This window comes from Lissotriton helveticus, chromosome 1_1, assembly GCF_964261635.1.
Source record: "Lissotriton helveticus chromosome 1_1, aLisHel1.1, whole genome shotgun sequence".
Lineage (NCBI taxonomy): Eukaryota > Metazoa > Chordata > Amphibia > Caudata > Salamandridae > Lissotriton > Lissotriton helveticus.
The window spans coordinates 28,191,528-28,335,706 of NC_136057.1; the positions used below are offsets into that span (position 1 = coordinate 28,191,528).

The 144,179-nt window shown below is 45.8% G+C and overlaps 2 long non-coding RNA genes across 11 annotated transcripts; both read left to right on the plus strand.

Moving 5' to 3' along the window:
* Window positions 1–30,382: 30,382 nt before the first annotated feature.
* On the plus strand, window positions 30,383–119,699 carry LOC144817987 (uncharacterized). Of its 10 annotated transcripts, none has more exons than XR_013607040.1 (6): window positions 30,421–31,106; window positions 31,163–32,469; window positions 32,557–32,696; window positions 40,811–41,322; window positions 116,705–118,237; window positions 119,185–119,699. It is a non-coding gene; the product is annotated as an uncharacterized LOC144817987 (long non-coding RNA). The 10 variants fall into 10 exon arrangements; XR_013607068.1 differs by having other exon boundaries at window positions 30,421–30,470; window positions 32,344–32,469; XR_013607043.1 differs by having other exon boundaries at window positions 30,431–30,502; window positions 32,341–32,469; window positions 40,852–41,322.
* LOC144818227 (uncharacterized) lies at window positions 44,832–59,995 on the plus strand. The gene is made up of 4 exons (XR_013607075.1): window positions 44,832–46,171; window positions 46,978–47,414; window positions 47,824–47,970; window positions 53,110–59,995. It is a non-coding gene; the product is annotated as an uncharacterized LOC144818227 (long non-coding RNA).
* Window positions 119,700–144,179: the final 24,480 nt, after the last annotated feature.

A 144,179-nucleotide genomic window follows, 5' to 3' on the forward strand; every position in this document is an offset into this window, starting at 1 on the left:
CCTTCAAAAACGCCACCCGCAAACACCACCAACTAATCCGGACAGCCAAGAAATCAGCACTCAAAGACCGACTAGACAATAACGCCCACAACAGCAAGGAACTTTTCAACATCATCAAAGAATTCACCAACCCCACTGTCGTGTTTTTGCAGCTCCTGAGTTAGCGTTTAGCACAGCTACACGGTCTTTTCTGTTAACTTGACCAAAACGAACGGGGGCCATTTTGGCTCCCTCTGACTTCCGTTTCCTATGAACACGCTGCCTCGTGGTCAGTGTGCCCTTTTGTCCTTTCTCGATACCCATGGTCACTAGTCTGCTCGGCAACAGGCTATTTTTAGTACTGGTCAAGCGCACATGCGCATTACGCACCAATTGGTCACTCTTTAGGAATGTTTACACTAACTGACCAGTGCTGTTGAAACTCCTCCCACATGTTGGCCGTGTTCCAAAAATGACCTTATATGTACCTAAAATGTGTAACTTGTAACCGCCTATCTTTTTATTGCTAATAAACTGTATAAAAGAGGTCGCGCACCAATGTTCGGTGTGCTACTTCTTACATTACCGAAGGGTGCTGTAGGAATGTATCACCACCCCATGGGGTCTTAATAAACTTGTCTTTTACCTTTTCCAGTGTCCGTGCCAACTTCTATACTAAGGTGTTCGAGAGTTTAGCAGAGTATGTAGGCCTGATTTGAACCCAACACCACAATTGGCGACCACGAAGGGACTCATCGGCGACTCGGATGCCCGAAGGAGAGGTCGTGACGAAGGTCAGGAAACTCGCCATGGACGCGTACGCTGCCACTGAGTGACCCGAGTCTCGGCACCCACGGTGTGTTTTCCCGTCCTTCCGATCTGACCTTCCAGGTGGCGCCGGTCTTCGACTGAGATTCTGATCTTGGATTGTCGTGATGTGCTGTTTTGGCTGATTTGACCACAGAACTTGGCAGTTGGACTTTGGAAGTTTGAAAAGAAATTGGTAAGCTTTTGATTGATGAGGTAGTCTGCTGACACTTACTGTGGCTTTTTGAAACTTTGAATTTGAATTTGAATTTGTTAGCTAACGTTTTGAATCTTTGAATTTGAATTTGAATATGTGAAGTGCACCTCACATAGGCAGGCATGTAGGGATATTTCTCTGATTTATTTGATTTGAACGGTACACCGTGTTAGGTGGCATTTTTGTAGTATCGCGTTTTCGTGGTACCTTTTGAAACATGCCTGTTTTTAGCACACTCCGTAGGATGTGCTGTTCTGAAAATGGTACCAATTATCGATTAAGTGCAAAACAGCCGGCTCCCCCAGAGGGGACTCCAAATCGTGAAATGTATGTCAAATTCGGTATTCCACCAATAATGTATAGTACATTATGGCATAAGTATACTAAAACTGATCGTGAATTACAGTGGCCACTATATGGGTCGTTTGACCTTCGAAAGGTACAGTATGTGGAACAGTGTTTGTTTCAGCGAAGGTCTAGACAAGATATGTTTGATTGTGTGCGCATGTGGGAGAAAGAGGTGCGTGAACGAGCGAAGCGTGAGGAAGCCTTGGCGGAGAAAGTGCAGCGGAAGGCTGCACATGACAAAGCTTTACAGCTACAGGAGAAGGAATTACAGGAAAAGAAAGAGAGGGAGAGACGAGAACGCAATTTACAGGTTAATGGTCAATTCCCTATCAGGCGTCCTCTCTATCCAGTCCTTACTAATGAAACGGATGATTTTTCATTACTAGATCGTTGTCCGCCCCCGTACGTCACGCCAACGGCTCCGAGCGAGGGATCAGACGAGGATAGTGATCGAACACAGCGTACCAGGTTACATGCGGAACGAGCTGCGGAATTACGTTCATTTGCACGAAAACTAAATATTAATACTGTTAATGTTTCTGACGTTACTGAACAAATGGAACAGTGGCCTGATAAGGAACGACTGTATTTTTTAGATCATTTTGGAGATGAAGTTGTTGAGCGGTATAGAAAATATTCTCTCGAGTTAGAACCGAAGGAGATATCCAAGGGTCGTGAGTATTTTCGTAAAGGTCTTTTTGTTCTTTCAGATGCGGATGACTTCTTCAAGCGTTTGATTGAACTGCGTAATGAGGCGACGCGACTACGGGAGTTGGAAAAGTCGAAGAATTCGTCTACGTCCGGAGCGACGGGGATATCCAAAGAATGCCCTATTTTTGAAACAGATAAGATCGCTGCGATTAATGTTAGACCTATGCGAGAAGCTGCGCCGTTATATGTCCCTCATAAAGGGGATGGCACAGATGATGATAAAAGATCCAAAGACGCGAAAGGGTATTTTGTATATAATTGGGTTTATACGCCTTGGAATAGAGCAGATGTCATGGCGCTTAAGAATGCTTTACCTGATCCCCGTAAAAACCCTGCGGCTTTTTATGAAAATGTTGAAAGTGCAATTTCTTCATGTATCATGACGTTAGTTGATATTGATCTATTTTTCGGGTTGATATTGCCCCCTGATATGTGGAGAGTAATTCGTAGGTTTGATGACCTCACGACTCTCGGGGCCACTTGGAAAGATCTTGTTCAGGCTGATTTAGACAGAGAACCAGCATGTAAGCCGTGTCAATTAATATTAGACCTTCCAGGGGCCATACTAACAAAACTAAAGACTCTTGCTCCCGCTAAAAAGATTGATTGGACTATATTAGCCTCGTGTAAGCAGAAAACGGATGAATCAGTTTCCGATTTTTTCTCTCGCTTCGAGGAAGCGTTCCATGATTACAGTGGTCAATTATTGACAGAAGATACTGGCAGGCATCTATTCGTTGACAAGTATGTAGCCAATCTCCTACCGGAGATTGCGAAACGATTAAAAGCGAGTGAAAGTTCATGGACCACAGCAACCCCTGCTTCTTTATTGACTATGGCTCAATATTATGAAAGACAGGAATTGGAGGCGAAAGAAAGTAGTGAAAAGAAGGCGAAGGAATTGAAAACGAAGGTAATGTTAGCTCAGGTTCAGGCTACGAGGGGAAACAGTAGAGGAGGGCGAGGATCATACAGTAATGCTCCTCCCCCTCGTTCTGACATTTCTGTGAATCAATGTGCATACTGCAAACAGTTTGGGCATTGGATTGCAGACTGTCCGGTGTTTCGAGAGCAGCGTAATTTGAGGGGACGAGGAAGTGGGAGATCTAGGAACTATTATGGAGGGTCAAGAGGAGGTTATGGCATGAATGATCGTGGAGGATATGGAGCAAGGGGTCGTGGTCAGTCAGATTATAATACGTTTGATAATCGCAATCAATATCAGATAAATGAGGGTGGTCCTGCTGAACCACGGGATGAGCATTACGCATAGGATTGCGTAGGATGGGGTGTGGAATCGGTTGAGGTACCAGTTGATCAGAGGGGTCCATACATAGAAGCACATGTTCTGGGTTCCACTGATAAATTTCTGGTCGATACAGGAGCTACTCGTAGCGCTTTGTCCAAATACTTGGTTCCAAGGGCTCCCCTGTCTGGCGAGGTAATTACAGCAATAGGGTTCGATGGAACACCTACTTCTAGCCCATTGTCTCAACCAGTTGCATTTCATGTTGATAAATTTGCTGCCCCTTGTCCCTTTTTGTTGTCTCCAAATACACCAGATAATATTATTGGACTCGATATGTTAAAACACTTTCGAGCTACTATTCACTGTGCCCCAGAAGGAGTGCGAGTTGTGTTGAATGAGAATTACCCGGAATTAGAGCGAGTGTGTTTTCTCCATGAATCTGAAGTTCTGGCCTCCTTACCGAAAACGTTGTGGGCCACTTCCGATACGGATGTAGGGCAGATGATAATTCCTCCAGTGCGTATTACTGTAAAGGAGGGAGTATCTCTGCCACGTGTCCCACAATATAAGATTTCCAGAGAAGGTGAACTTGCTTTGATACACATTGTAGATGATTTAATTTCGGCAGGAGTAGTTGAGGAAGTCCCCTACAATGTTTGTAATAGCCCAATTTTACCAATCCTTAAAAGAGATACAGATGCTAAGGTTTACCGTTTCATTATTGATTTGAGGGAAATAAACAAGATAGTAGTGCCTCAGTATCCAGTGGTGTCTGACATCACCACATTGCTTACGTTGGTTCCACCGACGGCAACTACTTTTACAGTCATCGATTTGAAGAATGCCTTCTTTTCGATCCCTGTACATCCTGACAGTCGATATCTATTCGGCTTTACATTAAATAATAAATCGTACAGATTCTGTCGAGTTCCTCAAGGCTATACTGAAAGTCCTAGCATTTATAGTCAGGCATTAAAAAGACAGCTTGATTCCTTTGACTTACAGGAGGGAGTGGTTCTCATTCAATATGTAGATGATATCTTACTTGCTGCAGATACGCCAGAACAATGTGAGAAGAGTACCTTTTCCTTGCTTTCCTTCCTGGCCAAACATAATCATAAAGTTTCGAAGAAAAAGCTGCAATATTGTAGACCAAAGGTGACCTACCTCGGTCATCTTTTGTCTAAGGAGGGCCGTGCATTGACACCAGATCGAATTCAAGCAATTCTAGATACTCCAGTCCCTCGCACTCAGAAGGATGTTCGCGCCTTTATAGGTTTGACGTCTTTTTGTAGGCAATGGATATTGGGTTTTTCGCATATTGTTAAACCATTGTTAGCATTGTTGTCTAAAGATACACCGATTCCCATTGAATGGACGGATGAATGTCAGAATGCTTTTGAACAATTGAGACAAGCTCTTTGTTCTGCACCAGTGTTAGGTACACCTGATTATACGAAGGTTTTCACATTATATGTACACGAGAAGGATGGGTGCGCATTGTCAGTCTTAGTGCAGACACACGGAGACAAACAGAGGCCTTGTGCATACTTCTCGGCGGTACTCGACCCTGTGGCTCGAGGATTGCCTGGATGTTTTCGAGCAGTTGCAGCAACAGCAGTTGCGATACGACAAAGTGAGGGAATAGTTTTGTCACACAAATTGTTGGTGCTAGTTCCCCATGCGGTAGATGCGTTACTGAATCAAACGAAAACGCAGCATCTAACCAGTGCCCGACTTACAGGATATGAGCTAACGTTGTTGGCGCCTCACATCACATTAAAACGATGTGCAACACTAAATCCTGCTACTTTATTGCCGGACCCTGTTGCTGAGACCCAGAAGGAAGAACAACATGATTGTGTTTTTCTGACTGAGGAACAGACAAAGGGTCGTATCGACTTACAGGATACGCCATTTCCAGATGTAGATGGGGAACTGTGGGTTGATGGATCGTGCGTGAGGTTACCAGATGGTACGACTTCCGCAGCTTATGCGATCACGACACTTAAGACTGTGGTAGAAGCAGCACGAATACCCCAAAAATCGGCTCAAGCGGCTGAGTTGATAGCCTTAACGAAGGCATGTGAGTTAAGTGCTGGACTATATGTGAACATTTACACGGATAGTCGTTACGCTTTTGGAGTAGTGCATGATTTTGGCCTACTTTGGAAGGAACGAGGATTCCTGACTTCACACGGAGCACACATCATGCATGGAGAATTGGTACGCGATCTCCTGAATGCACTGTTATGCCCAAAGAAAGTTGCAATAGTCAAGTGCAGTGCACACAAAAAGGTGACGGACAAAATAGGGCAAGGCAATGCTTTCGCAGACCGCATTGCGAGAGAGACCGCTATGCTGCAAAATAATTTCCCCATGTATGTGGTGAAGTCACAAGCTGAGCGGTGGCATGATGCTAGAGAAGAAATACTAGATATACAGAAGTCAGCCTCAGAGGCAGAACTTGTGAAATGGGCCACTGAAGGAGTATTGGATGATGAGGGTTGCTGGCGTAGTAAAGATATGGAGAGATGGAAACTACCCATGGCCTATGTACAAACAATGGTGCAAATGACACACGGGCTGGCACACATTGGAGCTCTCGCAATTACTAAATTGCTTACACGAGTTTGGGAAAATGCTGACATTGCTAGCACGGCTAAGAGAGTAGTGCAGACCTGTCTGATATGTTTGCAGCACAATCCTGGACAAGGGACTCATACTCCTAAAGGTGGGTTTGTTCCACCTACTGCACCATTTGAAGTACTACAAATGGATTACATCCAGCTGGAGCGCTGTAATAATCTCAAGTATGTTCTAGTAGTGGTGTGTGCCTTCAGCAAATGGATTGAGGCTTACCCTACGAAAGACAATACAGCATTGACAACAGCTAAGGTGTTACTGAAAGAGTACTTCCCGCGCTACGGTGTTTGTAAACTTATGTGGAGTGATAATGGCCCTCATTTCATCGGGAAAGTAGTGGAATACGTCCTGAAAGGATTGGGAATCAAGCAACGATTCCATGCTGTCTTTCATCCGCAATCAGCAGGTTTAGTAGAACGATACAATGCAACTCTGAAGCTGAAGTTAGCAAAGCTAGTGGCATCTACATCTCTGAAATGGCCGGATGCTTTGCCTTTGGCATTGCTGTCCATTCGATCAGTGCCACATTCTCGATCTGGCCTCACACCCTACGAAGTGGTGTTTGGAAGGCCTATGAATATTTGGGGAGTTCCAAAACCTCGTTTGATACATGATATGCCTTGTATAATGATGAACGATTATCTGGCACGATTAACAAATGATTTGCTTTCTATTCATCAACAGGTTCGAGAGGCGCTCCCTGATAACTCCACTGGTGAGGCTCACGATCTCCGCCCTGGGGACCACGTGATGGTCAAAGTCTTTGAGCGATCCAGCAGTTTGGAACCGAGATGGCATGGCCCTGAGCAAGTGCTGCTGGCTACGCGAACTGCTGTGAGAGTCACCAACAAGAAGCGGTGGATACATTCAACGCACTGCCGACGTGTCTCTCCGGACCTGGTGAGCCCTGTGGTGCTATCCGACTACAGAAAGATTTTGGATACAGAAAAGAGCCCGGCTGTTACGTCTGATGAATTGGAGGGAGCCTTCCCGGACCACGTTGTTTCTGATAAAGTGAAGTATAATCTACGCCCCAGGAAATAAGATTCCTTTTGTGTTTTTGAAACTGGTTGGTAACCGCTCTGAGGTTTGTGAAACGGAAGCCGGGAATATCAAGGGGGGGGGATCAGTTCTGCCCAGTGTAGCGACACCCGTCTTGAATCCCGGAGAACAAATCAACGGCAGCCTCGGTTCAGAACCATCGTTTTTTTATTTTTCCGGCTTAGTGTTGTTTTTGAAGAGTATTGTTTTGTGAACTATGACATCTCCTTCGACACGAAGAGGGAGAATTCTTGGTGCTGTTTTATTTGTCTTGACCGTAGTGGTGATCGCAGTATTAGCCTGGACTATAGAACTGTTGTTTCCTGTACGAGAACATTTGCTGCCCACCACTCCAAGTCCATCCGAACATTTTCATTTCACTCTGCCTTTTCACGAAGAAAGACATAGGCAGACTTATTTGAACAACAGCTTTATTAAGATTTTGCATCATACTCATAATATGACCAACACGTCCAATTGTTGGGTATGTGGAATGTTGCCCGGACATCAGAAGAAGGGAGGAACACCACTCATTCCTCTCCCGTTTACTCATAATGGTTCTTGTCATGCTTGGTACACTCTTCTTTTTACTCTGCGATGGCCAACGAAAGGTGGACTACTTTTTCGGTTGAATAAAATATGCTATAACGATAAAGATGGCTATCCACACGCTGAAGGAACTAAATTCGAATGGGAAGAGTACCGTCCGGACAATGTTTCTACGCCTCGCGTATATACGAATCAAAGACTTATAAATGTGACGAGCATGCATATAATAACAGTCATTGATACAAAAGCAGATTTGTGTATTAGAAATAAAGGTACAGGGGGGCGTGGCTTGGATGCCGCGCAAGATGGCCGGCTAGTTGCGGAGCTCCGCCGCATCGAGAACCACACAGCGTGTTTCCCTATGTAAACGGGACCGCTTTTCATCTCTACCGCCGGATTTGGCTGGCGGAACATCGCTGGAGTCGGCGGAGCGGCTTTGCGGCTCCTGTTATGCCGTTTTCAACATTCTCCGCGATGGTTTCGCATCCCCTCACGGAGCCGCCATTTTGAGGCTCTCTTCAACATCGGAGCTCTAACTGCAACGCTCTGCCGCCTCACGAAGTGTCACCAGACACCAACCTATCCTTCAGCGCTGATTTCCAGTGGTGAGCACATTCATTATGTGAAGCCTTTATTACGTTTTCCTTATTTCCTGACTTGAGAGGACAGGCTCACATGCGCTTTTCACAGCGCTTTACTTCTGCGACTGGCGCTGTCATTTCTCGATGTTATCGGCTTTCTTCCTTCTACATGCTCCTCCTCATGGCTCTCCGCTGATAATTTGAAGATTTCTGGCTATTTGTCTTCACCTCTGCTATTATGTGACACACTTCCAGGAGTTTCCACTGTTGCTGTTTTATTTCTCTGAGCCACCAGTGTATTTCTAGCTCTGCTTCCCTGGCGCCCTCTCATGTGAGCTCCACACGTTTCTTTGAGGCATATCTTTGTTCTCATTTTGACATCCAGATACGTTTGCTACTTCAAGGTGCACCACCTTTTCTTCAGAGGTCCTTCTGGCAATTTACAGTGCTCCCTTCTTTACCTCTCAGGGAATAGCGGTACTACCAGTTAATTATATGGTCAAAATACATCAACCTCAATTTCTTTTCACGCCCTCGTTGACCACCTCGGTGGCTTCTACATCTGGTGCCAATAAATCCAAGACCTCTCTAAACATGTCTTCACAGAAAACGTCATTGGCTCATACGACTACTGGTAAGCCTTCTCCACCTGTTCCAACAGGCAAACGCTTTAAACAGCATTCTCCTACACCAGACGACGACTCTTCAACCTCTCCTATTGCTCAAATTTTGGAGGAACTACGAGCAATGCGTCCCTTTATTGAGAAAACAAGTACAGATATGCAACTCTTGAAAGACAAATGGGAGGATATGGATGCCCGGATTTCTATTGTGGAGCAGCACATCCCTGAACTTCAGTCCAACACTCAACGTATAGTTGCATTAGAAAAGACTGTCCTCTCCTTACAAAAACACACAGAAGATTTGGAAAATCGAAATAGAAGAAACAACCTCCGTCTTTACAATTTACCGGAAAATCTTGAGGGAGACAATCCAGTATCTTTCTTTACCACCTTTCTGCCGAAACTTCTGGACTTACCACCTTCTACCTCCATTAGTCTACAAAGAGCTCATAGATTAGGTGCAAGAACTGACTCCTCTTCCAAACCTCGTGGAGTTATCATCTTATTTTTGAAATACACAGATCTCCTTATGATTCTTTCAGCAGCCAGGAATAAAAAGCAAGTGACTTGGCAAGGTCAACGTGTATACTTATCCCAGGATGTCTCTAATGTCACTGCCTCCAGACGTAAAGAATTTCTGGCTATGCGCCCTTCTCTACGCTCCATGGGAGCGCGATATGGCCTGTTCCACCCCTGTACTCTCAGAGTGACTTATCGCAATAAGACTTGGTCATTTCAGGATCCTGGTGAACTAAGGAACTTTCTCCTTCTACATAGCGAGAACGAGATGGACGCCTCCTCCTCTGCTTCGACGAGTGGCTGAAATTTGGTTTTTTGTTGTCTGCATGTCTTGCCTTCCCAGTAATTGGGCTTTTGTTGTCTGCATGTCCTGATTTCCCAGTAATCTGTTTCTAATTGCATTTTTCCCTACGTATTCCTCCTCATAGTTTGTAACTCTCTCATTTTGTTTCTCCTCCTTTTCAATATCTTCCTTCTTGTATACCTTATGTATGTCTTTCTCATATTTCACAAATTTGGATTTATACTTTACGTTGCATGTTCCATATCTTAATAACTTTTCCTTTTTCCCCAGATGGATATATAGGGGATGTTTCACCATGTTGTCCCGATCTATGTTCCTTTTTGTGCGGTCTCGGTGTGGCCCTGCTCCTGATCCTGGTCCGTTCGTCTTGTAAGCATCACCACTTCCCCACCTCCCCCCTGTCTGTAACACCCCGTCCAGGTATGTTCAATACAGTCATCCTTTTGGATTTGTACTGTCTTCTATGCCTTCTCTTTTTTCTTCCCTCCTCCTCCCTCGCTTCTCTTCTTTTTCTGTTCCTGCCCCTCTCCCTTTCCCTTTTCCTTTTTCAGCTTCATCCTCTTCCTATTCTTCTTTCTATCTTTTTGATAATCATTATGATTATTGTCTCTCTACAGTTTGAATTAGTAATTGTACAGTATTTTTTCGCAATGTTTGATTTTGATCAGTTCATTAATTTTTCACCTTCAAAGTTGTTTCATGGAATGTGAAAGGATTTAATCACCCCATCAAAAGGCAAAGAGTACTCTCACACCTTTCCTCTTACAATCCAGATATTGTTCTTCTTCAAGAAACCCACCTCTCAGATATTGAATCCTTAAAGTTGAAGCGGTTGTGGGTTGGCACTGTTTTATTTTCTCCTGCTTCCCAAAAAAAGAATGGGGTGGCTATTTTAATTCATAAACGTCTCCAGTGTAAAGTGGTTGTAGAGGAAAAGGATGATGAGGGGCGATGGGTATTAGCTAAACTAATTGTTAATAATATCCCAATTACGATACTCAATGTTTATGGCCCTACTTGTTTTGATTCCTCTTTTTGGCCTTCCGTTACAGCAAAATGTATTCAATATAAGGATGATTCTTTCATATTAGGTGGAGATTGTAACCAAATTGTTGACCCCTTTTTAGACCGAAGATCTTCTGTCCGTTTCTCCCCTCACAAACCACATAAACAATTCCTTGATACCATCGCTCAAACTCATCTTGTGGACTCGTGGAGACTCACTCACCCAGATATTATGGATTTCTCTTTTTTCTCTCCTCCTCATGCTTCTTTCTCTCGTTTAGACTACATTTTTCTATCTTCATCTCTATCTCAACACCTTATATCTTCCTCTATTGAGCCTATTGTTATTTCTGACCATGCTCCTATTATTACTGTTTTTGATCTTCTTCCTCCTACTCCTAAGTCTTCTCGTTGGCGTTTTAACCCTTCTCTGCTTGCTGATCCTCTCTTTTCTTCCTCATTTCGTTCCTTTGCTTCTGAATTCTTTCACCTCAACTCTTCACCTGATACCCCCCTCATATTCTCTGGGACTCCTTCAAAGCAACAGCCCGCGGATTTATTATTGATTTTGTCTCTCAGAAAAAGAGGAAATTCCTTCAAAAGCGTAAAATTACTCTTGCACATATTAAGTCACTGGAACATCGATTCTATACTTCCTCTACTAAGATTATACCTCCGGAACTGCTTACGGCTAAGATTGCTTTTAACAAACTTACTACAGACTCAGCTTCCTCTTTTCTCCTCCGGAGCAGCGCACGATATTATGGAGGTCGCAATAGGTCAGGGAAATTATTGTTTTTTTATATATATATATATATATATATATAGCTGCAACCAAGTCCGCAATCCCACCGCTAGGCACCAATATGTTGGAATTAGGTAGCCTGGCCTAGGGCAAGACTAACATTCAGAGGCACAGTGTAAAGGTTGCAGACCACCCAAAAGTAATTCCACACAATAGCACTCAAAAAGAAAACACTACATCATAATTATGTGAAAATACGTACTGCTTTATATAAAAATAATGTTCTCTCTGTTTTCAAGTTATACAGCTTAAGGCATATCAGATGACTTTAAAATCAGCAATAATACTTTTTGAACTGCTAAGCAAATTGTTATTTAAATTACAAGTTTCATCACATTTGTCAGGAAATAAATAAAGGCACTTTCAAGTATCAAATTACCACACTAAACGGTATTAGCAGTACATCTGTTATTAATTCAGTAATAACACTCTCAGATTTGGTAAGTGGAATCAATAATCAATATCAATAGTACATTTCATTACATCAGACTCAATTTTACTGACTTTGACTTTTCTTCAGTGCTTAAACCTATACTCCCCTTATCTGCACCCTATTCACTAAGTGAGTGCATACCCAATGAGAGGTGAGGGAAATATTTAAGCTCTATATCAACCCCAACAACTCTTATGAGGGTCTTATGTGCTTCCCTAAGCGGCAGGTACCTTCAGCATTCCCTTTTCAGAGTGGTTCATTCAGCTCCTCCCCACTTCAGGCATCTCATGTGAGGAGAAAACAACAATAATCCCAGTCTAAGGGATTTGTGTACCGGCTCTAGCGCCACCTTCCCACTCTCCTTACTGTCTCAGTGGCAGTTCCACCACAGTCCTCCGTCTTTTGATCGACAGCCGGCCTCCCAGGATTCTGCCCAGCTTCCCTGCCCAGCTTCTCAGCCTGGGCTGGCGCAGGGGAAGTTTATGCCACGAGCGCGGGAGTCTGCCTTGACTTCTCCCCTTCCCTACTGCTCAGCGCGGCTCCTCCGTGTTGCGCTTCAGCAGGGAAAGGGAAGAGGAGGGGGGTTACTGACGCGGGGAAGCGCCAAAGCCTACTCCCACGCCGATCGTCTTTCAGGCGGTCTGGGCGTCACACACCCTCCGCTTCCTCCGCGCAGATGCAGGGGAGTAGTGTTGCCGGCTGGGGAGGCGGGTCTGTGCGCCTGACGCAGGAAGCGTCTTCCGCCGGGGCCTGCTCACTTCTTGATTTCCCTCACAAGTTGGGGCATGCGCGGACCGGACGCCGGAAGCGTCTCCTGCCGGGGCCTGCTCGCTTCACACTTCGCCTCACTTGATGCAGAATCAGACAGCGCGGGCGCGAGGGACTAGTATTCCCGCTTGGCGCCGCGCTGTTTTCGCTTCCTTGCCCACAGTCTTTCCCCTCACCTGGCTCCAGGGAAAACGCTGAATAGAGCGGAACACTCACTCGTCAGGGCCACAAAGGCTCAGCAGCCACTCGCCTTTCCCTCAAAGCCTCGGGGAAAACACCGGGCTCAACACTGGGCTAAAGCTGTCTTCTCTACAACGCTGGTAAGTGAAGCACTGCCAGTGGGAAATTAAAGCAGTCTTTCAGCAAAAGCGTCCCGACAGTGATCAATGGGGCTCAGGTGTAGAGGGGGCTTCCACCTCATGTAGCTCGATCCCTTCAGCCGAAGAAGGTGGTTGGGAGGGATTGGTCAGGGGTAGAAGGGGGAACGTCTCCCTGTAGTGGCTGTCTGTCACAGGGACAAACTAACTGCTCCCAGTGCGTCCTCCTCCTTTCACCACTGCCTCACTCCTCCACTCTCTGGTCAACACAAAATGGCCTCCTGACCCCTGCCCTTTTTATAGACAATCCACCCAGGGTCTAGTAGGGTCCAGAACGTTCTGGAAAGCCTATTGTTATCCTATGGGGCAGTCTAGAATGTGGCAGTTGAAAACAGTTAGAGCCCTCCATTTTGTGAATTACTGCCATAACCTGACAGAACAGGCCTCTGGACCTGAGGTAAAAAACTAGGAGGGGGAGAGGGAACACCTATCCCCCTGGCCAACACCTATAAAAAGTCAGTAGACACAAAAATTAATAAGGGTATGAGGGGCAAAAAGGGGACAAAATAAATAAAAATTAGGAGGGACATTGCCAAAAAGCCAGACAGGTCTTACACGCGTCCCCCCCAGCTGAAAGTGGGGAGAACTACCCAACCCCTTGGGAGTCCTCATCACTAAGGCGGAAATACCTGGAGAGACCGTCTGCATTGGCGTGGTCCACTCCAGGCCGATGTTCCACCCGGAAGTCCATTCCCTGTAGGGAGATGGACCACCTCAACAGCTTGGGATTTTCCCCCTTCATTTGCATCAGCCAACGAAGGGGGCGGTGGTCAGTCTGAACCAGGAAGTGCGAGCCAAAGAGGTATGGCCGCAGCTTCTTCAGAGCCCACACCACCGCAAAAGCTTCCCTCTCAATTGCACTCCACTTCTGTTCCCGGGGAAGCAGTCTCCTGGATAAGAAGACTACAGGCTGATCCAGGCCCTCTTCATTTAGTTGCGATAACACTGCCCCAATGCCATGTTCGGATGCATCTGTTTGAACAATGAACTCCTTGGAGAAATCGGGAGCCTTCAGGACCGGTGCTTCACACATTGCCTGCTTCAATTTTTCAAAGGCTTGCTGACAAGCCTTTGTCCAAACTACCCGTCGAGGTTGTTTCCTAGAGGTGAGCTCTGTGAGGGGCGCTACAATAGTGCCATACCCCTTCACAAAGCGACGGTAGTAACCTGTGAGGCCCAGGAAAGCTCGGACCTCAGTCTGTGTCTTGGGGGGTTCCCAGGCCATGATTGCCTCAATCTTCGCCTGTAGGGGCTGCACTGACCCCCTACCCACCAAGTGTCCAAGGTACACAACCGACCCCTGCCCAATCTGGCATTTGCTGGCTTTGATGGTCAATCCAGCTTGTTTCAGCGCCTGGAGAACTGCTTGCAAATGTTGCAAGTGGTCCTCCCAACTGCTACTGAAGACAGCAATGTCATCCAGGTAAGCAGCCGAGAAACCCTCCATTCCAGAGAGGACCTGGTTCACCAGTCGCTGAAATGTGGCAGGGGCGTTCTTGAGCCCAAAGGGCATCACACAGAACTGGAAGTGTCCCTCAGGCGTGGAGAAGGCTGACCTTTCCCTTGCTCCATCTGTCAAGGAGATCTGCCAGTACCCTGAGGTGAGGTCAAAGGTACTGAGGTATTGGGCAGCTCCTAGCCGGTCAATTAACTCATCCGCCCTGGGGATTGGATGAGCATCAGTTTTGGTAACTGAGTTCAGTCCTCGGTAATCCACACAGAACCTCAGTTCTGGTGTGGTGCCCGGTGGGGCGGCTTTTGGGACTAGCACCACCGGACTGGACCAAGGGCTGCTGGACGGTTCTATCACTCCTAGCTCTAACATCTTGGCAACTTCGCCATGGATGCTAGCCTTCACCTTGTCCGACAGCCTATAGGTCTTGGATTTCACTGGGGGGCTGTCTCCTGTGTCCACATCATGGGTACACAGGTGGGTTCTTCCTGGGACAAGGGAAAACAGTGAAGAGTACTGCCCCAATACCTGTCGGCAGTCCTCTCGTTGCTCAGGAGTGAGAGACGGGGAGAGAATCACTCCCTCCACCGACCCATCCTTCTCTTGACATGAAAAGAGGTCTGGGAGAGGTTCGCTTTCTGCTTCCTCAGCACCATCAGTCACCAACATCAGGATGACCTCTGGCCTCTCATGGTGGGGCTTGAGGCGATTGGCATGCAGCACCCGTAGGGGCTGCCGCGGGGTCTTAAGATCCACCAAGTAAGTGGCCTTACCCTTTTTCTCCAACACCTCAAATGGGCCTGTCCAACGATCCTGAAGGGCACTTAGCTCTCCAGGTTCCATCACCCAGACTTTCTGGCCAGGCTCCAACTCCACCGGGTGAGCATTCTGATCATACCATTCCTTCATGACTGCCTGACTGGCCTCCAAGTTGTCAGCAGCCTGCTTCCACAACTTGGCCATCTGGCTTCTGAAGGCCAACATGTAGCTCACCACATCCTGGGGAGGTTTTCTGGGAGACTTCTCCCATCCTTCCTTCACCAGGCTGAGAGGCCCACGCACCGGGTGCCCATACAACAATTCGAACGGGCTGAAGCCCACTCCTTTCTGTGGCACCTCTCTGTAGGAGAACAGTAAGCAAGGTAGGAGGACGTCCCACTTCCTCCGTAAACTCTCTGGCAGACTTCTTATCATGCCCTTCAGGGTCTTATTGAACCTCTCAACCAGTCCATTGGACTGGGGGTGATAGGGAGTGGTGAACCGGTAGGTCACCCCACACTCCTTCCACATGGTCCGCATGTAAGCAGACAGGAAGTTAGTCCCCCTGTCAGACACAACCTCCTTCGGGAATCCTACCCTAGTAAAGATTCCCATCAGGGCCCTAGCCACCACAGGTGCAGTAACAGTCCTCAGAGGGATGGCCTCTGGGTACCGTGTGGCATGATCCACCAGAACCAGGATGAACCTGTGACCAGCTGTTGTTGGTGGATCCAATGGCCCTACAATGTCGATGCCCACCCTTTCAAAGGGGGTGCTAACGACAGGAAGTGGTTCCAGGGGAGCCTTTAGCTTCACCCCTGTCTTCCCACTTGCCTGGCAGGATACACATGTCCTACAGTATGTGTCGGACGCCACTTTCATTCGAGGCCAGTAAAAGTGGAGGACAAGCCGTGCAAAGGTCTTGTCCTGGCCTAAGTGTCCTGCCAGTGGTATCGCATGAGCCAATTCCAGCAGAAAGGCTCGGTACTGCTGCGGGACCACCAAGGCCCTTGATGAGCCAGGTAGAGGTACCTTGGGTTCACTGTAGAGGAGTCCATCCTCCCAGTAAAGATGGTAGTGTCCCGTAACATCACCTGCTGCCTGGGCTTCAGCCTGACGCCTCAGTCCCTCAAGGGTAGGGCACTCCCTCTGCCCCCTACAGAATTCCTCTCTGGTAGGACCTCCCTCCACATGCCATTCAGCAGGGATGGGCAAATCCTCCAGAGAGTCTACTTCCCCCTCCACGGACTCCTGGCCTACCACTGCAGGTGGCCGATCTGTCTCATGGGGCGTGGAAGCCGGAGCAGGCTGTCCCTGTCTCCGTTTCTGACCCTTTTTAGCAGCGGGTTGGGCCATTGTTCCAGGCTCCAACCCAGGCGAACTCCCTCTCCGGGCAGTCGCAGACCTTGTGCTGACACAGGCCCAGTTAGGTGTACCCAGCATCGCAGAATGCGTCCGGTATTCCACCTCTCTCCAAGTGTTGTGTTCCATGTCATTCCCCAACAGACAATCGACTGGCACGGCAGGGCTTACGGCAACTCGAAGTGAACCTGCAACCCCCTCCCACTCAAAGGGAACCTCAGCCACTGGATAGTGGCCCATTCTGCCGTCAGCCATCGCGGCGGGGTGGAGTACATTAGGAACAACCTGCTCTGGGGACACCAGCTGACTTCTCACCATAGTCATGCTGGCTCCTGTATCCCTCAGAGCCTCCCCTCTCTGGCCATTGATGGTAACCCATTGCCCATACTTTGTAGTATTTGGGGGCACCTGGATCTTTGGCACCATCTCCCGCTCTCCCAGGGACACTAAGGTGACACCCGCCCACTCACCCCCCTTATCTAAGGGCAACTCCTCCCCGAGCACTACACTAGCTACTCCCGGTGACTTTCCTCCGGTGGGAGGGGGTGGTCTCTTTGGGCATCTGACATCTCCCTTATAATGTCCAACGCCACCGCATTCAAAACAGTGGGGAACCCTGGGCTGCTGGCTTTGGCCAGGATAAGGGTTCCGGGGCGGGTTTGCCCTAGGGGTGAAACCTGCTCCCTTCCCTTGGAAGTTATTTTGGGGACCTTTAGAGAACTCTTTCTTTTTCTCCCCCCCCTCCTTCTTCTGGGGGGCGCCCTGTCCGGCTTTTTGAGATTCCCCTCCAGTCCCCTTGGAGGACACCCGAGTACTTGTCCAGATGTCCGCCTCCTCTGCAAGCTTCCGGGGATTGGTCAGCTTGCTGTCTACCAGGTGTTGGCGCAGCTCGGGAAAACATTTCTCGAGGAGGTGTTCTTTCAAAAATAGATTGTACAGCCCCTCATAATCCTTTACCTCACTGCCCTTGACCCAACCCTCTAAGGCCTTTCTGGCATAATCAAGGAAGTCCACCCAGTTCTGAGTGCCCATCTTGTGACTCCCCCTAAACTTCTGTCGGTACCTCTCTGGGGTGAGCCCGAACTTCCTCAATAACGCCAACTTCATGGTGGGGTAGTTTGTCTGTTCCTCTGGATCCAGGGCCAGCAAGGTGTCCCGACCAGCAGGAGGCATGTATTTGTACAAACTACCCCCCCAGTGCTTCTCCTGCACTCCATGAACCTTCAAAGAAACCTCATAAGCGGCCAGCCACTTAGCTACATCATCCCCCTGACTGAAGCTCGCTATCAGGTCCTTTGGGATATAGGGTTTGGTCTCCCTGGCTGACTCTTTTGGTTCGCTGCCACCATTCCTAACAGGAGAGGACCCCCGTCGCAGACTTTGGAGCTCCAGTTCCTTCAGTCTAAACTCGTGGACCATCCTCCTCTCCTCTTTCTCCTGCTCCAACTTAGCCAACTCCCACTTTAGCTGTCTTTTCTCTCTCCTATCGGTGAGCTCGGCTTCTGTTAGGCTTCTCCCAGAGATGCTACTGCCCTTACTGGAATAGGACATTGGTTTGGTGAGTAAGTTTTCCCCCTCATCGCGGAATAACTCTTCTACCTCCCCCAGCATGTCCTGGTCAACCTCTTCATCCTCCTCCTTTGTCTCTTGGTGTGCCTCCACCCAGGCCCTAAGGCTAGTCTGGAGCTCCCCCTTCCTGGCACCCTGTTTGAAAAAGACCCCCATTTGTTGGCAGAACATTCTCAATTGGGGCACGGAATAGACTTCCAGGTTTTCCACTGCAAACTCCATTGTGAGTCTGGCAAACCTGGATACACACCAGAAATTTCAGAGGGGTAAGGGTAACCTAAAACCAACTCCACCCACCACCAGGAATAAATTTAGAAAAAACAAAAGGACTAATTGGGAGGGCCGCAAGGAGAAAACTCCTGGTGTAGGTTAGGTGTATTACGTCAAATTACTAGTAAGTAGCTGCAACCAAGTCCGCAATCCCACCGCTGCCACCAATATGTTGGAATTAGGTAGCCTGGCCTAGGGCAAGACTAACATTCAGAGGCACAGTGTAAAGGTTGCAGACCACCCAAAAGTAATTCCACACAATAGCACTCAAAAAGAAAACACTACATCATAATTATGTGAAAATACGTACTGCTTTATATAAAAATAATGTTCTCTCTGTTTTCAAGTTATACAGCTTAAGGCATATCAGATGACTTTAAAATCAGCAATAATACTTTTTGAACTGCTAAGCAAATTGTTATTTAAATTACAAGTTTCATCACATTTGTCAGGAAATAAATAAAGGCACTTTCAAGTATCAAATTACCACACTAAACGGTATTAGCAGTACATCTGTTATTAATTCAGTAATAACACTCTCAGATTTGGTAAGTGGAATCAATAATCAATATCAATAGTACATTTCATTACATCAGACTCAATTTTACTGACTTTGACTTTTCTTCAGTGCTTAAACCTATACTCCCCTTATCTGCACCCTATTCACTAAGTGAGTGCATACCCAATGAGAGGTGAGGGAAATATTTAAGCTCTATATCAACCCCAACAACTCTTATGAGGGTCTTATGTGCTTCCCTAAGCGGCAGGTACCTTCAGCATTCCCTTTTCAGAGTGGTTCATTCAGCTCCTCCCCACTTCAGGCATCTCATGTGAGGAGAAAACAACAATAATCCCAGTCTAAGGGATTTGTGTACCGGCTCTAGCGCCACCTTCCCACTCTCCTTACTGTCTCAGTGGCAGTTCCACCACAGTCCTCCGTCTTTTGATCGACAGCCGGCCTCCCAGGATTCTGCCCAGCTTCCCTGCCCAGCTTCTCAGCCTGGGCTGGCGCAGGGGAAGTTTATGCCACGAGCGCGGGAGTCTGCCTTGACTTCTCCCCTTCCCTACTGCTCAGCGCGGCTCCTCCGTGTTGCGCTTCAGCAGGGAAAGGGAAGAGGAGGGGGGTTACTGACGCGGGGAAGCGCCAAAGCCTACTCCCACGCCGATCGTCTTTCAGGCGGTCTGGGCGTCACACACCCTCCGCTTCCTCCGCGCAGATGCAGGGGAGTAGTGTTGCCGGCTGGGGAGGCGGGTCTGTGCGCCTGACGCAGGAAGCGTCTTCCGCCGGGGCCTGCTCACTTCTTGATTTCCCTCACAAGTTGGGGCATGCGCGGACCGGACGCCGGAAGCGTCTCCTGCCGGGGCCTGCTCGCTTCACACTTCGCCTCACTTGATGCAGAATCAGACAGCGCGGGCGCGAGGGACTAGTATTCCCGCTTGGCGCCGCGCTGTTTTCGCTTCCTTGCCCACAGTCTTTCCCCTCACCTGGCTCCAGGGAAAACGCTGAATAGAGCGGAACACTCACTCGTCAGGGCCACAAAGGCTCAGCAGCCACTCGCCTTTCCCTCAAAGCCTCGGGGAAAACACCGGGCTCAACACTGGGCTAAAGCTGTCTTCTCTACAACGCTGGTAAGTGAAGCACTGCCAGTGGGAAATTAAAGCAGTCTTTCAGCAAAAGCGTCCCGACAGTGATCAATGGGGCTCAGGTGTAGAGGGGGCTTCCACCTCATGTAGCTCGATCCCTTCAGCCGAAGAAGGTGGTTGGGAGGGATTGGTCAGGGGTAGAAGGGGGAACGTCTCCCTGTAGTGGCTGTCTGTCACAGGGACAAACTAACTGCTCCCAGTGCGTCCTCCTCCTTTCACCACTGCCTCACTCCTCCACTCTCTGGTCAACACAAAATGGCCTCCTGACCCCTGCCCTTTTTATAGACAATCCACCCAGGGTCTAGTAGGGTCCAGAACGTTCTGGAAAGCCTATTGTTATCCTATGGGGCAGTCTAGAATGTGGCAGTTGAAAACAGTTAGAGCCCTCCATTTTGTGAATTACTGCCATAACCTGACAGAACAGGCCTCTGGACCTGAGGTAAAAAACTAGGAGGGGGAGAGGGAACACCTATCCCCCTGGCCAACACCTATAAAAAGTCAGTAGACACAAAAATTAATAAGGGTATGAGGGGCAAAAAGGGGACAAAATAAATAAAAATTAGGAGGGACATTGCCAAAAAGCCAGACAGGTCTTACACGAATTATTTGAAATCGCGTAAGGAACGAACTCATATTGACTCTATCTATTCTCCCTCCAATGTTCTTTTACATACTGATGCGGAAATCTTAGAACAATTTCATTCTTTTTATGAAACTTTATATACCCCTGAAAACCCTCCCACCCCAGACCTTCTTCAATCGTATTTTGCTACCATATCTCATCCGGATACCTCCCACCTTGATTTTTCAACCGTGGATTCTGATTTCACTACCTCGGAGTTATCCACGGCTCTTTCCTCCCTCACTAAAGGCAAAACCCCAGGACCTGACGGTTTTCCAGTTGAATTTTACCTACATTTCTCGGATCTCCTCTTACCTAAACTTCTGTCTCTTTTTCAATCTTTTTGTTCTATTGGTTCAGCCCAAGGCTCATTTCAAGATGCTACCATATGCCTTATTCCTAAGGATGGTAGAGATCCTAAGTTTTGTAAAAATTATAGGCCTATATCTTTAGTTAATGTAGATTATAAAATTTTTGCAAAACTACTTGCTCTTCGCCTTGACCCGCTCCTACCACATCTTATAGGGAAAGAGCAATGTGGTTTTGTTAAGGGCCGTCTAACAGCAGATAACTCTAGACTCTTCCTTAATGTTTTAAGTAAAGCCCCCTCACTATCAATTCCCCTTGCAGCCATTTCGGTAGACGCTGAGAAAGCCTTTGACCGGGTTGACTGGTCCTTTCTCATGGCCTCCTTAAAATGGCATGGCTTCAACCCCAAATTTATCTCTTATATTTCTTTGCTATATTCTATGCCCAAAGCCTCTGTTCTCGTCAATGGTCAACTCACTTCCCCATTCACGCTCCAACGTGGAGTTCGTCAGGGCTGTCCTTTGTCCCCTCTTTTATTTATTTTGGCGCTTGAACCCTTCCTTGCTTCCATACGTAATAATCCTTCCATTTCTGGATTCCCTTACGGTAAACAACATCTTAAGTTATCTGCTTATGCTGACGATATTCTTTTATTTATCTCGGACCCGGTTACCTCTGTCCCATCTTTATTAAATGAATTTGGAAAATTTTCTCTGGTTTCGGGTTATAAAATAAATTCTGACAAGACAGAAATTCTTCCCTTAACCAAATTTTGCCTTCCTCACTTTTTTACAGCCACCGGATTTGCTTGGAATTCTACGAAAATTAAATATCTTGGAGTTCTTTTTTCTAGCTCTATTTCTTCGTCTATTCAACTAAACATGAATGCAGTTATTTCTAGAATAGACTCTCTACTATCTTCTTGGAATCCTTTATTTCTTTCCTGGTGGGGCCGTCTTGACTCCATTAGAATGATGATTGCCCCGATTTTGATCTATCTATTATCCATGCTTCCAGTCCGCATCCCGAGCTTATATTTCCGTCGTATTGATTCTATACTGTCCAAATTTCTCTGGAAACAGAAAAAGGCTCGAATATCTTTATTACACCTTCGTAAATCTAAACTTATTGGTGGAACTAACTTTCCAGACTTTCGCCTCTACCACAAGTCCTTTGCCCTTCGACAAGCTTCCCGATGGCTATCTCAGGAATCTTCCCCTTTTTCTCCCCTCTGGCTTTCTGTAGAACAGGAATTATTACTCCCATACTCTTTCCAAGAGGCAATTCGCTTTACTTCTAAAGCCCCGTGCCTCAACCCCCTTTTATTCAAACATACTTCTTCTCTTCTACGGCCTTTAGTCTCCTCTACCTCGGTCTCTCAGAAATCATTCCTACTATTACCTATATGGTATAACTCACTCATATTGATAAATAACAGACCTATCGCATGGCCTTCATGGAGAGCGAAAGGTATCATCTGGGTCCATCATCTTTTTGATGGTTCATCCCCTTGCTCGTTTCCTCAATTTAGTTCTCAATTCCATTGCCCTCCTTCTTTTGCAAAGAAATTCCTCATCCTTATGGAAACAATTCTAGAGTGTTATTATTCTCTTCCTTCTGAAACGATATCATCTTCCTCTTCTCCCTTACTCAACATCCTCTCACTTATTCCTAAAGCTTCCCTTATTTACCGTTATTTCTCAGCCCCAGACCCGGACCGGGTTAAGTCAAAGTTGGAACTGTCTTGGGAGTCAGATTTAGGCTCCTCATGGTCAACCTCTCTTTGGAACAAAATATGGGCCAGATCTTTGAGGATTTCCCGTACTGCTTCTCTTACGCAATCCCTATTCTTCTTTTATCACAGACTGTACCTTTCTCCTCTCTCTATCTCTCGTTTTCAACCTACTTCTGTACCTAACTGCTGGACCTGTAATGCTCCTAATGCAGATCTTCTACACCTTTTCTTTTTCTGTCCTTCAACTCGTACCTTTTGGTCCCAGTTATGCTCTCGCCTTTCCCGTATTTTCAGCGTCTCTGTTCACTTCTCCGCCTCTTTTGTATTTCTTGGCAGCCTTTCAGAGGACTTGGATCTTCCTTCACATTCCCACGGTCTTTTTGATCTTATGCTAGCCCTTGCACTACAACACATTGTCTCTAATTGGAAATCCCTTACCAATTTGTCTCTAAATTGCTGGTGGAATCTGGTATGTCAATCACACAGACTTGATGTCGCCTTTGCATCCTCTTGCAAACCTTCCCGTAATGTTGAATTATACTGGTTACCTCTGACTTTATACCTAGATCAATCCGCCAAAAAGGCTTACTCTCCGCTCTCCTCGGATAATTTCAAACCCCCTTGAATACAAATACTCTTGCCTGTAGTTTATGGTCTTTTTTCATTGCACTGTTGTCATTTTATTAACTTTAAACATGTTTTCTATTTGATAAACGTTCCTCCTTTTTGCATTACTAATATGATATTTTATACTGTACTTTCTGATTGTTATTCATGATTGATCCTCATAGTATTTGATTTTTGTCTTTTATTCATTCACTAGGCTATTATCACGTTTTTTATTTCCCTTCCTCTCCTCCCCTCCCCCCCTCCTCCCCGTACAAAAATAATTTAAAATGCTTGTTCTTGCATTGTGATATTGGCTATCTCTGTTTCCTTTGGAACATTCTTTTTCATTTATCATACTTGGCTAATGTCACTTTATTGTACTACTTGTTTATCTTTTAATAAAGCTTTCAAACAGAAAAAGAAATAAAGGTACAATCCCTGTAGGCCGCTGTGAATGTAATATTACACTTACCTTTGATACACCAACTGGAATTGCATTTGTAGCCTCACGTAACACATATTTCATTTGTGGAAATAAGGGATACCACCGTCTACCATTGGGATGGTTGGGAACGTGTTATATAGCTTTTGTATTACCACCTGTATTTATTGCTCCTCCCATGTATCACAATGATTATGTTTTGTACCATGATTTCATATTGAATAGAGTGAAACGAACAATAGATTTTGATGAAATAGACCAGACTGATACCACATTACAACAATATGTAGATTTCAATTTGGGGTTATTTTCATTCGTAGGAGCTGCACTAAATAGCAGGAAGATAAGGCGGCTTACACGTGTGGTGGAAGCCGTCGCTAATGAAACTGCCTCTGCTTTAGGGAATATTACTGAGGAATTACAAATTACCAGAATTGTAGCGCTCCAGAATCGAATGGTTCTAGATGTGATACTAGCTGATAGAGGTGGAGCATGCCACGTCATCGGAAGTAGTTGTTGCGTTTACGTACCAGATAACTCACCTTCTGTATATGATTCGATTACAAAATTACATAAAATAGCTGCTGAGATCCATCCAGAAAATGGAACATGGACCTTTTCTGGTTGGTTCTGGACCCTGCTTAGTACTTGGGGTTGGAAATTATTAACGATTCTCTGTGTTTTTATTGGAGTACTATTTTTCCTTTGTCTATGTATTCAATGTGTCCCTACATTATGTTCTGTATGTATCACAGCCTGTATTCCGTCCAAACGAGCTGTTGTTAAGCAAGAGAAACTGATCAATGATGAAGTATTGAAAATAATGGCTATTGACATTGAGGATGAACATTCTGACTACGTTCACTATGAGGTAGCTTTTGCTAAACGCTAAAAGGGCCGTCTGTCGTGTTTTTGCAGCTCCTGAGTTAGCGTTTAGCACAGCTACACGGTCTTTTCTGTTAACTTGACCAAAACGAACGGGGGCCATTTTGGCTCCCTCTGACTTCCGTTTCCTATGAACACGCTGCCTCGTGGTCAGTGTGCCCTTTTGTCCTTTCTCGATACCCATGGTCACTAGTCTGCTCGGCAACAGGCTATTTTTAGTACTGGTCAAGCGCACATGCGCATTACGCACCAATTGGTCACTCTTTAGGAATGTTTACACTAACTGACCAGTGCTGTTGAAACTCCTCCCACATGTTGGCCGTGTTCCAAAAATGACCTTATATGTACCTAAAATGTGTAACTTGTAACCGCCTATCTTTTTATTGCTAATAAACTGTATAAAAGAGGTCGCGCACCAATGTTCGGTGTGCTACTTCTTACATTACCGAAGGGTGCTGTAGGAATGTATCACCACCCCATGGGGTCTTAATAAACTTGTCTTTTACCTTTTCCAGTGTCCGTGCCAACTTCTATACTAAGGTGTTCGAGAGTTTAGCAGAGTATGTAGGCCTGATTTGAACCCAACACCACACCACCGCCAGCTCTAACGACATCACCCCCTCTCAAGTCCTCTGCGACTCCCTCGCCTCATTCTTCCATGATAAAATCGCCGACATTCATAACAGCTTTGACAACCAACCCGTAAACCAGTCCACCCCAATCACCTCCGAACCTGTACCTCCTCCGAATAACCTTTTCGACTGGAACCCAATCACCACAGAAGACACCATTCGCCTGATGAACTCCATCCACTCAGGATCCCCTACAGACCCATGCCCCCATCACATCTTCAACAAAGCAGACTCCATTATCGCACCCCATCTCCGAGATGTCATCAACTGCTCCCTTAACTCCGCCACATTCCCAGAAAGCTGGAAACACGCCGAACTCAGCGCCCTTCTGAAGAAACCCACAGCCGACCCCACCGAACTCAAAAACTACCTCCCCATCTCGCTCCTCCCATTCCCTGCCAAAGTCATTGAGAAAGCCATCAACAATCAGCTCGCCGCCTTCCTCGAAACCAACAAATCACTCGACTCCTCACAGTCTGGCTTCCGAGCCAAACACAGCACCGAGACCGCCCTCATCGCAGCAACAGACGACATTCGAACACTACTGGACAACGGAGACACAGTCGCCCTCATCCTCCTTGACCTCTCCGCAGCCTTCGACACAGTCTGCCATAGCACCCCGATACAACGCATCAGAAACATCGGAATTCAAGGAAAAGCATTGGACTGGATCATTTCGTTCCTCGCTGGAAGAACTCAGAGAGTCCGCCTCCCCCCTTTTAAGTCAAAGGCCACCGAAGTCATCTGCGGCATCCCGCAAGGATCATCACTCAGCCCCACCCTTTTCAACGTCTACATGAGCCCCCTCGCAACCATCGCACGTCAGCACAACCTCAACATCATCTCCTACGCTGATGACACTCAGCTGATCCTCTCACTCACCAAAGACCCAACCACCACCAAAAACAACCTACATGAAGGGATGAAAGAAGTAGCCGAATGGATGAAGCACAGCCGTCTGAAACTGAACTCGACAAAACGGAAGTCCTCATCTTAGGTTCATCCCCTTCCGCCTGGGACGACTCTTGGTGGCCAACGGCCCTAGGAAAAGCCCCCATACCGACGGACCACGCACGGAACCTGGGCATCATCCTGGACTCCTCACTCTCGATGACCAGACAAGTCAACGCCGTCTCATCTTCATGCTTCAACATCCTACGCATGCTCAAAAAAACATTTCGCTGGATCCCCACCAAGAGGGGGGGTCGGAACGAATCCTAAGCTTTTGTTTAAAACTCTCGTTTGGTCTTCAGACAGGGTCATGTCTGTCAAGTTCACTATTAGTGACTGTTCTTGCTCGTGCTGGGCTTGTCTGAGGACATGCTTCGTGTCATCACGTTGAGCTGCTGGTCTTCCCAGGTTAGATTTTTTCTTCTTCGTCCACGGGATTGATTTTGGCCTCTTGCTAAAAAAGGCTGCTGTTGATGTAAGTTTTCTGGACCTGGCATTTGTTGCTACACCATCTGTGGCAACTGGTGCATTCCCTGGTTGTAGGGGTTCATCCATCCAGCATACTGAGGTAGGTATGGTTGAAAAAATGGCACTTGGTTCCCATGTGGGTATGGTCTCTGCCACTTATTACCTCTCCGGGGGCGTTGGTAGCGGTAGTTGTTGCGGCCTCTCCTGGGAGTCAAGTCTTCAGAGCTCCCTTCTGAGGCATCTGAAGAGTTCCACCCTGTAGAGTCATTGTCTGAGCCTGGGTCTGGTGCTGTGTAATCTTCTTTAGAATATGGATGCATCCGTTCCTGGCTAAAGAAACAACTGACGTCAGCGCATAAGGGCTGCGTCTATGTAGCTACCGCAATGTCATCCCGGGGACCACGATGCCAACGACAAACGCGGAGTTGACCGCTGCCACCTTCCGATGTGCCGGGGTACTGCTGACGAAAAACTTTGCGGATCCAGTCTGCCACTTTTGGGTAATTGTAAGGTAAGCAATCTATAACTAACTGTTTCTTTCAGATGTAAGTTTTCCATAATATTAGTAAAAGTATTTTGTAGGTGTGAGTTGAATGTGGTTTGGTGTTGTGCAGTGCTATGAGATGCCAGACAGATTCAAAGAACACAATTAGGTTATCAACACAAACCTAACTCTAGCATCCTTCCATCACAAATAAAGAAGACTCCCGTAAACAAATGTGAAACATAATTGATATTCCTTCATTTCTGCAGAAGGCACTTGCTTGAGCTAAGAAAGCATCATTTAGTGTACTCACTTCAATGTGCCTGCCAGTCAATGATGAAACACATTAACATATAAGTGAGCCCAAACTATTGGAGTTTCTGCAATGCTGAGTTTAACACCTTCGCTGCGGCGGCTATTCCGCCGCAGCGCTAAGGGGGCGGGGGCGCGCACCTCTCACACGCTGGTGACGGAACCGCTCCGTCACCAGCCTCGGGTGAGCTGTGCTGATGACGGAGCGGTTCCGTCATGGCCCCGCCCGCTCAATAGAACGCGCTGCGCTGCGCAGGCGCGAAATCAGCGCCGCGCAGGCGCGTCGGGCGGGCCATGACGGAACCGCTCCTTCATCAGCACAGCGCCACCGCGGCTGATGACGGAGCGGTTCCGTCATCAGCGTCGAAAAGGTTAAAGAGTTAGTCACTTGCTGTTGAGATCTTTCTGGGATCAGGAATCTGACTTTGTTATTGTTGACCTTCAAAAATAATGATTATCTGATAATAGCTTTGCAAGAAACATGAGAAATTGTGATGACTGATTATATGGCTTATAGCATGCTTGCTATTAAGGGACAATATAGATGCCCTGCAGGGGGTTAGCATTTTTAGTTTCAGTTAAACAGAATATAAAGGTTAAACAAATTACTACTGATTCCCATAATTTTTTTAATTATTACAATTTCAGGTCAGAAGAGAAGCAAGGACATTTGAGTGAAAATTGTTGACATAGATTTAATAATAGTTAATACTTATTTGGGTGCAGCAAATGGCTGGGGTAGCTCACAAAGGCGGCAAGTCTTTGAAGCTTCACCTTCGTGAACTCAGCACATCCTGGGGGAGGAGGCATGGCACATCGTCCCAGGATGTGCTTTGTTTCAGGACCCTGAGAGCGGCAGACTCTCTACCCAGGGGTCCAGAAACATGTCTGGTGGCGGCGGCAGTTGGCAAGCAGACACTCAGCGAGTACACTAGAGTTAGGTTGTTTTTCAGGGGGCATCTCTAAGATGCTCTCTGAGTGCATTTTTTAAATTAAATCCCACACTGGCATCAGTGTGGGTTTAATGTGCTAAGAAGTTTGATACCAAACTTTCCAGTTTTTAGTACAGCCATAATGGTGCTGTGGAGTTCGCAATGACAAACTCCCAGACCATATACTCTTTATGGCATGACTGCACTTACAATGTCTAAGAATTGACTTAGACACTGTAGCGGTACAGGGCTCATGCACCAGTACCCTTCCCACTGTGTAGTGCATCTAGCTAGAAGGGTGGCTGATCTATGCCTGGGTAGTGGATTGTAGGCATGGCACACAGGGATTTGTGCCTTGTCGACTCTTCACTTTGCTCTGCACCAAAACATGCAGCCTGCAAAAATAAAAGGGGTCTGGGGGGTGGGGAAGAGAGAGAGAGAGAGAGTGTGTGTGTGTGTGTATAGGTAGATAGGTAGGTAGGTACAGGGCCTCTAAGGGTGGCACAATAAGTGGAGCAGCCCTTAAAGGCTGCCCTTGGTACCTATTTCAATGGACTTACATGTGGCCAGAGAATAGCTAATTGGGTTTTGCAACAGTACAGTTTAGGGAAAGAACATAGGCCCTGGGTACCTGGTTGGTAGGAACCCAGGGCACAATCAGTCAAAGTACATCAACATTAGGGAAAAGGTGGGGGGCGACCATGCATAAAGGGGCACTTTCCTACACACCAGCCCTCAAAGTTCGACTCTGTGTCTCTTTTTGAATTGCTGAGGGGTAGGAACCCTTCTACAAATGTGTGCCTGAGTTGGATGGGAAGATGTTCATGTAAGAAAAGGAGGGGAGAAATTCAGGAGACCTGTTGTAATTGACAAACGTTGTGGTAATGCGGTGAGAGTCAATGGAAAGAACTGGTGGAACATTGGGAAGGAGGTGAAGTGCAAGCGTGAACTAAGTATACGGACACCGCATTTCCATTTGTTTGTCGAACCAAAGGGCCACGGTGTTCTCAGTCGTTATAGTTCTATGGGTGTCAATAACGAGGTCAGCCAGGCTGAGGGTACGTAGAAGTGTCCGCGTTAAGGTATTACCTATTAGATTCAGATGAGTTTCCTGTCTATTGTTTTCCTGTTGTTTGCCTTGTTTTGTGTTTTTGTCATTTATGAATATTTATTTTTTTCAGAACTGCACGGTTTACAATTTTAATTGCTATTGTTTTCATTTGTTAAAAAGTAATGTAAAAGTCTGAGTCATTCCTGCATTAACCATGGAAGAATTATTTATTGCTCCTTGGAATGCGGCTGCACACAGGAGAGCCATGAGCTGTGTGCTGGCTGCGTCACAGCCCCGTTTTATTTAAAATAAACGTGAACACAATTTCTGTGCCCACGTTTTTTGATTGCAACAAATTTATCACAAGCATATATTCTTTGTTATTTAACACATTTGTTATTTAGAAAGCCCTATTATTGTAGTTAAACTTGGGAAGGGCACTTGTCTCTATTTCGTAGATGCCAACATTTTAGAAGAAGAAAGTGTGAGATTTAAAAATCATCTGTAGATTGTATTTCTCTAATTCACTTCAATAGAATCAGAGCCAATTTCAGTAGTGAGCCAGCTAAAATAAAGCACTTTTAGCAGGAAGAACCTGGAGCCTTCCCTATTGCTGCTGCGTGTGTTGTTTACATGCTGGCTCCAGCCCACACCGGGTCCTGGGCTATTTTTGAACATGGTCTGTCCCGGAAGTGCCTCGCTGGTCACGAGCTCGTGCGTCACAGGCCAGTTTAAAGAAACTCACCAACGAACAATTGCAAATGCGTCACTAATGTCATGTCAGTTGAGATATCACTGCGCGGGGAGGAGGGGCGGGGCTCAGAATGAGCGTCTGTGTTAACCAATAGGCGAGAAGGCGTACTCTCTCCGACGGACAAACATCCAATCGTTGACATTTTAACGTGGGACTATTTCGTCAAGCGGAGGGAGCGAGAAGTCTATAAAAGTGAGTTTGACCCTAATGAGAAAGAATGTGACTGACGGCTTGAGGGGCAGATTGTGCGGGTGGAGACTGAAGAGTTAGGTTTGATGGCTCTTTGCGGGGCGGCCGGTAAGATGGCGGCGGTTGGTGGGTCCTCCAAAGTGTAAGGGTCTTCGGGGTCGGCTGGAGGACCGCAGGGCTGCGGAGTTAGCTGGGTGGGTCGTTCTGTGCGTCGGCAGGGTGATCCTCGCGTGGGCCTCGGCAGGAGTGGGGGCGGGGGCAATCTTGTATAATGACGACAGCTCCACTTAAAGTTCTTAACTCAAGAGCCCGTGGTGCGCCCTTTTAGTCTCCTGGGGTCAAGTCGTTTGAGTGACAGCCGGGTACGTGGCGGAGGGTCGCGTGACTGGCGGCTCGCGGTACTGTGACGTGGGGGTCGGTCGGGCGGTGACGGAAGGCCGTGTGACGAGCGTGTGTGGCTCGCGGGTATGATGGCTAGGTGAACGGTGGCTTCGCGGTGTGAATGAGCAGCGCGACTGGGGGCTCCGTGGTATTTGGCGGTACGGAGTATCGTGTGACCGGGGCTGGTGTGATTGGGGGGTACGGAGGGTGGTGTGACCGGGGTAGGGCGAGTACGAGGGCCGTGTGACTGTCTGCTCCGGGGTAGGGCGGGTCGTGTGGCTGGAGGTTCCCGGGTATCGCGTCGGGTACGGTGGTAGGGCTGGACCGGAGGGTGGTATGATTGGCGGGTAGGGAGGGTGGTGTGACCGGGGTAGGGCGGGTACGGAGGGTCGTGCGGCTGGAGGCCCCCGGGTTTTGCGGCGCGTACGAGGGGCGTGTGACCGGGGGTAGGCCTGGAACGGAGGGTGGTGTGACCAGGGGTAGGGCGGGTACGAGGGTCGTGTGACTGGACGGTTCCGGGGTATTGCGGTGGGTTTTGTGACCGGCGGGTCTGGATGGTCATGGTCTGCGCGGGCGGTGTTGTAAGATGGCGCCGCCGCCGCCATCTTGTGCAGCCCTGGCTCGCAGGGAAGGGGCTGGTACGCCAGGGAGTGTGGGGGGGCTCCAAGCCCAGCACGGACCGTCCGACCCGACCTCCGCCCTGGACCGGCGGACAAACACGGGACCCTTCTCAAGAGCCTCGAAGGCCACTGATGCATGGACTGACAGAGGCCGCAGCCGTGGCCCATGTGACTGATGGAGATGGACATGTTCATGGCGGCCGCCCTGGGGTATTGTGGCATGCCGTCTGCTGATTCCCTCTCATTCCGCCATTTGACACTGAAAGGGGGAGGGGGTGGGAACCGCTTTCCAGAAAGATATTCACCTGACATTTGCCGTTTGCACGACTCTTAACGTGATCAGGCAATGTTGGGAGACTGACCATCATCGTAGTAGAAGGTTGCACACTGGTGAATCCCGGACTAGCTACTAAAAAAGACCATTAAAACATGGACGTGCTCGTTGCCCTCAGAGTCCGGACCCGATAAAACACTTGAACAAGATAAGTTCTCTTGTGTAGCTTTCAGCACCCACCAAGCATGCATCTTTTCGAAAAATGCAATGTTTAGACGCAGTGTCTCGCGTTGTTTGCCCCTGCTATGTAACAGGTTGCCTGTTCTTCTACCTGCTTCCACATTTCCCCAGATCCCTTCACCCTAATCGGTCTCCATAAATATCCCGACAATGTCGTTGGTCCTCCCTTTTGGCTATCTAGGGCGATTAAAGGGAATAGAAACAGAACGGATATGACTAAAGGGTACTCCACCTGCCATGTTTCTTGTATAAAATGTGCACATTCCTTTACTAATATTTCATGTTTTCAGGACTGAAATGGCTTCTTTGACAATAAAGAAATAAAAACAAATTGAATGTTTAACTATTTCACGTTTGCGTGTATTATGTACTTAAATGTGGCTGGCAATGCCAGTTGATATTAACAGTTTTTTTTTCTTTCTTGGTTCCAGCAGCTCTGGTATTTCAGGTCTGCCAGAAAAGCAGCGTGTAAAAGGTCAGGTTACTCGCCATTTGAATCCAGTTGTGCACATAGGGGCAGGGGATTCTTCTGGGAGTATTTTCCATATGGATTATTAAAGGTAAAGCACTCTGCTTTCTCGCCCACTCCATCTCTTAGCACCGGCTCAAGTGTTAATTGCAACTCTTTTCTTTTTTGGTTCAATTAGTTGGAATGTATCGCTCCTCCATGAGTCGGTGCACAGGTGTGCCGTCATTAAACTACCACTCTGGTAATCTCGTTGAATCATTTAGTAGAAGTTGTCGAGTGCTATTGGATACATCTTCCATGATTAACGAACCGAGACAGGTAAAAATAAATCCTCTTTGACCATTCATACTACTGTACACTAAGAAGCTGCTGCAAGCTTTCACTTTTTTCCTTCACTCAGTTTTTAGGCTTCAGTTCGCAACATGTAAGGTAAGCACGCCCTTCAAAGGCTACATATAAGATGCCGAAGCACGAAAGGCTTGAACTGAAACTCCCGAAGCCAGTTGAATGAGTAAAACCTGCCCAGGCCAATTCAAATGTTTACTGCCAAATTATGCAGGAATGCGTTAATCTCAGTTTGCATTGACTGATCTTCAACTGCACCTTATCTGCCATTTTCAGTGTTGTTTTTGCCAATTACATGGTTGTAGAATTACCTATTTTCACCGCATAATTAATGCTTATTTTACCCTTAAAGTTTCTAGACCACAAGGTAATAAAATGGCACCTAGTTATTCAGCCAAACGCTTTATGCGAAAGTTAGCAGGTCTTTCAGTTGCTTACTGGTGTATTTGGATATTGAACTGCCACGATGCGATCAACCCTTTCACCAGACAAGTATGGGTTAAATATTAGAAAGTTATGCACGTCGTACGTTAATCTTTTTATTACCAGAACCTCTTCAATTGTGCCCCCCCCTCCCCCCCCCCATCCTTGGCTATCACGGTTGCCGCAGTGCCAGTGTGCATATAGTCTTAAGGCTGCCGTGGTTCCCACTACTCCATGATCTGTAGTTAATGGTTTTCTAGCCCGGTCAAGTTCGAGCTTTCTTTTTAATGGGTGGGTGGTCCTACAGTAACCTAGACCTAGTGGTAGGTAGTAATTGTTGAAGTGGGCAAGGCACCTAGTGGTAGGCGTCCGTTTGCAAAGAGCCGCCTGAAGTTACTGCCGATGGTAACCGTTCGAGAGCGGAATGACTTGTCAGGAGGACGTCATCAACGATATACGATCGTTTTAAAGCATCCAGAAACGCTGCTTGCGTTCAGTGCAGAAATCGAGACGACTAGGCTGCATACGTGGCTATTTGAGGCCCTGGTATGATAGCAAAGTAATCATTATACAGAACCATTTCCACAAAAAATATAACTGGTATTTGGGGTGATCTTTCAGTCAATCCCGTACCTTAACTAGCCACAGGCATTTTGATCGAATTCAAAGATATAGGTATGGTATTAATGGACAATTAAACTCCAATAACTATCTAATTGCTGTGTTCTGTCAGCAATTAATAAAAAATGCACATTTGTGAGCTTCGAAGGGACAAACTGCAAGCGCATGCGGGTTTAAAAAAAATAGATCATTTATAGAGCGCCTGGCTACACATAGAACAGTGTGTCCCCGCGCTAATCACTGATACATTTGAATTTGGTTTGAATGTAATCTCATTTGCATTGGACTATTCAAAACTGAAGCCATTTAATTGAAGCTGTCACGTTTTATTGGTATCAGGGGGATTTAGTTGAAATTGAAAGTGGCAACTTTATAGATATTTTTGGGTTACTTTTATGATTGTCTACGCGTACCGTTGCTTCCAGCTGCATTCACGATTATAATATATTACTATATTTTGGAGTGGGTTGGGGGTATTGCAAAAACTCGTGTGCCATTTTTCAGAGATGACTTCTACCACCAAATTGGCCAAGAGGATGCACATGAACGAGCAAACATCAAGTGTTCTGGTGAGTTAAGCCACTTTTACTCAATGCAAATAGTAATGGGATACACAAGAAGGCTATTGATAAAATTAAGTGGGTGAGGGTGACTACCATAAATGGGTCAATGAGTATTGGCAGTGTGCGTAACTGCATCCTATAGGAGTGCTTTACTAAAGCACGTAAGATCAGACATGCATTCGAAACAGTTACGCTTGTGATGTAAAGTGAACAATATAATGTAAAAATTAAAATGACTCCTGACTATTAAGCTTCTGCGACATGATAGATGTGTAATATGTCAAGGAATACCTAGGATCTCCCCAGCTAATATTATCCATCTAAACCGACACCAAGCTGTACATGAGTTGATTCGCAGTAATATAGGTTATTCGGCCAGTAAAAATATTTATAGATTAGGAGGAAGAGCCTACTAAAAAACCCATAGGTTTGTGGCAGTCACCCACTAAATAGTGGCATGCTTCACCTTGGGGCTGCTGGCGCAGACCAAGACACGCAGGCGCACCTTTTTTGTTTGAAGAATTTTTTTTATGGAAGGGACCCTATATGGAGTGAAAAAAATCTTGCTTAAATTGGGCCACCATTGACCAGATTGAAAGATTACGAATTTGTTTCCATTACCCTATCTGATGGTATCCAAATGTTTCAGCCTCTAACAATTGCCTCCATGGGTCACAGGCATTCGTAAGGACACGTAGCACAGTTTCACAAGTGCTGTTCCTACCTCCGGGTAAGAGTTGGAATGTCCCCCTGTAGTCGCACTTCCCTCAAGTAGCGACGTTGCTGTCCACGCCACTCTGCACACCTGTTTCTTTGTATTGCCTAGGTCCCAGTTTCTGGCAGAGTTAAATTACCTAACTTCTTACGGGTGGGGTTCTTTTGGGAAGGTTCGATACGGAAATTGCTTTTACAGTCACATAGCTCTGATGAGGTTCTATTTAATCCAGAAAGTCCTCCTGTTCATAGGAGCCCTTAACTGCAAATAAAGCATTTTTTAAAGATTCGTGACACAACTGTGTATCGATTATCTCTGTGGTGCCAATATGCAGCTTTAAGTGAGTTGGAAATGGGCCTATCCTGATCCTGGGCAGAGTACTTCAATCTGTGGGGGGCACAACATCATCTTGAGGGGGGGGTGCACGCTCCACCTTAAAATCTTGCCGTCCCATGTCTTAAGTACATTCGTGACGTGCCATACTCTTGTAATTAAAAAAAAAAAACGTCCTGCTGTCTTCAGCTCTCTCGGGGGACTCTTGACATTGTGATGGGGTCTGGTCCAAACCTGCCTCTCAGACACTGACGTGCAGGCAGGTGCTCAACGCCCATTAAGCTCAAAGGCATTTAGCATCCCCCCTCCCCGACAGCTTTCTGGGCACACACACAGCCGCTCCGAATACTTCTCGGGCCTGTAAAAGACCATTTGCTTGTTAATGACGCCTTTGTTCTTATTTCACAACTTCTTATAGCGCCTTCATCTCCACTCTGCCCATAGATGGGATAATCAGGCCCCCTATCCCCCAAGAAATTTGGCCCTAGTTGTGCCTCTGCCTGCAGGGCCCATTAGATGACCTTGTGTTAAGACATGACAGCAATTCCGAATGGTAAGAAAAGGTGCTCTCCTCTGCACAAAAACTAAACACATGCATACACAAAGAGCCTGCCTGTTTTCTATTTAAGTAAATTGCTAAATGAGTTATTTTGTGCCTCACCTCTTGATCAAATGGCTAAGATATAGAAATCTGTAAATACAGATCAGAGCCCAGTGGATGAAAACACTCGGGTGCTCACTAGATTTTTAACCACCGCCATTGAACAAGTTTGTGCATTGTTTTGCTACTGAATTGTGACTGAAAAGGTGCAGCTCTCCTAGCGCAGTTACATGATGAAAATGTACTTCTGGGTATGTTTCGGACTGCTGTAGCTGACCCATTCTTTATCTCAAATTTCGTTGATCCCATAGTCACATGTTCGATTCCCTATAGGTCAACTCAGCCATACATGTTTCTGAGGTCAATAAAATGGAAGCTGTTTAGTTGAGTACCAAAGACTTTGTCAAAGGCCATGTGACGTCTCTTCCTGTATAGTCACGGGTAAAAGTTCTGGTGGTCTGGATTTTGCCCTCAAAGCAGATCTAAGAGGTATGCTACAGCTGCGCAACATGCACACCCAAGTCATTTTAGCAGAGGACAATGGTGACTGCCAACTTTTTTCAATGAGGTATTCAGAATTGTGTACAACCTTTCAATCACCAAAGCACTGCTGGATGTTTGTAGTACAGCTGGAGGGCTGACCGGGCAAAAACTGATAGTAGCCATTATAGTAACTGCCCTTTATGGTCCCATTGGAAGCAACAGAAGCCCCTATATGTAGATGGCAGAGGAAGGCCTGGTGATGGAGTACCCAGAGGCTACAGCCAGGCCTTCTGGGGGAGAGCGGTCTACTACTAGTTGGTCACAGGCGTTGAGCACTTGAATGTATGTAGATTCAGTCAGGAGTGAAATGAAACCTTTACTTCAACGTGCATTATCTGTGGTAGTAACTAAGGGCCAAATGTATGAACACGTTTTCCCATAAACACAGAATGGGTAAAACCCTTTGATACATCTGGCCGTAAGAAAGGCTGGTCAGTAAGGAGCTCCACAAGCGATACAGTTAAGACATTTAAGCAGTGGCATCTTTCTACCATGAGATAAGACATTTCCTTTTTTGTGATAAGTTAGTTGGAGGTTCACTCACAAAGTTAGTCTTGCAATGGGGGTGGTGCTAAGCCTAGTTTGTTCAACAGCACTTCTGTTTTTAGATAAAGCTAAAGAGAGTCAAAATACCTGGTAGCACTGCTGTATTATATGTTCTTCCAGAGGAATGTGCATTTGGAGGCATAGCTTTTCAATAATGTTAGGGACGTTTTAGTCTGAGATTTCCTAACCAGCATCAAGGTTTACCCAACTAAAAAGATAGGGCAAGCTGGAGCTCTTAGACAGTGGTAACCGGTAGGGTTAGGAGCATGCATTTTAAGTTATTTAGAACAGTATGCCCAGTCAGCATTGGAGCTCAGTGAGATAGTCTTGACTATGTTGTCCACTGTAGTCCAGTTCCTGTTTACAGCAATGTAGGGCAGAAAGGCCACGGAGGGCAAGCTAGTATAACCCAAACTTAACATCAACAGACCAGGCTTAGGTGAGCAGCGGCAGCAGAGTTTTTAGTTGCCCAGGCACAGCAACAAAACACTTGTTGAAAGATTGCGGAATCGGGGAAAGCAGGCTAGATAAAAGCATCAATTTGTAGAAAAAGATGCAGAATACGAACAACATGCATCTAAACCTCCAGGAAGGGAAAGTTTGGAACTTCATGAATCATAAAACCGGTGTACTTCATGGTGATCTATATAGCAAATCCAACGATATGAACATTATGTTCAAGGATTAATGTCCTTAACGACTTTGTATTTTGTTTTGTTCTACTGAGATGTATAATGCCAATTGTTAAGCTTCAAGCAGTAAAGTTTTGAGCTAGTGTTTCTAAGTGGCTGTGGATGTAGTAGGTTCAACCAGTTATTTGCCAGATATGGTATGGGATATGCAGATGGCGGTCCATTATGTAATTTACCAGATTCCAGAAATTTCTGAGAGGTGGTGGGAAGGCCCAACATCTAAAAAAAAAAATCAGCTGAGGGGCTGCAACCTAAAAAAAGTTTAAAGACCTCTGCCATAGACCATGGAGGCCAATGTCTGATCAACTCGGGGGTATACCAGATCCTCCAATAAAGTATGGGGCACAATGCCAATCTGTCATAAGCTGGACTTTGGGGTCAGAATCACAAGTGGAAGCAAAGAAGGACATGCAGGTAGACATCAGCAGCTGATGCATAAAGCAATTTTCTCCCCCCTTCCGGTCCCTCCTAGATGCCCCTTCAATTGAGCACCATAGGCAGGTGTCTCCAAGGCCATACGGTCTGAATCGCTGGCAGGATGGGGTGATGCTGTTAGCTTCCACAACTTGTTTGTATTTATTAGTTGCTGCATAATGTTAGTTTCTGCATGTGAGCTTACCACCTCTGTTGTTCAGAGTGACGCTTCAATACACAAATGTTCACACACCCACATTCTAACGAGGCCCCTGCTAGAGAAAGGTGTGTCCTATTCGAAAACACAGGATTCAGCACCATGTGCTTAATTTTACTCAAATTGATCTCCAGTCCCCTCAGCTGGCTGAAGCATCAAACTGATGGAGATGCTTCTGAAGTCTCATTGGGGGTTAGAATAGTAATCCGGGATCATCGGCAAACGTGAGGGAAGGAGAACACTCGTTTGCTAATCTGGGTGTGGCATTTTCACACTGGTCCACTAATTTTAACAAGTCCATTAATTTAGAGTGAAGAGCGTGGGTACTGACACGCACCCCTGTCTATTTCCCTCTAGTTACAATGAAGGGATCAGTCTGTTCACCTGTGCAAATGACTTCGCATCCTCGGCTCAAAGTACCTGCCAAAGCTTTTATCCTCTGGCTGATAAGATTTCCCCAGGCCCCAACTGTCTCCCCATGTTGTGTCACTGAACACCATTTTCTATATATAAACTAGAGAAGTGAGCCACCCAAGCTTCAGCTGCAATGTTATTTTCTATGGTGCGGAATCCATCTCTGCAGCCTGTTACCAAGATCCAGAAGGAACATTGGTCTTTTGCTTTGGAAGCGTTTAGGAGGGCCACCCAAGTTTCCTGCTCTCATTTATTTTTTGGGCCCTTGCAAGCTTATATCACTGTCTGGTGGCCTGAATCATTGGTCTGTTACTCTGTCTGATCACCACAATTGGCCGGCTTTGATTCCAGACACTATCATACCCAGGTTTGAAACGCTTCCTTTCTTCTAAGTGCCCTGTTTCAACAAAAAAAAAGTCTCAGATTCATGTACATCCGCGCGTGGGATTGAATAATCTCCCCAAATGACTAGGCTACTTCCCGCACAGATCAGTGGTATCAAACCCTCCATACATGTGGCAACCATCTTATGTATTTCACCGGTAGATTAAAACGGAGTAAAATTAAAATTAGTCTAAGGCTAGTAACTCGTAAGTCTTCTGTCAAAGGGCTCCCTGGGGTTTTATGTTGTACACTAATGGACTAACTTAGCCTGAGAGTCGGGCCATTGCGGTCACTGTCAGATCGTGTTAAATTGCCATATCCACTAAAAATGGTCAAAGCTTGATGTTAAACATGTCAATTAAGGTGGTATACACCCTATGAAATGTGATTGCCTATTTTATTAGAGACTGACCTGCCCTTATAGGCACAGATTTTATATAAGGTAGTTGCTTTGTACTGCTAAGGGTGACCGTTTCTTGATGGAGGGGATTTCCAACTGTGGTATGAACCAGCTAGCGTCCTCATCTGCTGTCAAGGCAAGTCTATCTATATACTCAGTGGTTCGAATTGACAATTAAAAAAGTCCACCATACTATTTTCCTTACTGTAGCTAAAAACTAAGTTTTCGTTCTAGTGATTTACAATAGATTCTGTTCCTGACAGATCTGTAGAATACATTATATATATATTTATGCGACGGCAGCCAAGACTAGGCATATTATGTCAGGGGCGGAATTTACTATAACCTCCAACAGGCCTGAAATGGTAGTTTTTACCCACAGTGTAAGTTCCACTGAAGGGCAACCCTCCTCTGGAGACGTGGCGGCCTTATAAAAATGCTAATATCCTACATGGTAGAGGGGCTGCAGAGACCATCGGCCACATGCATCAATGTTGCCGTTTGCGAATCCTTAATTGCGAAAATTAGGGAATCGCAATTAAGAATTCGCAAACGGCAATACATGACTAATTCGCTTTTTTTTTTAGCGATTTCTTATTTTTCCTTAATTGCGATTCACAATTTGCGAATCGCAATTAAGGAAACCCCTTCCCATTGATTCCTATGGGCCAAGAGGCCCATAGGAATCAATGGGAGGAAGGCATTTACAATTTACGATTTTCAATTTGTGAATCGCAAATTAAAAATGCAATTTCAAGGGTGCGGGGGGGGGTCCAAAGAACCCCTCCCTGCACCCCTGAAATTAAACTTAAATGCAATTTACACACACACACATGTCCCAAGGACCATCTCCTGATAGGAAATAGCAAGAGAAAGGCTAGCACCCGTGTGTGTGTTATGGTGAACAATAAGTTGAATGAGGCACATCCTTTAGCAGATGGATGTTAATTGCTATAGCCTGTAATTATAATGAATCTAATGGAGGTGGATGTGGCATTTACTAGCTCTTCAGTGTATCCAGCCCTGAAAAAGATGGCAAGTATGTGATAAATAACTTAAGTGCTATAATTGCCTAGTACTTTATTAGAGGGCGACATGGGTTTAATTTGAAAGTATCAAACCTAGTAAGATTTTTTTTGTTGCTTTTTGAATGCTCTGCAAATATTTTTGCTTTCAGCTGCATTCATGATTAAAATAAGACTTTACTCTTTTATTGTGTAGTATGGATTGGGGTATTGCAACGACTTTATCACATTTTTCAGAGAGCACTTCTACCACAAAATTGACCAAGAGGATGCACACGAAGAAGCTAATATCAGGTGTTTTGATGCCTAAAGCCAATTGATGTTCGAGATACAAACAGTATTTAAAACGCAAACAAGTGGGGCTATCATTCAATACCAGCTGTCGTACGAGTTTTACCGAAAGCAGTGGCACAACTAGATCTTGAATGTCAATGACCACCTCTAAAGATATATGCATGCTTGAACGCTCGCAGAATTTGGAATGATCCTAAAAAGAGAATATTTGGACAAATAAAAGTGGACGCCAAGTAAGATTTGAGATCGCATCACCATGGAATGATACATTTTTAAAGTGGATGAGAGTTACAACCAGGAATGGATGCATGCGTGACTCAGCCTTACACAGGAGTGTATTTCTGTTTTGCTACTTGACCCCTCAGAATATTTACATCTCTGGAACATGAAAGGTACTGAGCCCTAGGAAATGAGGTAATGTTAATGGCAGGTAAACAAAATCCATCATTGCTGAATGTTGTGATTGTCGCCAATGTGATGACAAAATTGCTATCCATGCAAGAGTGTCTTTTTCCCTGAGTGCGTGTTTGTGAAGTTGCTAATCATAATACGTATTTTTTTTATTTCAAATCATTTTTATTGAAATAGGAAACAAAAGTAAAGAACAATACAGTAAGTCTTCCGTTACAGAAATGGTTCGATGAGTTTATTAAGGAACAATTACACAAATCTAAATAAAATAAAATCACATGTTGCTTGCATAGTCGACATATAAACACATACATAATGCATGGGAGCAGAGGTTGAAGTCATTAGGGATATCGCTACAGGTGCACTTAATTGTTGTATCTAAACCATCAGAGGGGCTTGACCCTTGCTCACATTCTAACAAAAGCTGTTCTGAGTACATGATAGCCCCTATTATCTCAAGGTGCATCATAGTGAAAGGAAGATATGTCTAATGATTTCCATAATTTCTTATTAAAAGGCCTCCATGTAGACTCTTGCAGTGCCGGGTTATTAGCACCTCTCAGAAATGAAAGCCATTCCTGCCAGATTTTAAAGTTTACCTCTGCCGCATTCTTCCATTTGCATAAAATCACTTTACATGCAAGCGTTAGCATTAAGTCTAAAAGCTGACGATCCTGATCAGATGGTAACTGTGGTTCAAGCGCTCCCAGAATGACATAAACAAAGTCCTTTGCAGGCCTTATTTTGAAAACGTGGTTAATGCAGTCAAATATTTTTCCCCAATATATTTTTAGAGAAGGGCAATTGAATAGCATATGTGCGAGGTCACCAGAGCCTCAATGACAGTTCCAACATGTAGGTGTATTGTAAACACTTCTATTTCCGAAATAACGTCCCCCCCTTTTCTTTTTTTTTTTTTTTTTTTTTTCTCCTCCATCTCATCTGGATATCCAAATCATTACAGCGCGGGGATGCCTTCGGGTCACCAGGCGCTCTACAAGTCGTTAAAATAAATAAATAAAATAAATTAGGTTACATTTAAAAAGCTTTTCCGGGGTCCAAAATGCCCTATTTATAAGCATATATTTTGTCTGAAATAGGATGGGAGACACTTTGTGGGCTAGAGCAGTATTATGTATCACTTCCCAGTCAAACCCTATCCCGGTAAGATTGGGTTCAGCTTCCCATTTCAATTCCACCTGTCTATGGGCTTTCTTAGGTAAGGGCAGTAACATTTTGTACACCTTAGAGACGAAGTGTCCCGCAGATATAAGTCGTGGAAGATGAGCTATTAGCCACGGTGTGTGGGGCGAGAAATTACGAGCTGTCAATATCGCCTTGATTTTTAGAAATTCGTAGAAATCCATAGGAGTGAGGTCATATTTCCTTTGTAGAATAGAACGGGAGCGGGTCTTTACCATCATATAGGTCCATTGCCATGTTAATGCCTTTCTTGGACCAAGTATCCCAATAGAGACTTTTGCCATTGTGCTTAAGATAGGGGTTTCTCCATAAGGACAAGTAAGATGATGTTTTAAATGTCATGTTTGTTTTGTGCGTTTGATCGAGTCTCAGCAAGGCTCGCTTAGTATTTAACATTATATATTTAGAGTGAGGTAGGTGTGACAGGTCCATGGTGAGCAAGGTTTCAAGAGGGACATGATCCGTAAGTGATTCCTCAATATTAACTCCTACTGGAGTGTAGGACGGAGATTTTATCAACCACTGAGCTCCCTGTTTACACAGGAAAGCTGTCTGATAGTTCCTGAACGAAGGAAGACCCAGGCCGCCTTTATCTTATGCTAATTGCAGCTTTTTCAGTGATACCCTGGCTTTAATCATAATACGTTTTTATTAAAATTCCTAAAATCATGTAATTCAAGTTGCAAGAATCAATTTGGCAGTGCATTTATCCAAAAGAAATAGATGTTTTGAAAATTCATTGTTAATCGTGTCTGCATATTAGAGCATATTTTTTGGGTGCCTGAAAAGAAAGTGTTTTGTGTTTCAAATTAAAATATCCCAATAGATTTGTCGTCAGAATAGGTGTATATGCTGATGGTTTATCAATTTACCTTGGGAGAAATGTGCGTGTTCTCTTATCGAATTCCTGGCAAGTGCAGTGTGTCTTTTTTTTTTCTTTTTTTTTTGCAGGTGTCTGTTTATTTTTTCTCTGTAGGAAAGAGGAAAGGAAACCATCAATTTGTGTTGTGATGGACAACATGATTTGAGTAAGCCTCTTCTCTTTTACCAGTTACTGGCCTAGTTGACAATGAAAATGTACCTCGGCGTTACATGAATTCTATGGGTTCCTATGCCTTTTTAGGGCATCTTGGGTTTAACTTATTCAGGTACCAAGCTTCTTGATGCTCTCTAAAAATGCTGTTGCTTATAATAGCCATCATGATTAAATGGGATCCTACGCTTTAAACGCATATTGTGGAATAGGCTGGGGTTTTGCAACAACATTCTTTCTGTCATTTTTCAGAGAGCACTTATACCACAAAACCACAAACAAGATGCACATGGAGAGGCTAATATCGCATATTCTGAAGCAAAGTTTTGAACAACTGTGAGAACACAAGTGCCGATATCATTCAGACACTAGGAATTGTACCAGTTTGTTCGAAGCAGCAGCAGGACTGTAGATATTAAATGGCTAAACTAGATGTTATCCAAAGAAAGTGACACTTGCATGAATAAAAGTAGGTACGTAATGCGTTGTTCACCTTCTATTGATAAATTGAATGACTTACTACCATGAGTGGATGCGAGTAGGCATTGTGCGCAACTCTTTACTCTACAGAGAAGATGTGGCTGTTTTCCTACTGCGAAGCACAGCGAAGGCTTGCATCTCTGAAATGTGAAATGTCATGCGCCATAAGATGAGGTACTGTTATTGCAATATTCTGAAAATTCTTCATTACTACTAAATGTGTGAATTAAAAACAATGGAATGAACGAAAGGTTGATTTGGATGTAGTGTCTTGTTCCTCAGTGTTTTGTTTGTGAATACGCTGAGGTTTAATGATTAGTTTTTTAAAGTGCTGAATGGAAATACATGAAATAATGGCTGCGTGTTGATCATAACTCAATAGCTGTCTAATAAAGAGCATAGTGTATTTTTGGTGGCAGGTTAGAGTTGCTTGTTTCTTAATCTCCTGCAATTCAGTTATGAAGAAACAGTCTAAAAAGAGGCTAGTTGCTAGTTCCATATTTTATTGCGCTTCTTTGTGTTGGGTATGCTTTTTCTATTTCCAACAGGAAACGTCAAGGTAGCATTTTCTTTTCCTCTACGTTGTGATGGGTCTCAAATTGCCAGACCGTGAAAATTCCTCAAGTTGAATTATGAATTGGATCCAAGAGCTCTTACGTCTTGTTGAGACATGCCCATTTATTTGGAGTACGGCTGTGCCGAGAGTTGCTGGCAATGGGTTAAACATATTTCAGTGGAAGAATTGATGCGGCTTGGGATGTGGTGAAGTGATAAGTACTTATTTGTGTGGTTACCAGTAAACAAAAACAATCGTTACATGTTTAATTTTGGGCCAAAAATATAATAAGAAATAGGAAGAGGGAATGCTTGGTTGTGATAGTGTAATATCTTTGGGGATAAGTTTTAGCTAGGGAGAGGCAGGGTGATACGTTTTTTTCTTTGTTTGTTCACAGTCTCCGGATAATGAGGTGTGTCCACCTGTTTGAGAGCTAGGCCTTTGGAAGCATAGCGTATTCTGTGTTCCTAGAAAAGGTACATGTTTTATTTATTTCCCTTGTAGCTAAAGGCATAATGTATTTTCTCTCTACAGTTGTAACTGGCAAATTCATGCCTGTTTTTGATAATGTGAATGGTTACTTTTTAGAAAATAGGCAGCTTCTCTGATCTAATTGCAACCATATGCACCGTGTCCTTTTATTTGTCTTTTTTTAGTTGGGTGTTTTTGTTCATCTTTATATTTTGGCTAGGATTCCTTTTTTCTCTCTCTTCTCCTGATAGGAAATAGCAAGGGAAAGGCTAGCACCCGTGTGTGTTATGGTGAACAATAAGTTGAATGAGGCACATCCTTTAGCAGATGGATGTTAATTGCTATAGCCTGTAATTATAATGTATCTAATGGAGGTAGATGTGGCATTTACTAGCTCTTCAGTGTATCCAGCCCTGAAAAAGATGGCAAGTATGTGATAAATAACTTAAGTGCTATAATTGCCTATTACTTTATTAGAGGGGGACATGGGTTTAATTTGAAAGTATCAAACCTAGTAAGATTTTTTTGTTGCTTTTTGAATGCTCTGCAAATATTTTTGCTTCCAGCTGCATTCATGATTACAATAAGACTTTACTCTTTTATTGTGTAGTATGGATTGGGTTGGGGTATTGCGACGACTTTCTTTGTCACATTTTTCAGAGAGCACTTCTACCACAAAATTGACCAAGAGGATGCACACAAAGAAGCTAATATCAGGTGTTTTGATGCCTAAAGCCAATTGATGTTCGAGATACAAACAGTATTTAAAACGCAAACAAGTGGGGCTATCATTCAAATACCAGCTGTCGTACGAGTTTTACCAAAAGCAGTGGCACAACTAGATCTTGAATGTCACATGACCACCTCTAAAGATATGAGTGCTTGAACGCTCGCAGAATTTGGAATGATCCTAAAAAGGGAATATTTGGACGAATAAAAGTGGATGCCAAGTAAGATTTGAGATCGCATCACCATGGAATGATACATTTTTAAAGTGGATGAGAGTTACAACCAGGAATGGATGCATGCGTGACTCAGCCTTACACAGGAGTGTATTTCTGTTTTGCTACTTGACACCTCAGAATATTTACATCTCTTAAACATGAAAGGTACTGAGCCCTAGGAAATGAGGTAATGTTAATGGCAGGTAAACAAAATCCATCATTGCTGAATGTTGTAATTGTCGCCAATGTGATGACAAAATTGCTATGCATGCAAGAGTGTCTTTTTCCCTGAGTGCGTGTTTGTGAAGTTGCTAATCATAATACGTTTTTATTAGATTTCCTAAAATCATGTAATTCAAGTTGCAAGAATCAATTTGGCAGTGCATTTATCCAAAAGAAATAGATGTTTTGAAAATTCATTGTTAATCGTGTCTGCATATTAGAGCATATTTTTTGGGTGCCTGAAAAGGAAGTGTTTTGTGTTTCAAATTAAAATATCCCAATAGATTTGTCGTCAGAATAGGTGTATATGCTGATGGTATATCAATTTACCTTGGGAGAAATGTGCGTGTTCTCTTATCGAATTCCTGGCAAGTGCAGTGTCTCTTTTTTTTTTTTCTTCTTTTTTTTTTTGCAGGTGTCTGTTTATTTTTTCTCTGTAGGAAAGAGGAAAGGAGACCATCAATTTGTGTTGTGATGGACAACATGATTTGAGTAAGCCTCTTCTCTTTTACCAGTTACTGGCCTAGTTGACAATGAAAATGTACCTCGGCGTTACATGAATTCTATGGGTTCCTATGCCTTTTTAGGGCATCTTGGGTTTAACTTATTCAGGTACCAAGCTTCTTGATGCTCTCTACAAATGCTGTTGCTTATAATAGCCATCATGATTAAATGGGATCCTACGCTTTAAACGCATATTGTGGAATAGGCTGGGGTTTTGCAACAACATTCTTTCTGTCATTTTTCAGAGAGCACTTATACCACAAAACCACAAACAAGATGCACATGGAGAGGCTAATATCGCATATTCTGAAGCAAAGTTTTGAACAACTGTGAGAACACAAGTGCCGATATCATTCAGACACTAGGAATTGTACCAGTTTGTTCGAAGCAGCAGCAGGACTGTAGATATTAAATGGCTAATCTAGATGGCCAAAGAATGCAAATTCTTGATCAGGATTTGGAATTATCCAAAGAAAGTGACACTTGCATGAATAAAAGTAGGTACGTAATGCGTTGTTCACCTTCTATTGATAAATTGAATGACTTACTACCATGAGTGGATGCGAGTAGGCATTGTGCGCAACTCTTTACTCTAGAGAGAAGATTTGGCTGTTTACCTACTGCGAAGCACAGCGAAGGCTTGCATCTCTGAGATGTGAAATGTCATGCGCCATAAAATGAGGTACTGTTATTGCAATGTTCTGAAAATTCTTCATTACTACTAATGTGTGAATTAAAAACAATGGAATGAACAAAAGGTTGATTTGGATGTAGTGTCTTGTTCCTCAATGTTTTGTTTGTGAATACGCTAATGAGGTTTAATGATTAGTTTTTTAAAGCGCTGAATGGAAATACGTGAAATAATGGCTGCGTGTTTATCATAACTCAATAGCTGTCTAATAAAGAGCATAGTGTATTTTTGGTGGCAGGTTAGAGTTGCTTGTTTCCTAATCTCTTGCAATTCAGTTATGAAGAAACAGTCTGGAAAGAGGCTAGTTGCTAGTTACATATTTTATTGCGCTTCTTTGTGTTGGGTATGCTTTTTCTATTTCCAACAGGAAACGTCAAGGTAGCATTTTCTTTTCCTCTAGTTGTGATGGGTCTCAAACTGCCAGACCGTGAAAATTCCTCAAGTTGAATTATGAATTGGATCCAAGAGCTCTTACGTCTTGTTGAGACATACACATTGACCGCCTGGACCCTCCTTCAGCCCGGTTGCTCCCCCACGCTCCAGCCTGGTATCGTTTGACCTCCTGCCTTCGAGATACTAGCGCTGCATTGACTCAGCTAATCTTTCATTTTATAGCGCTGCACGATCGCTTCATAGCGCTGCACTGTTGGGATTTACTTATTTATTTAATTAATTGTGCTGCTCTGTCTAATTGACTTATTTAATCTGCGCCGCACTGTCGCTTTTATTTAATTATCAACGCGACATCGCTGAGGCAGTTACTTAGCATTTAAATTATATTCAGCTGTTAGTGCGTGTAAGGCTCTCGCCTTTGACCCTCCATTTTGTGTTGTTGTTGTTGTTGCCGCCCCTCCTCCCGCCACCGCCTCCCAGCTGCTGCCCCTCCCACCCACGATTAGTATCCTTCCTTGCTCCCGAGATCACTGTGACCGCCTGGACCCTCCTTCAGCCCGGTTGCTCCCCCACGCTCCAGCCTGGTATCGTTTGACCTCCTGCCTTCGAGATACTAGCGCTGCATTGACTCAGCTAATCTTTCATTTTATAGCGCTGCACGATCGCTTCATAGCGCTGCACTGTTGGGATTTACTTATTTATTTAATTAATTGTGCTGCTCTGTCTAATTGACTTATTTAATCTGCGCCGCACTGTCGCTTTTATTTAATTATCAACGCGACATCGCTGAGGCAGTTACTTTGCATTTAAATTATATTCAGCTGTTAGTGCGTGTAAGGCTCTCGCCTTTGACCCTCCATTTTGTGTTGTTGTTGTTGTTGCCGCCCCTCCTCCCGCCACCGCCTCCCAGCTGCTGCCCCTCCCACGCTCCGCCCCCTCCACCATCCATTTATGACCAATGTCATAACGCGCAGCGTTTACGCGCAGCGACCGCGCCCAACCCGCGCCGAAGGTGCGCCAAAGGTAAGCCCGTCTACGCCCGTCCGCGCCCAGCGCCAGACCCCCTGCCCCTCGCGATGCCCAGCCCTCCCGCATTACCTACGATGCCGCTACCCTCCTAGCTCTTAACCCCGGTCGCGCCCCCAACTGCGTCCAAGCAGCTCCCGGACACACTCATGGACCATTCTCCTGCCACTCCTGCAAATTCAGCGGCACCGTCAACCACTCCGCTACGACCACTCCACAGACTACCGACCCCAACCACCTACAATGCATCCTTCTCAACACCCGCTCGGTCCACAGACACGCCATCGAACTATGGAATCTACTAGACACCATCTCTCCAGACGTCGCCTTCCTAACAGAAACATGGATGAACGCTTCCTCCGCCCCAGACATCACCATTGCCATCCCTGAAGACTATAAGATCACACGCAAGGACCGTACCGGCCACACAGGAGGAGGAATCGCTATCGTCCATAAGAAATCAATCCACATCTCAACCAGTTCTGACGTCAATCTCGCCAACTCTGAACACCTTCACTTCCAGATCCACATCGACCCCAAGACCACACTCAGAGGCACCCTCCTTTACAGGCCACCAGGACCCCGCGCAAAATTCAGTGAAGACATCACGGACTTCATCACTCCACACGCGCTCCCCTCCAAAGATTACATCCTTCTGGGAGACCTCAACTTTCACCTTGAAAAGAACAACGACCGCAACACCACCACCCTCTTGGACAACCTCGCCAACCTCGGACTTAAACAACTGGTCACTTTCCCCCACCCACATCGCAGGTCACACACTCGACCCCATCTTCACCTCCAGCAAGCATGTCTCCTTCAGCCACACTACGGAGCTCCTCTGGACTGACCACAGCTGCGTTCACTTCACCTACAACAAGCCGAAACCCACCAACCACCTCCAACCAACTCTGCAAAGAAACTGGAACAAAATCACCACCGATCAAATCTCCGCATCACTTCTTCTAAACACCCCAGCCCACTCTTCTAACCCAAACCAAGCCGCCGCCAACCTCACCCTATGGCTATCCGACACCCTAGCACCACTGAAAAAACGTCAAAGCAAACCTGGCAGCAAGAAGGCCTCATGGTTCAACGATGACCTTAAGAAGTCCAAGAAACTCTGCCGCTCCCTTGAAAAGGCCTGGAAAAAAGACCCAACCACTAGCACCAAGGACGCCTTCAAAAACGCCACCCGCACTCACCACCAACTAATCCGAAAGGCCAAGAAAACAGCATTCAAGGATCGACTTGACAACAACGCCCACAACAGCAAAGAACTTTTCAACATCGTCAAGGAATTTTCCAATCCCTCGGCCAACTCCAACGACATCACCCCCTCTCAAGCCCTTTGCGACTCCCTAGCCTCATTCTTCCACAACAAGATTGCAGACATCCACAACAGCTTCAACAACCAACCCGGAGACCAACCCACCCAACCATCTGCTGAACATTCTCCCCCCGTGAACACCCTTAACGTCTGGAACCCAATCTCCACTGAGGACACAATCCGCCTAATGAATTCCATCCACTCAGGATCCCCCACAGACCCTTGCCCTCACCACATCTTCAACAAAGCAGACTCCGTCATAGCACCGCACCTCCGAGACGTCATCAACTGTTCCTTCAACTCCGCCACCTTCCCGGAAGACTGGAAACACGCTGAACTCACCGCCCTGCTGAAAAAACCCACAGCGGACCCCACCGAACTCAAAAATTACCGCCCCATCTCGCTCCTTCCATTCCCGGCCAAAGTCATCGAGAAAGCCGTCAACAACCAGCTCGCCGCTTTCCTCGAAGCCAACAAATCCCTCGACTCCTCACCATCTGGCTTCCGAGCAAAACACAGCACTGACCAACGACCCCGCCACCGCCAGAGCCAACCTGCACGAAGGGATGAGAGACGTAGCCGAATGGATGACGACCAGCCGCCTGAAACTGAACTCAGACAAGACGGAGGTCCTCATCCTGGGCTCCACGCCCTCCGCCTGGGACGACTCCTGGTGGCCCCCCGCCCTGGGCGCCGCACCCAAACCGACGGACCACGCACGCAACCTGGGCTTCATCCTGGACTCCTCTCTCTCCATGACCAGACAAGTCAACGCCGTCTCCTCGTCATGCTTCAACATCCTGCGCATGCTACGTAAGATCTTCCGGTGGATCCCCACCGAGACGAGGAAGACGGTCACCCAAGCCCTCGTCACCAGCCGACTGGACTACGGGAACGCCCTCTACGCCGGAACCACGGCCAAACTCCAGAAGAGACTCCAGCGGATCCAGAACGCCTCGGCGAGACTCATCCTCGACATCCCCCGACGCAGCCACATCTCCGGACACCTGAGAGACCTGCACTGGCTCCCGATCAACAAGAGAATCACCTTCCGTCTCCTCACCCACGCGCACAAAGCCCTACACGACCAAGGCCCGAGCTACCTCAACAACCGGATCAACTTCTACACTCCCAAGCGCCTCCTCAGATCAACCAACCACGCCCTCGCCGCCGTCCCCCGCATCCGAAGAGAGACAACAGGAGGAAGGTCCTTCTCCTACCTGGCCGCCAAGACCTGGAACTCACTTCCCATCAATCTGCGCCTGACCCAAGACCACCTCTCCTTCAGGAAGAAGCTCAAGACTTGGCTGTTCGAGCAGTAGCGGCACCCCCCCCTCCCAGCGCCTTGAGACCCTACGGGTGAGTAGTGCGCTTTACAAATGACCTGATTGATTGATTGATTGAGACCGCCCTCATCGCAGCAACAGACGACATTCGAACTCTACTGGACAATGGAGACACAGTCGCCCTCATCCTCCTCGACCTCTCTGCAGCATTCGACACAGTCTGCCACAGCACCCTTCTACAACGCCTCAACAACACCGGAATACAAGGAAAAGCACTTGAATGGATCACCTCGTTCCTCACCGGAAGAACCCAGAGAGTCCCCCTTCCACCATTCAAGTCCGAGGCTACTGAAGTCATCTGTGGCGTACCACAAGGATCCTCACTCAGCCCCACCCTCTTCAACGTATACATGAGCCCCCTCGCGGCCATCGCCCGCCAACACAACCTCAACATCATCTCTTACGCGGATGACACTCAACTGATCCTTTCTCTCACCAATGACCCCAGCACCGCCAAAACTAACCTACACGAAGGAATGAAAGAAGTTGCCGAATGGATGAAACAAAGCCGTCTGAAACTGAACTCAGACAAAACAGAAGTCCTCATCCTAGGTACATCCCCCTCTGCATGGGACGACTCTTGGTGGCCGGAAGCCCTTGGAAAAGCACCCATCCCGACAGACCACGCACAGAACCTAGGCGTCATCCTGGATTCTTCACTCTCAATGAACAGACAAGTTAGCGCCGTATCCTCATCTTGCTTCAACATTCTTCGCATGCTCAAAAAAACATTTCGCTGGATCCCCACCGAAACAAGGAAAACAGTCACCCATGCTCTGGTCACGAGCCGACTGGACTACGGAAACACCCTCTACGCAGGTACTACCGCTAAACTCCAGAAGAAACTCCAACGAATCCAAAACGCCTCAGCCAGGATCATATTGGACATCCCGCGCAACGAACACATCTCTAGTCACCTGAAAGACCTCCACTGGCTACCCGTCAAGAGATTCACTTTCCGACTGCTAACCCACGCACACAAGTCACTCTACGACATCGGACCAGAATGCCTCAACTCACGACTGTCCTTCTACACCCCCTCCCGCCAACTGCGTTCTTCCAGCCAAGCCCTCGCCACTGTACCTCGCATCAACAAGACCACCATGGGAGGCAGATCCTTCTCATACCTGGCTGCTAAAACATGGAACTCACTCCCCGCTTACCTTCGCCTTGCCCAGAGCCACCTAGCATTCAGAAAGCAACTTAAAACGTGGATATTTGACAAGTAATCCTCCTCCCCTCTCTAAGCGCCTTGAGACCCTCTGGGTATGTAGTGCGCTATATAAATTCTCTGACTTGACTTGACTTGACACATTTATTTGGAGTACGGCTGTGCCGAGAGTTGCTGGCAATGGGTTAAACATATTTCAATGGAAGAATTGATGCGGCTTGGGATGTGGTGAAGTGATAAGTACTTATTTGTGTGGATTACCAGTAAACAAAAACAATCGTTACATGTTTAATTTTGGGCCAAAAATATAATAAGAAATAGGAAGAGGGAATGCTTGGTTGGGATAGTGTAATATCTTTGGGGATAAGTTTTAGCTGGGGAAAGGCAGGGTGATACGTTTTTTTCTTTGTTTGTTCACAGCCTCCGGATAATGAGGTATGTCCACCTGTTTGAGAGCTAGGCCTTTGGAAGCATAGCGTATTCTGTGTTCCTAGAAAAGGTACATGTTTCATTTATTTCCCTTGTAGCTAAAGGCATAATGTATTTTCTCTCTACAGTTGTAACTGGCAAATTTATGCCTGTTTTTGATGATGTGAATGGTTACTTTTTAGAAAATAGGCAGCTTCTCTGATCTAATTACAACCATTTGCACCGTGTCCTTTTATTTGTCTTTTTTTAGTTGGGTGTTTTTGTTCATCTTTATATTTTGGCTAGGATTCCTTTTTTCTCTCTCTTCTCCTGATAGGAAATAGCAAGGGAAAGGCTAGCACCCGTGTGTGTTATGGTGAACAATAAGTTGAATGAGGCACATCCTTTAGCAGATGGATGTTAATTGCTATAGCCTGTAATTATAATGTATCTAATGGAGGTGGATGTGGCATTTACTAGCTCTTCAGTGTATCCAGCCCTGAAAAAGATGGCAAGTATGTGATAAATAACTTAAGTGCTATAATTGCCTATTACTTTATTAGAGGGGGACATGGGTTTAATTTGAAAGTATCAAACCTAGTAAGATTTTTTTGTTGCTTTTTGAATGCTCTGCAAATATTTTTGCTTCCAGCTGCATTCATGATTACAATAAGACTTTACTCTTTTATTGTGTAGTATGGATTGGGTTGGGGTATTGCGACGACTTTCTTTGTCACATTTTTCAGAGAGCACTTCTACCACAAAATTGACCAAGAGGATGCACACAAAGAAGCTAATATCAGGTGTTTTGATGCCTAAAGCCAATTGATGTTCGAGATACAAACAGTATTTAAAACGCAAACAAGTGGGGCTATCATTCAAATACCAGCTGTCGTACGAGTTTTACCAAAAGCAGTGGCACAACTAGATCTTGAATGTCACATGACCACCTCTAAAGATATGAGTGCTTGAACGCTCGCAGAATTTGGAATGATCCTAAAAAGGGAATATTTGGACGAATAAAAGTGGATGCCAAGTAAGATTTGAGATCGCATCACCATGGAATGATACATTTTTAAAGTGGATGAGAGTTACAACCAGGAATGGATGCATGCGTGACTCAGCCTTACACAGGAGTGTATTTCTGTTTTGCTACTTGACACCTCAGAATATTTACATCTCTTAAACATGAAAGGTACTGAGCCCTAGGAAATGAGGTAATGTTAATGGCAGGTAAACAAAATCCATCATTGCTGAATGTTGTAATTGTCGCCAATGTGATGACAAAATTGCTATGCATGCAAGAGTGTCTTTTTCCCTGAGTGCGTGTTTGTGAAGTTGCTAATCATAATACGTTTTTATTAGATTTCCTAAAATCATGTAATTCAAGTTGCAAGAATCAATTTGGCAGTGCATTTATCCAAAAGAAATAGATGTTTTGAAAATTCATTGTTAATCGTGTCTGCATATTAGAGCATATTTTTTGGGTGCCTGAAAAGGAAGTGTTTTGTGTTTCAAATTAAAATATCCCAATAGATTTGTCGTCAGAATAGGTGTATATGCTGATGGTATATCAATTTACCTTGGGAGAAATGTGCGTGTTCTCTTATCGAATTCCTGGCAAGTGCAGTGTGTCTTTTTTTTTTCTTCTTTTTTTTGCAGGTGTCTGTTTATTTTTTCTCTGTAGGAAAGAGGAAAGGAGACCATCAATTTGTGTTGTGATGGGCAACATGATTTGAGTAAGCCTCTTCTCTTTTACCAGTTACTGGCCTAGTTGACAATGAAAATTTACCTCGGCGTTACATGAATTCTATGGGTTCCTATGCCTTTTTAGGGCATCTTGGGTTTAACCTATTCAGGTACCAAGCTTCTTGATGCTCTCTACAAATGCTGTTGCTTATAATAGCCATCATGATTAAATGGGATCCTACTCTTTAAAAGCATATTGTGGAATAGGCTGGGGTTTTGCAACAACATTCTTTTTGTCATTTTTCAGAGAGCACTTATACCACAAAACCACAAACAAGATGCACATGGAGAGGCTAATATCGCATATTCTGAAGCAGTTTTTGAACAACTGTGAGAACACAAGTGCCGATATCATTCAGATACTAGGAATTGTACCAGTTTGTTCGAAGCAGCAGCAGGACTGTAGATATTAAATGGCTAAACTAGATGTCTAAAGAATGCAAATTCTTGATCAGGATTTGGAATTATCCAAAGAAAGTGACACTTGCATGAATAAAAGTAGGTACGTAATGCGTTGTTCACCTTCTATTGATAAATTGAATGACTTACTACCATGAGTGGATGCGAGTAGGCATTGTGCGCAACTCTTTACTCTACAGAGAAGATGTGGCTGTTTTCCTACTGCGAAGCACAGCGAAGGCTTGCATCTCTGAAATGTGAAATGTCATGCGCCATAAGATGAGGTACTGTTATTGCAATATTCTGAAAATTCTTCATTACTACTAAATGTGTGAATTAAAAACAATGGAATGAACGAAAGGTTGATTTGGATGTAGTGTCTTGTTCCTCAGTGTTTTGTTTGTGAATACGCTGAGGTTTAATGATTAGTTTTTTAAAGTGCTGAATGGAAATACATGAAATAATGGCTGCGTGTTGATCATAACGCAATAGCTGTCTAATAAAGAGCATCGTGTATTTTTGGTGGCAGGTTAGAGTTGCTTGTTTCTTAATCTCCTGCAATTCAGTTATGAAGAAACAGTCTGGAAAGAGGCTAGTTGCTAGTTCCATATTTTATTGCGCTTCTTTGTGTTGGGTATGCTTTTTCTATTTCCAACAGGAAACGTCAAGGTAGCATTTTCTTTTCCTCTACGTTGTGATGGGTCTCAAATTGCCAGACCGTGAAAATTCCTCAAGTTGAATTATGAATTGGATCCAAGAGCTCTTACGTCTTGTTGAGACATGCCCATTTATTTGGAGTACGGCTGTGCCGAGAGTTGCTGGCAATGGGTTAAACATATTTCAGTGGAAGAATTGATGCGGCTTGGGATGTGGTGAAGTGATAAGTACTTATTTGTGTGGATTACCAGTAAACAAAAACAATCGTTACATGTTTAATTTTGGGCCAAAAATATAATAAGAAATAGGAAGAGGGAATGCTTGGTTGTGATAGTGTAATATCTTTGGGGATAAGTTTTAGCTAGGGAGAGGCAGGGTGATACGTTTTTTTCTTTGTTTGTTCACAGTCCCCGGATAATGAGGTGTGTCCACCTGTTTGAGAGCTAGGCCTTTGGAAGCATAGCGTATTCTGTGTTCCTAGAAAAGGTACATGTTTTATTTATTTCCCTTGTAGCTAAAGGCATAATGTATTTTCTCTCTACAGTTGTAACTGGCAAATTCATGCCTGTTTTTGATAATGTGAATGGTTACTTTTTAGAAAATAGGCAGCTTCTCTGATCTAATTGCAACCATATGCACCGTGTCCTTTTATTTGTCTTTTTTTAGTTGGGTGTTTTTGTTCATCTTTATATTTTGGCTAGGATTCCTTTTTTCTCTCTCTTCTCCTGATAGGAAATAGCAAGGGAAAGGCTAGCACCCGTGTGTGTTATGGTGAACAATAAGTTGAATGAGGCACATCCTTTAGCAGATGGATGTTAATTGCTATAGCCTGTAATTATAATGTATCTAATGGAGGTAGATGTGGCATTTACTAGCTCTTCAGTGTATCCAGCCCTGAAAAAGATGGCAAGTATGTGATAAATAACTTAAGTGCTATAATTGCCTATTACTTTATTAGAGGGGGACATGGGTTTAATTTGAAAGTATCAAACCTAGTAAGATTTTTTTGTTGCTTTTTGAATGCTCTGCAAATATTTTTGCTTCCAGCTGCATTCATGATTACAATAAGACTTTACTCTTTTATTGTGTAGTATGGATTGGGTTGGGGTATTGCGACGACTTTCTTTGTCACATTTTTCAGAGAGCACTTCTACCACAAAATTGACCAAGAGGATGCACACAAAGAAGCTAATATCAGGTGTTTTGATGCCTAAAGCCAATTGATGTTCGAGATACAAACAGTATTTAAAACGCAAACAAGTGGGGCTATCATGCAAATACCAGCTCTCGTACGAGTTTTACCAAAAGCAGTGGCACAACTAGATCTTGAATGTCACATGACCACCTCTAAAGATATATGAATGCTTGAACGCTCGCAGAATTTGGAATGATCCTACAAAAGGAATATTTGGACGAATAAAAGTGGACGCCAAGTAAGATTTGAGATTGCATCACCATGGAATGATACATTTTTAAAGTGGATGAGAGTTACAACCAGGAATGGATGCATGCGTGACTCAGCCTTACACAGGAGTGTATTTCTGTTTTGCTACTTGACCCCTCAGAATATTTACATCTCTTAAACATGAAAGGTACTGAGCCCTAGGAAATGAGGTAATGTTAATGGCAGGTAAAAAAAATCCATCATTGCTGAATGTTGTAATTGTCGCCAATGTGATGACAAAATTGCTATGCATGCAAGAGTGTCTTTTTCCCTGAGTGCGTGTTTGTGAAGTTGCTAATCATAATACGTTTTTATTAGATTTCCTAAAATCATGTAATTAAAGTTGCAAGAATCAATTTGGCAGTGCATTTATCCAAAAGAAATAGATGTTTTGAAAATTCATTGTTAATCGTGTCTGCATATTAGAGCATATTTTTTGGGTGCCTGAAAAGGAAGTGTTTTGTGTTTCAAATTAAAATATCCCAATAGATTTGTCGTCAGAATAGGTGTATATGCTGATGGTTTATCAATTTACCTTGGGAGAAATGTGCGTGTTCTCTTATCGAATTCCTGGCAAGTGCAGTGTCTTTTTTTTTTTCTTCTTTTTTTTGCAGGTGTCTGTTTATTTTTTCTCTGTAGGAAAGAGGAAAGGAGACCATCAATTTGTGTTGTGATGGACAACATGATTTGAGTAAGCCTCTTCTCTTTTACCAGTTACTGGCCTAGTTGACAATGAAAATTTACCTCGGCGTTACATGAATTCTATGGGTTCCTATGCCTTTTTAGGGCATCTTGGGTTTAACCTATTCAGGTACCAAGCTTCTTGATGCTCTCTACAAATGCTGTTGCTTATAATAGCCATCATGATTAAATGGGATCCTACTCTTTAAAAGCATATTGTGGAATAGGCTGGGGTTTTGCAACAACATTCTTTTTGTCTTTCAGAGAGCACTTATACCACAAAACCACAAACAAGATGCACATGGAGAGGCTAATATGGCATATTCTGAAGCAGTTTTTGAACAACTGTGAGAACACAAGTGCCGATATCATTCAGATACTAGGAATTGTACCAGTTTGTTTGAAGCAGCAGCAGGACTGTAGATATTAAATGGCTAAACTAGATGTCTAAATAATGCACATTCTTGATCAGGATTTGGAATTATCCAAAGAAAGTGACACTTGCATGAATAAAAGTAGGTACGTAATGCGTTGTTCACCTTCTATTGATAAATTGAATGACTTACTACCATGAGTGGATGCGAGTAGGCATTGTGCGCAACTCTTTACTCTACAGAGAAGATGTGGCTGTTTTCCTACTGCGAAGCACAGCGAAGGCTTGCATCTCTGAAATGTGAAATGTCATGCGCCATAAGATGAGGTACTGTTATTGCAATATTCTGAAAATTCTTCATTGCTACTAAATGTGTGAATTAAAAACAATGGAATGAACGAAAGGTTGATTTGGATGTAGTGTCTTGTTCCTCAGTGTTTTGTTTGTGAATACGCGAATGAGGTTTAATGATTAGTTTTTTAAAGTGCTGAATGGAAATACATGAAATAATGGCTGCGTGTTGATCATAACTCAATAGCTGTCTAATAAAGAGCATAGTGTATTTTTGGTGGCAGGTTAGAGTTGCTTGTTTCTTAATCTCCTGCAATTCAGTTATGAAGAAACAGTCTGGAAAGAGGCTAGTTGCTAGTTCCATTTTTTATTGCGCTTCTTTGTGTTGGGTATGCTTTTTCTATTTCCAACAGGAAACGTCAAAGTAGCATTTTCTTTTCCTCTACGTTGTGATGGGTCTCAAATTGCCAGACCGTGAAAATTCCTCAAGTTGAATTATGAATTGGATCCAAGAGCTCTTACGTCTTGTTGAGACATGCACATTTATTTGGAGTACGGCTGTGCCGAGAGTTGCTGGCAATGGGTTAAACATATTTCAGTGGAAGAATTGATGCGGCTTGGGATGTGGTGAAGTGATAAGTACTTATTTGTGTGGATTACCAGTAAACAAAAACAATCGTTACATGTTTAATTTTGGGCCAAAAATATAATAAGAAATAGGAAGAGGGAATGCTTGGTTGTGATAGTGTAATATCTTTGGGGATAAGTTTTAGCTAGGGAGAGGCAGGGTGATACGTTTTTTTCTTTGTTTGTTCACAGTCCCCGGATAATGAGGTGTGTCCACCTGTTTGAGAGCTAGGCCTTTGGAAGCATAGCGTATTCTGTGTTCCTAGAAAAGGTACATGTTTTATTTATTTCCCTTGTAGCTAAAGGCATAATGTATTTTCTCTCTACAGTTGTAACTGGCAAATTCATGCCTGTTTTTGATAATGTGAATGGTTACTTTTTAGAAAATAGGCAGCTTCTCTGATCTAATTGCAACCATATGCACCGTGTCCTTTTATTTGTCTTTTTTTAGTTGGGTGTTTTTGTTCATCTTTATATTTTGGCTAGGATTCCTTTTTTCTCTCTCTTCTCCTGATAGGAAATAGCAAGGGAAAGGCTAGCACCCGTGTGTGTTATGGTGAACAATAAGTTGAATGAGGCACATCCTTTAGCAGATGGATGTTAATTGCTATAGCCTGTAATTATAATGTATCTAATGGAGGTAGATGTGGCATTTACTAGCTCTTCAGTGTATCCAGCCCTGAAAAAGATGGCAAGTATGTGTTATGGTGAACAATAAGTTGAATGAGGCACATCCTTTAGCAGATGGATGTTAATTGCTATAGCCTGTAATTATAATGTATCTAATGGAGGTAGATGTGGCATTTACTAGCTCTTCAGTGTATCCAGCCCTGAAAAAGATGGCAAGTATGTGATAAATAACTTAAGTGCTATAATTGCCTATTACTTTATTAGAGGGGGACATGGGTTTAATTTGAAAGTATCAAACCTAGTAAGATTTTTTTGTTGCTTTTTGAATGCTCTGCAAATATTTTTGCTTCCAGCTGCATTCATGATTACAATAAGACTTTACTCTTTTATTGTGTAGTATGGATTGGGTTGGGGTATTGCGACGACTTTCTTTGTCACATTTTTCAGAGAGCACTTCTACCACAAAATTGACCAAGAGGATGCACACAAAGAAGCTAATATCAGGTGTTTTGATGCCTAAAGCCAATTGATGTTCGAGATACAAACAGTATTTAAAACGCAAACAAGTGGGGCTATCATGCAAATACCAGCTCTCGTACGAGTTTTACCAAAAGCAGTGGCACAACTAGATCTTGAATGTCACATGACCACCTCTAAAGATATATGAATGCTTGAACGCTCGCAGAATTTGGAATGATCCTACAAAAGGAATATTTGGACGAATAAAAGTGGACGCCAAGTAAGATTTGAGATTGCATCACCATGGAATGATACATTTTTAAAGTGGATGAGAGTTACAACCAGGAATGGATGCATGCGTGACTCAGCCTTACACAGGAGTGTATTTCTGTTTTGCTACTTGACCCCTCAGAATATTTACATCTCTTAAACATGAAAGGTACTGAGCCCTAGGAAATGAGGTAATGTTAATGGCAGGTAAAAAAAATCCATCATTGCTGAATGTTGTAATTGTCGCCAATGTGATGACAAAATTGCTATGCATGCAAGAGTGTCTTTTTCCCTGAGTGCGTGTTTGTGAAGTTGCTAATCATAATACGTTTTTATTAGATTTCCTAAAATCATGTAATTAAAGTTGCAAGAATCAATTTGGCAGTGCATTTATCCAAAAGAAATAGATGTTTTGAAAATTCATTGTTAATCGTGTCTGCATATTAGAGCATATTTTTTGGGTGCCTGAAAAGGAAGTGTTTTGTGTTTCAAATTAAAATATCCCAATAGATTTGTCGTCAGAATAGGTGTATATGCTGATGGTTTATCAATTTACCTTGGGAGAAATGTGCGTGTTCTCTTATCGAATTCCTGGCAAGTGCAGTGTCTTTTTTTTTTTCTTCTTTTTTTTGCAGGTGTCTGTTTATTTTTTCTCTGTAGGAAAGAGGAAAGGAGACCATCAATTTGTGTTGTGATGGACAACATGATTTGAGTAAGCCTCTTCTCTTTTACCAGTTACTGGCCTAGTTGACAATGAAAATTTACCTCGGCGTTACATGAATTCTATGGGTTCCTATGCCTTTTTAGGGCATCTTGGGTTTAACCTATTCAGGTACCAAGCTTCTTGATGCTCTCTACAAATGCTGTTGCTTATAATAGCCATCATGATTAAATGGGATCCTACTCTTTAAAAGCATATTGTGGAATAGGCTGGGGTTTTGCAACAACATTCTTTTTGTCTTTCAGAGAGCACTTATACCACAAAACCACAAACAAGATGCACATGGAGAGGCTAATATGGCATATTCTGAAGCAGTTTTTGAACAACTGTGAGAACACAAGTGCCGATATCATTCAGATACTAGGAATTGTACCAGTTTGTTTGAAGCAGCAGCAGGACTGTAGATATTAAATGGCTAAACTAGATGTCTAAATAATGCACATTCTTGATCAGGATTTGGAATTATCCAAAGAAAGTGACACTTGCATGAATAAAAGTAGGTACGTAATGCGTTGTTCACCTTCTATTGATAAATTGAATGACTTACTACCATGAGTGGATGCGAGTAGGCATTGTGCGCAACTCTTTACTCTACAGAGAAGATGTGGCTGTTTTCCTACTGCGAAGCACAGCGAAGGCTTGCATCTCTGAAATGTGAAATGTCATGCGCCATAAGATGAGGTACTGTTATTGCAATATTCTGAAAATTCTTCATTGCTACTAAATGTGTGAATTAAAAACAATGGAATGAACGAAAGGTTGATTTGGATGTAGTGTCTTGTTCCTCAGTGTTTTGTTTGTGAATACGCGAATGAGGTTTAATGATTAGTTTTTTAAAGTGCTGAATGGAAATACATGAAATAATGGCTGCGTGTTGATCATAACTCAATAGCTGTCTAATAAAGAGCATAGTGTATTTTTGGTGGCAGGTTAGAGTTGCTTGTTTCTTAATCTCCTGCAATTCAGTTATGAAGAAACAGTCTGGAAAGAGGCTAGTTGCTAGTTCCATTTTTTATTGCGCTTCTTTGTGTTGGGTATGCTTTTTCTATTTCCAACAGGAAACGTCAAAGTAGCATTTTCTTTTCCTCTACGTTGTGATGGGTCTCAAATTGCCAGACCGTGAAAATTCCTCAAGTTGAATTATGAATTGGATCCAAGAGCTCTTACGTCTTGTTGAGACATGCACATTTATTTGGAGTACGGCTGTGCCGAGAGTTGCTGGCAATGGGTTAAACATATTTCAGTGGAAGAATTGATGCGGCTTGGGATGTGGTGAAGTGATAAGTACTTATTTGTGTGGATTACCAGTAAACAAAAACAATCGTTACATGTTTAATTTTGGGCCAAAAATATAATAAGAAATAGGAAGAGGGAATGCTTGGTTGTGATAGTGTAATATCTTTGGGGATAAGTTTTAGCTAGGGAGAGGCAGGGTGATACGTTTTTTTCTTTGTTTGTTCACAGTCTCCGGATAATGAGGTGTGTCCACCTGTTTGAGAGCTAGGCCTTTGGAAGCATAGCGTATTCTGTGTTCCTAGAAAAGGTACATGTTTTATTTATTTCCCTTGTAGCTAAAGGCATAATGTATTTTCTCTCTACAGTTGTAACTGGCAAATTCATGCCTGTTTTTGATAATGTGAATGGTTACTTTTTAGAAAATAGGCAGCTTCTCTGATCTAATTGCAACCATATGCACCGTGTCCTTTTATTTGTCTTTTTTTAGTTGGGTGTTTTTGTTCATCTTTATATTTTGTCTAGGATTCCTTTTTTCTCTCTCTTCTCCTGATAGGAAATAGCAAGGGAAAGGCTAGCACCCGTGTGTGTTATGGTGAACAATAAGTTGAATGAGGCACATCCTTTAGCAGATGGATGTTAATTGCTATAGCCTGTAATTATAATGTATCTAATGGAGGTGGATGTGGCATTTACTAGCTCTTCAGTGTATCCAGCCCTGAAAAAGATGGCAAGTATGTGATAAATAACTTAAGTGCTATAATTGCCTATTACTTTATTAGAGGGGGACATGGGTTTAATTTGAAAGTATCAAACCTAGTAAGATTTTTTTGTTGCTTTTTGAATGCTCTGCAAATATTTTTGCTTCCAGCTGCATTCATGATTACAATAAGACTTTACTCTTTTATTGTGTAGTATGGATTGGGTTGGGGTATTGCGACGACTTTCTTTGTCACATTTTTCAGAGAGCACTTCTACCACAAAATTGACCAAGAGGATGCACACAAAGAAGCTAATATCAGGTGTTTTGATGCCTAAAGCCAATTGATGTTCGAGATACAAACAGTATTTAAAACGCAAACAAGTGGGGCTATCATGCAAATACCAGCTCTCGTACGAGTTTTACCAAAAGCAGTGGCACAACTAGATCTTGAATGTCACATGACCACCTCTAAAGATATATGAATGCTTGAACGCTCGCAGAATTTGGAATGATCCTACAAAAGGAATATTTGGACGAATAAAAGTGGACGCCAAGTAAGATTTGAGATTGCATCACCATGGAATGATACATTTTTAAAGTGGATGAGAGTTACAACCAGGAATGGATGCATGCGTGACTCAGCCTTACACAGGAGTGTATTTCTGTTTTGCTACTTGACCCCTCAGAATATTTACATCTCTTAAACATGAAAGGTACTGAGCCCTAGGAAATGAGGTAATGTTAATGGCAGGTAAACAAAATCCATCATTGCTGAATGTTGTAATTGTCGCCAATGTGATGACAAAATTGCTATGCATGCAAGAGTGTCTTTTTCCCTGAGTGCGTGTTTGTGAAGTTGCTAATCATAATACGTTTTTATTAGATTTCCTAAAATCATGTAATTCAAGTTGCAAGAATCAATTTGGCAGTGCATTTATCCAAAAGAAATAGATGTTTTGAAAATTCATTGTTAATCGTGTCTGCATATTAGAGCATATTTTTTGGGTGCCTGAAAAGGAAGTGTTTTGTGTTTCAAATTAAAATATCCCAATAGATTTGTCGTCAGAATAGGTGTATATGCTGATGGTTTATCAATTTACCTTGGGAGAAATGTGCGTGTTCTCTTATCGAATTCCTGGCAAGTGCAGTGTCTTTTTTTTTTTTTCTTCTTTTTTTTGCAGGTGTCTGTTTATTTTTTCTCTGTAGGAAAGAGGAAAGGAGACCATCAATTTGTGTTGTGATGGACAACATGATTTGAGTAAGCCTCTTCTCTTTTACCAGTTACTGGCCTAGTTGACAATGAAAATTTACCTCGGCGTTACATGAATTCTATGGGTTCCTATGCCTTTTTAGGGCATCTTGGGTTTAACCTATTCAGGTACCAAGCTTCTTGATGCTCTCTACAAATGCTGTTGCTTATAATAGCCATCATGATTAAATGGGATCCTACTCTTTAAAAGCATATTGTGGAATAGGCTGGGGTTTTGCAACAACATTCTTTTTGTCATTTTTCAGAGAGCACTTATACCACAAAACCACAAACTTCAATTCAATTCAAAAATCTTTATTCGGATTTCAAAAATCCATAAAAGCACACTTTAAAAAACAATTTGACATTTACAATTACAACTACAAAGGTACAATAGACACTATAAAACATTATTAGGGCATTTACTAAGTCACGCATTTCAAAAGTGCAAGAGAGGAACAATAATCATTAATAATTCAAGGGTTTTCCATACTTCTACGTACATTAAAAATGACTTTTAAAAAACAACTTGTCCTAAATATAAGTTCATCGTCCTCCAATTTTAAAAGCATCAAATAAGACTGATTCAGGGAAATGGGTCTACGTTTTTTAAAATATGGTGCTAGGAACCATTTAATATATTTCTTATAAAACTTGCACATGAAGAAGAAATGCTGGGGTTTTGCAACAACATTCTTTTTGTCATTTTTCAGAGAGCACTTATACCACAAAACCACAAACAAGATGCACATGGAGAGGCTAATATGGCATATTCTGAAGCAGTTTTTGAACAACTGTGAGAACACAAGTGCCGATATCATTCAGATACTAGGAATTGTACCAGTTTGTTCGAAGCAGCAGCAGGACTGTAGATATTAAATGGCTAAACTAGATGTCTAAAGAATGCAAATTCTTGATCAGGATTTGGAATTATCCAAAGAAAGTGACACTTGCATGAATAAAAGTAGGTACGTAATGCGTTGTTCACCTTCTATTGATAAATTGAATGACTTACTACCATGAGTGGATGCGAGTAGGCATTATGCGCAACTCTTTACTCTACAGAGAAGATGTGGCTGTTTTCCTACTGCGAAGCACAGCGAAGGCTTGCATCTCTGAAATGTGAAATGTCATGCGCCATAAGATGAGGTACTGTTATTGCAATATTCTGAAAATTCTTCATTACTACTAAATGTGTGAATTAAAAACAATGGAATGAACGAAAGGTTGATTTGGATGTAGTGTCTTGTTCCTCAGTGTTTTGTTTGTGAATACGCTAATGAGGTTTAATGATTAGTTTTTTAAAGTGCTGAATGGAAATACATGAAATAATGGCTGCGTGTTGATCATAACTCAATAGCTGTCTAATAAAGAGCATAGTGTATTTTTGGTGGCAGGTTAGAGTTGCTTGTTTCTTAATCTCCTGCAATTCAGTTATGAAGAAACAGTCTGGAAAGAGGCTAGTTGCTAGTTCCATATTTTATTGCGCTTCTTTGTGTTGGGTATGCTTTTTCTATTTCCAACAGGAAACGTCAAGGTAGCATTTTCTTTTCCTCTACGTTGTGATGGGTCTCAAATTTCCAGACCGTGAAAATTCCTCAAGTTGAATTATGAATTGGATCCAAGAGCTCTTACGTCTTGAGACATGCACATTTATTTGGAGTACGGCTGTGCCGAGAGTTGCTGGCAATGGGTTAAACATATTTCAGTGGAAGAATTGATGCGGCTTGGGATGTGGTGAAGTGATAAGTACTTATTTGTGTGGATTACCAGTAAACAAAAACAATCGTTACATGTTTAATTTTGGGCCAAAAATATAATAAGAAATAGGAAGAGGGAATGCTTGGTTGTGATAGTGTAATATCTTTGGGGATAAGTTTTAGCTAGGGAGAGGCAGGGTGATACGTTTTTTTCTTTGTTTGTTCACAGTCTCCGGATAATGAGGTGTGTCCACCTGTTTGAGAGCTAGGCCTTTGGAAGCATAGCGTATTCTGTGTTCCTAGAAAAGGTACATGTTTTATTTATTTCCCTTGTAGCTAAAGGCATAATGTATTTTCTCTCTACAGTTGTAACTGGCAAATTCATGCCTGTTTTTGATAATGTGAATGGTTACTTTTTAGAAAATAGGCAGCTTCTCTGATCTAATTGCAACCATATGCACCGTGTCCTTTTATTTGTCTTTTTTTAGTTGGGTGTTTTTGTTCATCTTTATATTTTGGCTAGGATTCCTTTTTTCTCTCTCTTCTCCTGATAGGAAATAGCAAGGGAAAGGCTAGCACCTGTGTGTGTTATGGTGAACAATAAGTTGAATGAGGCACATCCTTTAGCAGATGGATGTTAATTGCTATAGCCTGTAATTATAATGTATCTAATGGAGGTGGATGTGGCATTTACTAGCTCTTCAGTGTATCCAGCCCTGAAAAAGATGGCAAGTATGTGATAAATAACTTAAGTGCTATAATTGCCTATTACTTTATTAGAGGGGGACATGGGTTTAATTTGAAAGTATCAAACCTAGTAAGATTTTTTTGTTGCTTTTTGAATGCTCTGCAAATATTTTTGCTTCCAGCTGCATTCATGATTACAATAAGACTTTACTCTTTTATTGTGTAGTATGGATTGGGTTGGGGTATTGCGACGACTTTCTTTGTCACATTTTTCAGAGAGCACTTCTACCACAAAATTGACCAAGAGGATGCACACAAAGAAGCTAATATCAGGTGTTTTGATGCCTAAAGCCAATTGATGTTCGAGATACAAACAGTATTTAAAATACAAACAAGTGGGGCTATCATGCAAATACCAGCTCTCGTACGAGTTTTACCAAAAGCAGTGGCACAACTAGATCTTGAATGTCACATGACCACCTCTAAAGATATATGAATGCTTGAACGCTCGCAGAATTTGGAATGATCCTACAAAAGGAATATTTGGACGAATAAAAGTGGACGCCAAGTAAGATTGAGATTGCATCACCATGGAATGATACATTTTTAAAGTGGATGAGAGTTACAACCAGGAATGGATGCATGCATGACTCAGCCTTACACAGGAGTGTATTTCTGTTTTGCTACTTGACCCCTCAGAATATTTACATCTCTTAAACATGAAAGGTACTGAGCCCTAGGAAATGAGGTAATGTTAATGGCAGGTAAACAAAATCCATCATTGCTGAATGTTGTAATTAACGCCAATGTGATGACAAAATTGCTCTGCATGCAAGAGTGTCTTTTTTCCCTGAGTGCGTGTTTGTGAAGTTGCTAATCATAATGTTTTTATTAGATATCCTAAAATCATGTAATTCAAGTTGCAAGAATCAATTTGGCAGTGCATTTATCCAAAAGAAATAGATGTTTTGAAAATTCATTGTTAATCGTGTCTGCATATTAGAGCATATTTTTTGGGTGCCTGAAAAGGAAGTGTTTTGTGTTTTAAATTGAAATATCCCAATAGATTTGTCGTCAGAATCGGTGTATATGCTGATGGTTTATCAATTTACCTTGGGAGAAATGTGCGTGTTCTCTTATCGAATTCCTGGCAAGTGCAGTGTGTCTTTTTTTTTTTTCTTCTTTTTTTTGCAGGTGTCTGTTTATTTTTTCTCTGTAGGAAAGAGGAAAGGAGACCATCAATTTGTGTTGTGATGGACAACATGATTTGAGTAAGCCTCTTCTCTTTTACCAGTTACTGGCCTAGTTGACAATGAAAATTTACCTCGGCGTTACATGAATTCTATGGGTTCCTATGCCTTTTTAGGGCATCTTGGGTTTAACCTATTCAGGTACCAAGCTTCTTGATGCTCTCTACAAATGCTGTTGCTTATAATAGCCATCATGATTAAATGGGATCCTACTCTTTAAAAGCATATTGTGGAATAGGCTGGGGTTTTGCAACAACATTCTTTTTGTCATTTTTCAGAGAGCACTTATACCACAAAACCACAAACAAGATGCACATGGAGAGGCTAATATGGCATATTCTGAAGCAGTTTTTGAACAACTGTGAGAACACAAGTGCCAATATCATTCAGATACTAGGAATTGTACCAGTTTGTTCGAAGCAGCAGCAGGACTGTAGATATTAAATGGCTAAACTAGATGTCTAAATAATGCAAATTCTTGATCAGGATTTGGAATTATCCAAAGAAAGTGACACTTGCATGAATAAAAGTAGGTACGTAATGCGTTGTTCACCTTCTATTGATAAATTGAATGACTTACTACCATGAGTGGATGCGAGTAGGCATTGTGCGCAACTCTTTACTCTACAGAGAAGATGTGGCTGTTTTCCTACTGCGAAGCACAGCGAAGGCTTGCATCTCTGAAATGTGAAATGTCATGCGCCATAAGATGAGGTACTGTTATTGCAATATTCTGAAAATTCTTCATTACTACTAAATGTGTGAATTAAAAACAATGGAATGAACGAAAGGTTGATTTGGATGTAGTGTCTTGTTCCTCAGTGTTTTGTTTGTGAATACGCTAATGAGGTTTAATGATTAGTTTTTTAAAGTGCTGAATGGAAATACATGAAATAATGGCTGCGTGTTGATCATAACTCAATAGCTGTCTAATAAAGAGCATAGTGTATTTTTGGTGGCAGGTTAGAGTTGCTTGTTTCTTAATCTCCTGCAATTCAGTTATGAAGAAACAGTCTGGAAAGAGGCTCGTTGCTAGTTCCATTTTTTATTGCGCTTCTTTGTGTTGGGTATGCTTTTTCTATTTCCAACAGGAAACGTCAAAGTAGCATTTTCTTTTCCTCTACGTTGTGATGGGTCTCAAATTGCCAGACCGTGAAAATTCCTCAAGTTGAATTATGAATTGGATCCAAGAGCTCTTACGTCTTGTTGAGACATGCACATTTATTTGGAGTACGGCTGTGCCGAGAGTTGCTGGCAATGGGTTAAACATATTTCAGTGGAAGAATTGATGCGGCTTGGGATGTGGTGAAGTGATAAGTACTTATTTGTGTGGATTACCAGTAAACAAAAACAATCGTTACATGTTTAATTTTGGGCCAAAAATATAATAAGAAATAGGAAGAGGGAATGCTTGGTTGTGATAGTGTAATATCTTTGGGGATACGTTTTAGCTAGGGAGAGGCAGGGTGATACGTTTTTTTCTTTGTTTGTTCACAGTCTCCGGATAATGAGGTGTGTCCACCTGTTTGAGAGCTAGGCCTTTGGAAGCATAGCGTATTCTGTGTTCCTAGAAAAGGTACATGTTTTATTTATTTCCCTTGTAGCTAAAGGCATAATGTATTTTCTCTCTACAGTTGTAACTGGCAAATCTGAAAGAAACAGGTTAGTATTAGATTCCTTACCTTAGAATATCCCCAGGCGTCAGTCTGGATCCGGAAACTTTTGCGTAGCAGTACCCCTGCGCGTCGGTAGGCGTCGTCTGCAGGCGTCCCCTGCGGCTCCGCGTCGGCGTCGTGCGCCGTGATGACGTCGCTGGAGTATATAGACGCCGCCTCCGCGCGCTGACGTCAGTTCTTCTTTTTTCCGCGCCAGTTAGCGCAGATCCGAAGAGCAGTACTCCGGTCTTTTGACCAAGTGTTTGTAAAACTTAATCTTTCTACGGTAGGATGCCTGGGTTTAAGAGCTGCGACGAGTGCGACCGCATGATGTCGGTCACCGACCACCATCGACTCTGCCTCCGGTGTCTGGGCGCGGACCACGACGTGGAGTCCTGCGTCGACTGTCGGGCCTTGACTGGAAAAGCTAGGCGGGAGCGGTCCCGCAAGCTTCTCGAGCTCCGGGTGTCGGCCCCGCGTCGAGAGCGGTCCCGGTCCGGTCGGAGGTCGAGGGAGCGGTCGAGGGAACGATCGCGGAGCCGCCATGGGCGCTCCGGGAGTCGCCACCATTCCTCCGGCTCGTCAGGTAAGCACAAGAAGTCGGGGCGTCGCCATCGCACCCCCGACTCCCCCCACCCCCGCGGTCCCGCATGGGTCGCCGACGCCGTCTACCCCACACCTGTCGGTCCCTGGGGAAGGCGCGTCGCGTGAGGAGATCGAGGCCTTCCTCATTGCTATGAGGGCGAGGTCTTCTCCGGCGGGGCCTTCGGCGCCTGCGGGCCCGTCGGTCCCGTCTGGGGGCCCGAGCGGTTCGGGTGCTCCTGCCCCGGCGCCGCCGGTGGCTCCGGCCCCGGCGCCGCTGGTTCCCTCTGGTTCGTCGCCGGCTGGTCTCCCGGCCTCTCCGGCGTCGGTTCCTGTGGGACAACCCGTGGTACCGCCCCCGCGTGGTGCAGCGACTCCGCCGTCGGCTCCGGCCGGCGTCGGGTCACCGACGCCGCGCGGCGCCACCCCCCTTTCCTCCCCGACTCCGGACGCGGAGCCGGACCGGCGTCGATCGGCGCCGGATCCGACGCCGATGGGGCCCGCTGACCCCGATGTCTATATCGTCGACCCAGAATATGGGTATGACGAGGAGGAGTATGGAGAGGGTTGGGAGGGGTCTGAGGACCCTCTATCCCGTGCCTGCCAGTACGATGTGGACTGGGTGGGTGATCTGGGTGATGCCAGTGGCCTGGACGAGTCGCCCAACCCTGGGTTTGTCTCTCCGTCCCCTGTGGCGTCTGAGGCAGGTGCTGCCTATTCGGTGGTCCTGATGAGGGCTGCCAAGGCCTTACACCTTGAGCTCCCCGTCGCGAAGGTCAAACCGAATATTCTGACGGAAGTGTTTAAACCGCAGTCATGCCCCCAGGAGCCTCTGCTGCCGTTTAATGAGGCCCTGACGGATGTCCTTCTGGGCTCCTGGTCCAGGCCCGCTTCTGGTGCGCCGGTTGACCGGAACGTTGCCAGGCGCCACCGTCCATGCTCGGACGACCCTGCCTTCCTATCCACCCATCCCTCCCCGGAGAGTCTGGTGATCCAGGCCTCCACTTCACAGTCCGCATTCCCGTCGGCTCCGCCCGACCGGGAATCAAAGAGGTACGACCAATTTGGTAAAAAAGTGTTTTCCTCTTTGAGCGCTGGGCTGCGGTCTTGTAACACCGCGTGCCTCTTGGGTCGCTACACCCACTCCCTGTGGGATACGGTCGAAGAGTGTTTGCCGCAATGCCCCCAGGAAGTGCGGGACAAGCTCACCCGGGCCTTGGTTGAAGGCCGGGATGCGGCGCGGTACTCGATCCGTTGTGGTCTGGACACAACAGACTCACTGGGACGGGCCATGTCCACTACGGTGGCGATTCGTCGCCATGCCTGGCTGAGATCTGCCAACTTCTCGCCAGACGTCCAAAATTCGCTCATGGACATGCCATTTGATGGCAGTCGCCTGTTTGGTGACAAAGCGGACCACGCGCTGGAGCGCTTCAAGGACTCCAGGGTCACGGCCAAGTCCTTGGGTCTTTCGACCCAGCGCCAGCAGACGGGTTCGTTTCGGCCCTTTCGTGGCCAAGGGAGGGGAGGTCCCGCACGTGCTGCCGGCCACGCGACGCAGAACGCTCCCCAGCGCGGTGGCGGCCGTGGTTTCCGCCGTGGTGGCGGTAGAGGCCAGCGGCGTGGTCAGTCCACGCCTCCCTCCGCTGCTGCATCCAAGCCTTCCTAGTCCGAGCTTTCGGGCTCACGTGACGCCAGTGGGTGGCAGGGTTCGCCATCACCACTCCCGCTGGCGCGCGATAACGTCGGACAGGTGGGTGCTGCAGCTTGTTCGAAGGGGCTATGCCCTCCCCTTCGAGTCCACTCCTCCAGCCATGCCACCGCAGAACCACCGTGTGTCGGGGGACCACTTGACACTTCTGCAGGAGGAAGTTACGGCCCTCTTGGCCAAGGGGGCCATCGAGCGCGTTCCTGGGCCAGAAGTAGGGTGTGGTTGCTACTCCCACTACTTTCTGGTACCCAAGAAGGACAAGGGAGGCCTGCGTCCTATCTTGGATCTACGGAACGTCAACGGCTTCCTCCGGAAGGAGAAGTTCAAGATGTTGACTTTGGCTCAGGTCTTGGCTGCTCTAGACCCACAAGACTGGATGGTAGCGTTGGACTTGCAGGATGCGTATTTTCACATCCCCGTCCTGCCGGCCCACCGGCGTTACCTGCGGTTCACGGTAGGCCACGAGCACTTTCAGTTTATCGTGCTCCCATTCGGCCTTACCAGCGCCCCACGGGTGTTCACGAAAGTGATGGCGGTGGTCGCAGCTCATCTGCGCCGGTTAGGGGTTTCAGTCTTCCCCTACCTCGACGACTGGCTGTTGAAGGCGGGCTCGCCCCAGACAGTCGTCCACCACCTTCAGATGACGGCAGACCTCCTGCACGAGCTGGGGTTTTCCATCAATGTGCCGAAATCACACCTGTGTCCCTCTCAAAAGCTCCTTTTCATCGGAGCGGTTCTCGACTCGGCGCAGTTTCGGGTTTATCCTCCGGAACGGCGGGTCCGGGATATTCAGGCTCTGATTCCCATCTTTCGGCCGTTATCCCGGGTTTCGGTCAGGTTGACGCTGCGGCTTCTGGGGCTGATGGCCTCCTGCATCCTGCTGGTGCATCACGCCAGGTGGCGGATGCGGGCTCTGCAGTGGGACCTGAAGTTTCAGTGGGCCCAGCATCAGGGCAACCTATCCGACCATGTCCTGATCTCGGAGGGCACTGCGAGACAGTTGCAGTGGTGGCTTACGGACCGCGATTGGGTCAGGGGCAGATCCCTCTCCCTTCCCCAACCGGAGCACGTGGTTGTGACGGACGCGTCCCTCCAAGGCTGGGGTGGCCACTTGGGAGAGGCGGAGATCAGAGGCCTCTGGTCTCCGGCGGAATCCCGGCTCCATATCAACATGTTGGAGCTGCGGGCGATTCGCCTAGCACTGAAGGCATTCCTCCCCTTTGTCAACGGGAGTGTGGTGCAGGTGTTCACGGACAACACCACCGCCATGTGGTACTGCAACAAACAGGGCGGTGTTGGGTCGTGGACCCTTTGCCAGGAGGCTCTGCGCCTCTGGCAATGGCTGGAACGTCAGGGCGTGACTCTGACGGTTCAACACCTGGCAGGTTCTCTGAACGCCAGGGCGGACGAACTCAGCCGTCGGTGCTCGGTGGATCACGAATGGCGTCTGAACTCGGATGTGGCGAGAGGCCTCTTTCAGCAATGGGGAGAGCCTTGGTTAGATCTATTCGCCACAGAAGAGAACGCGCAATGTCATCAGTTCTGCGCGTTGGAGTTTCCAAGACGGCACTCGCTCGGCGACGCCTTTCGGCGCGAGTGGAGTTGCGGTCTGTTGTACGCCTTTCCGCCTATACCACTTCTGCCAGAGTGCTGAAGAAGATCAGGCGCGACCGGGCCCAAGTTATCCTTGTGGCTCCGGACTGGGCTCGAAGGTACTGGTATCCCGAGCTACTCAGCATGACAGTCGGTCCCTCGATCCGCCTGCCCCTTCAGGAGGACCTTCTGTCGCAGCAGCAGGGGACGGTCCTCCACCCGAACCTGTCCAGTCTCCACCTCCATGCGTGGAGATTGAGCGGCGACAGTTGAGGCCATTTGACTTGCCTCCTGAAGTCTGTGATGTCATTCTGGCAGCCAGGCGTCCCTCCACAAAGTCGGTATACGCCTGCCGGTGGAACAGATTTGTGGCATGGTGCACAGCAAAGGCTGTGGATCCCCTTTCTGCCCCTCTGTCTGAGGTTCTCCTCTTCCTCCTTTCCCTTGCCCAGCAGGGCTCTGCTCTGGGCACTATCAAGGGCTATCTTTCTGCCCTTTCCGCCTTCTTGAGGCTACCTGATCAGCCATCTTTGTTCAAGTCCCCTATTGTGTTAAGATTCTTGAAGGGCATCACGCACATGTATCCTCCAACTCCGTTCGTGATGCCTCAGTGGGACTTGAACCTGGTTTTGACTTTCCTGATGTGCGCTCCCTTTGAGCCCCTTCATTCCTGTCCTCTCCGTCTTCTCACCTTAAAGACGGCCTTCCTGGTAGCCATCACCTCTGCCAGGAGAGTGAGTGAGCTCCAGGCTCTTTCTATTCAACCTCCTTTCTTGTCTGTTCATCCTGATAAGGTGGTTCTTCGGACTAGACCTTCTTTCCTGCCCAAGGTAGTCTCTGCTTTTCACATTGGGCAGTCCATCACCTTGCCCTCCTTCTTCCCGCCTCCGCATCCTTCAAAGGATGAAGAGCGGCTCCATCGTCTGGACCCAAAACGTGCGCTTTCATTCTATATGGATCGCACACGCCAGTTCCGGGTGGATGACCAACTGTTTGTTGGCTACGTGGGTGAGAAGAAGGGAAGGGCGGTACAGAAACGGACCATCTCTCGGTGGGTCGTCCTGTGCATCAAAGCATGCTACTCTTTGGCTCGGAAGGAGCCTCCTGTTGGGCTGAGGGCCCATTCCACTCGGGCCACGGCGGCTACTACTGCCCTGGGCCGGGGAGTCCCCTTGCAGGACATTTGCCAGGCGGCCACGTGGGCCTCGCTGCACACCTTTGCGAGGCACTACTGCCTGGACAGTCAAGTCCGGAGGGATGGCTTCTTTGGCCGTTCGGTCCTCCAGGACTTTCTGGTGTAGGTTGTATTGGTTCGCAGACCCACCACCGGGGTTGGTATTGCTGGGGTATCTATTCTAAGGTAAGGAATCTAATACTAACCTGTTTCTTTCAGATGAACAAGTTACTTACCTTCGGTAACGATATATCTGTAAGAAACAGTAGTTAGTATTAGATTCCTTACCGCCCCTCCCATCCTCCCCGTTCTGCGAACTGATACCTAGGGTTAAGGACATCCCTTTCAGGGCCCTAGTTTTCAAATGGCACCAGTGTTGGTTCTCACATGGCTCTGCGTGTTCTGGCGCGGAAAAGCTGTGTGCAAAGAACTGACGTCAGCGCGCGGAGGCGGCGTCTATATACTCCAGCGACGTCATCACGACGCCGACGACGCGGAGCCGCAGGGGACGCCTGCAGACGACGCCTACCGACGCGCAGGGGTACTGCTACGCAAAAGTTTCCGGATCCAGACTGACGCCTGGGGATATTCTAAGGTAAGGAATCTAATACTAACTACTGTTTCTTACAGATATATCGTTACCGAAGGTAAGTAACTTGTTCATTCATGCCTGTTTTTGATAATGTGAATGGTTACTTTTTAGAAAATAGGCAGCTTCTCTGATCTAATTGCAACCATATGCACCGTGTCCTTTTATTTGTCTTTTTTTAGTTGGGTGTTTTTGTTCATCTTTATATTTTGGCTAGGATTCCTTTTTTCTCTCTCTTCTCCTGATAGGAAATAGCAAGGGAAAGGCTAGCACCCGTGTGTGTTATGGTGAACAATAAGTTGAATGAGGCACATCCTTTAGCAGATGGATGTTAATTGCTATATTCAATACACGGAAGGTGTTATAGGTCTGTCATGCAATCCAGACACACTAGGGGAATCTCAAAGGTATTCCACATCCAAGGCTGGAGTAACAGGATAGATAAAAGGATACAAAAGATGTGAAAAGTACCCATCAGCCCACTCAATAGTGGAGGCTCGTCATTTGGGATTTTGAATGAAGATAGTTGGTGTCCAAATAGCACTGCCTTCAGTGAATCCTGAGGCTAGCATAGGACCCAAAGGTTGGACCTTCAACCTAAACAAATGACAGCACAGGTGGCTGAAAAGGGCTTAGTTGCAGTGCTCAAAGATGTGAAAAAAGGAAAATGATCCAAGTGATTATAAAAATGCCTATCTTGACGTCAACAAGAAAACTTTATTGGGTATGCCCGTCAAGATGGTATGATTAAAAACAGAGTGACAATAGCCAGAAAGATGGTTAGCTATATATCCGAGATGTTATCTGGTCAACATGTTTCAGCCTGTAAAGGCTTTCTTCAGGACCTACGTATCACTACTGCAACACTTACTTAGTAACGTGTGAAAAAAGAAAGAATAATCTTTTCATGGGTGGTGTATCCCCTCCTGTTAGAAAAAAGAAACATAAGATAATGTTGCACAAAACAGAAATGAACAGCGTAACTGACATCTCATACAGTGACAATTACACACGCATGGAATATTAACACTGTTCATAGTCTTCTCACTTACCCAACTTTGTGGGATCAGGAGCCTCACCTCACCTGGCGACAGCTCAGGCTAAAGGAGGCCACGCACTAAAAAGAAATATTTACAAGATCAAAGTAAAAATATGTTCATCATATATGCAGTTATCTACCAAATCACCAACAGACTCAGGCAGTTGTTGGCCATGACCATTCTCTACTCGTGAGAATGTGTTGACCCAATGTATATCTGAGAATATTCTTACACTCATTGGGATTGTCTATAACCTAAATGGTGATGTGCACCCCTGCTTCTTATTCAAAAAACCGTTCTGTTTTTTATATTTTTACATTTTTTATATTTTTTGGGTGACACACATAGCCAAAAAGTGTAAATACTGTGTCATCTGTCGCATAACCTCACCACTTAGCAAGAAATCATGTATCTCTCCACAAGCTAAAGGTTCGCCTTAATTTGTTACAAAAACTAGCAACTGAGCAAGCAGTCATGTTTCCCACCACAAGTTTAAGGTTAAGCTCCAAATAGTCCTATCTAGGGTAGAGAGTATGTAAAAACTATATACAATACTCTAGGATGCTGAGGGAGATAGTGTGTGTTCCTGAATCACAGACTCCTCACACACGAAGAAAGCATTAAAAATCTAAACGTTTAGCCAACCGCCCCTGCAGCGCTTTCAGCCCCTAGAGAAAGGAAAAGACTCTCACCCATAGCAGCCCTGTCTGACCACCTACCTCTCCGTCGTTGCCTCTGGCTTAAACTGAGCCGAGGGGGAGGTGGTGTGTCAGCAGAGCCTGCACGGACATAAAGATCCGTGGCGGACCAGAGAGAGACACACTTGCTGTCTACTCTCCTATTGGATCACGCCCGCACACTAGTTACACCAATCACAGCAGGTCTCCGCCCGCGTCAGCTGCTCCAACGTCTGCGATGCAGAAAAAATGCTTTTTATCAGGGCGGACCATGTAGAAAGCTTACATCCAGCGTGTGCCTATTGGTTCATAGTCTAAAAAACGGAAGCAGTAAAACGCAGTATACAAGTATCCTGCGCATGCAGCACACACCTCCAAACCCTGTGGCCGACCCTCAATGGTCCAGGCCAAGTTGCCCGGATGTTTTATAGAGGACGCTGTAAAAAAGTGAAATCTACGCCGCTAACTTAGCAGGCTGTCTCCGCAGCTGATAGAGAATTCTAATTGGTTCGCGTCCTGCCTGAGTGGACCAATACACACGCTATCTGGGACAGTGCTAGCGCTGACTCACAAATCAACGCGCTACCTAAAAAAGAAGGAGAAGAAGAATATCAACGGTCAAATGCGTCAGACCAAAAGTTATATAAGTATACATCCAAATAATAGTTTACATGTTTTACGACCACTCATAAGTGGCCGAGTACACTTCAATGCCCATAGCGTGTGGACGTGAGTCACATCTTGTACTCTCCTCAAGACAGTTTTACTTAAAATTAGAATTCAAATTAGGGCTACCTCCCACGATTATCTATAGAACCTGTCAGTCATGTCAGAATGCCTTCGCTGAAAAAATCATTCCGCATTCCGCAATATACGTGTGGGCCAGCAGCCACCCGAGGCATACCTGGAATGACATGGTTATGGCGGTGACACAGGTGTGATTCACATAAACCTGTGTGCTTATGGTGCTCACCCAGGTCTTGTTTAGTGAGGCTTGGACAGATCATGACATGCCCCTCTACCAACACCTCTATCCTGTGTAAGGGCAACACCAAATCGATGGAAGTTGTTCAGAAAACCATATTCTCTGTGTAACACAGTTGCTGTCACTACAACTGTAACCATGGAACATCATCGTTCAATCCTACGGAGTCACACATCAACTTATGGACCCATCTCTGCTCTTTTCTCAATAGAAATTGGGACCTGTCCGCGACATGCTGGGGTATGTACGGTTGTTCTAACACTACCCATTGGAGGTCATCAGGTTGGTGTCTAGCTGTAAGGAAATGTGAGGTCAGACGTGTCGCTTGCTTGCTACGCCTGATCGTGCTTTTATGCTCTTGTATCCGTAGCTTGACCTTCCTCGTAGTCATACCTATGTATCTTAAATTGCACGGGCAGGTAATTAGATAAATTACTCCCTCACTATTGCAATTAGTATGACGTCTGAGTACCCAAGGTTTAGCTGTGCCAATGTCAACCTGGAGAGTTTTCCTCGTTTGTGGGCATACTGAGCAGTTTCCGCAAGGATAGTGCCCTTGGACCGGAGGGAGATCCCACAGCGTGGCTATCGGGGTCTCTGGGGTCGTTCGTGGTCTAGTGTGTACCAATTCATCTTTGAGGTTGTTCCCTCTCTTGAACGCAAACAGAGGCAAGGGTAAGTTCTCTCCGGTACTGTTTAAGATACGCCATCTGTGTCGTATGATTTTCTGAATCCTCGATGATGAAGAATTGAAAGTCGTCACACACGCCAATCTGTCTAGAGGTGGTTTATTGACTGGAGGTGCTAAGAGGGCCTCACGGTTGTTGTTTTCTGCCCGTTTCTTGGATTTCTTAACCAAAGACGCTGGATATTTTCGTGCATTCCAATTCTGCCTTGCAGTTTATTCCTTTCCAATATCACCATGGCAGACTTTGGTGGCCTAGGTTATGATGATGATATTTTAACATCCATTTTGAGTGAGAACCCCAGCATGCTGGATCAGATACCAACCACAACCCCGACAGTCGTAGGAGATTGGGAAACAGTACTCAATCTTAAGAAGAGCCTCTCCCGTACATCTGTGCACGGACAGATCATGGCAGAGTATTTACATGGTAAATGCGCACCCACAGGCCTAATAGTGACCAACGCTCCAAGGCTTTTCCTGACGGATAAAGCCTTCGTCAAGGACTGGTCATTGATAGCGTGGCGCTGTACTAGGGACTGGCTAATTCTGATTATCACGACAGCCAAGAGGATAGCGGATGCCATTCTAATCGAGATACAGGTCCTAGAAGGACAGATTAAGACTACTCTCACCACCAAGAAGTTTGAGAAACAACAGGAAGACTCAAACAAGGCTAACAAAGAGTATAGAGATCCAATATTCTTTGCGAAGATAGAGAAGTTTAAGAAAGATCTTGAAAAATTCTCACATGAGAAGATATATCCCTACACTAGTGAAAATTACAACCCTAGTGATTCGAGTAAACCAAAAACAACAGGTTCTTCTTATGCTACCTCTTCTGATTCCGATTCTTCTGATGCTGAGAAGGGTAACACCAGTCAATGGAGAAGTAAGGGCCGCCAGGCACGAGCCAATCGGAGGTATAGTGGGCGAGGGAATATGTATCAACAGGGACCATGGTGGCCACCAGCCCCGTGGGGTTATCCCCAATTCCCCCCACCTATGTCACACTATCCAATGCAGCCCCAGTACTTCGATAGCCAGGCTTTTTTAGGACAGGGTCGAGGCTGGAATCGGGGCAGGCGCAGAGGCAACCAAGTCCAGTGGGCAGACGAACTGGAGGACCCAGCACATCGCAGCAAATGAGGTCAGGCGTATCATGTACAGACGCAAAAGAGGACCTTGTGGTGAACCTGAGCACGCGGACACTCACTACGTGTGAGCACAAATTACTCAACAGAGGCCTGGGTTATGTACCGACGAACAATGGAGACTCCTTTCAGCTCCGTGGAGAAATGGAGAGATTCTTTAGAACTGTCAGGCTACATCATCTCTTCAGAGACAAAGAGTCGGAGGATCCAACTGTTGATAGGAACACAGGCTTGAGGGTTAAATCTACCTTCATGCCCTTACTTCAACAAGTACCATCCAGAGTGGGTGCCTTCGAAGCAGCAGTCCTACACGATTTGAAATCACTTGACTTCTCAAAAGATGATTGTTACCAGAATCTATCCAAGGTAGAGAGGCATGCTTTGACAACTTTGTCAAAAGACACTAATATCGTTATAAAGCCAGCCGACAAGGGGGGTGCCATAGTGGTTCAGGATGCCACTTCATATAGGACTGAGTGCCTGAGACAACTAAACAACACCGTGTTTTATGCCCTTTTGGACGAGAACCCTACCTTAAGGCTCACAAACGAGATCAAATGCCTAGTGGAAGAAGCAAGCAGTGAAGGCTGGATCACAGCACACGAATCCGCTTTCTTAATGACCAAGTTTCCTACCATTCCGGCATTCTATACCTTGCCTAAAATACATAAACCCACCAGACCTCCATTGGGACGTCCGATCATCTCTGGGATAGGGTCTCTTCTTGAACCCTTGTCCACTTTTGTGGACGTGTTTTTGAGTCCACTGGTGAAGAAAATGCCATCATACCTACAGGACACAAAGGATGTGCTGCGTTTACTACCTGAGGTGCAGTTCGACACGGAGAGAGACATCTTGGTATCCCTAGATGTGGAATCTTTGTATACTTGTATACCCCAGCTAGACACCCTTGAAACAGTGAGACGTCTCCTGGAGGATGCAGCACCAGACACCATAACACCGATCCCTTTTATAATGGAATTGGCGAAGCTGGCTATGACTCAAAATTTTTTCGCCTATGAAAAAGACCTGTACTTGCAAGTGTCAGGGACCTCAATGGGGAGTAAATTTGCGCCGAGTCTGGCGAATCTTTATGTTCACCAATTTGAGACTGACTGTGTCCTTGCCATCACCAATCCACACCATCAGAAATTGATGGTGTGGAAAAGGTACATAGACGACATCTTGCTGGTGTGGCGCGGTGATGAACAATCGCTCCTGGGTTTTAAAGAATGGCTCAATAGTCAGAATCCTTACTTAAGGTTCACTTTGGACTACAGTAAAACAGCACTGTCTTTCCTGGATCTGTGGATCTTCCCAAAAGATGGCCACTTAGCCAGCACGCTTTATCGGAAACCAATGGCCCGCAACTCGCTTTTGAGGTTTGATAGCCATCATCCTCGTTCTCTTCGTGAGAACCTCCCGTTTGGGCAGTTCCTGAGGGTCCGCAGGAACTGTTCTGACAAAGTGGATTTTCAATCTGAAGCTAAAGATCTGTCGACAAAATTGATTGCACGAAAATATCCAGCGTCTTTGGTTAAGAAATCCAAGAAACGGGCAGAAAACAACAACCGTGAGGCCCTCTTAGCACCTCCAGTCAATAAACCACCTCTAGACAGATTGGCGTGTGTGACGACTTTCAATTCTTCATCATCGAGGATTCAGAAAATCATACGACACAGATGGCGTATCTTAAACAGTACCGGAGAGAACTTACCCTTGCCTCTGTTTGCGTTCAAGAGAGGGAACAACCTCAAAGATGAATTGGTACACACTAGACCACGAACGACCCCAGAGACCCCGATAGCCACGCTGTGGGATCTCCCTCCGGTCCAAGGGCACTATCCTTGCGGAAACTGCTCAGTATGCCCACAAACGAGGAAAACTCTCCAGGTTGACATTGGCACAGCTAAACCTTGGGTACTCAGACGTCATACTAATTGCAATAGTGAGGGAGTAATTTATCTAATTACCTGCCCGTGCAATTTAAGATACATAGGTATGACTACGAGGAAGGTCAAGCTACGGATACAAGAGCATAAAAGCACGATCAGGCGTAGCAAGCAAGCGACACGTCTGACCTCACATTTCCTTACAGCTAGACACCAACCTGATGACCTCCAATGGGTAGTGTTAGAACAACCGTACATACCCCAGCATGTCGCGGACAGGTCCCAATTTCTATTGAGAAAAGAGCAGAGATGGGTCCATAAGTTGATGTGTGACTCCGTAGGATTGAACGATGATGTTCCATGGTTACAGTTGTAGTGACAGCAACTGTGTTACACAGAGAATATGGTTTTCTGAACAACTTCCATCGATTTGGTGTTGCCCTTACACAGGATAGAGGTGTTGGTAGAGGGGCATGTCATGATCTGTCCAAGCCTCACTAAACAAGACCTGGGTGAGCACCATAAGCACACAGGTTTATGTGAATCACACCTGTGTCACCGCCATAACCATGTCATTCCAGGTATGCCTCGGGTGGCTGCTGGCCCACACGTATATTGCGGAATGCGGAATGATTTTTTCAGCGAAGGCATTCTGACATGACTGACAGGTTCTATAGATAATCGTGGGAGGTAGCCCTAATTTGAATTCTAATTTTAAGTAAAACTGTCTTGAGGAGAGTACAAGATGTGACTCACGTCCACACGCTATGGGCATTGAAGTGTACTCGGCCACTTATGAGTGGTCGTAAAACATGTAAACTATTATTTGGATGTATACTTATATAACTTTTGGTCTGACGCATTTGACCGTTGATATTCTTCTTCTCCTTCTTTTTTAGGTAGCGCGTTGATTTGTGAGTCAGCGCTAGCACTGTCCCAGATAGCGTGTGTATTGGTCCACTCAGGCAGGACGCGAACCAATTAGAATTCTCTATCAGCTGCGGAGACAGCCTGCTAAGTTAGCGGCGTAGATTTCACTTTTTTACAGCGTCCTCTATAAAACATCCGGGCAACTTGGCCTGGACCATTGAGGGTCGGCCACAGGGTTTGGAGGTGTGTGCTGCATGCGCAGGATACTTGTATACTGCGTTTTACTGCTTCCGTTTTTTAGACTATGAACCAATAGGCACACGCTGGATGTAAGCTTTCTACATGGTCCGCCCTGATAAAAAGCATTTTTTCTGCATCGCAGACGTTGGAGCAGCTGACGCGGGCGGAGACCTGCTGTGATTGGTGTAACTAGTGTGCGGGCGTGATCCAATAGGAGAGTAGACAGCAAGTGTGTCTCTCTCTGGTCCGCCACGGATCTTTATGTCCGTGCAGGCTCTGCTGACACACCACCTCCCCCTCGGCTCAGTTTAAGCCAGAGGCAACGACGGAGAGGTAGGTGGTCAGACAGGGCTGCTATGGGTGAGAGTCTTTTCCTTTCTCTAGGGGCTGAAAGCGCTGCAGGGGCGGTTGGCTAAACGTTTAGATTTTTAATGCTTTCTTCGTGTGTGAGGAGTCTGTGATTCAGGAACACACACTATCTCCCTCAGCATCCTAGAGTATTGTATATAGTTTTTACATACTCTCTACCCTAGATAGGACTATTTGGAGCTTAACCTTAAACTTGTGGTGGGAAACATGACTGCTTGCTCAGTTGCTAGTTTTTGTAACAAATTAAGGCGAACCTTTAGCTTGTGGAGAGATACATGATTTCTTGCTAAGTGGTGAGGTTATGCGACAGATGACACAGTATTTACACTTTTTGGCTATGTGTGTCACCCAAAAAATATAAAAAATGTAAAAATATAAAAAACAGAACGGTTTTTTGAATAAGAAGCAGGGGTGCACATCACCATTTAGGTTATAGACAATCCCAATGAGTGTAAGAATATTCTCAGATATACATTGGGTCAACACATTCTCACGAGTAGAGAATGGTCATGGCCAACAACTGCCTGAGTCTGTTGGTGATTTGGTAGATAACTGCATATATGATGAACATATTTTTACTTTGATCTTGTAAATATTTCTTTTTAGTGCGTGGCCTCCTTTAGCCTGAGCTGTCGCCAGGTGAGGTGAGGCTCCTGATCCCACAAAGTTGGGTAAGTGAGAAGACTATGAACAGTGTTAATATTCCATGCGTGTGTAATTGTCACTGTATGAGATGTCAGTTACGCTGTTCATTTCTGTTTTGTGCAACATTATCTTATGTTTCTTTTTTCTAACAGGAGGGGATACACCACCCATGAAAAGATTATTCTTTCTTTTTTCACACGTTACTAAGTAAGTGTTGCAGTAGTGATACGTAGGTCCTGAAGAAAGCCTTTACAGGCTGAAACATGTTGACCAGATAACATCTCGGATATATAGCTAACCATCTTTCTGGCTATTGTCACTCTGTTTTTAATCATACCATCTTGACGGGCATACCCAATAAAGTTTTCTTGTTGACGTCAAGATAGGCATTTTTATAATCACTTGGATCATTTTCCTTTTTTCACATCTTTGAGCACTGCAACTAAGCCCTTTTCAGCCACCTGTGCTGTCATTTGTTTAGGTTGAAGGTCCAACCTTTGGGTCCTATGCTAGCCTCAGGATTCACTGAAGGCAGTGCTATTTGGACACCAACTATCTTCATTCAAAATCCCAAATGACGAGCCTCCACTATTGAGTGGGCTGATGGGTACTTTTCACATCTTTTGTATCCTTTTATCTATCCTGTTACTCCAGCCTTGGATGTGGAATACCTTTGAGATTCCCCTAGTGTGTCTGGATTGCATGACAGACCTATAACACCTTCCGTGTATTGAATATGTTGAGTTGGGGGACAAGGTGTATGTAGGTCTATAACAATAATTCCCCTTGGGCCCTATTCTACTCTGTAGTTTTGTGTTAATTGCTATAGCCTGTAATTATAATGTATCTAATGGAGGTGGATGTGGCATTTACTAGCTCTTCAGTGTATCCAGCCCTGAAAAAGATGGCAAGTATGTGATAAATAACTTAAGTGCTATAATTGCCTATTACTTTATTAGAGGGGGACATGGGTTTAATTTGAAAGTATCAAACCTAGTAAGATTTTTTTGTTGCTTTTTGAATGCTCTGCAAATATTTTTGCTTCCAGCTGCATTCATGATTACAATAAGACTTTACTCTTTTATTGTGTAGTATGGATTGGGTTGGGGTATTGCGACGACTTTCTTTGTCACATTTTTCAGAGAGTACTTCTACCACAAAATTGACCAAGAGGATGCACACAAAGAAGCTAATATCAGGTGTTTTGATGCCTAAAGCCAATTGATGTTCGAGATACAAACAGTATTTAAAACGCAAACAAGTGGGGCTATCATGCAAATACCAGCTCTCGTACGAGTTTTACCAAAAGCAGTGGCACAACTAGATCTTGAATGTCACATGACCACCTCTAAAGATATATGAATGCTTGAACGCTCGCAGAATTTGGAATGATCCTACAAAAGGAATATTTGGACGAATAAAAGTGGACGCCAAGTAAGATTTGAGATTGCATCACCATGGAATGATACATTTTTAAAGTGGATGAGAGTTACAACCAGGAATGGATGCATGCATGACTCAGCCTTACACAGGAGTGTATTCCTGTTTTGCTACTTGACCCCTCAGAATATTTACATCTCTTAAATATGAAAGGTACTGAGCCCTAGAAAATGAGGTAATGTTAATGGCAGGTAAACAAAATCCATCATTGCTGAATGTTGTAATTAACGCCAATGTGATGACAAAATTGCTCTGCATGCAAGAGTGTCTTTTTTTCCCTGAGTGCGTGTTTGTGAAGTTGCTAATCATAATATGTTTTTATTAGATATCCTAAAATCATGTAATTCAAGTTGCAAGAATCAATTTGGCAGTGCATTTATCCAAAAGAAATAGATGTTTTGAAAATTCATTGTTAATCGTGTCTGCATATTAGAGCATATTTTTTGGGTGCCTGAAAAGGAAGTGTTTTGTGTTTTAAATTGAAATATCCCAATAGATTTGTCGTCAGAATCGGTGTATATGCTGATGGTTTATCAATTTACCTTGGGAGAAATGTGCGTGTTCTCTTATCGAATTCCTGGCAAGTGCAGTGTGTCTTTTTTTTTTTCTTCTTTGTTTTGCAGGTGTCTGTTTATTTTTTCTCTGTAGGAAAGAGGAAAGGAGACCATCAATTTGTGTTGTGATGGACAACATGATTTGAGTAAGCCTCTTCTCTTTTACCAGTTACTGGCCTAGTTGACAATGAAAATTTACCTCGGCGTTACATGAATTCTATGGGTTCCTATGTCTTTTTAGGGCATCTTGGGTTTAACTTATTCAGGTACCAAGCTTCTTGATGCTCTCTACAAATGCTGTTGCTTATAATAGCCATCATGATTAAATGGAATCCTACTCTTTATACACATATTGTGGAATAGGCTGGGGTTTTGCAACAACATTCTTTTTGTCATTTTTCAGAGAGCACTTATACCACAAAACCACAAACAAGATGCACATGGAGAGGCTAATATGGCATATTCTGAAGCAGTTTTTGAACAACTGTGAGAACACAAGTGCCGATATCATTCAGATACTAGGAATTGTACCAGTTTGTTCGAAGCAGCAGCAGGACTGTAGATATTAAATGGCTAAACTAGATGTCTAAAGAATGCAAATTCTTGATCATGATTTGGAATTATCCAAAGAAAGTGACACTTGCATGAATAAAAGTAGGTACGTAATGCGTTGTTCACCTTCTATTGATAAATTGAATGACTTACTACCATGAGTGGATGCGAGTAGGCATTGTGCGCAACTCTTTACTCTACAGAGAAGATGTGGCTGTTTTCCTACTGCGAAGCACAGCGAAGGCTTGCATCTCTGAAATGTGAAATGTCATGCGCCATAAGATGAGGTACTGTTATTGCAATATTCTGAAAATTCTTCATCTGAAAGAAACAGGTTAGTATTAGATTCCTTACCTTAGAATATCCCCAGGCGTCAGTCTGGATCCGGAAACTTTTGCGTAGCAGTACCCCTGCGCGTCGGTAGGCGTCGTCTGCAGGCGTCCCCTGCGGCTCCGCGTCGTCGGCGTCGTGCGCCGTGATGACGTCGCTGGAGTATATAGACGCCGCCTCCGCGCGCTGACGTCAGTTCTTCTTTTTTCCGCGCCAGTTAGCGCAGATCCGAAGAGCAGTACTCCGGTCTTTTGACCAAGTTTTTTGATTGATCTTTACGGTGCCGGTAGGATGCCCGGTTTCAAGAGTTGTGACGAGTGCGACCGCATGATGTCGGTCACCGACCACCATCGACTCTGCCTCCGGTGTCTGGGCGCGGACCACGACGTGGAGTCCTGCGTCGACTGTCGGGCCTTGACTGGAAAAGCTAGGCGGGAGCGGTCCCGCAAGCTTCTCGAACTCCGGTTGTCGGCCCCGCGTCGAGAGCGGTCCCGGTCCGGTCGGAGGTCGAGGGAGCGGTCGAGGGAGCGGTCGCGGAGCCGCCATGGGCGCTCCGGGAGTCGCCACCATTCCTCCGGCCCGTCAGGTAAGCACAAGAAGTCGGGGCGTCGCCATCGCACCCCCGACTCCCCCCGACGCCCGCGTGCTGCGGCCGGGGGCTCGGGTGACCCCACCCCCGCGGTCCCGCATGGGTCGCCGACGCCGTCTGCCCCACACCTGTCGGTCCCTGGGGAAGGCGCGTCGCGTGAGGAGATCGAGGCCTTCCTCATTGCTATGAGGGCGAGGTCTTCTCCGGCGGGGCCTTCGGCGCCTGCGGGCCCGTCGGTCCCGTCTGGGGGCCCGAGCGGTTCGGGTGCTCCTGCCCCGGCGCCGCCGGTGGCTCCGGCCCCGGCGCCGCTGGTTCCCTCTGGTTCGTCGCCGGCTGGTCTCCCGGCCTCTCCGGCGTCGGTTCCTGTGGGCCAGCCCATGGTACCGCCCCCGCGTGGTGCAGCGACTCCGCCGTCGGCTCCGGCCGGCGTCGGGTCCCCGGCACCGACGCCGCGCGGCGCCACCCCCCTTTCCTCCCCGACTCCGGACTCGGAGCCGGACCGGCGTCGGCCGACGCCGGACCCGACGCCGATGGGGCCTGTTGACCCCGATGTCTATATCGTCGACCCAGAATATGGGTATGACGAGGAGGAGTATGGTGAGGGTTGGGAGGGGTCTGAGGACCCTCTATCCCGTGCCTGCCAGTACGATGTGGACTGGGTAGGTGATCTGGGTGATGCCAGTGGCCTGGACGAGTCGCCCAACCCTGGGTTTGTCTCTCCGTCCCCTGTGGCGTCCGAGGCGGGTGCTGCCTATTCGGTGGTCCTGATGAGGGCTGCCAAGGCCTTACACCTTGAGCTCCCCGTCGCGAAGGTCAAACCGAATATCCTGACGGAAGTTTTTAAACCGCAGTCATGCCCCCAGGAGCCTCTGCTGCCGTTTAATGAGGCCCTGACGGATGTCCTTCTGGGCACCTGGTCCAGGCCCGCCTCTGGTGCGCCGGTTGACCGGAACGTTGCCAGGCGTCACCGTCCCTGCGCGGACGACCCTGCCTTCCTGTCCACCCATCCCTCCCCGGAGAGTCTGGTGATCCAGGCCTCCACTTCGCAGTCCGCATTTCCGTCGGCTCCGCCCGACCGGGAATCAAAGAGGTACGACCAATTCGGAAAGAAAGTGTTTTCCTCTTTGAGTGCTGGGCTGCGGTCTTGTAACACCGCGTGCCTCTTGGGCCGCTACACCCACTCCCTGTGGGATACGGTCGAGGAGTGTTTGCCGCAATGCCCCCAGGAAGTGCGGGACAAGCTCACCCGGGCCTTTGTTGAAGGCCGGGATGCGGCGCGGTACTCGATCCGTTGTGGTCTGGACACCACGGACTCCCTGGGACGGGCCATGTCCACTACGGTGGCGATTCGTCGCCATGCCTGGCTGAGATCTGCCAACTTCTCACCAGACGTCCAAAATACGCTTATGGACATGCCATTTGATGGCAGTCGCCTATTTGGTGACAAAGCGGACCACGCGCTGGAGCGCTTCAAGGACTCCAGGGTCACGGCCAAGTCCTTGGGTCTCTCGACCCAGACCCAGCGCCAGCAGACGGGTTCGTTTCGGCCCTTTCGTGGCCAGGGGAGAGGAGGTCCCACACGTGCTGCCAGCCACGCGGCGCAGAGCGCTCCCCAGCGCGGTGGCGCCCGTGGTTTCCGCCGTGGTGGCGGTAGAGGCCAGCGTCGTGGTCAGTCCACGCCTCCCTCCGCTGCGGCATCCAAGCCTTCCTAGTCCGAGCTTTCGGGCTCACGTGACGCCAGTGGGTGGCAGGGTTCGCCATCACCACTCCCGCTGGCGCGCGATAACATCGGACAGGTGGGTGCTGCAGCTTGTCCGAAGGGGCTATGCCCTCCCCTTCGAGTCCACTCCTCCAGCCATGCCACCGCAGAACCACCGTGTGTCGGGGGACCACTTGACACTTCTGCAGGAGGAAGTTACGGCCCTCTTGGCCAAGGGGGCCATCGAGCGCGTTCCTGGGCCAGAAGTAGGGTGTGGTTGCTACTCCCACTACTTTCTGGTACCCAAGAAGGACAAGGGAGGCCTGCGTCCTATCTTGGATCTACGGAACGTCAACGGCTTCCTCCGGAAGGAGAAGTTCAAGATGTTGACTTTGGCTCAGGTCTTGGCTGCTCTAGACCCACAAGACTGGATGGTAGCGTTGGACTTGCAGGATGCGTACTTTCACATCCCCGTCCTGCCGGCCCACCGGCGTTACCTGCGGTTCACGGTAGGCCACGAGCATTTTCAGTTTATCGTGCTCCCATTCGGCCTTACCAGCGCCCCACGGGTGTTCACGAAAGTGATGGCGGTGGTCGCAGCTCATCTGCGCCGGTTAGGGGTTTCAGTCTTCCCCTACCTCGACGACTGGCTGTTGAAGGCGGGCTCGCCCCAGACAGTCGTCCACCACCTTCAGATGACGGCAGACCTCCTGCACGAGTTGGGGTTTTCCATCAATGTGCCGAAATCACACCTGTGTCCCTCTCAAAAGCTCCTTTTCATCGGAGCGGTTCTCGACTCGGCGCAGTTTCGGGTTTATCCCCCGGAACGGCGGGTCCGGGATATTCAGGCTCTGATTCCCATCTTTCAGCCGTTATCCCGGGTTTCGGTCAGGTTGACGCTGCGGCTTCTGGGGCTGATGGCCTCCTGCATCCTTCTGGTGCATCACGCCAGATGGCGGATGCGGGCTCTGCAGTGGGACCTGAAGTTTCAGTGGGCCCGGCATCAGGGCAACCTATCCGACCATGTCCTGATCTCGGAGGGCACTGCGAGACAGTTGCAGTGGTGGCTTACAGACCGCGATTGGGTCAGGGGCAGATCCCTCTCCCTTCCCCAGCCGGAGCACGTGGTTGTGACGGACGCGTCCCTCCAAGGCTGGGGTGGCCACTTGGGAGAGGCGGAGATCAGAGGCCTCTGGTCTCCGGCGGAGTCCCGGCTCCATATCAACATGTTGGAGCTGCGGGCGATTCGCCTGGCACTGAAGGCATTCCTCCCCTTTGTCAACGGGAGTGTAGTGCAGGTGTTCACGGACAACACCACCGCCATGTGGTACTGCAACAAACAGGGCGGTGTGGGGTCGTGGACCCTTTGCCAAGAGGCTCTGCGCCTCTGGCAATGGCTGGAACGTCAGGGCGTGACTCTGACGGTTCAACACCTGGCAGGTTCTCTGAACGCCAGGGCGGACGAACTCAGCCGTCGGTGCTCGGTGGATCACGAATGGCGTCTGAACTCGGATGTGGCGAGAGGCCTCTTTCAGCAATGGGGAGAGCCTTGGTTAGATCTATTCGCCACAGAAGAGAACGCGCAATGTCATCAGTTCTGCGCGTTGGAGTTTCCAAGACGGCACTCGCTCGGCGACGCCTTTCGGCGCGAGTGGAGTTGCGGTCTGTTGTACGCCTTTCCGCCTATACCACTTCTGCCCAGAGTGCTGAAGAAGATCAGGCGCGACCGGGCCCAGGTTATCCTTGTGGCTCCGGACTGGGCTCGAAGGTACTGGTATCCCGAGCTACTCAGCATGACAGTCGGTCCCTCGATCCGCCTGCCCCTTCAGGAGGACCTTCTGTCGCAGCAGCAGGGGACGGTCCTCCACCCGAACCTGTCCAGTCTCCACCTCCATGCGTGGAGATTGAGCGGCGACAGTTGAGGCCATTTGACTTGCCTCCTGAAGTCTGTGATGTCATTCTGGCAGCCAGGCGTCCCTCCACAAAGTCGGTATACGCCTGCCGGTGGAACAGATTTGTGGCATGGTGCACAGCAAAGGCTGTGGATCCCCTTTCTGCCCCTCTATCTGAGGTTCTCCTCTTCCTCCTTTCCCTTGCCCAGCAGGGCTCTGCTCTGGGCACTATCAAGGGCTATCTTTCTGCCCTTTCCGCCTTCTTGAGGCTACCTGATCAGCCATCTTTGTTCAAGTCCCCTATTGTGTTAAGATTCTTAAAGGGCATCACGCACATGTATCCTCCAGCTCCGTTCGTGATGCCTCAGTGGGACTTGAACCTGGTTTTGACTTTCCTGATGTGCGCTCCCTTTGAGCCCCTTCATTCCTGTCCTCTCCGTCTTCTCACCTTACAGACGGCCTTCCTGGTAGCCATCACCTCTGCCAGGAGAGTGAGTGAGCTCCAGGCTCTTTCTGTTCAACCTCCTTTCTTGTCTGTTCATCCTGATAAGGTGGTTCTTCGGACCAGACCTTCTTTCCTGCCCAAGGTAGTCTCTGCTTTTCACATTGGGCAGTCCATCACCTTGCCCTCCTTCTTCCCGCCTCCGCATCCTTCAAAGGATGAAGAGCGGCTCCATCGTCTGGACCCAAAACGTGCGCTTTCATTCTATATGGATCGCACACGCCAGTTCCGGGTGGATGACCAACTGTTTGTTGGCTACGTGGGTGAGAAGAAGGGAAGGGCGGTACAGAAACGGACCATCTCTCGGTGGGTCGTCCTGTGCATCAAAGCATGCTACTCTTTGGCTCGGAAGGAGCCTCCTGTTGGGCTGAGGGCCCATTCCACTCGGGCCACGGCGGCTACTACTGCCCTGGGCCGGGGAGTCCCTTTGCAGGACATTTGCCAGGCGGCCACGTGGGCCTCGCTGCACACCTTTGCGAGGCACTACTGCCTGGACAGTCAAGTCCGGAGGGATGGCTTCTTTGGCCGTTCGGTCCTCCAGGACTTTCTGGTGTAGGTTGTATTGGTTCGCAGACCCACCACCGGGGTTGGTATTGCTGGGGTATCTATTCTAAGGTAAGGAATCTAATACTAACCTGTTTCTTTCAGATGAACAAGTTACTTACCTTCGGTAACGATATATCTGTAAGAAACAGTAGTTAGTATTAGATTCCTTACCGCCCCGCCCATCCTCCCCGTTCTGCGACCTGATACCTAGGGTTAGGGACATCCCTTTCAGGGCCCTAGTTTCAAATGGCACCAGTGTTGGTTCTCACATGGCTCTGCGTGTTCTGGCGCGGAAAAGCTGTGTGCAAAGAACTGACGTCAGCGCGCGGAGGCGGCGTCTATATACTCCAGCGACGTCATCACGGCGCACGACGCCGACGACGCGGAGCCGCAGGGGACGCCTGCAGACGACGCCTACCGACGCGCAGGGGTACTGCTACGCAAAAGTTTCCGGATCCAGACTGACGCCTGGGGATATTCTAAGGTAAGGAATCTAATACTAACTACTGTTTCTTACAGATATATCGTTACCGAAGGTAAGTAACTTGTTCATTACTACTAAATGTGTGAATTAAAAACAATGGAATGAACGAAAGGTTGATTTGGATGTAGTCTTGTTCCTCAGTGTTTTGTTTGTGAATACGCTAATGAGGTTTAATGATTAGTTTTTTAAAGTGCTGAATGGAAATACATGAAATAATGGCTGCGTGTTGATCATAACTCAATAGCTGTCTAATAAAGAGCATAGTGTATTTTTGGTGGCAGGTTAGAGTTGCTTGTTTCTTAATCTCCTGCAATTCAGTTATGAAGAAACAGTCTGGAAAGAGGCTAGTTGCTAGTTCCATTTTTTATTGCGCTTCTTTGTGTTGGGTATGCTTTTTCTATTTCCAACAGGAAACGTCAAAGTAGCATTTTCTTTTCCTCTACGTTGTGATGGGTCTCAAATTGCCAGACCGTGAAAATTCCTCAAGTTGAATTATGAATTGGATCCAAGAGCTCTTACGTCTTGTTGAGACATGCACATTTATTTGGAGTACGGCTGTGCCGAGAGTTGCTGGCAATGGGTTAAACATATTTCAGTGGAAGAATTGATGCGGCTTGGGATGTGGTGAAGTGATAAGTACTTATTTGTGTGGATTACCAGTAAACAAAAACAATCGTTACATGTTTAATTTTGGGCCAAAAATATAATAAGAAATAGGAAGAGGGAATGCTTGGTTGTGATAGTGTAATATCTTTGGGGATAAGTTTTAGCTAGGGAGAGGCAGGGTGATACGTTTTTTTCTTTGTTTGTTCACAGTCTCCGGATAATGAGGTGTGTCCACCTGTTTGAGAGCTAGGCCTTTGGAAGCATAGCGTATTCTGTGTTCCTAGAAAAGGTACATGTTTTATTTATTTCCCTTGTAGCTAAAGGCATAATGTATTTTCTCTCTACAGTTGTAACTGGCAAATTCATGCCTGTTTAGGTTTTGCCTAGCGAAAGCTGCGCTCTGCGCAGCTTTTCGCGCAGGCGAAATCCTGTTGAGAACTGTAGGGTGCTTTGGGTCGGCCCTCGTCATTGATTGGCTGCCTCCGTAAACGGAGCCTTGCCATTGGACGAGGGGCCTGTCCGTCAATGCCGGACCAGACACGGGGGCGTTCCTGACATTCTTTGCCTTTTGCCGACGTCACGCGACGCCGGGAACGCCCCCGAGTCTGGTCCGGCATTGCCGGCACTTCGCATCCATCGGGAAACTTCGCCGCCGCCTGCCTGAGCTAGAGACGGGCCGCCGCGCTGCCCGCGGCGACCCGGAAGTGACTAGCCGGCCGGCCAATCCTACCGCGGCCGGCCGGAAGTGCCCTCCACCCCTCCCACCCCCCCCCCCCCCCCCAGCGCGGGGGAAGAAGGAAGACGGCAGCCCAGGAGGAGAAGAAGTATGGCGGCCCACGCGGGGCTCCCGTGGCCTGGAGGGAGCCCCGGGAGAAGCGGAGGACGTTGCCGGTCTCCCATGCTGAAGAGGGAGACCGGAGAAGTGCCCAGGAGATTGCCGCCGTCGCAAGGAGCCCCCACCAGAGTGCCCGGTAAGGCAAAACCATTGCATTCTTTTCTTTTCGGTTTGCCCGCGGCCCCCCTTCCCCGCCGCAGCCCCCCTCTCTCCCTTTCCCTCTGCCTCTCCCCTCTTCTCTTTCACCTCTCTCTGCTCTCATCTCTCTTCTGTGTCATTATTCACATTTATTTTCCTTTTCGAACTATTTCTATCTTTTGCCGTCCCAGGACTACTGTTACTTGGCGTTGTTTTTATTTTACGGCTATGGGTCAGCAATGAGCGCCTTAAAGAGGGGGAGAAACCAAGAGTGAAGAGCAGGTAAGCACATTAGGATCTGGCAACGATTTCGCACCGTTTTGTACTGTTAATATAGATACCACAGGTTTTGAGACGTGTCATGAGTTCTAACTGCTCCGATGTCACGACGGTGCATTTCAGCCAGCAGGTTGGACTTGTAGTTTAAGTGTTTAACTCGAAAGTAGGGCCTAGAAGTCCCAGCATGCCTCTTGGTGTTGGAAAAGAAAACTGGTCTTGCAGCAGGGCAGCCCTCCTCGCACATTGGCGGTAGTGCGCATTTTTGACAGCTATGTTAGGACAATAGGAAATCTTCAGGAAGTTCACCTGTATAATAGTTACGAGTTGTACACGGTGACCCCTCCAGTAGCAGTAAGAAGTATTGTATTTTAATTGTAATCGAGGCCCACAACAATGGAGCAACTTAAGGCTTTACTCAAGAAGCGAGCTTACCATACTGTCGGCGTTTAACAATGCCCTGAATACTTGCTTTTTCAAGGAGTTGTATAATAAGTCTGCTACAGACCACCTCGTGTTACCTTATACGAAGGGACTGGGCCTCTCTGTCCCATATACTCTACGTGCCATCATTTAACCCTATATTTGGATAAGCGATAACTGTCATTTGGACCTACTACGAAAGCATCTGATCCCCAAAGGGAAATGCATTGGCTCTTAAAGTTTAAAATAGCAGCTGTGTAACTGGAAGGCAACAACCAGGACTTTATAAATCAGGGTAATAAATCAACACGTTTGATAATACTCACAAATATCATTACTTGAATATCAGCCTGGATGATTAATAAACAAGAATCAATGATTAATACAAAGTAATCGTAATTACAATTCTTAATATATTACACATTTTCCTCAAGTATAATCTCGTATCATTCCAACCACTAAACATACATACTAAAATATCAGTGCTATTCCATAGTTCAAGCAATTAGTCTTGTACATCATGATTCCACTGTACATTCATAAGCACAATAAATGCTTTAATTCTATCACTTATAAAATACTTGTCAGCTGTGTGTGGGGGGCTCTGTGTGGCTGTGTGTGTGGGGGGCTCTGTGTGGGTGTGTGTGTGGGGGGGGGGGCTCTGTGTGTGTTTGTGTGTCATTTGCGAGAGATAAAGCTAGTGGCATTGTAAATGATAATGCCATTTATTTATGTTAAAAAAAAACATAAATAAAAATAATGTCAAGAGCAATGCCAATAGCTCTAACTTTAACAAAGGCAAAACCATTGCATTGTAAATGCTTGTTTTGATAATGTGAATGGTTACTTTTTAGAAAATAGGCAGCTTCTCTGATCTAATTGCAACCATATGCACCGTGTCCTTTTATTTGTCTTTTTTTAGTTGGGTGTTTTTGTTCATCTTTATATTTTGGCTAGGATTCCTTTTTTCTCTCTCTTCTCCTGATAGGAAATAGCAAGGGAAAGGCTAGCACCCGTGTGTGTTATGGTGAACAATAAGTTGAATGAGGCACATCCTTTAGCAGATGGATGTTAATTGCTATAGCCTGTAATTATAATGTATCTAATGGAGGTGGATGTGGCATTTACTAGCTCTTCAGTGTATCCAGCCCTGAAAAAGATGGCAAGTATGTGATAAATAACTTAAGTGCTATAATTGCCTATTACTTTATTAGAGGGGGACATGGGTTTAATTTGAAAGTATCAAACCTAGTAAGATTTTTTTGTTGCTTTTTGAATGCTCTGCAAATATTTTTGCTTCCAGCTGCATTCATGATTACAATAAGACTTTACTCTTTTATTGTGTAGTATGGATTGGGTCGGGGTATTGCGAAGACTTTCTTTGTCACATTTTTCAGAGAGCACTTCTACCACAAAATTGACCAAGAGGATGCACACAAAGAAGCTAATATCAGGTGTTTTGATGCCTAAAGCCAATTGATGTTCGAGATACAAACAGTATTTAAAACGCAAACAAGTGGGGCTATCATGCAAATACCAGCTCTCGTACGAGTTTTACCAAAAGCAGTGGCACAACTAGATCTTGAATGTCACATGACCACCTCTAAAGATATATGAATGCTTGAACGCTCGCAGAATTTGGAATGATCCTACAAAAGGAATATTTGGACGAATAAAAGTGGACGCCAAGTAAGATTTGAGATTGCATCACCATGGAATGATACATTTTTAAAGTGGATGAGAGTTACAACCAGGAATGGATGCATGCGTGACTCAGCCTTACACAGGAGTGTATTTCTGTTTTGCTACTTGACCCCTCAGAATATTTACATCTCTTAAACATGAAAGGTACTGAGCCCTAGGAAATGAGGTAATGTTAATGGCAGGTAAACAAAATCCATCATTGCTGAATGTTGTAATTAACGCCAATGTGATGACAAAATTGCTCTGCATGCAAGAGTGTCTTTTTTCCCTGAGTGCGTGTTTGTGAAGTTGCTAATCATAATACGTTTTTATTAGATATCCTAAAATCATGTAATTCAAGTTGCAAGAATCAATTTGGCAGTGCATTTATCCAAAAGAAATAGATGTTTTGAAAATTCATTGTTAATCGTGTCTGCATATTAGAGCATATTTTTTGGGTGCCTGAAAAGGAAGTGTTTTGTGTTTCAAATTGAAATATCCCAATAGATTTGTCGTCAGAATCGGTGTATATGCTGATGGTTTATCAATTTACCTTGGGAGAAATGTGCGTGTTCTCTTATCGAATTCCTGGCAAGTGCAGTGTGTCTTTTTTTTTTTTCTTCTTTTTTTTGCAGGTGTCTGTTTATTTTTTCTCTGTAGGAAAGAGGAAAGGAGACCATCAATTTGTGTTGTGATGGACAACATGATTTGAGTAAGCCTCTTCTCTTTTACCAGTTACTGGCCTAGTTGACAATGAAAATTTACCTCGGCGTTACATGAATTCTATGGGTTCCTATGTCTTTTTAGGGCATCTTGGGTTTAACTTATTCAGGTACCAAGCTTCTTGATGCTCTCTACAAATGCTGTTGCTTATAATAGCCATCATGATTAAATGGAATCCTACTCTTTAAACACATATTGTGGAATAGGCTGGGGTTTTGCAACAACATTCTTTTTGTCATTTTTCAGAGAGCACTTATACCACAAAACCACAAACAAGATGCACATGGAGAGGCTAATATCGCATATTCTGAAGCAGTTTTTGAACAACTGTGAGAACACAAGTGCCGATATCATTCAGATACTAGGAATTGTACCAGTTTGTTCGAAGCAGCAGCAGGACTGTAGATATTAAATGGCTAAACTGGATGTCTAAATAATGCAAATTCTTGATCAGGATTTGGAATTATCCAAAGAAAGTGACACTTGCATGAATAAAAGTAGGTACGTAATGCGTTGTTCACCTTCTATTGATAAATTGAATGACTTACTACCATGAGTGGATGCGAGTAGGCATTGTGCGCAACTCTTTACTCTACAGAGAAGATGTGGCTGTTTTCCTACTGCGAAGCACAGCGAAGGCTTGCATCTCTGAAATGTGAAATGTCATGCGCCATAAGATGAGGTACTGTTATTGCAATATTCTGAAAATTCTTCATTACTACTAAATGTGTGAATTAAAAACAATGGAATGAACGAAAGGTTGATTTGGATGTAGTGTCTTGTTCCTCAGTGTTTTGTTTGTGAATACGCTAATGAGGTTTAATGATTAGTTTTTTAAAGTGCTGAATGGAAATACATGAAATAATGGCTGCGTGTTGATCATAACTCAATAGCTGTCTAATAAAGAGCATAGTGTATTTTTGGTGGCAGGTTAGAGTTGCTTGTTTCTTAATCTCCTGCAATTCAGTTATGAAGAAACAGTCTGGAAAGAGGCTAGTTGCTAGTTCCATTTTTTATTGCGCTTCTTTGTGTTGGGTATGCTTTTTCTATTTCCAACAGGAAACGTCAAAGTAGCATTTTCTTTTCCTCTACGTTGTGATGGGTCTCAAATTGCCAGACCGTGAAAATTCCTCAAGTTGAATTATGAATTGGATCCAAGAGCTCTTACGTCTTGTTGAGACATGCACCTTTATTTGGAGTACGGCTGTGCCGAGAGTTGCTGGCAATGGGTTAAACATATTTCAGTGGAAGAATTGATGCGGCTTGGGATGTGGTGAAGTGATAAGTACTTATTTGTGTGGATTACCAGTAAACGAAAACAATCGTTACATGTTTAATTTTGGGCCAAAAATATAATAAGAAATAGGAAGAGGGAATGCTTGGTTGTGATAGTGTAATATCTTTGGGGATAAGTTTTAGCTAGGGAGAGGCAGGGTGATACGTTTTTTTCTTTGTTTGTTCACAGTCTCCGGATAATGAGGTGTGTCCACCTGTTTGAGAGCTAGGCCTTTGGAAGCATAGCGTATTCTGTGTTCCTAGAAAAGGTACATGTTTTATTTATTTCCCTTGTAGCTAAAGGCATAATGTATTTTCTCTCTACAGTTGTAACTGGCAAATTCATGCCTGTTTTTGATAATGTGAATGGTTACTTTTTAGAAAATAGGCAGCTTCTCTGATCTAATTGCAACCATATGCACCGTGTCCTTTTATTTGTCTTTTTTTAGTTGGGTGTTTTTGTTCATCTTTATATTTTGTCTAGGATTCCTTTTTTCTCTCTCTTCTCCTGATAGGAAATAGCAAGGGAAAGGCTAGCACCCGTGTGTGTTATGGTGAACAATAAGTTGAATGAGGCACATCCTTTAGCAGATGGATGTTAATTGCTATAGCCTGTAATTATAATGTATCTAATGGAGGTGGATGTGGCATTTACTAGCTCTTCAGTGTATCCAGCCCTGAAAAAGATGGCAAGTATGTGATAAATAACTTAAGTGCTATAATTGCCTATTACTTTATTAGAGGGGGACATGGGTTTAATTTGAAAGTATCAAACCTAGTAAGATTTTTTTGTTGCTTTTTGAATGCTCTGCAAATATTTTTGCTTCCAGCTGCATTCATGATTACAATAAGACTTTACTCTTTTATTGTGTAGTATGGATTGGGTTGGGGTATTGCGACTACTTTCTTTGTCACATTTTTCAGAGAGCACTTCTACCACAAAATTGACCAAGAGGATGCACACAAAGAAGCTAATATCAGGTGTTTTGATGCCTAAAGCCAATTGATGTTCGAGATACAAACAGTATTTAAAACGCAAACAAGTGGGGCTATCATGCAAATACCAGCTCTCGTACGAGTTTTACCAAAAGCAGTGGCACAACTAGATCTTGAATGTCACATGACCACCTCTAAAGATATATGAATGCTTGAACGCTCGCAGAATTTGGAATGATCCTACAAAAGGAATATTTGGACGAATAAAAGTGGACGCCAAGTAAGATTTGAGATTGCATCACCATGGAATGATACATTTCTAAAGTGGATGAGAGTTACAACCAGGAATGGATGCATGCGTGACTCAGCCTTACACAGGAGTGTATTTCTGTTTTGCTACTTGACCCCTCAGAATATTTACATCTCTTAAACATGAAAGGTACTGAGCCCTAGGAAATGAGGTAATGTTAATGGCAGGTAAACAAAATCCATCATTGCTGAATGTTGTAATTGTCGCCAATGTGATGACAAAATTGCTATGCATGCAAGAGTGTCTTTTTCCCTGAGTGCGTGTTTGTGAAGTTGCTAATCATAATGTTTTTATTAGATATCCTAAAATCATGTAATTAAAGTTGCAAGAATCAATTTGGCAGTGCATTTATCCAAAAGAAATAGATGTTTTGAAAATTCATTGTTAATCGTGTCTGCATATTAGAGCATATTTTTTGGGTGCCTGAAAAGGAAGTGTTTTGTGTTTCAAATTGAAATATCCCAATAGATTTGTCGTCAGAATCGGTGTATATGCTGATGGTTTATCAATTTACCTTGGGAGAAATGTGCGTGTTCTCTTATCGAATTCCTGGCAAGTGCAGTGTGTCTTTTTTTTTTTTCTTCTTTTTTTTGCAGGTGTCTGTTTATTTTTTCTCTGTAGGAAAGAGGAAAGGAGACCATCAATTTGTGTTGTGATGGACAACATGATTTGAGTAAGCCTCTTCTCTTTTACCAGTTACTGGCCTAGTTGACAATGAAAATTTACCTCGGCGTTACATGAATTCTATGGGTTCCTATGCCTTTTTAGGGCATCTTGGGTTTAACCTATTCAGGTACCAAGCTTCTTGATGCTCTCTACAAATGCTGTTGCTTATAATAGCCATCATGATTAAATGGGATCCTACTCTTTAAAAGCATATTGTGGAATAGGCTGGGGTTTTGCAACAACATTCTTTTTGTCATTTTTCAGAGAGCACTTATACCACAAAACCACAAACAAGATGCACATGGAGAGGCTAATATGGCATATTCTGAAGCAGTTTTTGAACAACTGTGAGAACACAAGTGCCAATATCATTCAGATACTAGGAATTGTACCAGTTTGTTCGAAGCAGCAGCAGGACTGTAGATATTAAATGGCTAAACTAGATGTCTAAATAATGCAAATTCTTGATCAGGATTTGGAATTATCCAAAGAAAGTGACACTTGCATGAATAAAAGTAGGTACGTAATGCGTTGTTCACCTTCTATTGATAAATTGAATGACTTACTACCATGAGTGGATGCGAGTAGGCATTGTGCGCAACTCTTTACTCTACAGAGAAGATGTGGCTGTTTTCCTACTGCGAAGCACAGCGAAGGCTTGCATCTCTGAAATGTGAAATGTCATGCGCCATAAGATGAGGTACTGTTATTGCAATATTCTGAAAATTCTTCATTACTACTAAATGTGTGAATTAATAACAATGGAATGAACGAAAGGTTGATTTGGATGTAGTGTCTTGTTCCTCAGTGTTTTGTTTGTGAATACGCTAATGAGGTTTAATGATTAGTTTTTTAAAGTGCTGAATGGAAATACATGAAATAATGGCTGCGTGTTGATCATAACTCAATAGCTGTCTAATAAAGAGCATAGTGTATTTTTGGTGGCAGGTTAGAGTTGCTTGTTTCTTAATCTCCTGCAATTCAGTTATGAAGAAACAGTCTGGAAAGAGGCTAGTTGCTAGTTCCATATTTTATTGCGCTTCTTTGTGTTGGGTATGCTTTTTCTATTTCCAACAGGAAACGTCAAAGTAGCATTTTCTTTTCCTCTACGTTGTGATGGGTCTCAAATTGCCAGACCGTGAAAATTCCTCAAGTTGAATTATGAATTGGATCCAAGAGCTCTTACGTCTTGAGACATGCACATTTATTTGGAGTACGGCTGTGCCGAGAGTTGCTGGCAATAGGTTAAACATATTTCAGTGGAAGAATTGATGCGGCTTGGGATGTGGTGAAGTGATAAGTACTTATTTGTGTGGATTACCAGTAAACAAAAACAATCGTTACATGTTTAATTTTGGGCCAAAAATATAATAAGAAATAGGAAGAGGGAATGCTTGGTTGTGATAGTGTAATATCTTTGGGGATAAGTTTTAGCTAGGGAGAGGCAGGGTGATACGTTTTTTTCTTTGTTTGTTCACAGTCTCCGGATAATGAGGTGTGTCCACCTGTTTGAGAGCTAGGCCTTTGGAAGCATAGCGTATTCTGTGTTCCTAGAAAAGGTACATGTTTTATTTATTTCCCTTGTAGCTAAAGGCATAATGTATTTTCTCTCTACAGTTGTAACTGGCAAATTCATGCCTGTTTTTGATAATGTGAATGGTTACTTTTTAGAAAATAGGCAGCTTCTCTGATCTAATTGCAACCATATGCACTGTGTCCTTTTTATTTGTCTTTTTTTAGTTGGGTGTTTTTGTTCATCTTTATATTTTGGCTAGGATTCCTTTTTTCTCTCTCTTCTCCTGATAGGAAATAGCAAGGGAAAGGCTAGCACCCGTGTGTGTTATGGTGAACAATAAGTTGAATGAGGCACATCCTTTAGCAGATGGATGTTAATTGCTATAGCCTGTAATTATAATGTATCTAATGGAGGTGGATGTGGCATTTACTAGCTCTTCAGTGTATCCAGCCCTGAAAAAGATGGCAAGTATGTGATAAATAACTTAAGTGCTATAATTGCCTATTACTTTATTAGAGGGGGACATGGGTTTAATTTGAAAGTATCAAACCTAGTAAGATTTTTTTGTTGCTTTTTGAATGCTCTGCAAATATTTTTGCTGCCAGCTGCATTCATGATTACAATAAGACTTTACTCTTTTATTGTGTAGTATGGATTGGGTTGGGGTATTGCGACGACTTTCTTTGTCACATTTTTCAGAGAGCACTTCTACCACAAAATTGACCAAGAGGATGCACACAAAGAAGCTAATATCAGGTGTTTTGATGCCTAAAGCCAATTGATGTTCGAGATACAAACAGTATTTAAAATACAAACAAGTGGGGCTATCATGCAAATACCAGCTCTCGTACGAGTTTTACCAAAAGCAGTGGCACAACTAGATCTTGAATGTCACATGACCACCTCTAAAGATATATGAATGCTTGAACGCTCGCAGAATTTGGAATGATCCTACAAAAGGAATATTTGGACGAATAAAAGTGGACGCCAAGTAAGATTTGAGATTGCATTACCATGGAATGATACATTTTTAAAGTGGATGAGAGTTACAACCAGGAATGGATGCATGCATGACTCAGCCTTACACAGGAGTGTATTTCTGTTTTGCTACTTGACCCCTCAGAATATTTACATCTCTTAAACATGAAAGGTACTGAGCCCTAGGAAATGAGGTAATGTTAATGGCAGGTAAACAAAATCCATCATTGCTGAATGTTGTAATTAACGCCAATGTGATGACAAAATTGCTCTGCATGCAAGAGTGTCTTTTTTCCCTGAGTGCGTGTTTGTGAAGTTGCTAATCATAATATGTTTTTATTAGATATCCTAAAATCATGTAATTCAAGTTGCAAGAATCAATTTGGCAGTGCATTTATCCAAAAGAAATAGATGTTTTGAAAATTCATTGTTAATCGTGTCTGCATATTAGAGCATATTTTTTGGGTGCCTGAAAAGGAAGTGTTTTGTGTTTCAAATTGAAATATCCCAATAGATTTGTCGTCAGAATCGGTGTATATGCTGATGGTTTATCAATTTACCTTGGGAGAAATGTGCGTGTTCTCTTATCGAATTCCTGGCAAGTGCAGTGTCTTTTTTTTTTTCTTTCTTTTTTTTGCAGGTGTCTGTTTATTTTCTCTCTGTAGGAAAGAGGAAAGGAGACCATCAATTTGTGTTGTGATGGACAACATGATTTGAGTAAGCCTCTTCTGTAGTAGGGGATCTCTGTGTATAGTCATAATCTAGTGAATAGTCCCGCCCATGTGCGTGGACCCCGGAGCAATCAAAAATAATCTCTTACAGTGTCAAAAAATGCAGAAAATGCATAGACACTTAAGAGAGAATTTAAAGACAGATAATGCAGCCAAAAAGGCTACACTGTCCAGTACTTCAACTAGAAATTCCACCATAAAATCCACAAAACAGCAAAGCCTGTACAGATTTCCCTTGCTTAACAGCAAAATCCCTCAGGAATGATAGAGAGAAGAACCTGGACAGACAAGCCCCATAGGCTGCCATTATGTGGCTTAATTAGGATACTGTGCCTTTAAGGAACCTTCCAGAACCTTCTCTCAGTATCCCAGAATGCATAGCAGGTCCAACTTAGCCTCAGTTCTTTTTTCCGGCTCCTGCAAGCAGGACCCTGGAGCATTGAGCTCTCCCTTTTCAAGGGTTTTTGTTGGTGTTTTACGCTAATTTCGATTTTTGGTACTTTTAAAGTACTTTGGTGACTTTCTTTCTGTGTTTCTGCACTCTTTTTTTGTCCATAATGCCTGCATTATTCGACAAATGCCCTGAGTGCTCAAGAAAGAAGGCCAGGTCAGACTCCCATGAGGTCTGTATTCTCTGCCTTCCCGCTTCCCACATTCCTGAGGAGTGTGTGATCTGCAGAAGCTTCTCTGGAAGGACCCTGAAGGAGAGGAAGAAGATCAGGCTTCAGGGACTTGAGGAGAGAAAGTTGAAGGCACGAGGTGGGTCAGGAGGGGCTCCTTCTACCCATGCTGAGGCCTCTGGGGGGCTCCCCAGGGGCAGGAAGACCAGCCCTCGCCCAAGATCTCCGTCTGGGTCAGTTGCGCTGACCACGACGTCGAGGGGACGGTCAACGGCCAGTTCCAGGTCTCCCCAGGGCTCTGGGTCGAGAAAACGTCGCCCGTCGAGGAACGTGTTCCGGCCGCCGTCGAAGCCGGTGTCGATTTTCTCGTCGTCGCTGTCGGCGTCGAGTGGTCGACATCGGAGGGCCCGGCGTCGGCGCTCGCCGTCGAGGCGACACCGCCGTTCGCCGTCGAGGACATCGTCGTCGAGGGGTTCCTCGTCGTCGAGGTCGCCGTCGAGACGGAAGGCGTCTCCGGCGCCAAAGAGGTCGACGTCGAAGCATTCCAAAAGACCGACGTCGAGACGGTCAAGGAGATCGACGTCGAGAAGGTCAGAGAGGTCGACGTCGAGAAGGTCCAAAGGGTCGACGTCGAAGCCGGCGAAGAGGTCGAGGTCGCCGTCGAGGCACCATCGCCCGTCGTCGAGGTTTCGTGGCTCGTCGATCTGGTCGGGGTCGACGTCGAGACGGAGACACGGTTCGACGTCGAGAAGTGTGATTCGGTCGACGCCGAAGGACCGTTCGACGTCGAGGGGACATCGGTCGTCGTCCGGGCACCGGTCTTCAACGTCTGGAGGTCCTAAGGACAGGCCCAGGACTGTGGGGGGCTCCCCACGCTCCGGAAGAGAGTGTGGCTCGCCGGGAACGGCGCATCCCGGGGTGGATACTCCGATGAAGCCTTCTACACCTCCTTCGCGGCCTGCTGTGCCGAAGGGTCCGCCTCCGAAGGCCCCTACCCCACCTCCGAAGCCGGCTCCGCAGACCCCGCGTCCGGTTGCTCCTCCACCCCCGGTCCCACCGAGGGCGGTGTCGATGCCTAAGTTTCCGACGCCTCCAAAGAAGACTCCTAAGAAGCCTAGGACTCCTGACCCTGGGAGGCCGAAGGAGCGTCCGAGGCCCAAGAGGTCGGGGTCTCGCTCGGGGAGACGGGACAGATCAAGGAGTGGCCATGGATCTTCCTCGCGATCCAGGCGTCATCACAAGAGACGTCGGTCCAGGTCACGTTCTCCATCTGGGACCCGTTCCTACTCACCCACGCTGTCCGATTCGCCGGAGACTAGGGTGTCTCCGATAGACGATATAAGCACATTTCAGGAGGTTCTCCTGCGTGGAGCGGCGAAGTTGGGCATTGAGGTTGAAGCACCTACGGCTTCTACCTCGGTGATATTTGAGACATTACACAAAAGGCACTTGTCTCGCCCCCTGTTACCTCTGGTGCCGGGGCTCCTTGAGCCCGCCGAACAGCTATTCCTGACGCCGGCAACGGTGAAGTCTGTACCTTCCAGGATCCTAAAAAAGTACAGGGCTCCGGACTCAGACCCAGCCTTCTTGAGGAAGGACCCGGTGCCGGATTCGGTCATCGTGACTGCTGCACGGAAGCTTCATGCCACCTCCCCTGCGTCCACGGTGCCTCCGGACAAGGAGAGCCGTTGGATCGATTCTGCTGGTCGTAAGGCGTGTGGGACATCCGCCTCGTCCATGAAGGCCGCCAGTGACTCGGCTTTGCTGGGACGTTACGACCGGTCCCTGTGGGACTCGATGGAGCAGTTCGCAGACCTTGTCCCTCGAGACCGCAAGGAGGACTTTGTGGAGATCGTCCAGGAGGGGATGCTGGTCTCTAATCAGGCCATCGGCGCCGCAGCGGACATATCATTGCTGTCCGCGCACGGATATTGCCACGGGATTCACCAGAGACGCCACGCTTGGCTCAGGTTGACGTCATTGAAACCGGAAGCACAGCAGCGCGTGGCGAATCTCCCGTTTTCCGGAGATACCCTCTTCGGGAAACACGCGGATGATGAGATGGCCAGGATGAAGGCCGAAGCGGAGACCCTGACGGCAGTGGGCTTGGAGAAGCCCAAGGAAAAGAAACCCTTCCGACAGTACCAACGTCGGTTTGGGTCGCAGGGTCGTGGAAGGGGGCAGTCTGCTGGACAACATCAACAGCAGCAGCAGCAGCAGTACAGGCGGCCCTTCCAGAAGAGACAGGGTGGTAGAGGTCGTCAACAGTCCTCTACCGCGACCAAGGGCCCGGCCGGGTCCCGTCCCTGAGCTGTTACTTCCCCCTCGTCCGTTACCCGCTCCGGTGGGGGGAAGCGTTCAATTTTTTCTGGCAGAGTGGAGAAAAATTACTCAGGACAAGTGGGTGCTGAATATTGTTTGCAATGGATACAGTCTACGTTTCACCAGCCCTCCTCCATCGATTCCTCCCGTCAGCTCGCAGTATCAACTGCGCGAGCTTCAGACGGAGGCGGACGTTCTGCTAAGGAAAAGGGCGATCGAAGACGTACCTCTGTCTCAAAGAGGAAGAGGTCTGTACTCTCGGTTCTTTCTTGTCCGCAAGAAGGACAGAAACGAGTTCAGGCCCATTCTGGATTTGCGGCAGGCAAACAAGTGGATTCGCAGAGAAAAGTTTCGCATGCTGTCGTTGCATCAGATCTACCCTCAGCTGCAACGAGGAGACTGGATGTGTGCCATAGATCTACAGGACGCATACTTCCACGTGCCCATTGCATGCAAACACAGGAAATTTCTGCGCTTTCAAGTCGGCACCAATCATTATCAATACACGGTGCTACCCTTCGGACTGAAGTCTGCACCCAGGACATTCTCAAAATGTATGGCAGTGGTAGCGGCACACCTGAGGAAGAACAAGGTGTTTGTCTACCCGTACCTGGACGATTGGTTGATCAAAGCCTCCTCCTTCTCGGAAGCTCAAGCACACTTCCAGAAGACGTGCGTTCTCTTGAACAAGCTGGGGTTGCACATCAACATGTCCAAGTCGGTCCCGATTCCGGTACAGTGCATCCAGTACTTGGGGGCCTCCATCAATAAGCTGTCAGCAAGCGTGTCTCCTTCGGAAGAGCGACGTTTATCACTCGTTCGGAAGGCTCAGGCTCTCATGAAAACTCCGTCTACGACTGTGAGGACGGTGTCTTCTCTACTGGGATCGATGGCCTCTTGCATCTTTCTCACTCCTCACGCACGGCTACAGATGAGACCTCTGCAGGAGTGCTTGGAGGATCAGTGGGACCAGAGGAGAGGTTCTTGGGACGACAGGATACGACTGTCTCTACATGCTCTTTAGTCTCTAAAGTGGTAGTGCTCGAAGGAGAATCTCCTCAGAGGCGTTCCCTTCCACAAGGACATTCCCACACAGACCATCGTGACGGATGTGTCTCTCCAAGGTTGGGGGGCGCATTCCGGAGACCTGCAAATTCAAGGGACGTGGTCCCCGACGGAGTCCACGTACCACATCAATTTCCTGGAACTGAGAGCTGTTCACTTGGCACTGAAGGCCTTTCATCCGTCCTTTCAGACCAACTCTCTGCTTGTTCAGACGGACAACACGACAACGATGTATTACCTCAACAAGCAGGGGGGCTCGAGATCGCGCACTCTGTCGCAGGAGGCGCAGGCGATCTGGCACTGGCTTCTGGCTCGAGGACTGTCGATAACGGCCACCCATCTGCCAGGTGTGCAGAATGTTCAGGCAGACGAACTGAGCAGAATCGTGCAGGAAAACCACGAATGGGTCATAAACGACGAAGTACTAGGAGAAGTCTTCGCAAGGTGGGGAACTCCAGACGTAGATCTGTTTGCCACCGCCGAAAACAGCAAATGCCGAGGCTTCGCCTCCAGGTACTACCAGCCAGGGACGCTGGGGAACGCGTTATGGATCAACTGGTCGAACAGCTTTCTGTACGCTTTTCCACCAATTCCCCTGATTCCGGCGGTTCTCATCAAGCTGTCTCAATCCAGGGCGAGAATGATTCTGATTGCCCCGGAATGGCCCAGACAGTGGTGGTTCACGGACCTGCTTCACCGATCTCTCCTTCCTCACATGAAGCTGCCGTGCAGGCCGGACCTTCTCACGAAGTTCGGGGGGCGGATGGTGCACCCCAACCTCTCGTCTTTGAGTTTGGCGGCATGGCTCCTGAAATAGTGCAATATGGCCATCTGAATCTCCCAGAGGATTGTATGGGCATACTGAAGGAGGCTAAGCGACCTTCCACTAGGACTTCCTATGCTTACAAGTGGAAGAGGTTTTGCATCTGGTGCAAGTCTAAGAACTATGACCCTACGTCATGCAAGGAAGATGTCATCCTTCCATATCTGCTTCATCTGGCGCAGTCGGGCCTTAATGTCCATTCCATTAAGGTTCATCTGGCTGCTTTGACTGCCTACAGGAAAGGCCCTTCACAGACTTCCTTTTTCCAGATCCCTGTGATCAAAGATTTTTTGGAAGGCTTGAAGAAAGTGTTCCCTCCTGTCAGGCTTCCTTCGCCTTCATGGGACTTGAATGTGGTGCTGTCCAGATTGATGAAGGAGCCTTTTGAACCCATTCATAAGGCTTCGTTGCAGCACCTGTCCTGGAAGGCGGCGTTCCTCGTGGCCATTACATCGGCCCGCAGGGTGAGTGAGATTCAGGCATTGTGTTGCCAAGAACCTTATACTGTATTTCATAATGCTAAAGTTGTTATGCGTACTCACCCTAAGTTTCTTCCCAAGGTTGTTTCTGATTTTCATATCAATCAGACTATCACTTTGCCTACGTTCTTTCAGAATCCTTCATCTCCGGCGGAAAGGTCTTTACATTCCCTGGATGTGCGGAGGGTGCTGAAGTTTTATCTTGATAAGACTAAAGATATTCGTAGGTCAGACCAATTGTTCATCAATTATGGCTCAGTCAGGACGGGTCTTGCTACCTCTAAACAGTCCATCTCTAGGTGGATTGTGTCCTGCATTCAGTTGTGTTACTGCAAAGCTAATAAGACCTTAGGGGGCAAACCTAAGGCTCATTCCACCAGGGGCAAGGCTGCTACGACAGCTATGTTCCGTAATGTTCCCATTGCAGAGATCTGCAAGGCGGCCACTTGGAAGTCGGTCCATACCTTTGCTAAGCATTACTGCCTGGACACTGATGCCAGGGCAGACGCTCAGGTTGGGCAGGCTTCGCTGCGGAATCTGTTCGCACAGTAGTGGCGTTATTTTATTCTCCACCGCCGCTTGGTGTGGGGATGGGCTTGCCATTCTATTCACTAGATTATGACTATACACAGAGATCCCCTACTACAGAAGGAGTAGTTTCTGTCCTGTAACTCCAGTTCTGTAGTAGGGGTATCTCTGTTATAGTCATAAGCGCCCTCCCGCCTCCCCGGTGGAGTGTTGTTCATGATCATAATGCTACAGGTCTGGCGTTTTCTGCGCCTTCAAAAAGAACTGAGGCTAAGTTGGACCTGCTATGCATTCTGGGATACTGAGAGAAGGTTCTGGAAGGTTCCTTAAAGGCACAGTATCCTAATTAAGCCACATAATGGCAGCCTATGGGGCTTGTCTGTCCAGGTTCTTCTCTCTATCATTCCTGAGGGATTTTGCTGTTAAGCAAGGGAAATCTGTACAGGCTTTGCTGTTTTGTGGATTTTATGGTGGAATTTCTAGTTGAAGTACTGGACAGTGTAGCCTTTTTGGCTGCATTATCTGTCTTTAAATTCTCTCTTAAGTGTCTATGCATTTTCTGCATTTTTTGACACTGTAAGAGATTATTTTTGATTGCTCCGGGGTCCACGCACATGGGCGGGACTATTCACTAGATTATGACTATAACAGAGATACCCCTACTACAGAACTGGAGTTACAGGACAGAAACTACTCCTTCTCTTTTACCAGTTACTGGCCTAGTTGACTGTGAAAATTTACCTCGGCGTTACATGAATTCTATGGGTTCCTATGCCTTTTTAGGGCATCTTGGGTTTAACCTATTCAGGTACCAAGCTTCTTGATGCTCTCTACAAATGCTGTTGCTTATAATAGCCATCATGATTAAATGGGATCCTACTCTTTAAAAGCATATTGTGGAATAGGCTGGGGTTTTGCAACAACATTCTTTTTGTCATTTTTCAGAGAGCACTTATACCACAAAACCACAAACAAGATGCACATGGAGAGGCTAATATGGCATATTCTGAAGCAGTTTTTGAACAACTGTGAGAACACAAGTGCCGATATCATTCAGATACTAGGAATTGTACCAGTTTGTTCGAAGCAGCAGCAGGACTGTAGATATTAAATGGCTAAACTAGATGTCTAAAGAATGCAAATTCTTGATCAGGATTTGGAATTATCCAAAGAAAGTGACACTTGCATGAATAAAAGTAGGTACGTAATGCGTTGTTCACCTTCTATTGATAAATTGAATGACTTACTACCATGAGTGGATGCGAGTAGGCATTGTGCGCAACTCTTTACTCTACAGAGAAGATGTGGCTGTTTTCCTACTGCGAAGCACAGCGAAGGCTTGCATCTCTGAAATGTGAAATGTCATGCGCCATAAGATGAGGTACTGTTATTGCAATATTCTGAAAATTCTTCATTACTACTAAATGTGTGAATTAAAAACAATGGAATGAACGAAAGGTTGATTTGGATGTAGTGTCTTGTTCCTCAGTGTTTTGTTTGTGAATACGCTAATGAGGTTTAATGATTAGTTTTTTAAAGTGCTGAATGGAAATGCATGAAATAATGGCTGCGTGTTGATCATAACTCAATAGCTGTCTAATAAAGAGCATAGTGTATTTTTGGTGGCAGGTTAGAGTTGCTTGTTTCTTAATCTCCTGCAATTCAGTTATGAAGAAACAGTCTGGAAAGAGGCTAGTTGCTAGTTCCATTTTTTATTGCGCTTCTTTGTGTTGGGTATGCTTTTTCTATTTCCAACAGGAAACGTCAAAGTAGCATTTTCTTTTCCTCTACGTTGTGATGGGTCTCAAATTGCCAGACCGTGAAAATTCCTCAAGTTGAATTATGAATTGGATCCAAGAGCTCTTACGTCTTGTTGAGACATGCACATTTATTTGGAGTACGGCTGTGCCGAGAGTTGCTGGCAATGGGTTAAACATATTTCAGTGGAAGAATTGATGCGGCTTGGGATGTGGTGAAGTGATAAGTACTTATTTGTGTGGATTACCAGTAAACAAAAACAATCGTTACATGTTTAATTTTGGGCCAAAAATATAATAAGAAATAGGAAGAGGGAATGCTTGGTTGTGATAGTGTAATATCTTTGGGGATAAGTTTTAGCTAGGGAGAGGCAGGGTGATACGTTTTTTTCTTTGTTTGTTCACAGTCTCCGGATAATGAGGTGTGTCCACCTGTTTGAGAGCTAGGCCTTTGGAAGCATAGCGTATTCTGTGTTCCTAGAAAAGGTACATGTTTTATTTATTTCCCTTGTAGCTAAAGGCATAATGTATTTTCTCTCTACAGTTGTAACTGGCAAATTCATGCCTGTTTTTGATAATGTGAATGGTTACTTTTTAGAAAATAGGCAGCTTCTCTGATCTAATTGCAACCATATGCACCGTGTCCTTTTATTTGTCTTTTTTTAGTTGGGTGTTTTTGTTCATCTTTATATTTTGGCTAGGATTCCTTTTTTCTCTCTCTTCTCCTGATAGGAAATAGCAAGGGAAAGGCTAGCACCCGTGTGTGTTGTGGTGAACAATAAGTTGAATGAGGCACATCCTTTAGCAGATGGATGTTAATTGCTATAGCCTGTAATTATAATGTATCTAATGGAGGTGGATGTGGCATTTACTAGCTCTTCAGTGTATCCAGCCCTGAAAAAGATGGCAAGTATGTGATAAATAACTTAAGTGCTATAATTGCCTATTACTTTATTAGAGGGGGACATGGGTTTAATTTGAAAGTATCAAACCTAGTAAGATTTTTTTGTTGCTTTTTGAATGCTCTGCAAATATTTTTGCTTCCAGCTGCATTCATGATTACAATAAGACTTTACTCTTTTATTGTGTAGTATGGATTGGGTTGGGGTATTGCGACGACTTTCTTTGTCACATTTTTCAGAGAGTACTTCTACCACAAAATTGACCAAGAGGATGCACACAAAGAAGCTAATATCAGGTGTTTTGATGCCTAAAGCCAATTGATGTTCGAGATACAAACAGTATTTAAAACGCAAACAAGTGGGGCTATCATGCAAATACCAGCTCTCGTACGAGTTTTACCAAAAGCAGTGGCACAACTAGATCTTGAATGTCACATGACCACCTCTAAAGATATATGAATGCTTGAACGCTCGCAGAATTTGGAATGATCCTACAAAAGGAATATTTGGACGAATAAAAGTGGACGCCAAGTAAGATTTGAGATTGCATCACCATGGAATGATACATTTTTAAAGTGGATGAGAGTTACAACCAGGAATGGATGCATGCGTGACTCAGCCTTACACAGGAGTGTATTTCTGTTTTGCTACTTGACCCCTCAGAATATTTACATCTCTTAAACATGAAAGGTACTGAGCCCTAGGAAATGAGGTAATGTTAATGGCAGGTAAACAAAATCCATCATTGCTGAATGTTGTAATTGTCGCCAATGTGATGACAAAATTGCTCTGCATGCAAGAGTGTCTTTTTTCCCTGAGTGCGTGTTTGTGAAGTTGCTAATCATAATATGTTTTTATTAGATATCCTAAAATCATGTAATTCAAGTTGCAAGAATCAATTTGGCAGTGCATTTATCCAAAAGAAATAGATGTTTTGAAAATTCATTGTTAATCGTGTCTGCATATTAGAGCATATTTTTTGGGTGCCTGAAAAGGAAGTGTTTTGTGTTTTAAATTGAAATATCCCAATAGATTTGTCGTCAGAATCGGTGTATATGCTGATGGTTTATCAATTTACCTTGGGAGAAATGTGCGTGTTCTCTTATCGAATTCCTGGCAAGTGCAGTGTGTCTTTTTTTTTTTCTTCTTTTTTTTGCAGGTGTCTGTTTATTTTTTCTCTGTAGGAAAGAGGAAAGGAGACCATCAATTTGTGTTGTGATGGACAACATGATTTGAGTAAGCCTCTTCTCTTTTACCAGTTACTGGCCTAGTTGACAATGAAAATTTACCTCGGCGTTACATGAATTCTATGGGTTCCTATGTCTTTTTAGGGCATCTTGGGTTTAACTTATTCAGGTACCAAGCTTCTTGATGCTCTCTACAAATGCTGTTGCTTATAATAGCCATCATGATTAAATGGAATCCTACTCTTTAAACACATATTGTGGAATAGGCTGGGGTTTTGCAACAACATTCTTTTTGTCATTTTTCAGAGAGCACTTATACCACAAAACCACAAACAAGATGCACATGGAGAGGCTAATATGGCATATTCTGAAGCAGTTTTTGAACAACTGTGAGCACAAGTGCCGATATCATTCAGATACTAGGAATTGTACCAGTTTGTTCGAAGCAGCAGCAGGACTGTAGATATTAAATGGCTAAACTAGATGTCTAAAGAATGCAAATTCTTGATCAGGATTTGGAATTATCCAAAGAAAGTGACACTTGCATGAATAAAAGTAGGTACGTAATGCGTTGTTCACCTTCTATTGATAAATTGAATGACTTACTACCATGAGTGGATGCGAGTAGGCATTGTGCGCAACTCTTTACTCTACAGAGAAGATGTGGCTGTTTTCCTACTGCGAAGCACAGCGAAGGCTTGCATCTCTGAAATGTGAAATGTCATGCGCCATAAGATGAGGTACTGTTATTGCAATATTCTGAAAATTCTTCATTACTACTAAATGTGTGAATTAAAAACAATGGAATGAACGAAAGGTTGATTTGGATGTAGTGTCTTGTTCCTCAGTGTTTTGTTTGTGAATACGCTAATGAGGTTTAATGATTAGTTTTTTAAAGTGCTGAATGGAAATACATGAAATAATGGCTGCGTGTTGATCATAACTCAATAGCTGTCTAATAAAGAGCATAGTGTATTTTTGGTGGCAGGTTAGAGTTGCTTGTTTCTTAATCTCCTGCAATTCAGTTATGAAGAAACAGTCTGGAAAGAGGCTAGTTGCTAGTTCCATTTTTTATTGCGCTTCTTTGTGTTGGGTATGCTTTTTCTATTTCCAACAGGAAACGTCAAAGTAGCATTTTCTTTTCCTCTACGTTGTGATGGGTCTCAAATTGCCAGACCGTGAAAATTCCTCAAGTTGAATTATGAATTGGATCCAAGAGCTCTTACGTCTTGTTGAGACATGCACATTTATTTGGAGTACGGCTGTGCCGAGAGTTGCTGGCAATGGGTTAAACATATTTCAGTGGAAGAATTGATGCGGCTTGGGATGTGGTGAAGTGATAAGTACTTATTTGTGTGGATTACCAGTAAACAAAAACAATCGTTACATGTTTAATTTTGGGCCAAAAATATAATAAGAAATAGGAAGAGGGAATGCTTGGTTGTGATAGTGTAATATCTTTGGGGATAAGTTTTAGCTAGGGAGAGGCAGGGTGATACGTTTTTTTCTTTGTTTGTTCACAGTCTCCGGATAATGAGGTGTGTCCACCTGTTTGAGAGCTAGGCCTTTGGAAGCATAGCGTATTCTGTGTTCCTAGAAAAGGTACATGTTTTATTTATTTCCCTTGTAGCTAAAGGCATAATGTATTTTCTCTCTACAGTTGTAACTGGCAAATTCATGCCTGTTTTTGATAATGTGAATGGTTACTTTTTAGAAAATAGGCAGCTTCTCTGATCTAATTGCAACCATATGCACCGTGTCCTTTTATTTGTCTTTTTTTAGTTGGGTGTTTTTGTTCATCTTTATATTTTGGCTAGGATTCCTTTTTTCTCTCTCTTCTCCTGATAGGAAATAGCAAGGGAAAGGCTAGCACCCGTGTGTGTTATGGTGAACAATGAGTAGAATGAGGCACATCCTTTAGCAGATAGATGTTAATTGCTATAGCCTGTAATTATAATGTATCTAATGGAGGTGGATGTGGCATTTACTAGCTCTTCAGTGTATCCAGCCCTGAAAAAGATGGCAAGTATGTGATAAATAACTTAAGTGCTATAATTGCCTATTACTTTATTAGAGGGGGACATGGGTTTAATTTGAAAGTATCAAACCTAGTAAGATTTTTTTGTTGCTTTTTGAATGCTCTGCAAATATTTTTGCTTCCAGCTGCATTCATGATTACAATAAGACTTTACTCTTTTATTGTGTAGTATGGATTGGGTTGGGGTATTGCGACGACTTTCTTTGTCACATTTTTCAGAGAGCACTTCTACCACAAAATTGACCAAGAGGATGCACACAAAGAAGCTAATATCAGGTGTTTTGATGCCTAAAGCCAATTGATGTTCGAGATACAAACAGTATTTAAAACGCAAACAAGTGGGGCTATCATGCAAATACCAGCTCTCGTACGAGTTTTACCAAAAGTAGTGGCACAACTAGATCTTGAATGTCACATGACCACCTCTAAAGATATATGAATGCTTGAACTCTCGCAGAATTTGGAATGATCCTACAAAAGGAATATTTGGACGAATAAAAGTGGACGCCAAGTAAGATTTGAGATTGCATCTCCATGGAATGATACATTTTTAAAGTGGATGAGAGTTACAACCAGGAATGGATGCATGCGTGACTCAGCCTTACACAGGAGTGTATTTCTGTTTTGCTACTTGACCCCTCAGAATATTTACATCTCTTAAACATGAAAGGTACTGAGCCCTAGGAAATGAGGTAATGTTAATGGCAGGTAAACAAAATCCATCATTGCTGAATGTTGTAATTGTCGCCAATGTGATGACAAAATTGCTATGCATGCAAGAGTGTCTTTTTCCCTGAGTTCGTGTTTGTGAAGTTGCTAATCCTTCCTTTCTGCGAATTGATCGGTAGGTTCATGTGTACTTCTGCATCCCTACACCCCGGTGTTTCCAGTGTGGGGCCTACTCCTACTCTTGCCCCTTCTTCATTGCTTGAAATTTCTGACTCATGTTCAGTCCTCTGAGTTGGGGTCTCTTGGCTGTGCCTCAGCCCATAGCTCTTTACGGGGGATGTGACTCTCCTTGATGATGTTGCCTTAGGGTAATTTGTCGTTACTCTTCTGTTGTGGACTTCTTGTCATTCACTGTTAATAGACTGTGGTTGCTGGCTTCTTTCATCTGTTCCACCATTTTTTCACATGTTTATTTCTGTCCCCGGGGAGAATGTTGTATCTACTTGCGGGGTTGCCCTGCAGTAACTGTGCTTTGCTCTTCCCTTCTAGGACTTTGCCTGCCACTTTGCCTGTCACTTCCCCAAATGGTGCTGTTCCTCACCTCTTGCTTCTTTCCTTTCTGGTTATCTGATTTTTCGCACACTGTTCCCATATTCCAAGTTTTGTTCGTGATGGCTCCGCTCTGTGGCGCGGAAAAGTTCTCAGAAGAAAACTGACGTCAGCGCGCCGGGGTGCGGCTTATGTGACCTCGCTGACGTCACGCCCGCGGACGTCGTCAGGGCGGATTCACGCAATACTGCCCCCACCCCAGCCCCTCCCGGCGCGCAGAAATGCTGGGGCAAAGAAAGTGTTTCCAGATCTAGTCTCACGCCTGGGGATAATTCTACGTTAAGGAATCTGCTGCAAGAATCGTCTCTACCCGATACATCGTTACCGAAGGTAAGTAACTTGTACGCCGTTGCCTTATCATTCACTCACTCGACTGTGAATGGCTGGCTTCAGAGCAAAATGTCTTAGCGCTGAGTGAGCATAAGTAACCACCCTGCCAGCATCCAGCTAATAGCACTCGTGCATTATACTACATCTCTTCCTCACTTCATAGCACAATGCCTCACTTTTAAGTGAACAATCCCATCAAATTCCTTTTTGAGTTCCCAGTCCCTAGTCCCAGCTTGAATGAGTGTCATGAAAGTTTAATACTGTATCACTGAGTAAGTGTGGCCAGGGCAGCGGTATTCTCAGCACAAGGAAAAGGTGACTTGTGGATGAAAAAACAATACTTTTAGTTTTTGTATTTCTTGACCTGTGAAATGTCATTCAGATAGCAGTCTTAGTCATGTATGATCTTTCCTCCCCTCTCTTAATAAACAACACCGTAGCTCGATAGGTTGAGCACAGTCTCTCCACGCAGGGTTCTAAGGGTTTCGAGACCAGGGAACAGGAGACCAGGATTTGTTATTTATTATATTCGGTTGCCTCTGTTTGTGTGATTAATATTCTTGTCGGTGTACAAAATCTTTTTAAATAAACTTTTTTGACTTGTGTGTAATGTGGAATAGGAAATCTAGTTGTCAAATTTAGGCACTGGATGGATCCTACTCATGCAGTATTTTTTAGTGATGAACAGTCCTTCCTTTTTCTATAGGCAACTACTGAGCCTGACAGGATGAAGGTATGGCTTTCATGGAATATGCAAGGGGGTTTGAGACCTGGGAATGGAGGACTGAGATTAGTCATATGTATTTTGTAGACTTACTTGTGCTCTGTTTTTTAGATTTATTGTTTTATGTATGATTTAACTTTTCCTTTTTCATACAGAGATATTGTCATTTATTATATTATATAAAATACGTCATACCTGTAGAGGTATTTTGACTGAGTGTGTTTTGGATCAGAGCAGCTGTAGCTTTAAAATGGGTATATTGCTCTTTACAACTACATTCTAATATGGCTAACTTGCTTTTGCAGTTGTAGGTGGGCACCTGTCTCATAATCCTTGGGTACATTGTTGCAGTACTACGTTTCTGGCTGATTATAGATCTGTGGCGCGCAATATAGTGTGATTGCAGAAAGACTAATAAGGTATACTTTGTTTTCCTTTGTTTCCTTTTCTTCTTTGTTCTTGTCATATTTTTACTGTCATTTTATTTATTCTGTATATCTTCTAATTTCTCTGACTGTTCTCTTTTTATTGTGTTAAGCTCTTTTATATTTTTTGCTTATTTACATAGCGCACTGTTCTCCCGGTGCCTAACAAAAATGAATGTGTGTCCTCTCATGTAACGTAACTGGTGCTATGTAAAGCGCTCTGATACCCGATTCATTTGCGGGTCAAGTGCGCACTATATAAAACAGCAAAAAAAAATGTTGATAATTGTTATAAAGATACATAGATGGTCACACAATGGATATATTAGTTGATAGTATGAGTCTTACTAATGTTCATTGAATGATGTATTGCATTTTTGTTGATAATTATGTTTTTCTTTCCCTCCTTTTTGTTATCAAAACAATATCACGATACAAATTGTATATTAATTGTAAAGATTGACTTTGTCGACTTCATTCTTTTCCTTTGTCTGTTATGTTATGAATGCCAATATTACACGTACCGAAACATGTGTCGAATCATGGTCATTTACATTCAGATCTGTTTTCTGTTATCTCTCCCTTTTGTTGATGTATGCTATTACATCTCTTATGACTGGTAAATCAAATACTAAGAATAATTAGTTTGATGTGTTTTGATATAACCGTAACATGCATTTCATGAGACATGTGGGGGGCATGTTTGCTTGTCACTGCATAATGTATATGGTGACGAATTTAATGTGGCTTTAAGACATCTCTAGGAATCATTTGTAGCATGTGTATCAATATAGGTGGTAGGATAATTTTAAAGGAAAATACCCTCTGTTTTTGGAAGCTGGGTACTGATTTTTTTTAGGGGGGTTGATTGTAGTTTTGGCATATTATGTATTGTATTTGTGATTTTACTTAAGTATGTTTTTGTCTTTGTTAAATTACAGCCCTGAAGAAGTTCACTGGTGAACGAACCACATTGGCTATGTTTTGCTGTAACACTTGGATCTATATGTCTACTGTACAAACACAATAAAGAAGATATGGAAAATTCTACATTTTGATTTGAACACTTTCACATTATTATTTACTGTTGGTGCACCACTATATGGATTTTTCATACATCACCTGTACATGTGATCCATTGGAAACTATTGACATGCTTGTGCTTGCTTAGTGAAAAACAACTAAGTCTTTCAAGAGGTGTGGGACATACCTTTCCTCTAAAGGAGACTACCATTTGCGCCTTTTAAAGAGTGACGGGAACACTCAATGTAAAAACTTTCTTTCAAGTAAAGACTTGCCGGCTCTGTTTTCTACACAAGGAGTAAATGCCCTATGAGTTAGATTGTACATGTGATTGTCATTACTTATTCTCATAAACATCTTGGGAAACGAGCATTGCCCGTTCTCAGATTTTTGTATTAACTGCAAATTAAAATAAGAAACCAATTTTTGCCAAGTGGATTTGACGCTGCTTTGATTTTCTGAAGAACAAAAACATGCCAGTGCATTATTTCTTTTTTGTGTTCAAATCGTTTTTATTAAGCAAGGAAAGTAAAAGAGGAAAAATTTAAATAAGGTACAAACATCAAAACATACATACACGAGTCACTCCATATTCAGGTAAGTAAAATCAAGTAATGTGGCACAATACGAAATACAAAATGTATATGTAGGACATAAAGGATCAAGTTCGAGTCCACATAGCACGTATAAGACAGATGGCATAGCTATGATTAAAGTACATATATGATCTAGCATTAAAAGCGCAATGAAGTATACAATGTAGAACGTCTGTAATCAGAGTTGCAGTTTTTAGTATAAGGATTATATCTGTTAAGCCACCTCATGGGAGTCGTTAGAGCGAGCATATGCTGGCTAAAGGAAAAGAAACGATAGCAATAGCATAATATAACATACAACGGGTGTTTCATCAGGTGTAGTCTTAATGAGTAACATATGGTGATGCAATGCATACGGCGTTGCAAGGTGCCTCTACTCCAGGTGTTGATGCCATAGGTGTCAGTCCGGTTTACTGTATAGGGTTACAATAGGAAGTTACAGTAGTGCCCTTGTTACGTAGACCAGTGTTGAGGAGATTGTCAGGCAGACAGACAGAATAGTAAGCTATCACGGTGGTTCAAACGAGAAGGAAGAAGCATCAAGTGCATTCCACAATTTTTTGTTGGATACACGCCATGGGGAAAAGTGTAAAGCAGGGTTATCAGACCCTCTGATGCATGACACCCATTCTTTCCACTGTTTGAATGAGACCTCCGAGGTACTTTTCCAATTGCACAGGACAACTTTGCACGCTAGCGTGAGTAGCAGGTCAAGAAGTTGGCGGTCGTGGTCCCTTGGTGCATTTTTATTTCTGACAAAATGAAGGCTCTGGTTACTGCAGCCAGCTAAGAAAAGGTATGCAAGGGTGCGTAATTCAACAAGAAGGTGGAAAATAATGTGAGATTGAGAGACTGCCTTTTGATGTTAAGTTTTTCCTTTGAGTTTAGTATTCTATGCCTTTGCTAATGCTCTATTCATTGCAATAGTTGCCTATCATTTTGTTTCTATTTATGGGTAGGGCATTGTAAGGATGTATAGATACTTTATTGTTTTCCTTGAGTCCTCAGAATATGATAACCTACTGGGTTAAGTCCACATTTCTTGGTTTGCATAAGCATGCTATTAGTGCTACAGAATAATAGATAGGATACTGGCACCAGCAGAAGAGATTATATAAATTATAAGAAAACCGTTGAGGTTGATCATCCTAACTCGAGCAAAGGATATGAAGACACTAACAAAGATTAATATGGGGTCTTTTATTGAGATGCAATTTTCCTTAAGAATTTGTAAATCGTGAAATGATGTAGAATTAGCTAAACTTGATGGTACCCAACAGGGCTAGTAAAATCAATCTTGCCTCAAAACTTAATTATTTGCATAATTTAATCCTTTGTGGGAAATAAACAAGGGACACAATATTTCTACTATACTAGAATTTCTGCCTCCTTTATAGCTTGGAAGGCTAGGGCCATATGTATCATACAAATTCGCATTCGCAAAGGCCGAAATTCGCAGAATTTCGGCCTTTGCGAATGCGAATTTGCTAAATGGGATGTACGAATGAAAATCCGGTGCAAAAAAAAAGAATCGCAAATTTTGCGATTTCCTTAAATGCATTGTATGAAGCTAAAAAAAATGCTAATTGTCCCTAAGGAATCGCAAATTACCACCAACTTCAAGTTGGTGGTAATTTACGAATTTCTTGAAAAATGCCAATTTTGGCATTTTTCAAAGTGCCATGTGACGCACATACATGCCCTTAGGGCATGTATGTGCACCCATGCTTATTTCAGGGGTGCAACAGGGTGTCCTTTGGACACCCCTGCACCCTTGAAATTATTCTCAATTTGCGATTAGCAAATTGCGAATAGCAAATTGAGAATAAATTCCCATTCCTTCCTATGGGCCTTCCGGCCCATAGAAATGAATGGGAAAGTATTCCTTAATTGCAAATTCGTAATTTGCGAATTAGCAATTAAGGAATATCAAGAAATCGCTAAAAAATTGCAATTTTCTTGATACATACCAACTAGCGATTCTGAAATAGCGATTTCTTAAAAATCGCTATTACAGAAACGCTACTTGGTACCTTGATACATATGGCCCCTAGTCACCAAAGAGCTGTGGCTGGTGATCGGGGCAAGAACTGTGGGGGCCACATGTCAAATTTAAGGTTTGGTGTGGCGGTCCTTATTTGCTGATGTTTCTGTTTTCAAAACACAATCCTCAAAGAGGGAGGATGTTTTTGAAAAATAAAATAATCACTGTCCCTAACACTAGATGTAGAGACATTCATGTTTTTCCTGGAAAGGACAGCCTTGCCGACCATGATTCTCCAACACAGCACACATGGTCTGTCTTGACGGTTTGTCTAAACAAACCTAATTGGTGTTGTTGGTCTCTTGTGCTCATTTACTTCTGTGCTTCCAAACCAAGGAACACTCTTTTGTTGTTTTCTTTCTTGACGGTTTCCATGTCAACAGAGTGAGTGCCATCTCTGTGATTAGGCAAGCTGGTTCTAAATAAGGTGGGCAAACCTCAAGGTGGGTGAACAGGGTCTGTTGATTGTTGGCACATGTTCTGTTACCATCCATCTCCAAAAGGAGGCAGTAATATTATCAAAACTATAGCACATGGAGAATACTTCAGAGCCCTATATCCAGCTCATGGCAATAACCCAAGTGTGTAGGATTTTCTCAAAAATAGACTAACACACTAGTGACCTGTCGCAGAATATGCTCTCACTTCCGTCATTTCCTAAAATCTTAGAAGCAGCTGAGGTTCATTCGACATGTTAATAGAGTCCATGTAACAAGCCCTCATACAAGTGGGTAAGGATATTCTGAACCCCTAGTTCCTGGGGCCAAAAATTTAAAGATTCCGCAAGATCAAACCTCACCAAACAAAATGGCAGCTGGGCTGCATTTAAAAGTATAATGACTCATGAAACGTACCCCTGGGGCTGAATTCATATAGGGGAGGTGGGTCTGTGTGGCCCCCTCCCAAGCCTCCAAAGGCCCTTGATATCCCACCCTCGGCTGAAAACTGTTGATATGGGGAGGGGTGCGCATGGCCCCCCTCATCAGGTAACCAGTAGGGCCAACATTATTTTTTATGGGGTCGGGGTCTGCGCGCCCCCCTTCCCAGAGCCTCCGAAGATACTGGGGAGCACACACCAGGGGCCAACTTTAAGTTTTATGGGGAGGGGCCCACCTCTCCAAAATAACCCTGGGATGGGAGAGCCATTTGCACACCCTCCCCTTTATTGAAAAGAGCAGCCCCTAGGGATAAGGCCCCCTTGCCTTTAATTAAAAGGCAAAAAAAGCGCTGGGGGATCTCCTGCGCATGGCAGAAGCGACAGGGCCATGCAGCCAACTCCCTGCATTCTGCACGGCGCGGTAGGGAGTTGTATTTATGTATAGTAATTAAGTATTACTTTACATAAAAAAATTAACCTCGAAATTTTCTGGAAAAAGCAAAGGTTATAGTAACGTTATAATGTGAAAGAAACAGGTTAGTATTCGATTCCTTACCTTAGAAAATCCCCAGGCGTCAGTATGGATCCAGAAATTTTTGCGTAGCAGTACCCCTGCGCATCGGTAGGCGTCGTCTGCGGCTCCGCGCCTGTCGTCGGCGTTGTTGGCACCAGGATGACATCGCCGGAGTACTTAAACGCCGCCGCCCTCGCGCGCTGACGTCAGTTCTTCTTTTTTCCGCGCCAGCAAGCGCAGATCCAGAAAAAGTGGTACCCTTTAGTCATTTTTTTGACTAAATTTTTTCGATCCTTTTTGATCTGTTTTTCGAGTCGAACGTCTCCATCGGTACCGGTAGGGATGCCCGGGTTCAAGCCCTGTGCCGACTGCAGCCGACTGATGTCGGTTACCGACCCCCATCGCCAGTGCCTGTATTGCTTAGGGGCCGACCACGATGACAAGTCGTGCCCCGACTGCCGGGCCTTGATGTCGAAAGCTAGGCGGGAGCGGTCCCGTAAGCGACTCGAGATCCGGCAGTCAGCCTGCGCCGCTCAAGGTCCCGGTCTGGAAGTAGGTCGAGGAACTGGTCGCGGGGCCAGAGTCATCACAGCTCGGCGAGTCGACACCATTCGTCGGGCTCCAAGTCCTCAGGTAAGGGGCACAAGAAGTCGAAGAGGCGACATCGCTCTTCTGACTCCCCCCCGATGCTCGCGCGACGCGGCCGGAGGTTAAGGCGACACCGCCCACGCGCCGGAGCCGGAGCCTGCTCCATACCTGCCGGTCCCTGGGCAGAACGCGACGCCGGAGGTGATTGATGCCTTCCTCATGGCCATAAGGTCGCTCGCTCCTCCGTCGGGTTCAGTGCCGCTTTTGGGCCCCGCGGTCCCGACAGGAGCCCAAGCAGGCCGGGTGCTTCGTCCCCAGCGCCGTCTGATGCTTGGCCCCCGGCGTCTTCGGTCCTGGCGCCCCAGGGCCCAACTAGATCCGGTTCCGGATCCGGGTCGCCGCTGGTTGACCTTACGACCCCGCCGGCATCGACCCCTAGGGTGTCGCCCCCGGCGCCGTCCCTGCACGACGCCGTCCCTGGTCCCTCCCTTGGTCCGGATCCGGCGTCGGACCTGCGTCGCTCGACGCCGCATTCGACGCCGGCTGAAGAGCAATTCTTCTATGATCCGGCTCCATCTTTTACCCCTTCATTCCAGGAGATGGAGGAAGAGGGAAGCTGGGAGCGGTCTGAGGACCCTCTGGCATGGGAGTGTCAGTCATTTCGGGACTGGACAGAGGAGCTAGGGGAAGCCAGTGGCCTGGCACCTCCCCAGACACTGGTTTTGTCTCCCCTCCTACCGTGGCTGCGGAGGAGGGGGCTGCTTATAGTGTGATGCTGACGAGGGCGGCCAAGGCCTTTGCTCCTGAGCTCCCCGTCGCAATGGTGAGGTCTAACATCCTGACGGAGGTCCTTAAGCCGCAGATGCACTCTCCGGAGCCTCTGCTGCCGTTTAATGGGGCTCTCACGGATGTCCTGTTGGGCACCTGGTCCAGGCACAGGTCCCCCCTGTAGATAGGAACGTCGCCAGGCGCCACCGCCCTGCTCCGGGCGGCCCTAGTTTCCTGTCCACCCACCCCACCCCTGAGAGCCTGGTTATCCTGGCCTCTACTTCCCAATCCGCATTCCCGACAGCACCTCCAGATCGGGAATCCAAAATGTATGAACAATTCGGCAAGAAAATGTTCTCCTCCCTCAGTTTGGGGTTGCGGTCAACACTGCGTGCCTTTTGGGCCGTTACACTCACTCCCTGTGGGATACGGCTGCTGCCGGAGTGCCCGGAGGGGGCCCGGGTGAAGCTCGCTCAAGCCCTCACGGAGGGAAGAGACGCAGCGCGGTACTTCATACGATATGGGCTGGATACCACGGACTTGCTAGGAAGGGCGATTTCCACGTCTGTGGCGGTTCGCTGCCACGCCTGGCTGAGGTCCGCCACCTTCTCGGCTGATGTCCAGAACACCCTCATGGACATGCCGTTCGATGGCAGCCACCTCTTCGGTGGCAAGGCAGATAGTGCACTTGAGCGCTTCAAGGAAAAGGATTGAAAAACCGTGTGATATCTCTAAGAAGACTCAGAATGAAGTAGAACTTATCAAAGAGTTAGTCACTACGTCCATTGCGTTAAATAATAAGAAATCTCTACCACTGACAGACCGACAAAACAGGCCAGCTAGGAACCAAAACCATCTAACCGAAGAAGACATAACATCACTACTCCAGGAATATGAATCATCAAACCCCATGATAACACAAGAAATAAAAAGAGTAGAGATAGACATAAACAAAAAATTCACTAGGAAGGTAAGGGAATTGAACTTCAACAACTTACAACAAATCCAAATATCCTCAGATCCGGTAAACATGACCACAACCAGATCGGAGAATTCTCTAATGTCTGCTGCTCAAATGTCGATCTGCGGCGAAACATGCTTCGGACATAGCTGACATCATCATCAATCAAGAAATAGACATAACAATCCTGACTGAAACCTGGCTATCTGAATCCTCATCGCCAGTCATGGACCTTCTGGTACCACCGCAATACAACATATTAAGACTAGATAGGCAGATAAGGACAGGGGGAGGTATTGCCTGTATCTATAGGTCAAATTTAGAAGTTAGCCAATTTCAATCTGACCCCCTTGAATCATGCAAATACCTAGGGCTCAACATAAGATCGGCAAACAAACAGATCTGCAAGTTACATGCCCTATATCATCCACCAGGAAACAATATGATTTTCATTGACCAAATGATGGAAATCATCACTGCTAACGCCAACTCTGACATCAATAATATATTTTTAGGTGACTTCAATCTTCGTTGGAACGACAACAACGACAAACAGGTCAACGCCTTCAAAGAATTTTTAAATGATCTGAAACTATCCCAAGCATGTCTTTAACCAACGCACTCAAAAGGAGCTACATTGGATTGGATTATCTCGAAGAACAGGACATTTCAATTCTCTCCAATGAACAGTGCGACTGGTCAGATCACCATGCCATAACCTTCCGAATACACTCACGGGAAAAAATAAAAACGACTCAAACTACCAAAATGAAAAAATGGATCCGAGATACCAGAGGCGCTAATATGGATCTGCTATCCGAAAGCTGCAAGAGAGACCTGAACCCACCTGACAACTTGAAAAAATGTGATCGACCTAACGAACCATTACAATACTAGAGTAACGAAAATAGTCAATGACACCATTCCACTCAAATTAAAAAGAGTTACAGAAAAGAATAAAAAATCCTTGGTTCAATGGAATGCTGAATGAAGAAAGACGTACCTTGAGACGAGCAGAAAGAAAATGGAGACAACACCCATCCTCCCCTACACTGAAATCTCTCAGAAAAATCAGAAATGACTATAACAAGATCATCAATACAAAAAAGGAATTTATCAGAACTGAATTGGATAACGCCAAAAACAGACCACGTAAACTATTCGAAATCATAAAACAACAATCCAACAAACTAACAAAATCTGTCCAAGAGGTCACTAAAACACAACTAAGTTGCGATGAATTTTCTACCTTCTTCATTAACAAAGCCAATACATTGGAAGAAGAGCTTAAAACCGCCGCAGACAACATCAAAGACATCACGCTTACTCCGCCTTCCACTCCAAACTATGAGAACAGGACAACCAAAAACAAGGCACAATGGAACACGTTCAAATTATTAGACCAGAATGAAATTGCTAAAACACTTGCATCCACAAAACCCAATAACCATTTTAATGACCCTATACCATCGGAATTCCTGAAAGAAATCAGCCATAATATGATTCCAATATGGACAGGCATTATAAACGCCTCACTCTCACAGGGATGCCTGCCAGAATGCCTGAAGACGGGACAAGTAATCCCGATCATTAAAAAACCCACAGTGGACCCAACAGATCCAAACAACTACCGCCCAGTAACCAACATCCCTTTTCTCGCAAAACTCATAGAGAAATGTGTACAGAATCAACTGAGTAAACATATCGACAATTACTCTTTACTTGATGACTGCCCATCGGGATTCAGAGCTAATCATAGCACGGAAACAGCAATCCTTCACATTGTCGATGATGCACTGCAAGCTCTCGATCGAAATCAATCGTGTCTACTCATCCTCCTAGACTTGTTGTAGGAAGGTAGATCCCTGACTATGGTTGCCCCCAACCTTTTGCCTGGTGTTTTGCTGGTTTTCTGACTTAGTTGACCTGGGGCCCTGCTATTCAGGACCCCAGGCCTACTGCGCTCTCTGTAAAATGGATTCCATGTACCTTAGGTACATATCTAATTGGATACTGAGTCACCTTATCAGTCCCTGTACAGAGTACCTTAGGTGCCCAGGGCATAGGTGTACCCAGGGCCTACCAGGGGCTGCAGCATGTATTATGCCACCCCTGGCTGGCCATCCAAATCTGACACAACTGGCTGCACGACAGCTGGGGCAAGGTGGTGTAACCACCCTTTGCTTTAGATATAGTATTCCTATATCTAACCCTAAAATGGACACATATAATCCTATCAGTCACTCCTATGGCAGGCCTTAACAATCCTGAAGGCAGAGTGCTTGGAATAATGTGAAATGGTGCTCTGGCATGAGCTGAGCCCGTTTGCAGCTTGCGGAACCAAGTCCTAATAGCTGTTCCATGATAACGCATACCATATACTCTTAACTGCATTATAATCCTCTCGGTTATATGCCAACTCTGGTATCGCTTTATCAAAACATGTCGAGTAAGGTGTCATACGAATTGGAATACTAACCCCTCGCCAATTCTGGCGACGGGGTTAGCATTCCACCCTTCTAGAGGGACACGACATGTATGTAACCTGTAACCCCGGTTAAAGTTAGACAGAGCCTTAGCTCCACAAAATGGATGCTGCCACCGAGACACAAGTCTGCCCTCCTGCTGCTGGGAATCCTCCCAGCCCAGGAGGCAAGGACAAAGGGTTTCCTGCCAGGGGCGGTGCCAGCACCTTCCCAGACAGGATTTTGTGTATCCTAGGTAGGCAGGGCTTTAGAGGAAGGTGACTGCAAGTGGCACCCCGGTGCTCACTGTGCATAGGCCGGCTGGAACCAGTTCCAGGGGCACTCCAGCCCCTGATCTGGGGAAAGCCCGCCAAAGGAGAGGGGTGTAACCACCCCCTCCTAGTCCCACCCATAGGGCAGGACTTAGTCGCGTGCCAGCCCCTTTTTGCAGGATAAAGGCAGGAACTGGCCCCCTTCCAAATTAGATCATCTTTGAATCCTGAAACTACTTTCCACGAAAGGAACTCAAGACTTCTTCCCAAGATTCTCCCTTGTGACTAAGGAGTAGTCACCCTGCAGCAGCAGGCACCAACCAAGCATCGCGGTTTGTTGCCAGTCTCTCCTTCGGATCAAGACTGCTCCAGCACGACGAGAACCGGCTTCCCTGGCACCTCTGACCTCAACCTACATCATCAGCCCAGCTGTGATCCGTGGGTGTGACGAGACCTCGAGGGACCGGCCATCTTCAGAACTGCACGACGCTTGTCCAGCACGACCACCGAGTGACCCTCGACCGAGTGCTTTGGGGTAAGAGAAGCCCCGACCCTGAGCAGCTCCAGCACCGAAGTTCAGCCCCCCTGCATCCATGAGATCTGCGTGGGGCCCTTCTGCTCTTTGCTGCCAACCGCGTTGTCCAGGTCGCTTGCCCGTTGGCTAGTGGCCCCCTCACGACGCTCCACGACGACAAACACTGCTGGTCTGGTTGCTCCAGACTAGCCCTTGCTCCCCTCCAACAGAGGAGCACCCTGGACCCTCCTGGTCCACTCAAGACGCCATTTTAGGTCCACCGCGTGGGCCTTGCATTTGCCAAGACTTGTTGCCCAATCCTGGGTCCAGCGACGTCGACAGCAAGAACCTTCGTGGGACAGCTCGCACCTCCATCCTGGTCGCCGACAACGCCTCCTGGTCCGAGAGACTGCAGAGCCCAGCAGCGCCCACTCACCTGGCTGAGGTGACTTCGTCCGGTGCCATCCTGGTGCCCACTCAAATCACTGGCTAGTGATTCAGAACTTGGTCCCCTCCGCTTACAGGTTTCTTCTTCCCTGATCCAGGCTTGGATCACTCCGAACTTTCTTCACTGGCCGCCTGCCAGCAACTCTTTCTTCAGGCTCCTGGATCTTCAACGAGGGTTTCCGACGCAACTTCAACCCTATGCAGCCGCAGCCCCTGGGCTAGGTAACCTGAGTACTTCGGTGCTCCAGCATAGTCCAACACCCTAAGTGTTCGGATCCACTCTTTTTTTCGACCCACCTAGTCGGGTTCGCCCGAGAACAGTAACTTTGCAACTGCTAGCCTCCATAGACTTTTTCCCGCCTTACGCGTGAGAGTTCCCACTCTGCACACGACGTCCACAGGCCTCCTGCATCTAATCCCAGTGTTTAGAATTGTAGGCCTAGCGATTCCTAAGTCTAGAAAAGTATTACTTACCTGCTAGCAAGTTCGCATTCCACTTACAGAGTATATGGTTTTTCGTGCCCCTAGGGCATTTGTGTAAATTGTGCGACTTAAAGTATTTTCGTAAGAGTTTTGTTGTGTGCTTAGCTCCCTGACTCATAAAGAGTTCAGGGTAGTCTTGTTATAAATAAATATCTGTTTATTTTCATAACAACTTGTGTGGTGTCCTTTCACTTGGTGTTCAAGGGGTAATGTGATGGTAAAACAGCTGGCTTAACACGCCCTCTAGAGTCTTAGCCTTAGACTGCTCGTATCCATGCTACTAGGATAGCTGGTCTATAAGGTTGACTTACAACCAATCATCAATAAGGTTGTTTGGACTGATACATAGTGATCACTAGAATAGTGAGCACTGCATATCAGGCCAACTTCTCACACTTGTCAGCAGCATTTGACACAGTAAACCATGAAAAATTACTGATCAGACTTCAAGAAAGGATGGGAATGTCTGGCACGGTATTGAAATGGTTCGAATCATTTCTAAAGAACAGAACACAGAGATTCCTAGTAAACCAAACACGAACGCCTTCATGCCCAAACACACTCGGAGTACCGCAAGGATCCACATTATCTCCTTCTCTGTTTAACTTATACATCGAACCTCTCACAGAAATTCTACGGAATTCAAAAATATCCTATCACATGTATGCAGATGACACGCACCTTTACATCAAGATCGTCAGCCTGGAAGACATAACTACAATGAATGATGCCCTCAAAACATCGCTGAATTGGTTAACCAACAATCATCTCAAGCTCAACGCTAACAAAACCGAATTCTTACTCATCTCACCACAAAAAAATCAATTGTTAGTCAAAGAATGGTCCAAAAGGATTACAGCATTAAATTGCATCCCAACCCTAGTTGACTCGGCAAAATCCCTCGGAATCACACTGGATGAGAACCTGGATATGAAAACATTAATTCCATGGCAAAAAATGCCCGTTTCCATTTGAACTATTTGAGAAAGATGAAATCGTTTTTAACAGAGACAGACCTGAAATTGGCGGTGCAATCGCTGGTCATATCTAGGATCAAATATGGTTGTACTACACTTGCTGGCATACCAAAAATTACAACTGCACCCTTAAAAGCATGCCTCAATGCTGCGGCAAGACTTATTACAGGATCGAGGAAATTCGACCACATCAAACCTCACCTGAAGGCCTTAAACTGGTTACCGTACGAGGCCAGAGTACAGATGAAAATGGCATGTATTACCTGTAGGAGAGTGGGGTCTGCAATCCTATGGTCACCCCAGATTTTTGCTTCACTGGTTTACGACTTTCCCTGGCTGTGGGCCTGCTAATCAGACCCACAGCCTAGCTGTTCTCTCTCTAAATTGACAACCATGTACTTTAGGTGCATTTACCAATTGGTACTGGGTCACCTTATCAGTCCCTGTACAGTATACCTTAGGTATCCAGGGCATAGGTGTACCCAGGGCCTACCAGGGGCCAAAGCATGTATTATGCCACCCCTGGCTGGCCACCTAAAACTGACACAACTGGCTGCAAGACAGCTGGGGCAAGGTGGTGTAATCACCCTTTGCTATTGATATAGTATACCTATGTCTGAAAGAGACACGTTAGTATTAGATTCCTTACCTTAGAATATCCCCAGGCGTCAGACTGGATCCGGAAATGTTTGCGTAGCAGTACCCTTGCGCACCGGTAGGCGTCGTCTGCGGCTCCGCGTCCGTCGTCGGCGTCGTGGGCGCCGTGATGACGTCGTCGGAGTACTTAGACGCCGCCTCCGCGTGCTGACGTCAGTTCTTTTTTCCGCGCCAGCAAGCGCAGATCTGGAAAAAGCAGTAACCCTAGTCAATTTTTGACTAACTTTTTTGATCACTTTTTGATTGTTCTCGAAGTCTCTCGACTCTGAACGGTGCCGTAGGGATGCCCGGGTTCAAGCCCTGTGATGATTGCGACCGCCTGATGTCGGTCACGGATCCTCACCGCGTCTGTTTATCTTGTTTGGGCGTCGACCACGACGACAAGGCCTGCTCCGACTGCCGGGCTCTCTCTTCGAAAGCCAGGCGGGAGCGGTCCCGCCGGCGACTCGAACTCCGGCAGTCGGTCCCGCGCCGTGAGAGGTCCCGATCCCATGGGAGGTCGAGGGACAGGTCGCGGGCTCGGAGCCACCACAGTTCCGAGAGTAGGCCGCACTCCTCCGGGTCGAAGTCGTCGTCAGGTAAGAGGCACAAGAAGTCCAAGCGGCGTCATCGCTCTTCTGACTCCCCCCGACGCTCGCGCGATGCGGCCGGGGGTTCGGGTGACACCACCCACGCGGCTCCGTCGGAGTCGCAGGCACCGTGTGCAGCTCCACACCCTCCGGTCCCTGGGATGAACGCGTCGCAGGAAGAGATTGAGCGCTTCCTCATGGCCATGAGGAAACTCTCTCCTCCGGCGGGCTCTGCGGCGCCTTCGGGCCCAGCGGACCCGTATGGGGCCCCTAGCGGGTCGGCGGCTCCGGCCCCGACGCCGTCGGGAGCTTCGGCGCCGACGCCTTCGGGCCCGGCGCCGCAGGTCCCCACTATCCCGACGCCGCCGGCGCCTTCGGGCCCGGCGCCGAGGGGTTCAGTTGTCCCGGCGCCGCCGGCGCCTTCGGGCCCGGCGCCGCAGGACGCCGCTGGACCTCCTTCGGGATCTGGTTCGTCGCCGGTGGATCTTACGACCTCCCCGGCGTCGGACCCGCAGGTGTCGCCTCCGGCGCCGTCCTCGGGCGGCGCCGTCCCCGGTTCCACCTTCGTTCCTGTTCAGCCGTCGGGACGGCCCCGATGGGCGCCGCTCCAGACGTCGTTTGGTGAATTTCACTTTTATGACCAGACCCCATTAGTTGAGAACCCTGAGTTTCAGGAGATGGGTGATGAAGAGGACTGGGAGGGGTCTGAGGACCCTCTGACCAGGGAGTGTCAGTCTCATGAGGACTGGACAGGAGACCTTGGGTAGGCCAGTGGCCTGGACACCTCTCCAGACACTGGTTTTGTCTCCCCTCCTACCGTGGCTTCGGAGGAGGGGGCAACCTATAGTGTGGTGCTGATGAGGGCTGCCAAGGCCTTGGGCTTGAGCTCCCCGTCGCAGCTGTGAGGACTAACCTCCTCACTGAGGTCCTTAAACCGCAGTCAAGCTCGGCCGAGCCTCTGCTGCCCTTTAATGAGGCCTTGACCGACGTTCTTCTGGGCACTTGGTCCAAGCCCGCTACGGGTTCGCCCGTAGATAGGAACGTGGCCAGACGCCACCGCCCGGCCCCGGGCGACCCATGTTTCCTGTCCACCCACCCCACCCCGAGAGTCTGGTCATCCAGGCCTCTAATTCCCAGACCGCATTCCCGTCCGCCCCGCCGGACAGGGAATCCAAGAGGTATGAGCAGTATGGAAAGAAGATATTCTCATCCCTTAGTTTGGGTCTGCGGTCATCCAACACCGCATGCCTCTTGGGCCGTTACACCCACTCCCTGTGGGATACGGTCGCGGATGTGCTGCCAGAGTGTCCGTTGGAGGTACGGGCCAAACTCGGCCAAGCCCTTGTGGAGGGCCGGGACGCAGCCAAGTATTCCATTAGGTGTGGGCTGGATACCACCGACTCGCTAGGCAGAGCGATGGCAACGACGGTGGCGGTCAGACGCCACTCCTGGCTGAGGTCCGCCAACTTTTCGGCAGATGTCCAGAACACACTCATGGACATGCCGTTCGATGGCCGTCGCCTCTTTGGCGACAAAGCAGACCATGCGCTCAAGCGCTTTAAGGACTCCAGGGCTACGGCCAAGTCCTTGGGCCTCTCGGCCCCGCGCCAGCAATCGGTTGCTTATCACTCCTTTCGTGGCCACCGAAGGGGTGCGCCCACACGTGCCGCTAGCCATGCTCCGCAGGGCCATACCCAACACGGTGGCGGCCGTGGTAACCGCCGTCCAGGCGGTAGGGGTCAACGGCGAGGTCAGTCCACACCTTCCCCCGCAGCATCCGCCTCTAAACCCTCCTAGTCCGTGCTTTCAGGCCCATGTGACGCCAGTGGGGGGCAGGGTTCGCCATCACCACCTCCACTGGCGCACTGTCACTTCGGACAGGTGGGTGCTGCAAATCGTCCGAAGGGGCTACTACCTCCCCTTCGAGGCGACTCCTCCAGCCATGCCACCGCAGAACCACCGTGTATCGGGGGATCATTTGCGACTTCTGCAGGAGGAAGTTACGGCCCTCTTGGCCAAGGGGGCCATCGAGCGCGTTCCTGGGCCAGAAGTAGGGTGTGGTTGCTACTCCCACTACTTTCTGGTACCCGGGAAGGGGGGCCTACGCCCTATCTTGGATCTAGTTCAAGTTCAAGTTTGGCATTTATATAGCGCACTACTCACCCATAGGGTCTCAAGGCGCTTGGAAAGGTGGGAGATTACTTATCAAAAATCCAGGTTTTGAGTTGTTTTCTGAAAGAGAGGTGGTTTTGAGTAAGGCGGAGGTGGGTGGGGAGGGAGTTCCAGGTTTTGGCTGTTAGGTAAGAGAAGGATCTTCCCCCCCATGGTGGACCTGTGGATGCGTGGTATTGCAGCGAGGGCTTGATTGGATGATCGAAGTTTGCGGGTGGGGGTGTAAAACGAAAGACGCGTGTTGAGGCATTCGGGTCCTAGATTGTATAGGGCTTTGTGTGCGTGGGTGATGAGACGGAACGTTATTCTCTTGTTGACGGGAAGCCAGTGGAGGTCTTTCAGGTGATTAGAGATGTGAGCTCTGCGGGGGACATCTAGAATGAGTCTGGCTGAGGTGTTTTGGATACGTTGGAGTTTTTTCTGTAGTTTGGCTGTGGTTCCGGCATACAGGGTGTTTCCGTAATCTAGTCGGCTTGTGACCAGTGCGTGGGTAACCGTCTTTCTAGTTTCGGTGGGGATCCAACGGAAGACTTTTTTGAGCATACGTAGGATGTTGAAGCATGAGGAAGAGACGGCGTTGACTTGTTTGGTCATTGAAAGGGAGGAGTCTAGGATGAAGCCCAGATTACGTGCGTGGTCCGTAGGCGTGGGGGCGCTTCCTAGGGCCGGAGGCCACCATGAGTTATCCCAGGCTGAGGGGGATGATCCTAATATGAGGACTTCTGTTTTGTCCGAGTTGAGTTTTAGGCGGCTGTTCCTCATCCATTCGGCCACTTCTTTAATCCCTTCGTGTAGATTGGTTTTGGCGGTGTTTGGGTCTTTGGTGAGGGAGAGGATCAGCTGGGTGTCGTCTGCGTAGGAGATGATGTTGAGGTTGTGTTGTCGAGCGATGGATGCGAGGGGACTCATGTAGACGTTGAAGAGTGTGGGACTAAGTGAAGAACCTTGTGGTACGCCGCAGATGACTTCGGTGGCCTCTGATCTGAAAGGGGGGAGGCGGACTCTTTGCGTTCTTCCGGCGAGGAACGAGATGATCCAGTCCAGTGCTTTTCCTTGTATTCCAATGTTGCTGAGACGATGTATAAGGATGTTGTGACAGACTGTGTCGAAAGCCGCGGAGAGGTCAAGGAGGATGAGGGCAACTGTTTCTCCATTGTCCAATAGTTTTCGGATGTCGTCTGTAGCTGCGATGAGGGCGGTCTCGGTGCTGTGTTTGGCTCGGAATCCGGATTGGGATGGGTCGAGTGATTTGTTGGATTCGAGGAAGGCGGCTAGTTGACTGTTGACAGCTTTCTCAATGACTTTGGCAGGGAAAGGGAGGAGGGAGATAGAGCGGTAGTTTTTAATTTCGGTGGGGTCTGTTGTGGGTTTCTTCAAGAGGGCGCTGAGTTCGGCGTGTTTCCAGCTTTCTGGGAAGGTTGCGGAGTTGAAGGAGCAGTTGATGACGTCTCGAAGGTGGGGAGCGATGATGGAGTCTGCTTTGTTGAAAATGTGGTGGGGACAAGGGTCGGTTGGCGATCCTGATTGGATGGAGTTCATCAGGCGGGTGGTGTCCGGGTTCCAGTTGCAGAGGATGTTAGGAGGGGTATTTAGTTCGGAGGTGAGTGGGGTGGGCTGGTCACCGGACTGGTTTACGAAGCTGTTGTGTATGTCGGCGATTTTGTTGTGGAAGAAAGAGGCGAGGGAGTCGCAGAGGTCTTGGGAAGGGGTGATATCGTTGGTGCCGGCTGAGGGGTTGGTGAATTCTTTAACGATGTTGAACAGTTCCTTGCTGCTGTGGGCATTGTTGTCGAGTCGGTCCTTGAATGCTGATTTTTTTTGTGGAACGGATTAGTTGATGGTGTTTGCGGGTGGCGTTTTTGAACGTGGCTAGGTTTTCGGTTGTTGGGTTTCTTTTCCAGGTTTTCTCGAAGGATCGGCATGTCTTCTTGGATTTCTTAAGTTCATCATTGAACCAGGGGGCTTTTTTGTGATTTTGTTTGGTCGGGTTGTTTTTCAGGGGTGCCAATTCATCAGCACTGTGGGTGATCCATTGTGTGAGATTGGTGGCTGCTTGGTTTGGGTCTGATGAATGGGCAGGGGGGTGTTGGTGGATTGATGTGAAGAGTTGGTCGGTGGTGATTTTGTTCCAGTTTCTGCGGGGAATTGGTTGTGGGTGGTTGTGGTTTGTAGTCTTTTTGTAGTTGAAGTGAACGCAGTAGTGGTCCGTCCAGTGGGGAGTATTGGTGTAATTGAAGGAGATGTATTTGCTGGATGTGAAGATTGGGTCGAGTGTGTGTCCGGCCCAGTGTGTGGGGGTGTCCACAAGTTGTTTGAGTCCGAGATTGGCGAGGTTGTCCAGAAGGGTGGTAGTGTTGTTGTCACTGTTCTTTTCCAGGTGGAAGTTGAGGTCTTCGGAACGTCAACGGCTTCCTTCGGAAGGAGAAGTTCAAGATGCTGACACTGGCTCAGGTCCTAGCTGATACATACATACAAATGTGAGATGAGAAGAGGAAATAAAAAACGAAGACAGAGAAATAATTGACCAAGACATAAGCGGGTGTATATATACATACATATACTTTGTTTCCCTGACAGAACATATCAAGTTGACTCACGGAACAACGCGGATATTATGCCCGGCCACGAGAAATTTTAAAATCTTTTAGGTAAGAGAATGAAAAATGTTGTTAAAAAGTAAAATAGTGAGACCCAGAAACCCCCTTAGGAGGGTAGGTAGGTCAGATCCTATGATAGATATATCTTGATAAATATAATTCTTCATCTAGACAGACAAAGAGACAGACGAACAAGAAGAGCGGAAGCGCCTCAATACAGCCACAGGGAAGTGGAAAGGACCCCTACACTTCGGACTCATTTGAGTAAGAAGGTAATTGATCCCCATACTTGGGATACTAACAGTAGGGAGAAGGGGCACAATACAAAGATACTCACAGGTCCTTATATCACTGTATTAGGAAGAATTCTACCTCGAGTAAGAAGTGACGAACTGAGGGGATAAACCTAAGAAATACCCGAAGGTGTATTTTCTAACACTCAATAGGTAAGAGTATGCATGAATGGAAAAAGAAAATTTGTTAGAAGATCTGAGGACGTGTGAACCAAGAATATGTAAGAATATAGTCCTACAGACGGTCTATTTTCCACACTAAAGAGGAAACGGAGGGATAGAAAATTCAGAAAATGTCCTAAATTTCTTTTTTAGTGATGTTGTACTAGATGCATGATCAGTATTGATGGTAATCATATGTCCCGGGGGAATAAGGGTCCCCGTATCATGAAAGATTGCAGAAACATAGTGGCACTCGATCTCCGAGTATAATTTGAAGTAGGTGTTAGAGACACACTGAAATGTTGGTAATGACTTGAATAAAAGTCCCATGATACCAAAGTGGTACTGTGACGAGATCGACTAGAATAAAAACTGTGTCACGCTCTATTACACAATAGTGATACCTTGTTTCTCTCCCTATATATCCACAGCGAGGGTGTTAATCAATAGTCCTTGATGCCGGTGACCCCAAAGAAACGGCAGTCCTGAAGAAGGTGCTACAGAATCAAGTGTCCACAGCACCGAAACGCGTTGACGCATTAATGTTTCCTTGTAGAATCCAAGTAGGGTCTAGGGAGCAATAGATATTCACACACTGTTGATACTATTGACTGCACCGTGTGTATACATAAAAAGGACCATTGGATCTAGCTAATAGTGTGGCAAAGGAATCTATAGGCCATAGTGTAAAAAAGGGGGTTTTCTTGTACAAAAAATTGTTGACTGTCATAATTGCTTTTCAAGTTGTCTGTGATGTATTTAGTTAGATAAATGAAATGGTATTTGTCTAAATGTTTATGATGAACTTTTTATGAATTTTTATGATTAATTGTTTTCCCATTGTACATGTTCAAAGTTTTTTCTTTGAATTTTTAAGTCATTTTGTGTAAATTTTAATTTTTATTAAAAAGACTGTGAACGTTCAATTTTAGTGTGGAAATTTAGCATTTATTATAACTGGGAGTGATTGACCTGCAACCGCAGGAGTGAGAACGTACGATTGCATAGAGAGACGGTGTATGAAAATACAGTGAATCTCTAAGATAGTGCTTACCCAGGGATTTCTCTCTGTCAGGTCCTAGCTGCCCTGGACCCAGGAGACTGGATGGTAGCGTTGGACTTGCAGGACCCTTATTTCCACATCCCCGTCCTGCCGGCCCACCGGCGCTACCTGCGGTTCACGGTTGGCCACGAGCACTTTCAGTTTACCGTGCTCCCCTTCGGCCTTACCAGCGCCCCACGGGTGTTCACAAAGTTGATGGTGGTGGTCGCAGCTCATCTGCGCAGGTTAGGGGTTTCAGTCTTCCCCTACCTCGACGACTGGTTGTTGAAGGCGGGCTCGCCCCAGACAGTCGTCGGCCACCTCCAGACTACGGCAGATCTCCTGCACCAGCTGGGGTTCTCCATCAATGTGCCAAAGTCACACCTGTGTCCCTCTCAGAAGCTCCTCTTCATCGGAGCGGTTCTGGACTCGGCGCAGTTTCGGGTTTATCCACCCGAACAGCGGGTCCGGGATATTCAGGCTTTGATTCCCATCTTTCAGCCGTTATCCCGGGTCTCGGTCAGGTTGACGCTGCGGCTCCTGGGGGTGATGGCCTCCTGCATCCTTCTGGTGCATCACGCCAGGTGGCGGATGCGGGCTCTGCAGTGGGACCTGAAGTTTCAGTGGGCCCAGCATCAGGGCAATCTGTCCGACCACGTCCTGATCTCGGAGGGCACTGCGAGACAGCTGCAGTGTTGGCTCGCGGACCGCGATTGGGTCAGCGGCAGATCCCTCTCCCTTCCGCAACCGGAGCATGTAGTTGTGACGGACGCGTCCCTCCAGGGCTGGGGAGGCCACATGGGAGAGGGGGAGATCAGAGGCCTCTGGTCTCCGGCGGAGGTCCGGCTCCACATCAACCTGTTGGAGTTACGGGCGATTCGTCTAGCACTGAAGGCATTCCTCCCCTCTGTCCGGGGGAGTGTAGTGCAGGTGTTCATGGACAACACCACCGCCATGTGGTACTGCAACAAACAGGGCGGGGTGGGGTCGTGGACCCTGTGCCAGGAGGCTCTGCGCCTCTGGCAGTGGCTGGAACGCCAGGGCGTGACCCTGGTGGCTCAACACCTGGCGTGTTCTCTGAACGCCAGGGCGGACGAGCTCAGCCGTCGGTGCATGATGGATCACGAATGGCGTCTGAACTCGGACGTGGCGCAAGGCCTCTTTCAGCGATGGGGAGAGCCTTGGTTAGATCTATTCGCCACCGAAGAGAACGCGCAATGTCATCTGTTCTGCGCGTTGGAATTTCCAAGGCGGCACTCGCTCGGAGACGCTTTTCGTCGCGAGTGGAGTTGCGGTCTGTTGTACGCCTTTCCGCCTATACCACTTCTGCCCAGAGTGCTGAAGAAGATCAAGCGCGACCGGGCCCAAGTCATCCTTCTGGCTCCGGACTCGGCGAGAAGGTACTGGTATCCAGAGCTACTCAATATGTCAGTCGATCCCCCTGTTTGTCTGCCTCTTCAGGAGGACCTTCTGTCGCAGCAGCAGGGGACGGTCCTCCACCCGAGCCTGTCCAGTCTCCACCTCCATGCTTGGAGATTGAGCGGCGACAGTTGAGGCCATTTGACTTGCCTCCTGAAGTCTGTAACGTCATTCTGGCAGCCAGGCGTCCCTCCACGAAGTCGGTATACGCCTGCAGGTGGAACAGATTTGTGGCATGGTGCACAGCAAAGGCTGTGGATCCTCTTGCTGCCCCTCTTTCTGAGGTTCTTCTCTTCCTTCTTTCTCTTGCCCAGCAGGGCTCTGCTCTGGGCACTATCAAGGGCTATCTTTCTGCCCTTTCAGCCTTTCTCAGGCTACCTGATCAGCCTTCTTTGTTCAAGTCCCCTATTGTGAATAGATTTCTTAAGGGCATCACACACACGTTTCCTCCTGTTCCGTTTGTGATGCCTCAGTGGGACTTGAACCTGGTTCTTACATTTCTGATGTGTGCTCCCTTTGAGCCGCTTCACAACTGTCCTCTTCGCCTTCTGACTTTGAAGACTGCTTTCCTGGTTGCCATCACCTCTGCCAGGAGAGTGAGTGAGCTCCAGGCCCTTTCTTGTACTCCACCTTTCCTTTCTGTCCATCCGGACAAAGTGGTGTTACGTACCAAACCTTCTTTCCTGCCCAAGGTTGTCACGGCCTTCCACATCGGACAGTCTATCACCTTGCCAACCTTCTTTCCGCCACCGCATCCCTCTAAAGAGGAAGAGCGGCTCCACCGTCTGGACCCAAAACGTGCGCTCTCATTTTATTTGGATCGCACACGCCAGTTCCGGGTGGATGACCAACTCTTTGTTGGTTACGTGGGCGCTAAGAAGGGGAAAGCGGTACACAAGAGGACCATCTCCCGGTGGATCATCTTATGTATCCAGGCATGCTACTCCTTGGCTAGAAAGGAGCCTCCTGCTGGATTGCGGGCTCATTCTACCCGAGCCACGGCGACTACCACTGCCCTGGGCAGGGGAGTGCCCTTACAAGACATCTGTCAGGCAGCTACGTGGGCATCGCTGCACACGTTTGCAAGACACTACTGCCTAGACAGACAAGTCCGGAGGGACGGCTTCTTTGGCCGTTCCGTCCTCCAGGACTTTCTGGTGTGATTATTGGTTCGCAGACCCACCACCGGGGTTGGTATTGCCGGGGTATCTATTCTAAGGTAAGGAATCTAATACTAACGTGTCTCTTTCAGATGTACAAGTTACTACTTGTGTAACGATATATCTGTAAGAGACATTAGTTAGTATTAGATTCCTTACCGACCCACCCATCCTCCCCGTTCTGCGAATCAATATCTAGGGTTAGGGTTGTCCCCTTTCAGGGCCCTAGTTTCAATGGCACCAGTGTTGGTTTTTAACATGGCTCTGCGTTTCTGGCGTGGAAAAGCTGTGTCTAAGAACTGACGTCAGCATGCGGAGGCGGCGTCTAAGTACTCCGACGTCATCACGGCGCCCACGACGCCGACGACGGACGCGGAGCCGCAGACGCCGCCTACCGACGCGCAAGGGTACTGCTACGCAAAAATTTCCGGATCCAGTCTGACGCCTGGGGATATTCTAAGGTAAGGAATCTAGTACTAACTAATGTCTCTTACAGATATATCGTTACACAAGTAGTAACTTGTGCATCTAACCCTAAAATGGACACATATATTCCTATCAGTCACTCCTATGGCAGGCCTTATCAATCCTGAAGGCAGAGTGCTTGGAATTATGTGAGATGGTGCTCTGGCATGAGCTGAGCCCGTCTGCAGCTTGCGGAACCAAGTCCTAATAGCTGTTCCATGATAACGCTATACCATATACTCTTAAGTGCATTATCAACCTCGCGGTTAAATGCTAACTCTGGTATAACATTATCAAACCATGTCGAGTAAGGTGTCATACGAATTGGAATACTACCCCCTCGCCAATTCTGGCGACGGGGGTAGCATTCCACCCTTCTAGAGGGGCACGACATGTATGTAAGTGTGAACCCCAGTTAAAGTTAACTCGAGCCTTGGCATCACAAAATGGATGCTGCCACCACAGACACAAGTCTGACCTCCTGCTGCTGGGAGTCCTTCCAGCGAGGGAGGCTTGGACAAAGGGTTTCCTGCCTTGGGAGGTGCTAGTACCACCCCAGACAGGATTTTGTGTATTGAGGTAGGGAGGCCTGAAAGGAATGAGACATGCCTGGGGCACACAAGGTGCCCTGTGCATACACCGGTTCAAACCAGTTGCTGGGGCATCCCTGCCCCAGCTCTGGCGCGAAACCGGACAAAGGATAGGGGGTGTAACCACCCCCCTTTCTGGTCCCACCCAGGGGAGGGACCTAGTCACCAGTACAGCCCCCTTTAGCAGGATAAAGGTAGGAGCTGGTCCCATTCCAAGTTAGATTAATTCTGAACTACTCTACAAGAACAAACTCTGGACTTCGACGTTCTGCTCCACAGAAGACTGAAGAAATCTCCCTTGTGGGCAAGGAGTGTCCACCCTGCAACTGCAGGCACCATCAAGCGTCCAGCGGCTTCACTTTGTCGTCTTCCCTCGAGGATCCAGACTTCAGAGCCCGACGAGACCCGGATTCCCAGACCTCTCCGACCTCAACTCACATCTGCAGCACAGCTGAGATCTGTGGGTGCGACGAGACACGTGGGACCGGCCATCTTGAAAGAAACTGCACTTCGCTTCCAGCACGACTCCCGAGGTAAACTCGACCAAGTGCTTTGGGGATTGAGAAGCCCCAGTCCCGAGCAGCCTCTGCACCGAAGATCAGCCCTCCAGCATCCACGAGATCTGCGTGGGGCCCTTCTGCTTGTTTGCTGCTCGACGCGTTGTCTGGTCACTTGCCGGCTGGCTAGTGGCCTCCTAGACGACGAACTTTGAAATCTTTACTGCTGGTCTGGTTGTTCCAGACTGGCCCTTGCTCCCTTCCAAAAGAGGGGCACCCCGGACTCTCCTAGTCCGCACCAGACGCTTTTTCCACTCACCGCGTGGGTTGCCTTTGCCAAGGCCTGTTGACGCCGATTCCGGAACAGACACCGCCGACAGCGAGAGCCTGCGTGGGACAGCTCGTGCCTCCATCCTGGTCGTCGAAGACACCTCCTGGTCCACGTGGCTGCAGAGTCAAGCGTCCACTCTTCACCTGATCGCGACAACGACATCTGGTTCCACTCCAGTCACTGGCTAGTGACTTTGAACATTGTCCCCTCTGCTTTCAGGTCTTCAGCATTCCGGTTCCACCCTTGGATCCCACCGGACATCTTCCTCCTGGTCGCCTGCAGCATCTTTTCTTTCAGGCTCCATTGACTTCAACGCAGAAACCCGACACGACTTCGCACCTATGCACCCGCAGCCCGTGGGTGAGGTAACAAGAGCATTTCGGTGCTCAAGGGTAGCTTGACTCTCCTAGTGTCCAGTTCCACCGTCGTTTTAGTCCTAACTAGTCAGGATTGTCCGTACTTACCCTTTACTTGAACTGTACTGTCCATAGACGTTGTTACGCATCCCGCGTGTGAGTTCACACTCTGCACCCGCGTCCCGTGGGCCTCCTATTACTTACCTAAGGTTAGGATAGCGTAGTCCCAGCGGTCCTGCAGCCTCTGGACAGCTCCATTTCTTCTATCGACTCTCACATTCCATTTACTTAGTATATGGTTTGCCGTGCCCCTAGGGCACCATTGTAATTTTGTGCAACGTATCGTATTTTTCCTAAAAGATTGTCATGTGCTTAGCCCTCTGATCTCATAAAGAGTTCAGAGGTGTTTGTTATTAATAAATATATTGTTTATTTTCATAACAACCTGGGTGGTGTCCTTTCATCTGGTATTCAAGGGGTTATATTGTGGTAAAACAGCTGGCTTCACATGTCAAAAGAGTTTAGCCTAAGACTGCTTTGTCCATGCTACCATTAGGATAGCTGGTCTATAAGGTTGACTTACAACCAATCACCATAAGGGTTGTTTGGACTGATACAAGGTGGTCACTAGAACTAGTGAACATCATATATCAGGCCAACTTCTCACATTACCCACAAAGCGATCCACCATAACACACCTAAATATCTCGCCCACAAAATAGAAATCACAGGAAGAAACAGACTTGTCAGGAGTGCGAATTATCTGCTCCTGAAACCACCTATCTTTAAGAAGAAAAAAACATATGAAAGGACTTTCTCAGGCGTAGCTCCCAAGATTTGGAACTCCCTTCCTGCAAACATAAGAAAAATTAGAAACACAACAACATTCAAGAAAGAAATTAAGAACTTTTTTATGAGCAAATTCCTCCCATAACCAAGTTTTGCACAACTGAAGACTTGTCATGATCGTTAGACATTCATCTCAAGCTCAACACTATATGTAAAATCTATCTGTAACCTATACATTTTGATGTTAAGCGCTCTGATACCCATGGGTCATGTCGGCGCTATAGAAAACTGTTAATAAATAAATAAGG